The following is a 106,502-nucleotide window of genomic DNA, read 5'->3' on the forward strand; positions in this document are numbered from 1 at the left end:
GATGAAGAATCTCGCATATAAGTAGATTTAATGTTATTTTCCTCCAATATGCTCAGAAATGTTTACATTACTTGTAGGTAGGTACATGTACCTACCTATTGGCGCGAGCGAGAGGCACAGGCGATTGATAACAAAATGACATAATTTTGTCAACGGAATGTAATGAAGATAATTTTGATACCTAGTTTAGGTAGGTAGTTACCTACTTTTATTTGTTTATATTTCTAATAGGTACCTACTTAATATTATGAAAAAAAAAATATTCAGTATGCTCTGCGAAATTTAAAAAAACCGGTCAAGTGCGAACCGGACTCGCGTTCCAAAGGTACATTACTCAATTTTTAACAATGTATTTTTTTATGTGAAACGTGATTTAAATATCTTTAAAAAACCCGAAGGGCTCGGATCAAAAACTAAGTAATTAAGTCCGACTCACGCTTGACTGCAAATATCTTACAGGTTTTCCTGTCATCTATCTAGGTAAAGAACTATATAGTGTATTTTTTCAAAATTTTAGACCCAGTAGTTTCGGAGATAAAGGGGGGGGGGATGGTCGGACAGACAGACAGACACACCTACAGACAGACGCACGAGTGATTCTATAAGGGTTCCATTTTTTCCTTTTCCTCAAAACGGAACCCTAAAAAATAATGTACATATTAGATTCGGATTTTACTTAATACCTACTCGTATTCTAAATAATACTAAAATGAACCTATCATTGTAATGCAAGAGACAAAACCAAAAGAGGAATACATATAGTTAGACCACGATAAGTCTGCACATTGTAATAGAGTCAGACCGTGAAAAGTCTGCAGCGATTTTGATAGCCCACGCAGTGCAAGTGTCATTTTAAACGTCAAACTTCTGTCAAATTATGACGTATAAATAACACTTACACTGCGTGGGCTATCGAATCCGCTGCAGACTTTTCTTGGTGCGACTATAAGTATAAAGATGAACGCAGATGGGCTCGTCTAAAATAACGAGGATTATTCAAATCTTACTCGAAGAAATTAACGTTTGGATTAATTACCCTCTAGGATGAACAGAACAATCAATAATCATAACCCGTTGTGAATTAGGAGGGGCTTAATACGGTATTAGCCTATATATACCCATAGCGACCAAATTATATTTCATTGACAATATTTCCCGACAAAAATTTGCCCGTAGATAAAATGGGTCGGTAACCACAACGACAGATTAGAATTCGTCGACAATATTTCCAGATGCAAAAAAACCTGAATCGCCATAGGTATACGTTCTGAGATGATTTAGTGAACTCGTTCGTTGATATCTTCAGATAAATGGTGGAAGACTGGACAATTTAATTGTCCAACAGAGTGGGGCACAACCTAGGATTTTAAGAAAACTTCCAACAGATTTTTAAATGAAAATGCACCAATTTGCCATATACTTGGTAGTATATAGTCGTATAGTCGTTCGAGAGATATTTGTAAATTTTATTATTCGTAAATTACATATAAATAATTTATCCCCCATTCTCCATCCCCCTCATTTATTAGAGAACCCCATAAATAAACTAATTGTGTATTTTGTAAAAACTTATACTAAGAAATTTACAATTTGCCAAAATTTCACGTTTGATGGGACAATGCGCTCATTTTTGATGAAATGGAAATACATATAAGGCATCTTAACCTAACTTAACCTATTTAACTACTACCCGATATACTCGTATCGTAATGTCATATCTCATATCAAAGTAAGTTTTGAAAAATTCGAATAGGTCTCCTATTTATTTAAAGTACGATCCTATTTTATCACGGAATGTATGTTCTGAAAGTTTGAAACTGTATTGTTGTTGTTAATTGCATTAACTCACACTACACATTGATATAAATTAATATTGTGCCATAAAGAGCACCCATACTAAAGCTAAACTTCAGTTATAAATGAAAGCTATAATTATTACGCGGGGGCCTCTCTTGGGACGCCCTAGTCCTCAGCTTCTGACTCATTAGCGCTGAACACCGTCCAACTCCATAATTCCATTTCCTACCGTCTAGGGGACACAATAATCACAATAACTAATAAATTAATTGAAAACCCACATATTATGATCAAAGAGAAGTTACTGATGATTAAGGAAAGGCGGAAAATGAAGAGAGAGAAACTTATCAACTATTTACGGACTGAATTAAGAAGCTCGACGACTCATGGCTTGCCTTATATTGTAAACACGGAGATACATTGGCTGGAGAGGTAAATATTGACATTTCATCTCCGTCGCGGGAAAATTACGAAAAAGCTGATTTTTTATTGGATATGTTTACCTACATAGAAGTATTGGCGATGATATAACAACTGTGTGGGGGTAGAATTTTGTGTGAGTGTATCACAAGTGGATTATATTGTCTCCAATTTTGATTTGATTTGATTTGAACAAGTGGCTTGTTGTGGTGATACATTTTTCAGTATATACTTAGACATGTTTTGTAAATTAAATACACGGGTATTTTGTTTTCCTGGTATTCGAAATGAAAAGTAGAGCGTCTAACTCGGGTGAAAATCCCATTTCTGACGAGATATTTTAGCGCTCGAACAAACTTTGTTTTTTTGTCTCGCGTTACATTTTAATATTATTATGTTTTAATATTAAGTATTAGGTTTGTAAAATGTGAATAAAATACATTATTTATTTAATTTCGCAGAGCATACTGGTTGATGAATTTTGTAATATGTTTGATAATAGCAATCATGTTGTTGACCACGCAATACGTAAGATTCCTGGTGAGTATTATTTAACAACCTCCATCAATTTTCATTGTGTACCTACCCAATGATATTATATAACCATAGATAAGTTATACTTATACATAAGGAGCACACAAAATACTTGCATATTTATATAATTGTCTACTAATGAGCCCAGTTTTGTTGATTCATTTTCGCATACCATTCGTCTTTATTACTCCCTTTCTCTTGCGATGATAGAGAGATTCGGGAGCTGGTTAGCACGTGTAGGTACATCTCTCACTTGCCTAGGCGAGACTAAAGACCAACTGTACAATTTGTACAATTTAAGCGCATCAATCTTAGAACGCCTAATAGTTCAAAGGACATTTCATTTAGCGTAATAGTAACTGCAAATCTACTTCATCCAGTGAACTTACTTATTTACTTAATTGGTCTGAGTAAGCTCATCAAAGTTACAAACATACATAAAAAATTACAATACCTACTATCGAATTAATTGATAAGTTGACTACAATTAATTATAAGACATGAAACTACTTCCTCGACTTACTATAGAGCGTGCGACTTTATCTCGAGGTCATGTATTCAAGCCCCACGTTGGGCGCCATTTATTGTACTTGAATGAAACTACGAACGCTTTATTCCATTAACGATTCAGGAAGCAGTTCTAGAGGTCAATTCGAACTTACAAATTCGATTTGATTGATTTTGTTATCATTTACCTATATTGGTGCGAGCAATATGCGCTGCGCTCGTGTGCAAGTCAAATTGCGTGGCGTAAGAATTATTTGATTACGGCATCGGGCAAAACAAAAATTTACCGTTTCACGGAATAATATTTCGTCGGGTGACAAGCAAAAGTCACTAAGTACCACCACAAGTTCATAGCCATAGTGAACCATATTAGTAGGTACTAAAATTTTTTTTTAGTAATTTTAGTAATTTATGACTTGCTTGTCACCTGACGATTTATTTCTAGGCATTTTTTTTTATATTCGTTACTTGTGTTGCCAGAATTCGCCAGTTGTGATGAGTGTGGAGATGGATTATTTCAACTGGAACGTCTCTTACCCGGCTATCACACTGTGTCCTACAGGCAAAATTAATCAAGAATTATTCAGTGCGCTTCTTAAGTGAGTATTCAATTAAGCATATTAATTTCACATATGATAGCTAGCACTTAATGCAAAACTTATCTCTTCATTGCACATTATATATAAGAATAATAATAAATTTGATATTGTATTATAATTATAAGGAATCATAGATTCAAATCTCATTGACCCGAAAATTGATAAAAATAAAAAAGACGACGTTATAGTGTGTACTTATTTTTTTTTCCTTATAACTTATAATGTTTATTGTGCCGTGTAGAGGGTTAAATGATAATAAAGATCATGAAACATTGCGTATATTATGTAAAAAATTTTTCGACATTGTCAAAACACTTTCCAATTTAAAAAGGAGCAACACTTTCTTCGCCAATTCCACTTCCTTCGCACGCAGAAGTGACGCGGCCGCTTTACCTAATCTAAATAAACCAACTGTCTTTCCAAGTTCGAAAGGATAATCAAATCAACTCGAGTTAGTTAAACTAATGGAAAGTAGCCGTTAATTCCGTTTGTTCCAGTGAGACCCGGCTGAGGACTGGCAAGACCTTGTACTCGTATTTTTGGTCGGTTGCAACGGCGTCTTTGGACACAATCGACAAGCTTGCTCTACAAAACTCGGAGACTGTAAAGGTAACACTAAAGTTTTTGTGCAAAGTTCTTTTTTGCTTCCAGTGCTAATTTTAAGTCTCAAGCAAGCGAAGTATTACTCTGTTGTAGGATTAGCTTAATCTACATAGGTATTTTAATTTTAATATGATATGATACCACATAATAAGTGCTCTGTTGACTTGTCTGTAAAATTTAATAAAATATAAATAATATGTTTCACCATTTTGTATAACGGTAATTTTTGGAAAACATCTGCAGTGTACATTTTGATATAAGTACGAGTAGACGTACGGCAGACATAATTATTTACTGTAAACGATCTAGTGTAGATAGATAGATACCCTAGTTCCAAAAGTTTTCAATCCATTTTTATCCTGTCAACTGTTGGGGAGGTATATTATCAATCACTGGTACACTAACGTTTATTCCAAAACTCATTTCAGTTAATAAGCCCGAACGAATACGCAGGCCTAGCCGGACTACTGTTCGAGAACTTTGAGAACCGGACGGTGATGACGAAAACCAACTGGCCGGTGACCGTTCACGCGGTGTTAACCGAGATGGGCATGTGTCATGTCATCAACTCGAACGTTGCTGCCTTCCACGACCCCTTGTAAGTAACCCGGAGACACACAGGTGACTGTCTAGAGTAGATAGATAGAATACTCTTTATTGACACACCTCAGTAAAAGATACAGCTTAAAGAAAAACAATCGATTAAAGATAGAGGCAGACACCAGGCGGTTTTATCGCTAAAGAGCGATCTCTTCCAGACAACAATATTAGAGCATACCGAGTTAATTCTTACTCATGTAACCCTTTCCCTGTATCTTTTATTTAAAGTTAAACATACAGCGTTTTCACATTGTTCGATCCGAAATCGCATGTCGTTGTCGAATACGTCCACAAAGAAAAGCGTTTTTTTTTAAATAAAATAAAAGCACTTGATGCCGTAAGGCATAGACTAGGAATCCTCTAGACCGAGTTTAGAGCAATTATTTCATGCAACCGATGATGCCAAAAATGCGGGGGTGCGCGGGACGAGGTGAGCGAAGTCCCGTGGCGTGATTGGTCCGTTCAAACGACGAACGAGTTCACGGACGTCACACAAAGACACTTTCGACTCGAACATGGAGTAAAATTACCGTATGCGTGGCAGAGGGGGTAGCGCGACTATGCTAAGTCTGGAGGATGTTTTGTCTGTGCCGTAAGGTAAGGCATTCTCTAGGTGCTTCTTCTTTATTCAAGGGTCATTCGACATTAGATGTCGGATAGGAAAATGTGAAAAAGCTCTTACTTTAACGTACAATTTTCCTAAAGATAAATTGGCAATTTAACTTAGTTAATCAGATCATATTACCATTAAATTTCATAAAATTAAACTGTAATGAGGACCATCATAGCCCAAGGTATGTTTGCTAGTTAACAACTGAATATAAAATAGGTAATAGGTACCGCCCCGTCAAATTCATCTTATATGATGCAAAGCTATCAAAAACTCGCAAAAAACAACCAGCCAATTTTCTCTCGAAGATTTGTATTAAGATAGAAAATCTCGTCTGCAATCCTCACTCCATTACAAAGTAATGCATATGACAACATAAAGTACATCATCGTGAAGTTTTCTTCTCATACCGAATTTTCCGTTGTATTTCTAGCAAATGGAAAGACGAGACGATAGCGTACGTTAAAAACAACATAGAACTCTCGGCGCATGACATAGATTTCTTTACACAGATAATAAATTATGCTGACGAATACAAGGTTAGTATCTACACAAGTAAGTTCATTTATAATTGAGTACTTAGGTGCGGTTGGAAAATCTGCTAAAGTAATTTGGTTTATTCCACGTTTATTCTATGAAATTATGACGTGTAATTATTGTACCTACTGTCTGGGCTATCAACTTAGCTTAGCGCTGCCAAAGTAGCTTGGTCTACTATAATAATCTCTTACATACTTTACAATTGGTATTAAAAACAATATAGAGCCATCATAAGCCATAAGTCAGCACCTAAATCACAACCAAAACTAGTTTTTGGTTGCCTAATAGCCCATGGAAACTAGTCTCCTACAACTTAACTCAGGACCGTCTTAAACTGTGCTGGGGCCCTTGGGCACATAAGAATTTGAAGCCCTTTTGGAAAGTAAAGAATGCAAATTAAACTAACATTTTTCTACTATGATCTTCTATTTATTATGGGTAATCAAATATACTGTTACTGTCTGTCCTTCGGGGCCCCCCGAGGACGGGGGCCCTGGGCACGGGCCCCATGTGCCCTTATATACTGACTTAACTGTCCAGAATAACTTATGTACCTACCTATTTTTGCATTGCATGTGTATGACTTGAGTATGACCCTCATGTGTCGGTAGGTATACGTGCACAGCCCCGACGAGATCGCTCTCAGCACCACACCGTCATACACGTTCGACACAGAGGGCTACGTGTACTTCGGCTACCGAGTGTGGACCGCCAAGATATCAGACACGCTGCGGCATGTGCCAGTCTCTATACGGAAATGCAGGTACTTACTTAAGGGTTTTTTACAGGAAAGTCCTAACAGCAGTTTTCCGTTCTACGTAATATCAGGACATTCAGGACACCGTTACCAATTTACTTAAAATTCAAAACAAATCTACGATCGTTATTCCATTCCAGTCACCTGGCGTTTATAAAATAGATTGCAGTTGTGGTAGTTCCTATATCGGAGAAAGCGCACCATTGCAGAAAGAGTTAAGGAACATATCGCCGCTGTCAAAAATCGTCAGGTGAACAAGTCTGCCGTGGCTGAGCATTTGCTGGAGTCAGGACCAAACCACTGGATTGAGCTGCATAACCCTAAAATCCTTTCCACGGATCGCCATTTCTACAGTAGAAAAGTGCGGGAAGCCATTGAAATCAAAAAACATTGCAATTTTAATCGGGACGAGGGTTTTAAGATCTCATCCACATGGAATCCAGTCATTAGCAAATGTAAGCGGAAACGAATATCGACAGTCGATAAATCGAATATCGTTAGTGTTGTGTGACGACAGAGTAACATCCCTAGTGCGCAAAACGTTCAAACTGATAAACAAGACCAAGTGCGGGTAGTTCGAAAAACTCGCGCGGCTAGAAGATGTTGATGTCAACTTGAGCCAGTCTTCTCCGAGACCACGGGGACAACGCCGTCCTCGAAACGTCGGACGTAAATCTTAAAACTTAAATACGCGATTAAGTCCCGTTGTGTAGTTTGATAATGTACTATTCTAGTTGAGTTTAAGTATAAAAATATGAAACATTGAATATGTTCCGCAATTCGAGACATTTTTTTTGCATTTCAAATATTTTTAACGATGTTTTGTTAGTAGTAAACAGGCCCAATGTGAAGGCCAGCCACGCTTACCCGTATGCCACACTTAATCTAAGGTGCAGGGGGACAATTTCGACTGCGGGAAATTTTTTAACTATTTAATCGGAATATCTTCAATGTTTTACATTATACTAGAGTGCCATATATGCCCAGATAGCGAAAAATATGTGTTGTGTGACTAATATAATTAATAATGTAAAACATGGAAGATACTTCGATTAGTTGAAATTATCCCGCAGTCGAAATTGGCCCCCTGCACCTTACCCGTATTGAACTTACTTAATTTCCAGATACTTGGACGAGCCCCTGACCAAGAGGTATCCAGTATATTCGTATAATCATTGCTTGGTGGAGTGCCGAATTAGAATGATCCAGACGCTTTGCGGATGTGTCCCACATTTCTATAAACCTTTGGGTCAGCTTTTTACTTCATTATATTAAAGCTTTAGTAAGTTTCTGCAAATAGAGGTGTCAGTTTTTTTTTACGCGGCTCATCTTACAACGTTCAGCGTTTTTCAACATTTAGCTATAGGTTACCTATTCTGTGAGGTGAACCTGTGAGATGTAGGATAAACGAGTTTTTCTTTGGGGCCAACATCGACATCGTAAAAATAATTAGCCATCTTGAACAACATTTCCGAGATCAAAATCGACTCATATTTCGAGGTGGGTCTTATAGGGAATAATAGTTCATTATGACTTTTATGACCAACATAATCACCACGCGGAATATGACTAAGGAATAGTTGATGACACCCTGGTGACTGTATCTTACGTTCTCTTGCTGTCTACTGTAGCTAATAGACATTGTTGCGACGTGATAGTAGAACTCAATTTTCTTCGGCTCGCCTATTTGAAGCTAACTGAGTTGAACATCTGATCCCATCGTATAGCTCTTAGGGAAAATTAGCTCCCATTAGCAGTGGCGCTGCAACTATGAAGCTAGTGTTAAGTTCTTAAAGATACCTTATTGAACCAAACGCGTCATTTTTAACGACGCGTTGCGACGCTGTTGTCTACGAATAAACGTTTTGATTTGATAGTTATGTTAAATTAAAAACAATTGCAGTAGATAGCAGGAATCTTTCAACTCGGCGAAAACATAAAAGACGAAGAACATTCAACTTATAACGCGCAGTGGTAAATTTTTTACAGGTAGGTATCATTGTAATGTCAAACATACTCCAAATTTTGTCTTAAACGTTTCATGATTGGTACCGTTACTAAAGTAGTTTATAACTATAGATAATACCTAACTAGGTACCAATAGCTCACTATTTGCATTATTTTTCAGATCACGAAAAAATCTGCGACTTATATGAACTCCGCTGCGTCTTACAGCACAAAAACGAAATAATACGACTTTCAGTGACCAACGACACTCTCCACAAACACGGCAACGTTTCCTCCTTACCCAGAACCTCGAGGGACTGCGACTGCCCGAGCGACTGCGAGTCGCACGTCTATTTGAAAGACGCAGAAAGTATTCTGTTGCAAATTGACATGAACCGGTTGAGGATCGGCATTTCTAGGTTCCCAAAAGTGAGGGTGACGCGGGAGTTCATTTTCAGCACGCAAGATATGATTTGTGAGTAGTTACTTCTATTTCTTAGGAGACTCTTCGGACCTAGTTTCACAGCCGTGAATTTGAAATTTCTCCAGTTTGCGTTCACCGTTGAGATCAGAGAAGTAGGCCACAAAGGGGTTTTTAAAACTTGACTTTACAAATAATTGCTGAAGTGGGTAAAAATCAGCACAAGAGTCTGGAGCTCTATAAATTGCACACCTCCAACTGATTTAACAAGTTTGATTGCCCGCCATTCTGGTCTCCACCGATTAACATCTGCCAGACGCGTGGATATAATCATAAAGATTGTATGGCAAACTATAGAGTTGTTCTCAAAATTGTGGACCTAATTACGGGGAGAAGAATGTCCCTATAATATTAAATTTATTTTTTTATCAGCAGTGTTAAAAAGAGTAGGTATCTACATCGGCAGTGATATCTAGTATAGAAGAGTCTATTTGTACAAAAATGAGAATTGGAATAAGTGTTTGTAATAATTAATCTTAAAGTTACGAATTGTTACAGTGAAAACGGGAGGCGTTATAAACCTTTGTATTGGAAGTTCGGTAATATCTATACTCGAGCTGATACTAACAGCAATGAGGATCCCCATATCTAACCTGACCGAGTGGGCCTTCGAGAAAATTAATAAGCTCAGAGAAAGGAAGAAGAAATAAAATTACCACATGTTTGTAAATAATTGTATTCAGTCTTTTAATGATCAGAAATAGTAGGTATACTCGTAATAAAAATAAATTGTATGATAAAATAGCTACACTTCTATTAAAAATATCACCACGCTAGTCAGAATGTAATGTAGCATATTACCTGCAAATAAATAAAATGGATTAGGTAAGTAAATTATTCATAGATTAGAAGTTATATAATGTATTGTCTTGTTGTTGATATTAGAAATATAGACCAGAAGTAGTGGACACCGATACTATTTTATTCGCCTGGGTATGCTTTGCTTATTTTATCCCTTATATAGAAGAATGTATGGTAACTAGATTGTCAAACATTAATTAATAACTACCTAGTTTACCACAAAACACATACAGAAACATAAATTAAAATTACCTTTGCTTGCTGCAATGCGACATATTATCTCCTTGGGCATCATATCCTCTGTTAACCATCTACCAAATAAGGCAGGTCCGTCGATTTGACCCTTTGAATGCTACGCCTATCGTGTGCAGCGCGTCATCGTGAATTTGTCGAAATTCACGAAGTTTGATATTGGGATGTAGCCGCGCGCGTCAGTTGAAGTTTTTAGCGGTCAAAGTGAATGATCAGTTCCATTTATTTTAATCCATCTTGTAACCTGAAAACAGCACAAATACTAGACAATAACAAGAATATAAAAAGTATCAAGTCATACTTGTGTTAAAACGTCTATGAAGGTCTTATGAAAGCAAAATGTTGGATGTCAAAATATTCGTCCATACAAACACAATCCATGCCCAACAGAGCACCCACATTGAAAATATTGATATCCACATACACTCAACTCGTATTCGACCCATAGAAGTCGCCAACATTAGGTAATTTCATCGTTCCAATTGGTACTCTGCCTTAGAAAGGCGGGACTTGGTCGAGTTACAGTAGTATCACGAATATAAATTACATCGACGGTATTGGGTAAATATTTTTTGTAAATAAAGTTGTAATTACACTTTTTTAGAATTGAATTTTTTTATGATATTTCTACTCAGAATCACCTAAGTGTACGAAAATGTTCAGTCATTTTTCATTCCTTCCCTCCGTTGCCGTCATACAAAGTCTACGAAAAATAGTAATGGAATGGAAACAAAAATCCTGGCACCCTTTTTCTCCTATTAGGATCGAAAGAGCCGAGTAGGAATAGAAAATTACAGCTTTATATAAATTGGCCCAAATACAAGATTGATTAGATCAAAAAAGTATAAATAGAAGCATCAATGAAATATATATTGGTGATAATACTGTATGGGCACATACCTAATTCTAAATGGAAAACGGAACCTTCATTACACTACCAAGTCATTCAACAGTTAAAACCGTATACAATTTTAGAAACAACAATCCTACGAAGTCTTCTTGTTGTTCAGAATCACAAATGGTATCTTTCGTCGTCCGTCGTGATTTTAGATATAAATCCCAAAGCACTTTGCCAAAACATAATATTTGCAGTGACAGTAAAATTTTATTAGAAGCAACGTAGAAGATAGGCAGATACGAACAACGAACGCAGCGTCAACGGAGTTAACATACCCTGCGCACGGACGTAAGATCAAAAGAATCCCATGCAAACCGTCAAAACTATAAGGGCTCAATGGCAGGCGACTTACCATTTATTATCATTGTCACTTATTCTGAAGCTTGAACGACATCGCTGGAATCGATTCTTCGAGACATCTTCCCTTGGAGAACCAAAATTATCTTTGAAGGAGGCCGGTGGAGTTCAAGCGAGACGTGGCAAGAGTGGAGAGCTTGACAAAACCGCCATGTTGACCAACCTCTCAATTCTTTCTTGTAGATTTGTCCTTTCGGATCACACTTAACGAATAATAACAGTGAACTCAATGTCGAATAACATCGAGAACTTTTTAGAAAGCACTCGATATAATTCATAAGCCATCTTTAATACTGCATCTTTCTAGTTCACTGCAGAACTACTCGGGCTATAACCATGTGACCGACAAAAATAAAAATTCATTGTACACGATACATTAAAATTTATTCAATTATACTTTTGCATGTGAATAGAAGTTATGACTGAACAATATTTATTAGACCTTATCAATCGTGCCGACTGGCTCATTTTAAAGATACAATACACTACGCAAACTAACTTAAATTGTATTAGAAGGGTTTCAAAACACCTTGTCTCCTCCCAGAAGGTATCCTTGAACCTATATTCATCATTCATGCTAAAATCAACAAAATGTTTCAATAGAAACCCAATTGATCAAATTGTGGATAAAACAACACGATTAATGTCCAATTGAGCTCCATAACACCTGTCGGTAGTTTCCTTAGTAAAACCGCAATATACGAGATAAATGAATATTCATTACAGTGTGATATCCCAAATCAGGGGAGTGAAACAAGTGAATCGTGAACCAGCTTAATATTACATCGAACATCAGCATATCACGCAAGTTCAAGACAAAGATCGACCCATTCTTAAGACCAAACCTATTTTTAAACAATTCTAAGTCCTAGATTTGTATTCCAGTAAACACACAAATAAAATATTCCATCTTACAAATTCATTTGAAATTAAAAGTACGCAAATAGCAAACCTGACAGCTTACACTAAACTTAAGATAATAACTAATCGATTGTCAAACACAAAGTGGACTATTTAATGGAGAGTAAAGAACAAAGTTTTCTACGCAGGCAGCCGTTATACAAACCCCACAACTGATCAACTTGAAACACTCCTGAAAACACAAAAAAAAACATACTGTTTAAGCTGAAGGAAGAGTCTCCGGTTAACCAAGATCGTGTGTAAGGATTGGCTGTCAGTGTGGTTATAGGAGATACAAACACAGAATATATTCATCCTGATGTTGCACCAATTATGTACAAAAATAAGTCGTGTTGTATCGAGAGGCGAAGGTTATAGCTGGACCACTGTCGACTACGACCGACGCAACTCTTAAAATTGCAAGCAAACCCTGACAACATTTTATTTGGCCTTCGCCATGTTGCGAAGTTTAAGAGTGGTACTAATTTATTTTACTGGCAAGAAGACTGACGTTGAAAGTCATCGAAAGTCCAGTCCCGATGTACACAAGAAGAAAATATTTCGTAATTATAAACGATTTTACCACAAAAATGCCAAAAAAGATGGTCAAAGATGCAAGAAACATTATTTTGAATATGATAAAACATTTAGGTAGGTAGTAGGTTTTTAAAAATTGACATGAGCGTTAATGACATTTGATTTGACTATATACATGACGCACCTTCGCACATTATTGCCACATTTTGAAGTTGCTTGTAGCAACACTATCTCAGGGCCAAATAGAATCTTGTCAAACTTTACTTACTTTTGCAAACTGTCAAGAGATTTCGAAGAGTCGGATCAAAAGGACCGGAAAAAGACTCATTTACATCAGTTAATTTTTCTCGTTACACGCCTACACGACCGAATGATTCACTTCAACTGAAATCCACCCAGCTATCCAAACGATTTACAGACCATCTTTCATCATGAGTCATTTTCTAGTACCGTCTTAAATGCAAAAGCTACTTTTGTTAAAAAGAATGCAAATTTTGTTTTACGCACGAATACCCTACAAAATTTTGTAAACTTGTTTGTTTTTGAGAGTCCAACAAAAATCGTACGTGCTGCAGATTTTAATTATGAACCAAATGTCTACGTTATTTGAGGAAGCCGTACATTTTCAAAGTATGCTTGGTCAAGTTAAAGAAAATCTACTCGTTTGTGGATCACTGTATTTTGCCGCCCAAAACAGAAACCTTTGACTAGTCAAAATGTCAACATCCCGAAGACAATTGTAATTTTGAAAATTATGACCCAGGAACGAAGTACCTACGAGAGCAGAGTCGAGATCCAGACGAAGAACCGTCGCGTATTTGTTGTAGATGAAACAAACATCGAAAACATTGAAAAAATAAGGAACTCGGTTAGTACTTGATGAAATAACGATACACCTTTTTCAAGCTGCCAAATGGTTTAAGAACTCGCATGCAATATTCGATACATTGCTAATTACAGAGTACAATGAATTCAGTCGATTGACCAAATAAGTACCGCAATGTAAAGAAAATCGCATGCAAGTTCTTGAACCGTCTAAATGGAGTATAAGATTGAAATAGGTAATTAATGACAAACAATTACAATGTGTTCGATCCTTGTATTTGATTATGAAAATTTTCAGAATATGAAAAACGTAAAAAATCGTGATAGTAAAAACATCTGTGACCAAAATAGTGTAACAATAACAATCTTACCTTGTTTCCTCGTCTCAGAAAAATCGGACGTCAATAGTTCTTCCGTCAATGCGGGTCCTGTCAAACATTTCTGAGAATAACGTTAAGAAAATGTATTAGGATAGGAATCATTTATCATTAGCTTACATGTATATCTCGCAGGCAAATGATCACAACAGAGATTTGACCATGATTTGACCAATTTATAAAATGGATTGATGGAATTTTTCTAGGCAAATTATAAAATGGATTCGCCATTTTAACATCGCGACTTGATCATATCCCTAAGTCTTAGAGATTTGGTCAAATCTGTTTTGATCACTTTGCTGCGACAGCTATGCCATATGACAGTTGAGACATTATCATATCACTAAACGTGTCTGGTAAAATGATAAAATAAATTGACTTTTCGGACTCGTTTCGTCAACTCACTGACGTGGTTACACGAAACACTATTTGATATCACCCGTTGACCTTAGTTGAAAGGTGTCCAAACTTTTCAACCAAATGGCCAAACCTCATCAGCCAGCGCGCCGTAGTTTGGAGACCCCCTGATGTAGAAAAGGGGGTGGTATAACCTCTAACTCTAACCGCCCAGAGGCCTACAAAAAGGTCTCCCATACCATTGTATTTTGTATCTTCATAATGACAAATCAAAATTGCATTTGTCTTGGCAAGGTTTAATTTGTGGGGGGCTAGAGGATAAAGGCTCGTGTAGTAAAGGATACTGATGGCCCGCTCGGCGTCCCACTCCTTGTGGAAGCGCACGATGGCGGAGTCGGGGCCGGTCATCTCCGCGAACTTCACGTCGCCGCACTCGCTGAACTTCTCGCGGATCAGCTGCCACGTCACAGTCGGCGGGAGCTGTTCAACAATCCAATGTTTAAGGCTGATTTGGACGGAGCGGCGCGCGAACTCGCATTCGATTTAGTTACATTGCGGACTGTTGGTTTACGTCCAATTCAACCGACCGATCAAAACCCGCAATGTAATGAAATTCTCGCATCGTCTAAATGAGCCCTTAGGGATAGCATGAACCGGGGGCTTACCGCCAACACCGAAGTTCGCAAATATCGGGATTTTTTCTCTGTCTCTAATTACGCCTTAATTGGAGTAAAAGAGAAAGATGGCCACAATTTGCGAACTTCGGTATTCGCGGTAGGCCTTCTGTATAGGGCAGCACAGGAGCCCTTTGTTTATTGTCGAGCAGTTTAAACATTTTCCATTTAATGTATGACCAAATAAAGAATGTAAACAAGATCGTTATATTACTGATAAATTGCAATAGCGAGCAATTACTATCAAATACAAATGTCCATGTGTGTGTATCTCTGTCTTTATCTCTCGTGCACAATAATGTAGTCAGCTGATCGACGAACTGGCTCTGTCAACATTTGTGCCGTCATTTCTTGAACAAGTTCATTATTGGTAAGGGTTGATGTATTCAGCAATAGTAGAAGTGACAAGTGTTTTTCAAATAAAAAGTTTTGTACGTTGGCGCCCTACTTTAGTTCGCCGAATGGCAGATTCTACTGGTTGATTAATTAACGAAAGCTGACACGAATAGAGTGAACTAAACTTTCATTGTATGAGTGACACCTGTATCGGTACACGTACAATCACAGTCACCATTTTATTGGTTGATACACACAGAGATATTTTCATTCATCCATTCGTGCCAACCATCCATCCATCGGTTCCATATACGCAGGGCAATGAAGGAAGCGGGGATATTGTGTAATCTGACCAGCCATTTGCAATGGAAAGTGGTTTGTAACCATAGTAACTTACATTAGTGATAGCAACCATGTCGGACGACTTGTCGCGGGAGCTCTGCTGGACGACGCTGGAGTCCCGGCCGTAGCCTTGTCCTCCGGTCACTCCGACCATTTGGCTTCTTGAAGCTGAAAATTTAAACGTATATTAAAATATGTTCAAAACAGTATCCGTATATCCTCAACAACAACAAAGTATTAAAAAATAATTTGAAATGAAAATTGTCCAGAATTTGATGGTCAATTTTAGGGTTATTGGCAAATTCCATGGTCGGGACATATGGCGGGAAAACATTTACACCGTCATTGGCAGCTTGGGCTACCTGGGCTTGTGCCTGGGCCTTGGAAGGTGATGTTATGTACTAAAGTGTCATTCTATGGAACTTGCTAACTATGTAAACAAACCGCCATATTGAAATTGTCTCTGAATGATGAATTTACTAGTGACTTTTGCATACATAGTTAGCAAGTTCCATAGAATGACACTTTAGACACTCATATTTACCTGAAAGTGGCCCGCTGCTCATAGAAGAGGATCCCATGACATTACTATTCAAAGCGTTATTTCCAAGCCCGCTCAAATCGTTATTCAGGTTCAGGCCAGTGTTCACATTGACCCCGACATTGACAGCCTGGGTACCTGGGCTTGTGCCTGGGCCTTGCAAGGGGATGTTATGTACTAGACACTCATATTTACCTGAAAGCGGCCCCCTGCTCATAGAAGAGGATCCCATCACATTACTACTCAAAGCGTTATTCCCAAGCCCGCTCAAATCATTATTCAGGTTCAGGCCAGTGTTCACATTGACCCCGACATTGGCAGCCTGGGCTACCTGGGCTTGTGCCTGGGCCTTGCAAGGGGATGTTATGTACTAGACACTCATATTTACCTGAAAGCGGCCCGCTGCGCATAGAAGAGGATCCCATGACATTACTATTCAAAGCGTTATTTCCAAGCCTGCTCAAATCATTATTCAGGTTCAGGCCAGTGTTCACATTGACCCCGATATTGGCAGCCTGGGCTACCTGGGCTTGTGCCTGGGCCTTGCAAGGGGATGTTATGTACTAGACACTCATATTTACCTGAAAGCGGCCCGCTGCTCATAGAAGAGGATCCCATCACATTACTACTCAAAGCGTTATCCCCAAGCCCGCTCAAATCATTATTCAGGTTGAGGCCAGTGTTCACATTGACCCCGACATTGGCAGCCTGGGCTACCTGGGCTTGTGCCTGGGCCTTGCAAGGGGATGTTATGTACTAGACACTCATATTTACCTGAAAGCGGCCCGCTGCTCATAGAAGAGGATCCCATGACATTACTATTCAAAGCGTTATTTCCAAGCCCGCTCAAATCATTATTCAGGTTGAGGCCAGTGTTCACATTGACCCCGACATTGGCAGCCTGGGCTACCTGCGCTTGTGCCTGGGCCATGCAAGGGGATGTTATGTACTAGACACTCATATTTACCTGAAAGCGGCCCGCTGCTCATAGAAGAGGATCCCATCACATTACTACTCAAAGCATTATTCCCAAGCCCGCTCAAATCATTATTCAGGTTCAGGCCACTGTTCACATTGACCCCGACATTGGCAGCCTGGGCTACCTGGGCTTGTGCCTGGGCCTGCGCCTGTGCGGTGAGGACGGTGGCGAGGTCGCTGGCGGTCAGGCCTTGCTGGAGGAGTTGGTTTTGGAGGGCTCCTAGCCCTGTTAGACCTAGAGCCTAAAAAGAAAAGGAGTCTTAATATAGAATCCTTGATAGAGATTTCAACGTTTTGTGGACATGTTTTTGTAAATTTACGAAATTTACGTTGTGCATATTTACAAGGGGTCATCCATTAATTACGTCACACGAATTTCTAGGTTTTTTGACCCCTCCCCCCTCCTTGTCACACTTGGTCACATTTGGCAAACCCCTCCCCCCTTAGTGTGACGTCACATTTTTTCAACGCAATCGGCCAATCGAATTAAGTACCTATTATTAATATTATATCAAAATATTTTTGAAAAAAGAAATATCAGTAATTTTATAACCCAAAACTGAGTGGGAAAAAAAAATTAAACGAATAAAAACGATTATCATTACAAAAACTTGCTATTTAACTGTACAGCGATAATTTAAGTAAATTTTCGGTTGCTGATGAAGTTAAAGTGACGTCACAAAGTTTGTGACTCCCCCTCCCCCTTGTCACAACATGTCACATTTTCTTGACCCCCTCCCTCCTAAACGTGTGATGTAATTAATGGATGACCCCCAAGTATGTACTAATCACTTAGTTACAAGTGAATTTCATTTATGTTTTTACTTTCAAACTAAATCTAAGGGCCACTTGCACTCAATTTAATTCAATTAATTTATTATAGAAACATATGTCCATAGTTGTAAGTAACAAAATTTTACTTAGACACTGACACTGGGTTAACGGTTTAACCGGTTAACCCCGGGTAATGGGATGGTGTAAGTGGCGCTAATAGGTAATTATAAAATAAGGTTGTTAATAGGGCTCGCGGTCGTGTCCGGGTTTCGTGTACACGTGTTCGGTACCCGTTTCCGAACTACACGTACACGGTTTTCTGACCCGTTCTACACGTATAGTCGGGCACACGTGTAATTAAGACCCGTGTATCCGGATACCCGTGTACCCGTGTACACGGCGAAACGGATCTTAAATACACGCGGGCCTAACCCGTCCTTGGCGTGTAGCGGAGACTGAAGTAATGTATAAAGTTTTAAATAAAACAAAGATTCAGGTTCAGGAGCTCCGATTATTTAGCAGTTTTATTTTATCGGATGTTCAATGTGGTTGATATGTATTGTACCAATTTAATTGATTTTTCACCTCAGCAGCTCGAACAAAGGTACTTTGCTACTTAAAAACAGTGAGCAAAATGCGATTTTGCTAAAGGAAAATATAACATATTCCGTTCGTGATAGTTTCAGTAAGCATAACTATGTACTTTTGTATTAGATAATCATTTAGGTTTGCTTTAATTATCAAAAAACTACATCAATGAAGAAAATGAAATACCTATCAATGAAGTCAACGGTTACTAAGATATTGTTAATTTTAATCTTATGATTATTGAAACAAACAATTCAAACAAACAAATCAAACAAACAAACAAACCTACCTATTATTGACATTGCCAATCAATCCAGTAAAACTGCAAAGTAGGTAATCGAATCTTCCTAACCTCCCACATATTCAATCGTCTTCATAGCACGAATCTCCGCTACACGAGAGTGAAGAGTCGAACCGGCGGGTAAATAAGATCCGTTATTTCGTGTATCCGTGTATCCGTGTACCCGTGTAAACAGGTACCCGTGTAAACGTTTCCGAATCCGGGCGGGTTCGTGTAGTTCGGGTTCTTAAGCCCGGCGGGCTTAAGAACACGGGTACCCGTGTCAGCGTGTAACACGTGTATCGGGAGCTCTAGTTGTTAAATGTGTTTGTGTGGCGCGACAAATCTACAAATGTAATTGCATTTCCTATGACGACTAGCGAGAAACGAGTAGCGATATACCGTGTTTTTAGGGTTCCGTACCCAAAATAGGGTCCCGTACCCAAAGGGTAAAAGGGGACCCTATTACTAAGACTCCGCTGTCCGTCCGTCCGTCCGTCCGTCCGTCCGTCCGTCCGTCCGACCGTCCGTCCGTCTGTCACCAGGCTGTATCTCACGCACCTTGATAGCTACACAATTGAAATTTTCACAGATGATGTATTTCTGTTGCCGCTATAACAACAAATACTAAAAACAGAATAAAATAAAGATTTAACCCCTGGAGCGCCCCAGAATTACCGTAGTATGGAACTCCTATACTAGTTACCAGCACACGTGTCTGTGTAGGGAGCTCCACGGGTTAAGTGGGGCTCCCATACAACAAACGTGATTTTTGACCGAAGTTAAGCAACGTCGGGCGGGGTCAGTACTTGGATGGGTGACCGTTTTTTTTGCCGTTTTTTGCATTATGGTACGGAACCCTTCGTGCGCGAGTCCGACTCGCACTTGCCCGGTTTTTTTTCTCCATCACCAAAATACTATCTTCATATTGCAAAGGGCATAAGGTCCACTGATCATCAAAATATCCATACCCTTTTGCACCTTATTCCGTTGCAATAAGATGCAAAAGTGTACACATATGTTTGACGTGGACTGTACTACAATACCGGAAATCCCAATCCCCCTCCTAGTGTGTTGGCCGCGAGCGGGTTGGCGGCCAGGCCGGCGCCCAGCCCGTTGAGCGCGCCGGCCGGCACGGCGCCCAGCACGCCCGCGCCCGCGCCCGCGCCGAGCGAAGAGTTTGTATTGTTCAGGTTCAAGTTTGGCCCGTTGGAGTTCTGAGGCAGATTCCTCGCTACGTCTCTCAGTGGTTCCCCGTTGGGTCCTAGGCCTAAGCCGATGCCTTTCAGACCTTCCGGCAGCCTAAATTCTGACTTTTCCGAGTTGCCTCGGTCCATTCGGACTGTCATACGACGTTCGTATAACATTTGCTTGTCGAACATGGATATTGCCTGTAAATAAATTAAAATAATTATAGATCAGCTTTCGTAATCACAAAAACTAATAAAACTCCATAAAACGCTTATGGTTACGCACAAGCGATTTTAATACAAAATGTATGAAAAGATTAAACTTTTGACTTTAGAGGTGTTTGTGTGATGTATGCTTGGGATTCGAGGGGTTAATAGTTAGCCATATATTATAAGTTATTTACCTGCACGGCTTCAACAGGATGGTCGTACTCGATAACGGCGAATCCCCTGCTGTTGCCATCCTTGTCTACCGCCAAGTCTATGTTGCGGACTTTGCCCGCCATTTTGAAGATTTCCTTTATTTTGGCACGATCCGCCTTATAGTCAAGCTGTAAAGGAGAGTAGATTGGTAATGGGAAGGTTATCAGACTTCTACAGATGTAGTGCATAATTCTTTTCAATTTTCTCGGAATCGTTCGTATTCGTCATGCTAGTTCAGTCAACCACAGTAGGTAATTTTTGTACCGAGACTGACTGAAGTAGCAAGACACGTTCGTACGTTTCCGTGAAAATACGATGGAAAACAATTATGCACTACATCTTTATTGACCATTTATTGTCGATAAAGAGATTAACTAGAACATTATTTTTTTGGTGACCTTATTTATAAGAGCGTAAAGTAACTTTTTATAATAGAGGTGGACAAACGATTATTTCCATTGTTGGAAGGTTGGAAAATTCAGCAATATTTAATATTTACAATGGATCACGCGCGTAAATTTTAGATCGAAAATTGCTCGACAGGATGCGACACTTGACTGTTATTGAAAGGGGCAAAACCGGTGGCAAAACCTACAGCCACCATCCGATCATGACGTGAGTGACCTTCTTAAAATATTTTAATGCTTTAGTAGTTGTAAGAGTCATCAATAAACTTGATATCACTGAACGCATCAATCAATATCCACATCGCCAATTCAAAATGGATTTGAAGGCATGAAATCTGGACAAGGCGTTGCATCAATTTAGCACTGCATAGTATCAAACTTAACTACAGATGTGCATAATTATTTTCAATCGTATTTTCACGGAGACGTACGAACGTGTCTTGGTATTTTAGTCAGTCTCGGTACAAAAAGTACTGAGGTTGACTGAAGTAGCATGACAAATACGAACGTTACCGAGAAAATACGATGGAAAATAATTATGCACTACAGCTGTAGTAGGAACTTACATTGGCAACGAAAACTTTCTTTACTAGCGGCGGCTGAACATTAATAGAGTCGAGGAACTCGAGACTGAGACCGTATGTGTTGTAGTTTTCTGGCTCGCGAGGTTTCATCATTCCCCATCTGAAAATCAATAGATTACAAACTTTTATTGGATATTTTCCTTAATTTTGCCTGTACACTGGTAGATATAACATCAAAAATATCTTAACACTGCCATATCCACCACTTGCCCGCGCACTACAATATATTAATGCGCTCCTCGCATCAGCACCGGAATGTGATGTATTTGCAAGTTGGATGGATCTGTGTAAAGAATGTATGAAGTTCTGTGAGGCGTTGGATAAGCGTGAATCATCTGTTTTGTATTAGTTTTTCTTTTTGATATTTTTGTTCTGTTTGTCCTTTCTAGACTGTATCATGTACCTTGTTTGTATAAATACTGTCTATTATAAATATCACAGTGTACGTAGGGCAAACTGAAAGTGTTTAGAATAGAAAAAGCTGAAGTAATTAGGACGTTACTCTTTATTTTAATGCGTGCTTTATCTCTTTCTGACCACGCGTACAAATTTTCATTAGGATAGGATTACCCTGAAGCGCACACAGCTCATTCTTCCAATGCCTTTTTTGTATGGCGATTTTAGGTCCTCGGAGGTTTTGTATGAAATTCATGAGGTACCTATCGGGATTCAAGCTTTTTTGACACAAAATAATTTAAGCAAGATTTTTTTAACAGTGTCATATGAATACTGAGGGATATCAAAAACTACTGATATACAATTTTTTGCCAGTATTTTTTATTAACCGCACAACTGTGCGATGTAAACTTTTGACGTCACTCTTGAATGACATGCTTCTCTATGATCATCCGTTGAATAACTACAAAAGCGATTAAATGTGTAATTTAAAAAATAAACAGACGTACAAGAACTAGGCTTCATTATGAAACTATAACTGAAGCCTACTGTAACTCTGTTGTTGGCTGAGCCCACAATGAAAATCGTTATAAATAGTAATACGAAAAAATTCTTAGGTCGAAATTGGAATAGCGCTCGACGTACAGTTTCCAAATTGCCATCAATCCTGAAACACAGATAACGACCAAATTGCATATACCTCAAAAAAAGTATAAAGAGTTATATTTTCATTAATAATATGCCTCTTTTTGTTATATGATCTCTAAGTAGCCTTTTCTAAGAACTTTCAGAGTTGCCCTCGTATTAGTCCGCTGTCATGCTGTGTAAACTTTATGAATCAATAAAATAAAAAAATAAAATAAAATAATATCTATAGATTTAAACCTTACCCATCTTTATCGTCCCTGTTGTTCCTGTTGCCGCCGCCACCGCCTCCACCACCTTGTCTGGCAGACCCAGTCCTGTTACGTTCATTACCTAAAACATAAAAATATCCTTAATTTGTTGTTGTTTATAAAAAAGGTTAATATATCTTGAGGCTCTGGAGCCTCTGGGACAGGGACATGTGGAGGAAATGGGAGAGGCCTATGCCCAAGGGCAACCAGATGCAAAGTCTGTGGAGAAAGGCTAGCAGTGAGCACTAAGTATATGTTAGTGTCCGACCGAAGGTTCGGTTTCGGTTTCGGCCAGTTTCGGCCAAAAAATCATGTTTCGGCTGTAGTTTCGGTTTCGGCCAAAAAACGGCCGAACCTTTCGGCCAGGCCGAAACTTACGAAATGGTAGTTCGTACTATGAAACTAAACTATGTGACAAAGACCAAAAGTTGGGGAATAAGTAGGACAACAATATTAATATGTACCTATATATACTGATTCATGTATAGGTACATACATTAATTGGTTTATTATAAAACACAATTCCACTAATGAGGGCGCCACTATATAGACGGTCGATGCAGTCTTAAGAGGCTGTTAATACCTATAATGCGCACACTGTCTAATTGTATCGGAGTAAATGAGATAGCACTGTCGTATGTTACTGGGCCTGGGCAAAGGAATAATAAGAAAACTCATCATCTTCCTCGCGTAATCCCGGAATTTTTGCCACGGCTCATGGGAGCCTGGGGTCCAATTGACAACTAATCCCAAGAATTGGCGTAGGCACTAGTTTTTACGAAAGCGACTGCCATCAGACTGACCTTCGAACCCAGAGAGTAAACTAGGCCTTATCGGGACTAGTCCGGCTTCCTCACGATGTTTTTCCTTCACCGAAAAGCAAATAGTAAATATCAAATGATATTTCGTATATAAGTTCCGAAAAACTCATTGGTACGAGCCGGGGTTTGTACCTGCGACCTTCGGATTGAAAGTCGCACGGTCTTACCGCTAGGCCACCAGCGCTCAAGGAAATATCTCGCTTATTAATACAATGGACATTGGTTGGAGTCTGTGCTCAACTACTTATCCTGCAGCCTGAAGCACGGCTTTGACTTCGCATGAAAGTTCGCTTCACTGGGGCACTTTGGACGTTTAGGCCCAGGTGAAGATCGGTACCCGGCCTTGCGATATTGTCAACAAAAAATTCGCGCTCGCTGCGCTCGCGTTTTTGGTTGACCCTGTATCTACATGTTGGCTTGACTGGTGAATGAATAGTTAGACCAAGAGAGTTCTACAATTATTTTGATAGCATACGCATTGCAACTAGTGCAAATGTTATTTATACGTCATAATTCCACAGAAGTTTTGACGTTTAAAATAACACTTGCACTGCGTGTGTTAAATCGTTGCAGAATTATCTTGGTCCAACTCTAGTAATTTTCTTAAAAAACTGATTAAGTAACATCAATTTCAAGGACATTGGGTGTTGACAGCCCCATAATATGTGTGTAAAAGCGGTTTTATGACATTTTTTCAACGATTTTAACAAGTCTACAAAAGGTTCGGTTTCGGTTTCGGCCGAAACTAGAGCCAATGCCGAACATTCGGTTTCGGTTTCGGTTTCGGCAAAAAAACATGTTTCGGTCGGACACTAGACTATATGTACAGTAACGACCAAAAGTATTTTGACAATGATAATAACTTTGGTATTTTATGAAACATATTAGTTTTTTCAAATGAATTTTTGATAATTTAATCAATGGCTTAAAAGCTTGAAACACGTAAAAAGCTTAGTTTCATTGAATGAAAATATAAGCTTGGCAACAAAAAATGACAATTTACGGGTTCAAAAGTATTATGACACTGTTCTTTTTTACAATTTTTTTGAGAACAGAGCCGCAGAATTTTAATATTTTGGAAGTAATTACATCTGAATACTTTTCTTAATATGCCAAACATAAAGCATATTCGAACGATTTCAAGCAAGCTGGTGCGGCTGCACTTTAGAAAGATAAGTAGCAAGCTGAGGTTTTGCGGACTTTTGGTATATCACTGCATCTGATTTCTGTCTGGAATAAGCAGTTCAAGGCTCGAAACTGCATCACAAATAAGCATAGAAGCGGTTGTCCTCGAGAAACGACTTCTACAACTGATCGTGTAATAAATAAGATTTCAGCAGAACACCCATGGAAGCGTACAGTAACAATTAAAAATTAACTAAAAAAAACTATAACGTAAAGGTTGTTGTTTTTACTATTAAACTACTCTTTATAGAGCATGGATTACATGGTCGACGCCCATTAAAAAAAATATACATATTTCAGCAAAGAATAAGGTATCCCAATTAGCATTCGCGAAACGTGACAAGTTGTGGACAAGTTCCGATTGCTCAAAAACTTTGTGGAGTGACGAAAGCAAGTTTAATTTAATGTCGTCGGATGGTATTAAGTATGTGCGTCGTCCAAATAACAAAAGACACGTTGTGCGATACCAGGTACCCACCCAGTCTAGCCTGGTGGCATTGGTGGCCCTAACGTAATGGCTGGCGATATTTTTCTCGCCATGAGTCGAGCTTCTCGTACGAATTGATGGGATAATGGATCGATATGTATATGAAAATTTACTCTACACACAAATGATACCATATACAAAAGAAAATATGCCACTTCGCTGGGTTTTTCAGCATGATAATGACCTCAAACACAAATCCGGTCATGTAAAGGCTTCTTTAATGCAAAAAAATCTAGGTTTTTGAGTGGCCTAGTCAAGGTACTGATCTTAATGCTATAGAGCTTTTATAGAAAGCGTTGGATCGTCCAGTGTGAGGTGCAGAAATAATTCAAACAATGGGGTTTTTTCCAAGGTCTTCAGTCAGAATGGGCGAACATACTATATGATCATATACAGAAGTTAGGGGACTCTATGCCGTCTCGATTTACTGCTGTGAGGAAAGCCAGAGGATATGCCATTAAATATTAATGAAATGTTTTTTTTAACCGTCTTGCCAGTTCAGCAAAAGCATTTCATTGAAGTGTCAAAATACTTTTGATCTACCTGTAGCGCAAATTATCAGTTTTAATTCTAAGTCTGTTGTTTAGTTTTAGCAAAAAGAATAGATAGTATAGAGGGGTCCTGTCATTGTAAATTTTGTAGTCACTGTAAATTTACTGCCATCTATCGACACACGACTAAAACTCAAAATGAAAACGCATAAAGTTATCAAATAATGTATATATATGGATAAATGATTTTATTATTTTTATATCATTTTGATCCATGTTCATTCACTGATATCTATGTGTTAAAATTGTTGAATATGAAACGGTGTCGTCACGCCATCTAGCTGAGGATAGGCTAAAGGTGTGTGCGACATCTATTCGAGAATGACTTTTACTTGAATTCCGAGGCACGATTTTTCCTTAGACTTTATACGTCTTATACGAAGTTATATATGTCTTTGGTTTTAGTAATCTAAGTGGAAACGTAACAAATGAAGGGTGAATAAAATATAATCGTAATGTAATGATTCAATATATACCCTATTCATAAACATATTGAAAGAAGTTCGTTTGTCAAAATACTTTTGATTGCTACTGTATGTAATTGGAATTGCGGACACATTTGAGATTATGCCAATTGCCACATAATGTTGTTGCTCTTGTAAATTCTGCTGTGATCTGTCAAATTTTCAGGAAAGAACCTTATGTCATGTTTTCAGTGCTTCATTTTGGTTTTAAAAAATCGAGCACTTGTCAGGATTTACAAGCGCTGCGACGATAAGCTGTGTGAGGTTTTTTATAAAGACTTTTACATTGCAATGCACATGTACATGTTTGTATAAGGCGTGACACAGCCTTTATGTTGAAATCTGTCCTGTCATTTGAACAGCAGTAACATTAAGTGTGTCTAATAGTATGTCACTGGACATACTATCAATTTGTATAAGTTTGTTCATGAAATAAATTCTTATGATGATGATGACACTCATGCACCAGAGCTAATTCTCATTAGTGTGATAATGATAACCGTGTTCAAGACTTAATGGAATAAATATGAACTTATAAACAATATGAATGACCGAAAAAAATGGATGAATCTGGAAGAGGCCTATACCTCTACGACACAGATAAATTAAGTGAAAACCCAAGATTAACTTTTGTTATCCAGAAATATTAAAAGGCTTTTACAATTACAAAAGAATATGAATTTCTTCTTCATTATAAAATTGGGATGTTATCTAGTTTAATAATACTTAATTAATGAAAAATTTGGTACCTGTCTCTTCTTTTAAGACTAACTTCCTTCCATTGAGTTCATGTCTGTGCATCACAAAGAGTGCTTTCTTCATGGCCTCTGTGTTAGTGAACTCGACAACACCACACCCTCGTGGTTTCCCATTGTCATCATTATACAATTCTACATATGCCACATCACCAACCTAGAATATGATAAAAAAAGTTTTATGATGAGAATTTAAAAGAGCTTCCAAACATAGGATTTTTTTTTAACCATCTACCCACAGATGGCGTAATCCCCTGTGTTGTATGTGTCATGCTCATAACATTTCCACCACTACAACATATACAATAAATAAATGAAATTAACATCTGTAGACCCATAAAAGTAAAATTTAATTATGCATACCTTTTCCTTGAATAAATCTTTTAGCTCAGTCCAGCGGAACTCGTATGGAATGTTGGACACGAACAACCGTTTTCCATCTGATCGCGCTTCGCGGTCATTAGAGCGGTCTCTTTGAGCGTCGGAAAACCTGGAAGGCCTGTCTCCACGCTTGGAACGGTCGCGTTCTTTCTCTCTTTGGTTATCCATTTCTTTATCAAAGCCTAAATATAATAAAAATGCATGTTTAAGAAAAATTACGCGCAGTTTTTTTTCTGCAATAACATCCAAGTGGTACAAAAAGCATCAAATCTGGGTTAATGACGTTATGGAAACTTTCATCGATTAGCCTGTATGTACTTGCACTGACAGACTTTGAACTTATTTACTAAAATTATTAGTAAACTAACGTGGTAACTGAAACGATAGCGTGTTCACTCGGCGGTTAACATGCAATTACGCCGGCCGAATGTGATGTTCCCTTTGCCGGCCAAAGTTACTTTGGTATTCATGTTATAATAATTAAAAAAATACTTACTGTTGGTTGCTATAGACTATAATAATATTATAAGTAGCGTAAAATTATAGAATACTGAATCAATTAGTAGAATTAACAGTGGTTATCAGTAAACAAATCACTTTCGCGAAACTGTACAAAATGGCGGTTCAATATTTTTTTTATTAGTTTGGCAGCCCCGTCGCCATATCTAATCCAAGCCGTTTAAGATATTCATAATGACGCAGAACTTAGCATTTTATGTCCAGGTTAAAGCGTGGTTATTGATTTTATGCGTAGAATGGAACGTTATTTCGGTCAAAAGAAGCGATGGCGCACTCTGACGGTACTTTTTGACATGTTCAGGTTTTGTGACATATGCACGCACACATTCATGGCTGTGATTGTATTGCTTGTACTTCATAAATATTTTTCGCCTACGACAGCCATGCAGGAGACATCCTGTGCTAGATTTTTAACTAAATAAGTAGTTATAAAAAAATACAAATTATGGAGCAGGCTAAATCTAGTTCACCTAAACTTTTTATGTGCACCGCTATAGAAAACAAGGATGAAATTGAAGAGGTACTGTCTAGGATTTTGCAGTTTTCCAACAAAGAATCATTTAGTCGGCCATGTACAGCAGTAATTTCCCTTATCGACGATAGTGGCGCTAGTGGTTTTCGAGGCGCGAAAACTTAATTTGGTTGCGTGAGTTAATGTTTTCCTTATATTCTTAGTTATTCATCACGAAATGCGTATGTTTTCAGAGATACGAGAGAGCCTACAACTTCTTCCAATCCCTCGTAGCGGACTGCAGTGAAAAGGAAACACATGATGCACTGAACAATGCGGTTTGCAAAAATCATGAAGAAGTGTCCCTTGGGATGCTGATGTCCATATTGACGGAGCCCCACAACGCTACGAAGTGCTATCGAGATCTAACGCTAGTGACCCGCGACGGACTCACGTGTGTGCTCAACAATCTGTCTAATTTGATTCTGGAAAGGTATTTAAAGTTTCAAGATACTACTCGAAATCAATTACTATGGTTGGTGAAAGAAATGATACGGAATTCCGTTACTGGAATAGATAGCGTTTGCTGGAACATAATGCGATATGCATCAGGGGGTGATATTACCCCAAAGAACATATTCTTAGTAGAATCTATATTGGATATTTACATTGAGAATAGAGCGTGGCTAGACAAATTTCCTGTACTTATTTGTATGGTGGTGTACACATATTTACGATTAATAGAAGACCACAATATTCCACAACTCATGGTCTTGAGGCAGAAAGAAGTGAACTTTGTAATTTCTCTAATAAGAGAAAGATTTGCTGATGTTTTGACGTTGGGACGAGATATGATCCGATTGCTGCAGAATGTGGCTCGCATTCCAGAATTTAATCAACTATGGCAGGACATACTAACAAATCCAAAATCTCTGTGTCCCACTTTTACTCATGTCTTACAAATTCTACAAACAAGGACCTCCAGAAGGTATCTACAGTCCAGGTTAACACCGGACATGGAAAGGAAATTAGTATTTCTTACATCTCAAGTAAGATTTGGTCATCATAAGAGGTATCAGGAGTGGTTTCAAAGACAGTACCTGGCTACGCCAGAATCACAATCATTACGGAGTGACATGATACGATTCATTGTTGGTGTGATACATCCTACAAATGAACTTCTTTGCTCAGACATCATTCCGAGATGGGCTGTAATTGGATGGCTACTAACAACCTGCACGTCTAATGTTGCTGCTTCCAATGCCAAATTAGCTCTATTCTATGATTGGTTATTTTATGATCCAGAAAAGGACAATATCATGAACATAGAACCTGCAATATTAGTAATGCACCACTCTATGAGATCACACCCAGCCGTCACTGCCACTTTATTAGACTTTTTATGTCGAATAATCCCTAACTTCTATCCGCCTTTTGCTGACAAAGTTAAGCAAGGAATATATAGTTCCCTTCAGCAGATCATAGAAAAGAGAGTGCTGCCTAATCTTCAACCATTGTTTGATTCTCCTAAATTAGATAGAGAATTGCGAACAACAGTGAGAGAGACTTTTAAAGAGTTCTGCAGCAATGGTAACGGGGAAGGTGCCTCCGGGGTCCTGGCGGAGAGTAACGAGGAGATGCCTAGAGGTCCGGATGAGCCTGCATTCTCAGATGACGAAGAAGACCCATTGCCAATTATAGCTGAGGACACAGATGACGACGACTTACCTTTGTCTGAAGTACGTGCGCGCGAAAGACCTGAATTAGCTGCTGCTTTGCCTTTGACGCTGCGGCCTTTAGCGGAGACTCTTCTAGACGACCGCTCCGCCGCCGCCGCGACCGCTCTGCTCAACGCTTGCAGCACATCAATGCCAACAGCTACAGCTCTAGCTGATCTATTCACAGCTGCAAGCCAGGAGGCGCCACCGATAAAAATCAGCGCAGACCCTACTCCAGCCGAACTAGAAGTACAAGTTACCACGCCTATTTTCGCCATGTTCAACTTCCTTTCCAAAGGCAGCGAGGGAGGCGAGACTAAACGCAAACTAATACTTGAGACATTCAAAGAGATTCGGGCTCAGAACGCATTTCACGGAGTTGGATACAGTCTTTTGTTTTACTTAAAGGTATGCTTCGAGCGCGACCGGCGCGCCGAACAGGACCTCGGGAAAAGGAGAAACGTGAAGTTCAAGTCAGAAATTTACCGAGATTATTGTAGTTATTTGGAGCTTAAGATTGGCGATAGTTTGGCTGATGATTTTGAGAAATGTCAAGAATGCGACGCTAACGCTCTTGTGTGGTTGATACCAGACGTGTACAGAGAATTTAAAGATCAGGCTCAAAACCACATTAAGTTATTGCATGTGATAGTTTCCACTTTAGACGCTGGGCAATTACAGCGCCTTGTATGTTTAACGTTGCAGAACAATTTGATGATGTTTAAGTCAGATGACATCACGATGATGCTATCGACAAGTTTGGGGTGGGAGACATTTGAACAGTATTGTCTATGGCAACTTTTGACTGCTCACGACATCTCCCTTGAAGATGTTTTGCCAATAATTCCGGAGTTGTCTTACAAGGATCATGCGGAAGCATTGACATCCGTTTTACTAATGTTAAAGCAAGGAAAGCCGAGCGCAGATGTGCTGAGACAGCTATTCTGTAGGGAGGTGCAACAGGAAGACACGTTTGTTGTGTCAACACTGTTGTATTGGTGTCAAGATTACGAAGACAAGGTTGGGGATTTGGTAGCGGTGTTGTTGAGTACGCGATATCCAGGAACAAGCCCCAACAAGAGAAAACGGCCCGGGAAACACAGCATTCCGCCGAATGCCCCTCCTTCTGCTGAACTGGTTAGTATTTTTTTTTTATCGTATTATCATAAACATCATAATAATTACATCCGTAACTCCATAACATCGTGATTCATTAACTGCCAAAGATTTATTGATTGCAGAACAATGGTAGTATAGCCTCCTAAGGCCCAGCCAGACAAATGAAAAATCAAAAATTTGCCACTGAAATTTGAACCTATTGCTAGAAAATTTAACGATACAAAAGAATTACAACTCTGTTCCAATTGAATATGGTTTAAATTTCTTCGACCTGAAGAAGTACTATAGGTAGGACCTTGGGCCTTAGGAGGATAGGGCTTGTGCACAAATCACGCGAGGTTCGATAGGGGGTGGGGGGTCACGAAACAATCACGATAGATCACGTTGGGGGAGGGGGGCATAAGGAAACCTCACGTGTATTTTTCTACAGTGAACGAAACTATGAAAAAAACACCTACCACATGAGTAGATACTTTTTCTCGGTTTCGTTAAACATAAATCTTCACTCTGCACTTCAAAATAGCGAGTCTATTTAACGAAAATAGAAAAATAAACAAGATTTTTTATATACAATACAATTTTTCTTAAAATTAGGTCGAATGAAAAAAAATCAAAAAAATACACGTGAGGTTGTGTGGTGGGAGGGGGGGTTAGCGAAAAACCTCACCAAATATCACCAGGGGGGAGGAGGGGGTCAAAAAGTAGCCGAAAACACCTCGCGTGATTTGTGCACAACCCCATAAAAAAAAATCGCGCCCCAGAGTTTGACACCTGAAGTGGATAGCGCTGTACGACGCCATGTTTAATTGGTCACTGGGTTGTCAATATTCAATTTTTGACAACCAGGGTTACGTGTACGCGAAACTGCGTAGGGGGCGCCACTACCACAATCCATCACAATCGAAGGGTCTACACAAGAAAATTAAAAATTTCGTTATCAAACCTCTCTATCACTCTTGCATATTCGAGCGATAAAGAGGCACATTGTAACTAAATTTCGATTTTCGCGTTTCCAGGTAGGCCCTTTGTAAACAAACCGCCTTGACGCATCAATGTCAAAAAACAGTTTAAGGCGCAGTATGTATAAGTTACTAACTCTATGGTTTACGATAGGCGCTAGTGCTGCACTCTGGCGGCAGAACATTGCAGTAATACCTCCTATTTACATTGTAATATTTTCTGATTCCAGGTGCTTGGACATCTAGAGCAGATGAGAGTGAACTGCGTTGAACAAGATGATATGTCAATTTTTAATATGGAATGTATGCAGAAATCACTGCAGTTAGCTCAGTCGAATAGTAGTGATAGTTTAAGGGTAAGTTTATATCTAAGATTATTATTGTATAAGAAGTACCTCTAGCCGCCCAGACATCAAAACCTGCCAAGACAAATGCCATTTTGATTTGTCAAAATAAAGATTCTAATTAGAATGAAACGGGATAACTTTTTATAGGCCTCTGGGCCACTAGAGTAGCCATACTCGACCTTTTTTTTATTAGGGCCACAAAGACGATTTTGCCTTGTAGCCCCAGGCCGTAAGATGAATTTTCTTAAAGGTGACGTTCGGATGGCAAGGCTATATATACTACAATCGCCCGCGAGCCGCAGTTTGAGTTGGTTGACTATGATGGCTGGGCTACCCCTCTTTGTGTAGGGGATAAGCAAATCGTGGGCCTGAGTTTAACAACCGAAATAGATGGCGCTGTACAACGCCATATGTGTAAATTGTCAAAATGCTAATGTACTTATTTTTTTTTATTCCAGAGACAGTACAGTGATTTATTTCTACTGGCATGGGAAGACGAGTTGCCAATCTCCAGACGCGCTAGGAAGCTAGTCTCCAATTCACTGCCACTAGCACTAAGCACTAGCTTGCATTCTTCCAATGATGATAGTGAGGTAATAACAATTTTTTTTTTAAGAATAACCACCCAGACACCCACCAAGTTATTCCCACTAGTTACCACCAAGCAGTGTTGGGCGCAGTTAACTACTATTTGTAATCTAACTACTTATTACGACTAAAAGTAGTTAACTACAAGTAGTCATAACTACATGTAGTCATAACTACATGTAACCTAACTACAATAATCAGGTTACATAAAGTAGGCGTTAATCTGATTACTGTAACCGAGTAGTTATAACTACTGACTACTTTAATACATCCATGTAAAAATCATTTTGATCTTTCTTGTCCTTGACATAAAGACACTTTCTGTGTGAAACTGTATTATGACTGTAAAATAATTAAACTGTAAAATAAGGACTATTTTTGATTTTGCACCATGTCATAAAAGTCATCATGGATGTGGTTTTATAGGTTAAAGAGTGCCGGTTTTGACTGTTTTGGAATCCAAGATGTCTGCCGTGCACTTTGACATAAAAGTCATCATGGGTGTCGTTTTATAGGTTTTATCTTTTATAATACCACTGGGAAAAATAATTCCCAGTAGTTACCACTAACTCGGTTTGGTCGTAACTACTGGGAATTTTTATTCCCATTAGTTACCACTGGTAACAACTTTGTGGTAGATATTGATACTCACATGTTTTTAGCCGGCAATAGAACTCTAAAAGTTGAGGGGATAGCAAGGATTTAGGTTAATTCCGTACACTGCGGGAAGAAGATAACTGGCGGGAAAAAAATTAAGAAATTAGAACCATATGTAGTTTTATTTTAAGTTCAAATTTCTTGAATAGAATATCTTGAATTATCAACTTCTTCCCGCCGTGTACGGAATTAGGTTTTGGACTTTTCAAGGGGGCACTAGGGGTAAAACTACTTGTTTTCCGTTTCCTTTCCTTCTGCGGTACTTAGGGGAATTTGAGGAAAACGCCATAACTTTAAATATATATTATAGGTTTCATATTTATCTAGTTTCCTCATAGGACATATTAATGTGTTTGGTACAGTCCCCTGCGATAATATATGTTACACAACGAAGGCCGTCTGACAAGATCTTATTCGTAGAGCCATAAGAGCGTGTCACATTTTTGCGACCTTGGAAGAGTAACATATTGCATTGCAGGTGACTGATGTACATTAATGTTCCCAGTGGTATCAACCATAGAGTAATTTACAGGGTTGGGCAGATTAAGCGTCCTAGTTTAAAATAGCCATAAAATTAAAACAAAGCTTCAAATCTGAATATTAAACTTGTTTTTATTTTAAGCATTCTGTATATTTACAAAATTAATTCATTAGCTCAAATCGCTCTCCTTTAACCTGTATAACTTTACGCATTCTACCATAGAATGAGTTGCACGCGGCACGCACTACCTCATCTGTTATATCGTCCCATATGTTGATCAACCGATAATTGAATGAATTTAAATTAATTCCCTGTGTTCTGCCAATCCTGCTGAGCATGTATCCCCATATAGAAAAATCCAACGGATTCAAGTCTAGTGAAGATGCAGGCCATTCTTGCCACGGTATAAATGGTTAATTATTACTCCCCGATCAATGAACAGCAGTGGTAGTTTGCCCCTAGGTGGTATGTCACCCCATACCATGACAGCCGACGCACTTTGAAACCGCTGTACGGCTAATTTGTCTACTGGAATATCCCTCAATGAAGTACCGTAAACGCGATCATTTTGTTGATTGTGGCTATCTTGCAATTGAAACATCTTTTCGTCGGAAAAAATAATTTCATCGCCCTCATGCCAAGCTAGCAAGTCCCTGCATATTTTCACTCTAGCTTTTTACTGGGATTCTGTTAATCCACGTTTTTTTTTATTTTTTGAAGGCCTTCAATCCAAGATCATGACGTAATATACGTCTCATTGATCGTCGGGATATTTTCATATATTTAACGAGTTTACTAGCCCTTTGGGATGGATTTCGCCGAATACGCTAACGAATACTTTTAATTATATTTTTGACACAAACAGATGGTCTTCGGCGACCAGGTTTGGGCCTGATTCTTGAAGATCCTGATTTTTTAAATCGCTTAATGGTCCGAGATATGAAGCTTACATTAATATTCTAAATGTTTTAGCTTCTTAAATATCTCGCACGGTCGGAATTTTTGCTTGCATAAATTTATAACGAGCTGGCGTTTCGCGTCCATGTTGATAACAATATAAAAACAATAGATATCAAGCTGACATCTAGAAATCATAAAGACGCATAAATTCTCGATTAATAAAAAATAATATAGTTAAAAAAAGTTGCGCTATATTTAAGTAAAATGGCAGTACAAAACTAGGACACTTAATATGCCCAACCCTGTATATACTTAAGTAAAAAAAGAATGGTAACTCCATACATCAGTTTTCTTACCAAAACGCGAGTTATTTCCTAGTCGACATCTAGCGTATCTATGGTATCAACTTATTGGTAGTAACAATTGGGCATAACCCTGAAACGCGAATTTGCTAAAATTTGTAAAAACTCACTTGCCATTTCGAGGTTGGTCTAATTTTAAAGATTCCTAGACCTAAATATTAACTGTCAGTTTTGTATGTTACAGGAAGAAGAGATAGTGAAACCCAAACAGGCAAAACGACGGAAGAAGGCTATCTCCGACAGCGATTGACATATCTGGCGTAAAATGGTAACTTAAAACACCAAAGTGCAACTCAACAATACAATAAATATTATGTGTAATAAATATACAGGATTACGTTCGTTACCTTATGTTATCATCCGGGTACAGTTCTAAGAATTGTTACCTTTAGTTTTTTATTAGTTTTGCCTTAAGTAATTGTACATTAAATCCACACTTAATATACTCATGGTTGTTGGAGTTCTTAATGCTGTTGTTAGGCCGGTTTTCGTTTTCAAACATTTGCCAAAAGCGTATTTCTCCTCCTTTAAAATGCAGGTTCCTCCGCCATCTTAACTAGCATTATGATAAATCTGTTTCTATATCCGAGATACTAAAATGATAATGAAGACTAGACTATAGTAGTCTGACAGAGTTCAAATAAGACCACACGTGTATTGTGCAGTTGGGGTATATTTATGGAGACGGAGCCCCATTTGGCGACGCCCATGCCGTTTAGTAGTCCCCTGCACCAATTGAATCTCATTGAAAAAGCCGTGAAAGTACAAATTTTCAAAAACATTTAACACTAATTATCCAAGTTTTCTGATACCTGTTTAGGGTTCCGTACTTCAAAAGGAAAAAACAGAACAAAGTGACAACCAAAACTCATTAATTACTACCTACCACAACTACCACAAGTTCAGAGCCATCGTGAACATTAGGTACTATTACGCATCACTATGCCGACCTACTCGCAACACCGTATTTTCCAGCCGCAACCGCATATATGTGACGTTCCACGGCAAAAGGTACCTTATGGTGGCTGGCGCTTTCGTCGCATAGCGTCGCAATAACATTGGAGCGGTGTTAATAATAGCATAAGCGCCAACCGCCATAAGGTACCTTTACCCGTCGGACGTCACATATGAACGTACCTAAAGACAAAATTCCGAAGCATGTTTGAGAAATAAGTAGTTAAAACGTGAGTCAAGGCAACGCATTTTGAGTACCTGAGCCATGAGTTGAAGAGGCAATATGAAGTAAAGTGGAGCACGCTTTTGAGAAGACTAATCACTGAGGGCCTACCGCGAACACCGAAGTTCGCAATCTTTCTCTGTCACTCTAATTACGCCTTAATTGGAGTAAAAGAGAGAAATATACCCTAACTTCGGTGTTCGCGATAGGCATCCTGCTTTTGACGTGAACAACTTCGTTCCACAATTGTGCCGTCTAGCATATATACGTGCATTCGAAAACCATTCAATTGTAGACCTTGCGTTCATGCAGCAAGGTTCACTTTCCGTTTTCGGTTGCACGTACAGGTTAATGCTTAGTGGCACTATTTCGCTGCTTTTGTGTTCACAGTTCGCCAAAAGTTCAATATTGATATTTTTAAATTATTCCCGATGAATTAAAAAAACATGAAGTTATAGGTATAAGTAATAAATTTATAACGATGCCTGAACTTTGCCCCGTCTTTTACTTAATTTGACTTTAGGAAATCTTATTGCGTGTATCATATCGCTATACCTTTGTAATATCTAACTTACTTATAGGGAGCGTGCATGAACTAGGGGGTAAATGTGCAGTAAACTGTAAACTGCACATTTACGCATAAATGCTTCCGATGTAACCCACAAGATGGCAGAACCTACTATGCACAAGAAAACGTATGAGAACGGTAGATGGTAGCACTTGCTTTGGCAATGTACTTGTTTCTGTTTCCGATTCAGGCCACAAGATGGCAGACCCTTTGCTTTGTGGTCAAAAGTTTAATAACCTCAATAAGTGCTGATTAATGTGGGTACAGGCGCCCAACCAGAATATAGTTTAACAAAGCAAGGTACTTCAAATTTAAAAGACGCTTGGAAGCAGGTTTCTTAATGCAAAAGGTTACGAATATACTCAACGTTTATTAGGCCGACTGTACCTATTAAATATTGAACTAAAGGCCAGAACACACCGGGTGCGGATCTATATATATTGTAGTATACAGATACGTATAAGAGACGGCACACCGCTTGCGTGACTTGTGCGTGCATAATTTTTGCGCACGCGCACGTTCTACGCACACAGCCGCAGCCGGTGTGAACACTGAACAGGCATTTAGGCTGAATGTAAACACAAAAGCATAAAAACATTTGTATTGTAAATTCTAGCACATCCGAGTAGTCATTATGTGTAAAGTTAAATATTGTTGTACAGATTTTCTATTCCCGTATTAGTGTTGGAGTTATTTTAAGTGTAAGGGTATGAGACCAAGAATTTTATTCAAAGGATATATTGTATTATCGCAATTTTCGAATTACATTTTACACTAGGATCAATAAAGTATTTCCCCTCAATTTGTTAATTTTATTTTCTTTCGTACATAAAATGTTCATATTCCAAATAGATACATATTATTTATATTTATTGGAAACATTTTTTTAATAATCGTAGCAAATTCTACAATATAAAACAAAATAGTCGAACTAAGTCCCAGTTGCACCCAGAGCCCGTAAAGTATTTTTTCTGAGGTGTAATTTTTTTACCTCTTCAGTTATTTTAGGAATATTATAAAAGAATGCTAAGACACATATAAAGTAGTGCAAAATATTGTGGCCACAAAATTGTATGGCTTAGATTATTAGAACACGATAGGGTTGTCACAGACTTGTACGCAACTGCCCAATAATTACAAACATTTCAAATAAGACACGCTAGCCCTGTAAGTAGTACCGTACTAACAATATATGCAGCTCGGGTGCGCGCGAAGGATTATTCACTAGGTACATCTGTAACTAATATAAGGGACCGTACACCAATACTTCTGCTTCTGACATACGGCTACAATATTTTGCACTTCTACTTTACTAATTTAACCCTTCTCCAGGCATAGTACGATTTATCGACCACATACGCGCCAATAGAATTTCAACCTTAGCCATCCGAATTAAGGTTCAAATTAGATTTGACTTTCAGGAAATACGACTTGTCTTCAAATGAATCATCAAAGCTTGATTCATTGGAATATATTTGGGGGTTTTCGGAAATCCTTATAGATTGGTGCGGCCTTGAAAAGGGTTACGTAATCATTTGCGTATGGTCCTAGTTTTAGGTGCCGTAAAACCATCCAACTATATCCAGAAATTCCCAACTATGGTCCAAAAATGGACTCTAACATCTCGTTCAGGTGTGACTATTATTTGAATTATGTAGTTCTAAGGCAAATTATTTCTATAAATGGAAGAAAAAACTGAAATAAACCAAAAAGAACATCAATGGTATGGATACATAATTGGAACATAGTTGGGTGTTTTTGAAGTACTTATACTAAAATGGGTCAAAAAATAGTTCAGTTGGGAGTAACTAACTTGTGAAATTAATCAAATTTAGTGTCTGATATGAATATTCCTTGACATGAATTGTAAGATGAATAATTTTCGAAATATTGTAACTCTCATAAGTTTGGAAGCATTCACTTTATGTATCACCCATCAACAGAAAATGTGATCTGAAATTCCAGATGAAACTTGGATAAAATAAAGTAAATCTAAAACGAATTTACAAAGTTTTTACTTGTATTGTTACCCCAAACCATTAAAAAAAAATTATGTGTATAAAAATCGATGAAAAATTGGTATTGGGCGATTGCCTCTGCCCTCAAAAGGAAAGCCGTTTCGAGGAAATATACTTACCTACGCAGTGAAGCCAAATAAGTGTGTAAGAATCACTCATGCAGACAGAGTTATACGCTTATAAGGCACGGGTAAATAAACAGCCTCAAAATTTTGCTTCATATGCAACTCTAGTTTTATATATTACATAAGTCTTGTTTGAGTGTAAGGCGCATCCTACATGGGCCGAAATTAAGCATCGGAATCTCACAGAATAAATTCAGATATTGTCTATGACACCTGTATTTGATCTTTCTATGCAAAAAGGCAGGTGCTAGACAATATTCGAGTTAATTAAGTGATCATAATAGATTCCGGTGCTTAATTTCAGCTTGTGTGCTTAGAGTTGGGAATGGTACGCAGAGAAGTTACAAATATGGTCAAATTGGGTCTATTAACAGCCTATCTATAGGGACAATCCAAAATTATTGAAACAAAACTTAACCCTGGACTAGAGCTTGCCCTGCTTGTATCTGTGTCTTGCCTGAGCCTTGCTGTATTTCTTCTTTTCCGTTGGAGTCTCTTTCTCTTTCGAATCGTCATTAACACCTGAAAACAAAAACAAAATTAACCCAACGGACGCGTTCGGTTGCAGTGTGATATCAACCTTAGTGCATTTCTATAAGGTTTACAATGGCGCGTTGTATATAGATTTTTTGTCAGCAAATGTTTAAATATTTTCAAAATGGCAGAGCCATGAGACTTGCGAGGTCAGTAGCTCACAGAAACCCTAGTCTGTTTTTAACTACGAAATACTGTCCATAGAATGAAATGCACATTTTTTTTTCTTTATACTTCATAGTTTAAAAAAAAAGGAGATTTTTTTTATAAAAGCTCATTTACCTAAGTCCTCTGGCGGTTGAAGTGATTTACCAGGACTGCTGCCCATCATGGTCGCAGCTTTGCCCGCCATCCACCCAATCCCAGACAGGGCCATTGAAAACGCTACCATGCTAAATGGATTCTGTGGAAATAATAATATTGTACTTTACAGTAGGTGATGGTCGCTTTAAAAAAAAATAGTTTATTGTGGATGTCTACGTCACGTAATTATTGTTCCAATAATAAGGGCGTCCGCTAGCTGGCGTGGGTGAGCGGGTTTACGAAAAATAGTATGAGCAACGCTAACTGGTGCGGACTCGTGAGATGGATTTTACCTACTATGGCACCTGCGTGCGTGCGCCCGCTCCGTGCAACCGCGCCAGCTAGCCGACGCCCTTAAGAAGCAGGCTGCAGTCCGTGAAATAATTGTGCATAAATATGATCTAAACATCATTTGTTTTTTAGGTGGTCCAAGGTGATCCAACTAATAAATATAATGATGGTATAAAATCTTATGAGTTTACTATTATGATACAGAGAATTAGGAGCTCAACTATAATGACAGGATGATAATGATGGACATTGGAACCCCAAGGTTATAATTTTCATTTTATGCCTCTATAAATTAAACATTATCCTATCCATAGTTGAATCTCATAAATACCAATGAAATGGCTAATACTTACCGATAAAGTCGGGGTCTTGGTTAAACTATAGTCAAGTATAACAATAACAATACCAAATATAAGGCCAACACATGAGCAAATCCACATGATATTTTGACTATCTGTAAAAGAATAAAAAAGTAAATAAAAATATTATGAGTATGGCATTCAAAGAACCAGATTCTAAATTCATAATTGACTATATACTTCTGCTGCTTATTGTACTAGTATTGTATTAAAGAACATAGGCCATTGCCAAAGCAGTGATATATATCTACCACATGTCCCAAAATTCAACGATAAGCTGGCACCAGAAGATGGACCTGCTCATGACTACTCGAGGAAAAAAAGAAAAAAAATCTCATTTTATTATGGAATTACAAAAAAAAATTAAAGACGACACCCCTTGTGGTATTTTCAACGACCATGTCTACAATTTTTCAATTATTATTTTTTTTATTTTTATTTTTTATTTTTCCTGGAGTAGTCATGTCATGAGCATGTCCATCTTCTGGTGCCAGCTTATCGTTGAATTTTGGGACACATATAAGCTCAATGTGGGTAAGACCTGAATATAACATTTTTAGTTGGGAAGATCGTCATAAAGCAAAACAATTTTCACTACCAACCTCTATATTTCTTTTTCTGTGTTTCACTTATGTTCTTAATGGATTCCATCAACTTGGTGTTGTGTGGGTCCATCTGGAGAGCCCTGGTGTATGATATGAGGGCCTCATCGTACAACTCACTGGCCGCTTCCACTTCAGCTCGACGGAAATATCCCTATATTGTAGAGAAAACAATTAAATATAAAATATTCACATGAGAATTCATTTTTATAGGATAATTTCCTTTAAACTAGCTGCAATGGACTATTTTCTGGTCCTATATAAATATTAAAAGAGTTTATTTTGGATAAATGAAGTGTGTTGCTTTTATAAGCATACTTGAAAGTTCATAGCTTGCATATTAAATTTATAGGAATTTATTCATTCATTACTTATTTAACACCACCATAACTATTAGTCTTTTTTAATATTCTTTTAATCATCTTTAGAATAATATAGCTTATATCCTTCATTATACTTCAAGATAATAAATAATAGAAATCAACAAAAATCCCCTACTTACTTCTTCCTTTAGTATTTTAATTCATGTAACATAATATGATATTGTTATATAATGTTGTTAAATTACAGGACGGCATTAATTTGCATAGATTTAGGTAATCTGAGCCGTTATCTAATGAGCCTCTTAATTGTTATAGTCATGGCGCCCGTTGCCATTTTTAATTGCTTATTTAATTGCACTGTACTTGAGACTTCAGGGGTGAAATTATGCGAGATTGTTTTGCTTCTGTTGGGGGAATATAATTAGTTTTATACGGCCTTGCGAAATTTAACTGCTATGACTGACATATGATTGTCAAGCATGAAAATATATTTTTACACACTATTAATAACAGTATCTACTAGATGGTGGTGATTTCGTGAAGTTATAGTTCTAGTGCGTTGTGTAAATCTAAACTATACCTGCCGTCTCACAAAACAACTAAGAGTACATCTGTACACGAGGCCGGGCAGGCCCTGCCTCAAAGAATCCCGCAGCAAGCAAACAAACGATAAGTACCACACCGCGAAAGCCTTCCGGTGGCCAGGAGCAGAGCGTCGTATTAATTTACTTATTACTAGATTTTTTATATCTCTTATATTATTGTAAGTTTTACATTAAGTTTACTTAAAATCCTGTATATGTAAAATTCTACATTTGTTGTTATATATGCCTACTTTAAGTCAACCGGCCGTTTCGACAAATTTCCAGTGCCATTTATGTCTCAAATCATTTCAAAGTTCCCGCGGTCTCAATATCCATTTTTCCAAAACGCACAGAAACTGTTTATCACAAAATGCTGCTACAGCTTCGAATTTTTCGACCCCGCCGCTCTCTAATGACGCCCCGTCCCCGTCTCGTCCGAATCTGCATCTCTACCTTAGTTACCTCAAAAATAGCTTTCCAGTTGCAAAAAGAATTCCTCGCGGTGCTAGGATATGCGTTGCCACACGCCTGTCCTATTTAATTGACCAATGCGTGACGGTTAACGACATGGATACATGGAGCAATCTCCTTACCTTTGTGTACAACACTCTGCATGTCACCTCTGAGGACAAACAGCTATCCCTAACTCAAAAAATCAAAAATAACTGTGTTAAGCCTTTAGAATTGCCATTCGACAAAACAGCACGAGTAGGTTACAAGCTTTCTGCCTTCAACCTAGCAAAAACAGTAGAAAATAAGATTACGGACGGAGACTTGAAAGGCGCCGCTCGTATTTTGTTTTCTAGTGACGTTTTATCACCAGATTCTACCGAAACCCTGTCAGCCTTGCGGTCAAAGCATCCCTCAGCCTCTACTGCTCCGTTTTTCTTGGATCCACCAACTGCGATCGAAGAATGCCTCCAAATCGAAGATTAGGATATAGTCGACGCAATTTTCAATTTCAAAACCGGCTCAGCGGGAGGTCTCGACGGAATCTCACCACAACACCTTAAAGATCTTATAGCGCACTGTGTTGGCGATGCCGGCAGAAAACTCATTACATCTTTAACCAACATGATAAATCTTATGTTGAGTGGCCGTGTACATGCAGATATTGTCCCCATTCTCTACGGAGCCAATTTAATTGCTCTAACGAAAAAGGACGGTGGCGTGAGACCAATCGCAGTTGGATCGACGTTTAGACGTTTGGCATCTAAAATCTCTGTTCGACACATTATTTCAAAATTACAGCATAGGTTTGAACCAGTCCAACTTGGTTGTGGTACAAAAGGTGGTTGCGAGGCGGCTGTTCACGCGCTTCGCACATACCTCAGCAACGACCAATGCCAAGTTGTATTAAAGATTGACATAAAAAACGCATTTAACTCTGTGAATAGAGACACCCTGCTGTCGGAAATCAGGAATAACACCCCAGAGCTTTATAATTACCTTCTTCATTGCTACGCTGATCCTTCCAAATTAATGTACCGCAGTCATGAAATTTCTTCAGAGGTTGGATGCCAGCAGGGGGATCCCTTGGGGCCAGCTATTTTTTGTTTAGCAATCAACCCCATCATTCAAAATTTATCTTCTGATTTTAATGTCTGGTACTTGGACGATGGAACCTTAGGAGGCAAGTTGGAAACAGTCCTTTCGGATCTCTCCGTCCTCAAGTCCAAGTTCGAGTCCATAGGTCTAGATCTGAACTGTAATAAATGTGAACTTTACATTCACGATGCGTTTCTAAACCATTCGGACGTAACAGAGAAATTCAATGCTTTAACACCTAATGTTACCACTGTCACGAGAGATTCCCTTAGCCTACTGGGGACTCCAATTTTTGACAATTATTTTTCAACTTTTATCAGTAACTCCGTTTCTAAATTTCAAAATTACGCCGACCGTCTTCTAGAAATAAGCCCCCATTCAGCCCTCACCATTCTTAAATTTTGCCTTTTTGTTCCAAAGTTAATGTATGTGCTTCGCTGCAGTCCTTTCTGGAAACATCAAAATTTGCTCCTACCTATAGACATCATGGTCCAGACTACCTTAGAGCGTATTCTCAATTTAAAGCTATCCGATCAATCGTGGTCGCAAGCATCGCTACCTGTTCGATATGGCGGGCTGGGGTTGCGCAGAATTTCTAGCGTATCACTGCCGGCATTTCTATCGTCTGTCCACAGCTCTGCTGATCTTGTAGGAAAAATCCTAAGGGTTTTACCCACAAACTATGAGGTCACAGGCTTGGACGATGCTAGAAATGCCTGGCTGTCTGCCTGCCCGGGACAAGACCCTCCATATAATCTAAAATCACAGAGGAGCTGGGATGACGCCTTATCGAAATTAACTTATACCACATGTTTAGATAACAGCGAAGGAGCTGAACGCGCCCGTTTGATCGCAGTTGGGTGTAGGGAGGCTGGCCACTGGCTCAACGCATATCCCTCGCCCAATACTGGCACTCATTTAGATGGAAACACCCTCCGTGTGGCAGTTGGGCTGCGCCTGGGGGTTCCAATCTGTGCACCGCATAAATGCCACTGTGGGAGTGATGTGGACCAGCTGGGGCGTCATGGTCTGTCTTGCCAGCGAAGCGCGGGGCGATTGTCACGTCACGCCGCGCTCAATGACATTATCCGTCGGTCTCTTGTCACCGTCAACGTGCCAGCGATACTCGAGCCGACCGGTATGGCCCGGGACGATGGCAAGAGACCGGATGGTATGTCGCTGATTCCGTGGAGGATGGGACGAGTGTTAGTGTGGGACGCGACCTGTGTGGACACACTGGCACCGTCTCACCTTCACGGTACCACAAAGAAAGCGGGTGCCGCTGCCGACGCTGCCGAGTTCCTCAAAAGGCGTAAATACGGGGGTCTCGACGATAATTACAAATTTATCCCTTTCGGTGTCGAGACCCTCGGTCCGTGGGGATCGGGAGCTCAGAGTCTTTTTACAGATTTGTCGAAACGGCTTGTTGAGGTCTCTGGGGACAAAAGAGCTGGCAGCTTCCTCGCTCAACGCATAAGCGTTGCGATCCAGCGAGGAAATGCTGCCAGCATTCTTGGCACTATGCCCCAGGGGCCCTCTCTAGATATAGATTTTTAGGTTTTTTTTTTTTTTTAGGTTTAGTTTTAGTTTTGTAGGTAGTTCTATATTTTTTTAGGTATTAGTTTTAGTTTTGTAGGTAGTTTTAATTTTAGGTTACTTTTTATTCTAAGTTTGTTATTAATATTGTAAACAGATTTAAAATTAGATTAATTTAATATGTTGTTATTATAAATTATTATACAGTAATAGTCTAATTAGTCTTACCTTGGCCCACTGAGGCTGTAACCTAACCGTCTCATTTGCATCTTGCAACGATAAGTAATGCTGGTCTAGTTTCAAGAACGCGAATGACCGGTTACTGTACAAGACATAATTGTTCGGATCCATCTTAATAGCCTGCGTGTAATGCAGTACCGCTTCAATAAATTTTCCATCTTTAACACATTCATTTCCCTTGTTTTTTAGGTCCTCTACACTGGGGCTCTGCGCACCTTTCTTTGATTCTTCCATCACTTGCAAATTAGCCGAAATTCAGACTCTTGGCATACTCTTAAATACACGAATTGTGGACTGTAATGTTAAGAAAATGAAACGTAATCCTATAATTCAAAATTCAATAAAAATTAAGGAAAAACGTAACTATCATCTAATTAAATATTGTAATAAATACAATGATAACCGTGATAAGACCTTTTCATTTTTACCTATATTGGGGTACGTTCCAAAACGAGAATGATGTAGTTTGACATTTACTTTATTTCCTACACGAATTTAGTTTGTTATTGACAGCGTTTTACACAAAAATAAAACGCTAATTAAATAACTTACCATATTCGAAACCTAAGAATAATATTGAGAATGGCAACATTGTGTTGTCGGTCGTATTGTCCTTTTCTAGCATATACGTCCCTCTCTCTCTCACACATTCCCACCACAGAGCAGTTGGTTTTGACAGGTGTTTGACAGTTACCGCCAAAACAAATTTCCAAGTCATTGTCTCAAAATTATACATATTTACACCAGGCAGGATTAAAACTTTAGGTTTCGAATATGGTAAGTTATTTAATTAGCGTTTTATTTTTGTGTAAAACGCTGTCATTAAACAACTGTACCGATATTCGAAACCTAAGAATAATATTGAGACGTGTTTGTTATCGCCTGGTGGTGGGAAGACGCCAAGCCAGTGTGATTATACATGTACTTATTATGTATATGTAATATTATTATATTACGAGTGTTTAATTAATTATGTAGTACACCCTTTATTTTAACACCTGTGAGGAGAGAGGTATTATGTAAAGCATACAATTTGACATACCATTATATTATGTTACTAACTTTACATTTCATATACGTACTTAATGTACTTATAAATGTTCAAAGAGAAAAAATGAGTCACCACAATGGTGCTATACTTAATTATATGTATGTGAAAACTAGGTAAAAGAAGATGAGATAAGTCAGTCTACTCTTCAAGGAGCATACAACATCTGTGATAAGGAGTGATGTAATTCAAGTATGAAAAGAATAAAATCATAAAGTACTCGAGTAGTTTTTATTTATAACTCCCAATTATTAACAAATTTGATAATAATTATCTAGTAAAGTAAGCAGTTGCAGGAATATAACAAGGACAAGACCTTTCTTATTTCCAGAATCCCTCGGGCTTAAGTAGACGAATATTTTAAATATTCGTTATAATTCACTATCACTACCCACAAAGTTAATATTGGGTACCTACTTACTAAAATGTCATAGGGAATTACTGAATTCCTTTAATGACTGTGAGTCAGTGTGAGCTATATACTTGGTTATAGCTATAAAATGCATTTAATCCTTTGTACGCTTTACTAACGCGAACGCGAGCTAATGTACCTAAACAAACCTTACTTAAAATTGTGAAGGTTACTTTGAGAGCTTAAGCCATAACATAACACTCATGTGGGCACGCCTAGTTATGACGCTTTTTGGTGCTCTTGGCGTTCAAATGGTTAATATAGAAATGCCACAGAATCTTATCAATTATATTTGTAAAGGTGCAGGCTCATTCTGCTTATTTTCATGTTTAGCTATCATCAAGTGACCTTAATTGTACTCATTAATTTCTATATATGCAGTAAGAGTAGTTTACCTTATCTGGTGCCTACTAGTAGGCATAAGCTTGATTGGTTCTGAACGCTAAAGTGGTTTAATTTATGTAAACCATTCATAGCATTGCTTAATTCTGAATATTCAGTTTCCTCTTTCCAGTGTGTAAATTATTAAGAATAAGGTACTTAATTCGAAACCTTAGCTCATCGCATATGTGTTTTTAACCAAAATGCAAATTTGTGTGTTTATTTAGTGATCATACATTATTTGCAATAACTGTGCGGACCATGGGGTCCCCGACCTTTTGCCGGGCACCCGTGGGCCCAAAGCCAACAGCGCAGAGGCTCTTTAAGAGGGACCTATTTCATCCAATGCTAGAGTCAACACTTTGTCGAATCTATTTGATATTTATGTATACTTATCCTCCTTATGAACTAAGGATAATTGTAACTTTTTGATATCAAATATACGCCGAATTGTCAATTATTTTATATTTGGAAATACATATAATATTACTGGATTTGGACCAGTGTGCTTTTGAATACTATATCTCTGGCCTACTATATAGGCTAGTCTATTAGCATCCCGCCTCCTGGAAGGCAGTTTACAGACTTTTTAGATATATATTCACAGTAGCGCTAAGTGTGTGGACCTAGTTTTCCGACACTTGACTGCATGAGATTATAGTGAACATTTTTTCAGGTCTCGGGCAAGAAGGGTACCTAGATAGGTTGAGGTCCTTAACTTGTGGATTTGGTAAGAGCAAGACACAGGCGGGGTGTAAATTAATTAATCCACCATGTTTCAAGAGATTCATGTGCATTGATGCCTTCAGGTTACGCTGTACAGACAGACTAACACTTTGGCAGAGTTTTGCCAACATATAATAAATGACTGCATTTGTTTGGGTGTACATGTTCCACACCAAAGACATATTTATATCCATTTTTGAAAGTTTAGCGTTTCAAAATAGCTTCGCCTTTTCGCAAGGCGTGCTCCTGTTTCTCTATTTTATTGTGCAAGCGAACAGTATCACAATGCTATAATTTTGTATAAATTGAGAACTAGAGGGTCATGCCCTAGGCGTGACCGCCCAGAAGTTGTGCTAGAACCTTTCGTGCAAACCATTCAGTCACTGTTTTTAAAAACCTTTTGTAGTGGGTACATTCCACGTTCTTAAATTTGTTAAACGTGTAGTATCAAACTATGACAAGTCATGATAAGTGAATTAAGTGGTAACAGTATCTGGTCCGTGCATAGAAGCACTTGCCCTTGAGGTTGGGGCATGGGTAGTTTATAATAAACTTAATCCGTGCATGGGAGCACTTACGATACAGGTGGTTTAAAACTTCCAGGGTCACAATACAGACATAAGGGTGTAAAATACATAATTCATAAACGCCCGTTAGGCCAGTTTTGTATATTTTATTTCAAACATGCTTGTGCAGTACCGCCAGCACATAATAATTTCCCATACCATGGCAGTCAGGGATATAATAATTAAATAGGTAGGTAACCTTGGTCATATCGTGTACATAGGTAGGTACTCGTAAACATGTTAACTGAAAGACTAGTGCTCTCGAGGCAAACATAATTTATGCAACTGTGAGCTGCTCTTACGTTGGGATCATATGTATTTATTTCTAGTCTGCCTTAGCAGGCCTAGACTTCAAAGGTTTTTAGATATTCATAGGGCCGTTAAACGGACCTTTTGTACACCTTGAGCAGGCTGTTTGTTTCACACTATGAGTAATATATATTGTAAACATAGCTTATTTCAGAATGGAATCGTAAGCTCTGTCGTGTCGTGAGCTTACCGAGCCTGATTTAATTATAGTCCACAGATTATCTGGACCTTATCAATATTCTGCCTGGGCTTATAGTCGAAATTCAGCGACTACATTTTTTTGTATTATCTATGCCGCCCAAGTTATGAGGCTTAGCGTCTCCAGACCACAATTTTATTTATATATTAGGTTGCAAAGATTTTATCATCTTTAAAATAAAAATGAGTCGAGATAGGCCTGGAATCTTAGGTTATTTTTTTACCTTTTATGATTTTAGAAATGTTATTGTAAATAGTAAGTAGTTTTCACTTTTACCACAGTTAATTAGCCCAATTTTGGGTTTAGCCAACAGGGTGTTCGGGACCCTTAGAATAGATTGGTAAACAGAAATGAAAACTCTAATAACGAAGCCTTGCCTATTTCGACAGATTTTTACCCAAAACATTATTTTAAACCCTTTTTACTTTCTCTAAGAGGAGATATTTACAAATTCATCTTTGTAATATTTTTCTGATTGTGGCCTACTCGCTCGCTTGTGTTATAACCATATCATTTATATTTCTGTGAATATGTCTGACATGCCTTGCGCAGGCTTACATAGGTTATAATATCATCATCAATAACTTGACGTCAGTTTGTGAACGAATCAAAGATTCTTTGGCACACCTTACGCAGGTGGAAACATGGCAGCCTTGCGCAGGCTTAGATGGGTACATAATATATTGGTTTTATCACAAATAACATGACGTTAGTTTGTGAACGAATAAAATATTCTCTTAGGCACACCTCACGCAGGTGGAACCATAACAGACGTAGGTTTAAGAATATCATTCAAATCAAATACCCTGTGGGTAATATTCCCTTAGTTGCGGGTTCCTTGCTCGACAAGGTGAAAGGCTTTAAGCAGGCTTTAACAGGCACTTTTAGAGAGTGTCATTCACGGTGACGCGCAGATTTGCCAAAACTAAACTTTTAGCTCTACAGTTAACTAATATAATTTGACAATATGAACCAAACCATGCGTCTTCGTCAATGAATCAATCTAAAGATTCCCGTATCGTTAATGCCCTTCCAAATCACAGGCTTCCGATTTTATTTGAAACGTTTACAAGTGTACTATTTATGTAGGTAGGTAGGTAGGCTTAAGAATTGACCCTCTTGTATGTAGTTACGTATAGAATTAATAATCAAATTATTCAAATCTAAAATAACACAAGCACATATAGCAACTACATGCAAGAGTTCTTTCCTTAACCTTTTTAGGCTGTAAGTACCTGCTTTTTTTTTTTTTTTTAATCAAAGATCTAGTTGGAGATATATAAGTTGGTAGATAAAGAGTGAAATACTTCACGATTACGCATGTCATTCTTGCGCAGAGCCATGCTAATCTCTCTCTGTCTAGTCAGATTTAAGTTTATGTACTGCCGAAGTACTCACTTTCCACAAAAATAAATGCAATGTTTGCGATGTAGGTTTGTTCGTTACCTTGTGTCCGTCAGAGCGGAAATAGAAGCCCCGCGAAGCGGGGCTTCGTCGACTCCTTATTACACATTATTTATCAGCAAATTTAATACCAAAAATTAAATTTGGAATAAATATTATATTAACCCGGAACGGGATAAAAAGACAAATTGCTGATAGATACTTGGACAGATAAAACCTACACGTCTATAAGCTTCTACCTTCATACGTAGGTTCTACGTAACACGTATTAACTATCCGATCCTTTCGTATTCGAAAACACAAATCACTTATTGAAAACTGAAGGGTATGCCTCCACAGATCACCATTTAAGTATTATAATTTCAACCGTTATTATACACACACACAAAGATTTAAACTAACAAGACTCTGAAGAGACTTAATGTAGGTATAAAATTAAATTATAATGGTGACACGTGCACGCATTACCAGCTCGATGTGTTTTCTAACATGTGTTTTAGTATTTTCATTGGCATAGCCACGGTGCGCGCAGGCAGCCTTTGAAAACACTTGCACATCACTATTCCGGATCGTTTTTATTTGCTAGATAGTTTAACGGACAACTAAATTTAAATATTTATTTCGAACGGCAAAAGCCGTTAGAAACTGTTTTTCAATATAGTCAGCTAAACTGGGGTACAAATTCAAAAACTCACCAGCAGTTTAGCTTCACGACCTTCCAGATGGAAAAACAGCAAGCCAATGACTTGGAAATTTGTTTTGGCGGTAACTGTCAAACACCTGTCAAAACCAACTGCTCTGTGGTGGGAATGTGTGAGAGAGAGAGGGACGTATATGCTAGAAAAGGACAATACGACCGACAACACAATGTTGCCATTCTCAATATTATTCTTAGGTTTCGAATATCGGTACAGTTGTTTAATAGTAATATTAGTTATTTATGTTTAATTACATGACTATAATTAGTAATTATTTTTTATATTGTTTACAAAGAAGGATACTACAATTTTCTATTCCAGCGGATTTACCGGGAAATTATTTCTCTCTATCACTCTTTTATAGTGGTGGTTGCCAACCAAATTGCATGAGACCCTGCCAAGGTCAGTGTGACCTTCAACCGCCAGAAGCTTGGTTCACTTGGTTGTCAGACGCATAGTAGGAGCTCAAGCGGCCTTAACTTATTAACTCATCTCTTGCCTACAAAAGTTGTAATACTTGGAGTGCATTATCAATTGGTATCTTCTTACTTACTATTTTTTTGTATGTCTTATACCTTTAAACGAGCAATTCTTGTATATTTATTTATTTATTAATAAGTATATATATTTCGGGGATCTCGGAAACGGCTCTAACGATTTCGATGATATTTGCTATATGGGGTTTTTGGGGGGCGAAAAATCAATGTAGTATTATCTCTGGGAAAACGCGCATTTTTGAGTTTTTATGTTTTCCGAGCTTATAACTACCTATGTGAAACACATAGAATAAAAGATATGTTAATTTTTATTTATTTATGTAGTACTTGGGTAATATCCTTAATTCTCAACTATCTAGTACAAAAAAAACTCATAATGTAGTAAACCTTAGTTACATTTTTATGGCACCATGGTAGATAATATTATTATCATCATAATACATATATTCATAGATCAGTGTAAAAATAGTAATTTTTAGTTAAATAGGATATAGTCTAATCCTTCATTGAGATTCATTGATTTGAGATTCTGTTCAAAAATGCCATTAGTCATATCTAGCTTCACACAAATGAGTAAAGGTGGTTTTGCAGCAGAAAAATGAATAACTGGTAGACTAATGAGGACTGTTTTCTTCACCGGGCAGTATAACTCGACTGTAGTCCCAATTTTCTTCTTATCAACATCACAAAAAGCTACTACTTTTCTCAAATGCTCCTGATTCAATGCTCGAACCAATCTTCTGCCTGCTTTACCGGCATTCCAAATAGTGAATCTCTCCCAATTTGGTAAAACAAGCTTTTGCAATCGATCTAACTGGATTTGCCAAATCATTTCTCTTTTAACAGAAAATGTAGCCGCACCTTCATGGTAAGTGTAAATAAGTAATTGCTTGTTGACTTTAATCAAGTCTCCACCCAGATCCAGGTGTGAATAAAAGAATATTAAGTCTTCTGGAGTGCCTTTGCCACTTTCATCAAAACTACCCACTCTTTCAAATACTGATCTGTGACAAAACCAAGTAGGCATTAATAAGGTGGGCCCGTTGGAAGTGTAGATTTGTAATTTTAGTTGTTCATCACTGAGACTATTGGCCCAGCGAACCAGACGTGGAGTAGACTCTTGTGGTATTCGAGAAATATTACTGCCAACAATTGCATTATGATTACTTTCTGCAGCAAGTAGCTGGAGATGAATCCTGTCAGGGTGCATTACGTCATCAATATCTTGAAAACACAGAAATTCTCCTGTGCTCATAGACACTGCCTCATTTTTAGCGGCACCGACGCCTCTCGAAGTTGCAGATCCCATTAAAATTAACTTGATTCCATGTTTTATAAAGTAGCTCTGCCATTCCTTCAGCAAATTCTCTGTTTCATCATTGCTTCCGTCATTATATACAACAATTTCGATGTCGATTCCTGAATTAAGTATAGATTGGTCTGTTATTGATTTGAAACAGTTATTTATCCAGTGTTCGCCGTTACGCACTGGAATTATTATGGATACTTTAGTCATGCTTAAACTTGTAATTGGGCCCTACGTTTTTATGTCAAAAAAACCAATTTTTGGATGTGAAATGAATGAGGGCGCTTGAAATATGTTCATTGTTTTTACACCTCAGTAAGTACATTATAAGTTTATAAATAACATCCAACACTCCTCACGCCATCGCCACGAAATCCACGCATGTTGTGCTGTGCAAATGCTGTGCTGTGTGCTGTTTTGGTACAAAGAGCATCGTGCAGCAATCCCTACGTGTTTTGGTGTTGACCATGTGTTGCAAAGAGTATTAAATCACTACGTTATGTGTTGACCAAAGAGCATATATAATCACTACGTTCTATGTGTTGAGTGTTGACATGACTCTTTTGACAGCTCAGGTTGCCAAACAAAATAAGGTTAGGTGTCGTCGTAGGGTACGTTCCAAAATATTAACAATGTATAACAAGTTGCTGTTAAAAAAAATTGTGACAATTTTATTGCCGACTGTACTTCTTCTCTTTTGCATAGACCTTGAGACCTTTCTAATGAGCCTAAATTCGATGGGTTTTTTCATTGAGAAGTCTTTGGTTAGGTATTGTGACTTTTTTTTTGGTATTTTTGTACCTTACTAGTTTTCGTGGATTATCAGATCAAATAAAATGACCCAAACAAAATGTAATTGACACATAATTGACATTGTACTTTTTTTACATCCGGTCGTAATTTTATTTCAGTGCTCTGGTATCACTGGTGCCCGGCGACTCTTTAGATTTATACTCTGGCAAGCCAGCTTTTGGCCAGCTTTATCAGTAGAAAGAGGCGGCAAATTCAGAAAATGTAGGGGCGAAGGAACGATCTTCCATACAAGTTCTGACTTTTCTACTGACAAAGTTCGTTTGTCGGAACGAAAGATGAGTTTCGTCAGGATATAATTTCAATCATTCTGTAAGAAGTTACCATACTGATAATTTTGATTGCAGTAATATACCATCCTTAAAATTAGAAAAATACAAAAAATAAGAAGTGAAAACATTAGAAAGAAAACCAAGCTAACAGATGCCCTCCATCAATGTCTGTGCCTCAAATGGAAATGGGCAGGACACATAGCCAGATACAGAGACAGAAGGTGGACACTTGAATCGACAAAATGGAAGGGACCAGCAGGGAAGAGACGCCAAGGAAAACCAAAAAAGAAATGGATAGAAGATATTATCTCAGTAGCGCAGGGGCGTATTTACCCTAGGGCCATCCGGGCCATGGCCCGGGGCGCCAATCCGCCAGGGGCGGCAGGGGCGGTGTCGCCGCCCCTGGCCGATTGCATTTTGTTTTGGTTTTGGCGCCATTGCGTTATTGCAAATGCCGCTTATGGCCGCTTATAGGGACCCCATATAGACCCCATAGTGTAAAGGGCACCGCAGGCGCCCTGTATTGAAAGAACGCGATTCACGCGACCTTACAGTGTGGAGTGCGCCCTGTAAATCAGAGCGTGCAAAGCTTACAGTGTAAAGGCCCTGCCTCAGGCGCCCTGAATGTAAGAAGCCCCACAGACGCCCTGTAGGTATGTCAGAGCTTTGCCTGACATTACAGTGTAAAGGGTGCCGCATGCGCTCTATACATATGCAAGAGCGTTTTAATGTTACAGTCTCAGGCGCTCTGTACCCGCTATAGCGCTGCGCGGCCATAAATTCTAATGCATTATTTGAGGAGATGCACATGTTCTACGAGGGTTAAAAAGGACCGTAAAGAACTGTTTTTGCTTCATCCTTCTATCCGAGGTTTTTTGCGTCAGTTTTGTGCATTAATTTTCACACACCTTGGCCTCAAGCAAGAGCAGTCGTAAAATTTTTGTAAAAAATGCCACATTTTTAGTTATTTACAGTTTATTATAATCCCTCGTATTTTATTTTTATAAATTTAATTAACATTGAATAAGATCTATCGAATGACACCAATTTCGCCAGAATCGGTTAATGGACTGATGAGTAATTACTAAATAAACACTAGGGGTCGTAGGTTCATTACATCTGGTTTTTTTTTTACTGGATCTAAAATTTTGAAAAAAATACCTACACAAAATAGTTTTTTTACCTATAGATATGACAGGAAAACCTATTAGAAATGTGCAGTCAAGCGTGCGTCAGACTTAATTACTTCGTTTTTGATCTGACCCCTACGGGTTTTTTAAAGACATTTCATTTACGTTCCACATAAAAAAATACATTGTTAAAAATTGGGTAATGTACGGAACCCTTGGAACAAGAGTCCAACTCGCACTTGACCGGTTATTTTTTTATTTAAATTGTTTTTTAGGGTTCCGTACCCAAAGGGTAAAAACGGGACCCTATTGACAGCTAGGCAGTTGAAATTTTCACAGATGATGTATTTCTATTTCCGCTATAACAACAAATACTAAAAACATAATAAAATCAATATTTAAGTGGGGCTCCCATACAAACGTGATTTTTTTGCCGTTTTTTGCGTAACCCTTCGTGCGCGAGTCCGACTCGCACTTGGCCTGTTTTTTGCCTTGACTTCTGGGGCGGCGAAACTTATTGGCCCGGGGCGCCAAATTTCTAAATACGCCCCTGCAGTAGCGGGTCCAGAATGGATTAATACAGCTCAAGACAGAGATAAATGGAAGAAGTGTGAGGAGGCTTTCACCCATAAGGGATCCACATAATAAAACGAAAAACTAAATGTATAACTTACATCTATTTAAAATATTGTAACTTTTAAAAAATGTGGAAATAAAAAGCTATTTTATTATTATTATTCTCTTTATTCAATTAGGGTCTTAGGTTAGGGTTTTACAATGTGAGTATAAAAGTAAAATATAAAAACACTTACAAAACATAACAAAAATATATAAACACATTATAAAAAACCTAACCTAGGGTGCCGCCGGCAGAGGGGCAGGGTCCAAGCTGCCGGTGGTCAGGTAATATATAGGTAGGTATTTAAAACTTTATTGCATTCCATTAAACCATGATTTTGATTACATTAGAACTACAACAGAGCTGCAATAGTTATTTAAGCTCTAGAATTAGGTCTTCATACTCCTGCTGTATCTCTTCATCAGAGTAACTCAGATCAGTGTTGCTGATGATAAGGTGCAGGCGGTGCCCTAAGCGAAGGTTGTGCCGAGCAGCTGCTGCGCATGCAGGCAGGGCTGATGTTAGTTCCTGAGCCCCACTCACGGACAGCCATGTAAGCTTGGGACAATCAGTTATGCAGGTTATCACATCATCATCACATAAAGAGGCAAAGTCATGTAGCCCGAGTCCGGTAAGCCGTAGACCCGAATTTCGGCAGATAGCCTTTATGGCCTGCGAGCTGAGAGCATCGCAATTAGAAAACTCTAGGTTTCTTAGCTCTTTGCAGCACTGTGTTATGGCTTCAACTACATTATCGGTAACTTTCATGCCTGTACTTAGATACTTCAAGTGACTGAGTCGACATAGAGGCACAAAATGTAATAAACTAGGCTGATCTGTTCTTGCATAGCTGTATGTACATTCTATAGCTTGACTCATTTCTAACCATTCTAATTTAGCCATCTTATCCATGACAAACTGAATTTCAGTCCAAATTTCATTAGGAACATCATTCAGTATAAGCTTAGTCAGTTCATTAAGTTGGCTCATAGCTAAAATAATGTACTGAGACTTTAGGCTATAGCATATGTCAAATACAAGGGATTTTAAGTTTGATACTTTTACAATATTCAAACATTTACCGGTGATATCATAACAGCTATTGAATTCCAATTCTTCGAAAACTCTGTCACCTATGAAGTAACTGATACAGTCATCTGAGGCGAAACTTCTACAGAAACAAATTTTTTTGAGGCATTCTAAATCTTCTTTAAGGGTTATTTCCTCTCTGGACTCAGGTAGGTCATACATGTGGAGCAACGTTAGAGCTTCCAAGTTAGGGCAGTTTGCTCTAATTATTTTCAAACTCTCCAGGTCTTTGCAATAAGTAGCCACTACTGAAGCGCCTAGTTTGTTAGTCCACTTTACGAATGACTGATAGTACTGATTAGGAAGACTATGTTGTGATAACCTCAAACTAGATATATTAGAACGGGACTTAGTATTCTTATTCTTCTCGTCATATTCTTCTTCTAAAGAAGTGATACGAAAACGGACGCCTTGCAAATAGATCAGCACAGCGCGTTGCCATCGTCGGCTCGCTCGCTCAGTTCGTATTATATCCAAGACGGGCACATAGCTTAGCACGACGCCCCAGCAGTCCTCATTTAAATAATCTAGCATTGAATCGTTGTTATTAACTTCGGCTTCAAGCATACTCGAAATGTTTACATGTGATTAAAAGCAAAAACTAGTTTGTTTATTGGAGAAGTGGCAGCCTCATGGGCCTTTGCCAAAATACAGTAATAGATCACAAGTAAAATATTTCATAATACAAAGTATTATTGCATGATGTACGGTGATAGGCCTTCACGATGCACTGGAGGATAGCTGGAGCAGCAGTACAAAGCGTAATGGCGGCCGAGACCACGAACCGCCGAATGATGTCCAAGAATTGGTTGCTTATTCGTATTTCCAGAAGAATTCTTCATTAACTGCACCCGTCACACTTGCTATTCACTGCATAATATGCTATCTAAATTATACATTAAACAGCAAAATGCAAAAAATAAAAAAAAATGTCTGGAGCACGATCCGCCATGTTCCAAGCAGTGTTGCCAGGGCTCTGGAGTCATAAGTTACGTTTCGTTTCCCTAAAAGTCACGTTTTTGCTGCTCAAGTCACATTTTTATATTATTGTATTGTATGGGTAGGTAAATCGATTTTGTTAGAAGAAATTCAGAAAATAATATATTTCACAAAAAATCTACTAACCTTATATGATTTTTCCTCAAAAGGAAAAAAACGAAACCCTTATAGGATCACTCGTGCGTCTGTCTGTCTGTCTGTCCGTCTGTCACAGCCTATTTTCACGGAAACTACTGGACCAATTAAGTTGAAATTTGGTACACATATGTAAATTAGTGACCCAAAGACGGACATGTAAGTCATGGCCATCCAAGTACTGACCCCGCCCGACATAGCTTAACTTCGGTCAAAAATCACGTTTGTTTTATGGGAGCCCCACTTAAATCTTTATTTTATTCTGTTTTAGTATTTGTTGTTATAGCGGCAACAGAAATACATCATCTGTGAAAATTTCAACTGTCTAGCTATCACGGTTCGTGAGATACAGCCCGGTGAAAGACAGACGGACGGACGGACGGACAGCGGAGTCTTAGTAATAGGGTCCCGTTTTACCCGTTTGGGTACGGAACCCTAAAAAACCGGCCAAGTGCGAGTCGGACTCGCAAACGAAGGGTTCCGTACCATCATCATATATATAAAATTGAAAAACCAGAACGGGATAAAAAACGAGGGAAGAAGCGAGATGGCGCCTTACAAATTTCTAAAAAAGTTTTTGACACGTTTCTCGAATACGACGCACGTATGATAAGAAAAAACTGTTCAAATCAATTATCTAAATATGGGAATAGAACTAGAACGTAAAAACTATCGCTTTCGACGCGTATTTAATTTACAAAAAGGAAAAGAAATTTTCATAACAATCTTTATTGTATGAACATCGGCTATTTCTCGGCAACTCTCAGTTCGTTTCGTTTCGGGGTAAAGTAATCTAAATTATGTTTGTCATGTTGGTATACAGTTATTCCTACGTGTTTTTATACGAAGTAATATAAAAAGTGATGTCAACCTCAACCTTAGTGTACGCCCATAAGAGTGACTTATGCCAAATATGACATCAATCAAATTAATATTATCATATTATTAATAATTTGTATTTTGTTGTTTTAAATTTATTTTGAGTTATATTATTCGGAGTCAATTTGAATTCACAGTCAATCAAGTCAAAAAGAAATTCGACTTCGGCAAACATTGCCATTCGTCCGGGGAACGGGCTGCCGAGATAGGCCAGAAATACAAAGTGGATACGTTAATATGAAGTCCATCAGTTCAAGGGATGACTTTAGAGATAGGTATACTTAATCAATTTGGAAACTGTTTTCTCGCGTAATACGATGCGACTCGACCAGGTAAGATTTTTCTTCTTGCTGAAAGTCACCATCAGATATATCGGATTGGATGAGGTGTTCACAAATATCTGAAGTCTGAACAATGTAAATTATAATGTAACTTTAAAGTGCATGTTCAGATATTTTTGAGCGACCTTGGTGGCTACGATATATATCTAATGGCAACTATACATTCATGAAGCCAATGTACAGTCAGTATGAAATAGATCAGGCTAAAGTAGCCAAATATATCGTAATATAACTTTGTTGCTATAGAAATAAGGATGTGTTCCGATATATTTGGGTATTGGAGAGACCAAAGCGGCTTAGCTTCAGTGGCTCGGACACAGAGATAATGGGAGAGGATCTTGCCGTGAAGAGAGCGTACTTGGGACAACGAAATGGGAGACACCCGATTGGACGTCCTAGGTACCGCAGAAACGACGTCGTTGCTCAAGACCTGCTCAACCTCGGCCATAGCGACTGGCGAGAGCTATCGCAAGACCGAGAAACATGGCGTGATCTGGTATCGGAGCCCAGGACTCTTTTTGGATCGTTGCGTCACCGTAGTAAGTATTGTTATGTCCAGAAAGGAAAATGGGGGCTACCTACGTTTGTATGAAAAGGCGATATATGGGCGGTGGTCGTCCGAATTCGTCTTAAGGCGGAAATTAATCTAATGAACATTTTTGCTGACTGGACTGGGCTTATAAAAATAAATAATAATTTAAAAAAATACAATCTTGCCATCATTTTATCTTATCAAATGACATATTATCATTTATTGAGAAATTTGCGAATTAATTTATCCAAATAACGGTTACAAATAAGAAGTCCCTATCACAGAGTTATGAACACTGGCAGGGTTAAATAGGTACATAATAATGTCGGTAATTAAAGAAACATAAGACAAACTCTTTATTTCATTTACGCGAGCGGAGCCGCGGGCCCGCCTAGTTATCTATAAAAACGGTCACCCATCCAAGTACTGACCCCGCCCGACGTTGCTTAACTTCGGTCAAAAATCACGTTTGTTGTATGGAAGCCCCACTTAAATCTTTATTTTATTCTGTTTTTAGTATTTGTTGTTATAGCGGCAACAGCATCATCTGTAAAATTTTCAACTGTCTAGCTATCACGGTTCGTGAGATACAGCCTGGTGACAGACAGACGGACGGACGGACGGACGGATGGACAGCGGAGTCTTAGTAATAGAGTCCCGTTTTACCCTTTGGGTACGGAACCCTAAAAATTAAGATTTTCAATAACCCAAGCAAATTAGAAAAATCTGCGGAAATAATTCGTGTAGTTTTGAAAATTGGTACAGGTATACCTTGTGGTGTCCAGATAAACATACTAAAAGTCCTCGAGGGTAGGGGGTGTGCTGAGGGTGCAGGGAGGGTTAAAGGTACCTTTTTTATATTTTTGCTCATATCTCGAATAAATGTACAAATAGCATTATAATTACTTCGGACAAAAGTTTTATCATACAATTTCCTACAAATTTGGCTATGTTTATTTTTACTCTAAGTCTACGATCAATACTAGGAGCTTCAGGCTGTTAAAGTTAAATTAGAGATAAAAAATAGACGAATTAAGAAAACGTCGTTTTTTTCGTAATTGTTCATCATAAATAAAATTTTTAGCAAGCTAAGTGACCTGCTGATAAAATATAAAAAAAAAACCGGCCAAGAGCATGTCGGGCCATGCTCAGTGTAGGGTTCCGTAGTTACCCGTCTGTCAAAATAGACTATTCGCAAAAACTCAAAAACAGCTATACCGATTAGGTTCGCTATATTTTTCCTTGAAAGTCTTTACTAAGTTTGTTTTTATGATTTTTTTCATATTTTTTGGACCCATGGTTCAAAAGTTAGGGGAACTAAAGGGGAAAACACAACTTTTTTTCTTTCAGATCGATTATTTCCGAAAATATTAAGTTGAACAAAAAAATGGTTCTTGAAGACCCGTATTCGTTTTAAAAGACCTATCTAACGACATCCCACACTATAGGGTGGAAACGAAAAAGAATTCATCCCCACTTTAATGTTGGGGGAGCCAGCATAAAAAAATATGTTTTTCTAGTTTCTAATTTGGCATGAATATATAAATTTGTTACACTGACAAAGTCGTAAAATATAAACTAGAAAAAATATTTTTTTAGGGTGACATTAAGTGGGGATGAATTTTTTTTCGCTTTAACCCTATAGTGTGGGGTGTCTTGGATAGGTCTTTTAAAATGAATAAGGGTCTTTAAGGACCATTTTTGATCAACTTAATATTTTCGGAAATAATCGATCTGAAAGAAAAAAAGTTGTGTTTTCCACTTTAGTGCCCCTAGCATTTTAACCATGGGTCCAAAAAGTATTTAATAAATCGTGAAAGTAAAACTTAGTAAAGACTTTCAAGGAAAAATATTAGTGTAGTAAATAAAGGTAGTGGACCCCGCAGTAATTCCTCAGCCAGAAAAAACTTTACAGTATGATAAAGTATCAATAAATAAAAAGTATTGTATAAATTTCCAAAGAATAATAATAATAGAATTAAAGTAAATACCTAAAGTCTTAAATCGTTAATATCTTTTTACGGAAAAATGCTCCGTTCAAACTTTCTTCACCAGACATATAACGTAACGTATTGCAACAATATATGAAATATCAAAAAAATATCCCAGCAGAAATAACAGTATTAATAAAATAAATTTTTTTGGCGTGTCTTGGACCGGAAAATTGCTCAGTCTAATTTTTTCACTGGAATGCCATTTTATTGCCGTTTTATACCTACAAAATGAAAATCTAAAAATTTTCCACTCTCAGTTTTTAATAGTTCTATAATACATACATTTCGATACGCATTTTTTTTGGATTTTTTTACCCACTGCACCAAATTATGTTCTAAGATCATATAAGAAGAAAAAAATGACAGAGCAATTTTCCGATGAAAATGAGCGTCAAAAAAAGGAAGTATCATAAAAATATATTCTCATGTTTGACAAAACTTTTAGATTTTTTTCTAGTATCACATACTGATACAAATAACTTATTTTGTAAAATAATTTTGGACTGAGGAATTACTCGGTTCAATATATAATCAGATTTGTGTTTTTACCTAACTTAGGAGTATTTTTTTTTGGATATTTATAATGTTAGTCTCGGCTCATACTATACAATAACCAAGCTAAATTTCATCGACTGAGAAATTAATGCATGGGTCTCCATACAACAACTTGCTTCATTTACTACACTATATAGCGAACCTAATCGGTTTAGCAGTTTTTGAGTTTTTGCAAATAGTCTATTTTGACGGACGGGTAACTACGGAACCCTACACTGAGCATTGCCCGACATGCTCTTGGCCGGTTTTTTTTATGTTATATCAGCAGGTCGCTTAGCTTGCTTATCCTATAAGGTGTATTCGGGTATTACCGAATGTCGGATAATTCCGAAATTCAGATGAAAATCACCCTTAATTCCATCATAATAAAAGTCTCTTTCGGAATTATCCGACAGTTTTCGACATTCGGAATTACCCGAGTAAACCTTACTATTTTTTATTTATTTATGATGAACAATTACGAAAGAACGACGTTTTCTTAAACCGTCTATTTTTTATCTCTTATTTAACTTTAACAGCCTGTATCTTCCAAAATATTGATCGCAGAGTAAAAATGAACATAACCAAATTTGTAGAAAATTTTGTGATAAAACTTTTATCCGAAGTAATTATAATGCTATTCGTATACAGATATTCGAGATATGAGGCTGAAAGAAATGAATCATACACTAAAAAAAATAACTACTACTACCGTAAAACGGGGTGAAAAGGCACGATTTTCAACTTCAAGGACGATTTTGGCCAATAATCCAAATGATAAAAGTAATAATTTTGATATCATTTTTTGAGTCTTGGTTAGTTCTTCAATTTTGCATTTGTGAAATAAATTTTTACCAACCCAATTCAGAGAAAATCAAAGAAAACTACCTGTTTTCTCCATATCCTTAAAACGGGGTCGATAGACACAAGAAAGGGGTGAATAGAAATATTAAGTTTTAGTTGTCATAGGCATCGAATTTGGTCATTATTATGTGGATACTCTTTTGGCAAATGGTATATATATCTGTTAGACAGCTATTTGACACAAAATTATTTTTTCGTGTCTTTTAACCCCCTAGGTGTGTCTTTACACCCCTTTGTTGTATCTAATCACCCCCTATGGCGTAACTGTTCACCCCATATGCGTGTCCACTGACCCGTTTATCACGTAAATTTGCTTGTTATTGATTTTTTTTGCAAAAAAATGCTTTATTATAGAGAAAATTAGTGATATTATTTATTATTTAGGTACTACAGTAACTATATTACCAGGTTAGCTAACTTTTACTTAGTTAATGTCAAAACATTTACCGCTAGAACAAAGTTCAGACAGGCTTCATTTCTTACCTCGGCGAGACCTTACTCAAAAAAATCTAACTTTTAGGCAGTTTGATTAAGTTCTTTTGGTATCAATGTAGAGAATAAAGAGTCTACTATATACGCATTCCAAAAAATCGAATTTTAGAGATGTACGTTTTTAAATATAACAACTTGAAAGAAAAAGTTCAAAATTTCTCTATTCACCCCGCGATTTCTGTTCACCCCGTTTTACGGTATCAAACTAAGTGACACCGTCATGTCAAGGTAACAAGTCTCATCTTGCCACTACTATTATAATAAACCTGATGGTGGACGTAACGTCAAGGTGTCAGTGCAAGCGTCAACTTGGGTGCGTTCACCGCGTTCCTAAATAATACAAATTGCAGAACTAAACTTGTCCAAAATTCGACTTGTCCAAAAGTCACAAAAATTGCCTCAAGATCGTAAGTCACGCACATGTCACACGAGAAGGCGAAAAGTCACGAAAAATGTGACTTTTGTGACCATCTGGCAACACTGGTTCCAAGGATCATTCGAAAGTTCCAAGCAAAAACTAAAAAGTTTTAGCAAAACTTTACAATCAAACTGTCACTGTCAACTTGACACAACAGTGACATTTTTAACAATTATGGCCTGGATGCGAGTTTTTTAAGCGAAACGCTTAAGGCTGCTTCCGACGGTCCAATGTCTCGCTGACCCTGGTCGGGGAGCAATACAATTTCCAGCGATTGAAACCATAGCTCAAACAACATTTTTGAAGTATACATTCACGGCCTGATAGGCTGTCAAATTATTGTAACCTTTTCCGGTTATTTTATTATTCGTATTCGTAATCTTTAGCCAGTGTATTTGACTAAGCTTAGATTATTCATTCGTAATTCGGTGTTGGTGTTTAAAGAATGGGCCTTAAAGAAGCAATTATTTATCTAGACAATCAATTAAACACATATTATGCCGGCCAAACAATAAATGGAAGGATAGAATATGTTTTCGATAGTCCCAAAAAAGTTCGTGGTAAGTGGTAGACTTGCGATGATAAATGAATTGATGATTCATTGTCTAATTATAATTCATATGTAATCAACGCGGTTATTGATTGTTTAATGCAAGTGCACCTTGTTCGCATTCTAATTTTCGATTGCCGCAAATGATTACTTGTAATTGCCGACTAATTGGTTTGCAAACTGTCGAACGTTCATTTGAGTCTGTGTCATAAAAAATGTGGGCGTATGTTTGTTTTGAACAGAACTTTACAGTTATTTCAGTCTATCAAATGGCTGTGAGTAAGAAATCAAAATCAGTATCTAATTATTGTATCTTTGCATTCCAAAGTAGTAACACTTGTGAGCTGATAGATTCGGCCAGTCCCCATAACCCTTTATAAGGCAACGGTCTCAAAAAAGACCACCATTATAATATAACATCATTTTTTTGTGTTTTTTTCTTGTTCAGAATTTTTGGGACAGAATTGAGAATGTTTTTAAGTCTTGTCCGTTAAAGGGTTAAACTACGTACATATTCATCTGATCTATCTATCTATCTATTAAGCCCTTTTATTCTGTTAGACTATGTCTGAAGACTATAGAGTATATGTAAGCTCAGTGTGCTGCTTGGCAAAGGCCTCCTCTAGCTCTTTCCATTGAGGTCTGTCGTGGGCCACTCTCTGATCTATAAAGACAAATATATTAACATCAATAAATTGCTCTGATAATTAGCTTAAGATAATATATATGTATATGTAATACATGCAATTCATAAGTGCTTGTTGCTAGGCCTACCTGAATAAAGTATATTTGAACTGAACTGAACTCAATTTGAACAATGTGATTGCAATATTTTAGGTATCCATGTCAAGTTCAAAGGCGAGGCCCACACAGAGTGGCGTGAAAGTAAAGAACAGCAAACATCTGACGGGAAAACTGAGAACACTGATGAAGTACACACAGGGAATGAGGAGTACTTCCAAATATCTTACTATTTACTTGGAAGCAATACTGGTATGTTTCCGAAAAATCATACCGCTTTTATTGTTTACAATATTGTGAAATATAATATTTCTATTTTTTTTTCTTTTTCTATTTTTCAATTAGCAATCTTGAGGATTTTCTCTAGTGACTTTATTAATTCTAATCCTGATTTTTTGATTTACTTGATAGAAAAAAAATCATAAAAGCACTTTAAAAATTTTGTAACAATGTATGCACAAAAGCTAAAAGTATGAAAATTGCTTCTAAAAATGCACAATTTTTTTTCATCTCATCAATTACTTTTGCTTTTGATAATACTTACAACAAACAAAAATTAAAAATAAACATGATATCCGCGGTCCCAAGCACGCAGATCCATCTCGCTCATGCTTACTCAATGAGAGTGAGAGAAGAATACGAACCTATGGGGCCTTAAAACGAGAGTGTAACGTCTATTTACTGAATAGAAATAGAATACATTTAGTAAGTATTTGTATTTTTTTGATCCTACCAGGTAACGAGATAGAAGTGCCAGCAGGCAAGCAGGTCTACAGCTTCACTTGCGCCCTGCCGCCCGTGCTACCATCCTCTTTCGAGGGCGAATTCGGATATGTCCGATACACTGTCAAGGTGACCCTTGACCGTCCGTGGAAGTTTGACCAGGAGACGAAAATGGCTTTCACTGTTATCAACGCTTTGGATCTTAATCTCAATCCATCTTACCGGGTAAGAAGCCTGTTTTAAATTTTAATCTTGGGCACTGATGGTGGGTGAGTGAGACAGCGCTGTGCGCATATATAGGGATGTCTTGCTCTCGCACCGGAGCAGCGTGAAGAACCGCATCCAATGTCAAGACTTCCTTAGATTGTAGGCCACGCAATACATTACTGCACTGACCAAGTAAGTAAACCATCCTTCATCCATAAATGTATTTACAGTACATATGGTCCTATTTTCCCGCACTATATAGTGCGTAAAATAGCACATATGTCAAATGTTTAAAGGGCCATATGTACTGTAAAACGTTGTACGATACACGTGCGAATAGGTAATTCGCAACTCGTGTCGATTTAAAACACTCCCTTCAGCCGTGTTTTAATTTATCGCCACTTGTTTCGAATTACCTCTTTTCCGCACTTGTATCACTTGTATCGTAAATAACTATTATGTAGTTACACTACTACTTTAGTTACTAATTTAGGACTTTATTGTAAAGGAGTCAATGTTCAATTTTACAATTTGTGGGCCGAATTTGTAGTAGCGGTCCAATTAAATGTCGAGTTCCGGCTATAATGATAGCAATGTATAATTAAGTACTTTATCTTCAAGTAAATAAGACTAATTTGGGTACTTAATGAACAATCTGTTATTTAAATGTTGTTGAAAGTTACACTTAAAGTAATGAGAGTAGTTTTACTTTACTCAAAATATGTAATTACGTCACATTCATTAGATCAGGCAGCAATTACTTATTTATACAAGCATAAGTAAACTTTATTATGCAATTGCAAATTAACAAATAAGCCCAATTTTTCCGTCTAAAAAAGGCGCAAAAAATGTCTAACACGGTTTTTATTGTCTTTGAACACGATATTCCACTTATCCAATTTCTTGGCCCAATGTGTATTTGCGTCTCACATTTTGCCTAATGAGGTGGCATACCAACCTAAGAAAGATCATCAATTTTTATATTTTTCACTATTGGTCAATATTTACGAAGATTTTTCAAAGGACAAGGAACTTTTTGCCTCAAACATCTATAGTTAAAAATAAATTATGGCCGCTTTATTTTTTGTGTCATATATACTTACTAGTTTTCTCACTACCTTACTTTTTCAGGATTTTGATTAATATTGATATTATAATCACTTAAGGCCTGCGCAAACCGGCGGAGCGCAGCGCAGATCACTTAAAAATTATCAATGTATAATCTTCCCTATTTCAATTACATTTAGGTATAAATTTAAATGCTTTGAGACCGACCTCGGAGCATCACGGAGGATTGTTACTCCGCGGCATCGAGGAGCACGTTAGAGGATACCGCGGCGGTAGGCGCCGGCATGCCGCGGGATCCCGCGGTATGCGCCGAGGCCTCCCGAGTGCGCAGGAGTAGCACCGGGACGACGGAGGAGAACTCGTGCACACTAGTCACTAATCCCTTTTGATAGAGTACACACGGCGGCATCCCCCGGCTTACGCTGAAGTGCTCCCTGGTGCGCCGGCCGCCAGCGCCAGGCTGTGCGGGTGCTCGCGGTATGTCGGGGATTTTACCTCGTCGGTGTGCGCTGAGCGGCGTAAATGCTCCTCGGTAATCTGCGCTGCGCTCCGCCGGTTTGCGCAGGCCTTTATACCAGCGGTCGGCAATCAGCAGCCCGCGAACCTCTCACTTGCGGCCCGCGATATTTTGTATGTAATATTGACAAATGACAATGTCTGATAAAATCATAAATATTAACAAAGTGCGGCCCGCGTCCACTTCGTTAACTGCTATGTGGCCCTTGGCTGCTAAAAGGTTGCCGACCGCTAACTTATACCATCGCCCACACTGTTAACTGATAGTTCGTAACCCTTATTACAAAAGGCCTAAGGTCCACCTATGGACAGTTAAAAGAGTGTTGCTGTTTGTACAGGAGCCAATCCGCATGCAGCTGGAGAAGACATTCTGCTGCTTCTGCTGCGCGTCCCCACCGCTGTCCGTGGACATCCAAGCCCCGGTGTCCGGCTACTGTCCGGGACAAGTGATCCCATTGTCCGTGGACATTGAGAATAAGAGCAATGTGCAGTTGCATTTGGTTAAACTGTTTTTAAGAAAGGTAAGTGTTATTTATTTCATGCTAATCCTCCATCTGTCAGTGGACATCCAAGCCCCGGTGTCCGGCTACTGTCCGGGACAAGTGATCCCATTGTCCGTGGACATTGAGAATAAGAGCAATGTGCAGTTGCATTTGGTTAAACTGTTTTTAAGAAAGGTAAGTGTTATTTATTTCATGCTAATCCTCCATCTGTCAGTGGACATCCAAGCCCCGGTGTCCGGCTACTGTCCAGGACAAGTGATCCTATTGTCCATGGACATTGAGAATAAGGGCAATGTGCAGTTGCATTTGGTTAAACTGTTTTTAAGAAAGGTAAGTGTTATTTATTTCATGCTAATCCTCCATCTGTCAGTGGACATCCAAGCCCCGGTGTCCGGCTACTGTCCAGGACAAGTGATCCTATTGTCCATGGACATTGAGAATAAGGGCAATGTGCAGTTGCATTTGGTTAAACTGTTTTTAAGAAAGGTAAGTGTGATTTTTTTTATTCTAGGACCTTTACAGAATCATGTTTATACTTTAATCACGGATTTCCTTGATGATCATATCATAGACAATTCATCTCAGTATGGAACTCCATTCTATTCATCTACTTTTTATACAAATTTTACTCTTCTTCCATACTCTATCGCTTGCCAAGTCGGTGCAGAGTTATCTTGGACACTAATAACATCTTATTGACCACAAAAAAACTTAAAACATACCCTAAACGTTGTGTAGGTATCTTTATGAAAGGTGAGGATTTCTTAAAAACAATTATATGTGACGTTCCACGGGAAAAGGTACCTTATGAGGGTTTCTAGTTTCGGATATATGAAATGTTTTGTAAAGAGGTGAAAAAATGCTCAATTTTTTTTTATTGTGTGATCTGAAACCTTAATGCGTAACGTTTATTTACCTGTTTTTATTTTTGTTATAAGTTAGTTATAAGCCTAGTAATGTCGTCTCAGAGTTTAGTAGAAAAGGTACCTTATGGAAAAAAGATTGAAAATTCCCAAAAAAACTAGTCAATACGGGAAAAGAAGTTTGGTAGAGAACTGTATTAGCATTCTGCAAAACTAATTTGATAATTTCAGTTCTGGTTGGGGCGCCTCGCAAATATTATAACCGTACATAGACCGACATCACAAATCCAAGTAGCCTGCTATTATACCAAAGTTACTCTCGTCAAGTCTTTCTTAACTAGAATAATCTTCATTTGGTTTGGTCGCATGCAGTAAATCAGCCATTGGTTTGCTGAAAAATGCCAATACCCGACGCATTACCTTATGGAATATCTGAGGTCATTGAACCTCAATGCCGCTTATCTTCAATAGCAACCGAAATATATTATTGATAAGAAATAGACGATTTATACCATCTTAACCCCAAAATATTATTAGTTTATCCTAACTGTTCCATCATCATCATGCCTCATCATGTAACTTAATCACAAGGTACCTTTTCATTACATACAAATTATTGGTCTTTTTTAAGATTATTATGACGAAGAACTAATTAGATTTGGGGCAGTTTAATGTAAATTAATATTTTCTATTTATTAAAGGTAAACTGTAATATGATTGATATTTTGTAGTGATGTATTATTAGATTTATTTCCATAAGGTACCTTTTCGTAAATGTATGGAGCAAATACTGTTATTGTTATGTAAGTTTAAAGTGGCATAAGGGGTTAAATATAGTATTTAGTTGGGGTTTTAGGATTTATTTCATTTGAATGACAGAATTTCTTTCATATGTGCTCAGAAAAATTGATTGTGTGTCACATTAAAAGTAAAAATATTCAATTTTGTGATTTTATATGAAAAAGTCAGAAAATACATTTTCACCTCTAAATCGGTATTGTTTTTTGCTTAAACTGTCTGTCAGTGTCGTTTTATAATAGATAGAATTTAAATCTTGAGAGCTCATTGCAATCAATCGTGAAAATCAAATAAAACTTTATTTTCAAGAGATTGGCTAGTATACACATAAATCAGTCGATATCAAAAGTTTCTATTTGCATTACAGAACAAGTCGCAATATTTTTTTAATCTCACATATATAAGGTATTATTATTTGTAGTCAACTATGTAACTTACTTCAGGAACATAGTTTTTTAGGCGGCTAAACTTAAAACTTCTCTATCGTAAAGTTGCTAATTTCACAACATTATTTTCAAAAAATCATATCTCTGTAACTACGCAACCTAGAAGGTTGATCTTTTGTGTTATCGATAGCTTATTTATTGTAGATTACTGGGGTATGCATAACTCCATACCCGCCATAAGGTACCTTTGACCGTGGGACGTCACATATTATATTATTATATTGAATGGTATAATTTAGAAAAGTTGGTTAAGTACTTGGGAAGGCGATGAACTAAAACTGCATTTTCTAGATAAGCTATTATCTTGAATTCCTTACGTCTGTAATATTATTACAAAAACAACCTTACTTCATCTATCATTATGTCCATATTTGAAAACGATAACGAAGTGAAAATCCTTTCTTCTATGTTTGTATTGACAAGCACCTTTGTGTTTACCCTACTGCGGCGAAGCAAAGAGATTTTATGTGCTTTACTTATCGGACATACAAGACTTATACAGGTATGTTATGTCCGATTGTCATCGACAAATTTTCTTACAGTTCTCATGTAGACACTTTAAAGCTATACCGTTATTTGCTGAATGATATTATCGTCAGATTAATGAGGTGAGACCGCAAATGAAATGGGAACTACCGCAAAGTAAAATGTGTTGATTCCCCTTTTTAACATTAACAATACACCATCTTCACTAATACAACCTGTAATGATATCTAACTGACCGAACTGAGCTGGCGGCTACCTCGCACAACGTATTAGCATTGTGATATATAGCGAGGAAATGCCACCAGCATCCTTGGTTCAATGCCGCAAGGGCGTATTTTAGATTTAAGCTAGTTATTAATTTCGTTTAGTAGTACCACTGTATATATCTTGTACAGTCAGCAGCAGAAGTTGCTAAGCGGGCCATGTGTTCAAAATTATCTTGACGCGACTTTATTATTAGGAGAATAAGAGTGTGTCAAGGTAATTTTGAACACTTCGCCCGCTTAGCATCTAAATAAATGATTTCTCCACTGACCATTTAGGAACCTTTTTACAACGCGATAAGGACAAAATCTTAACTTTGCATAGCATTTACATCCTTGAGGCTTGCAAATACGTCAGACTGAATCTAAGCTCATACATGACCACCGCGCAGCGTCTCGGCTGCGACGCGCGCCGCCGCCCGCACCTGCTGCTCGTGCCGCGCGCCCGCCTAGCCAAAACTCGCAAGTCGCTCGCTGTGTTTGGCGTTAAAATCTATAATGCTCTTCCAGCAGATATTAAAAATTCACCAAACGATGCAATCTTTCTTAAAAAATTAAAAGAATATCTTCTAGGCATGGCCTTTTATAGCATTGATGATTTTTTCGAATCATAGAATATCATCACTAATCCAAAAAATATAGGTAAAATTTGTCAGTAAATAAGAATAAAAAACTACACTCATCCTTTTCTTTTGGGTGCTAGTACTAGTGTAAGACAAAGATAATATGATTATCTCTGACAATGTTTGAAATGAGACAATTAAATGCAAAAATTAATGTAAATATATAATATTCAGATAATATTAATATCAATATGTAATAATAATTAATCAGCAAATACCTGAAATGTAAAATAACAGTTGGATATTGTACATATATTTATTGACTTGTAAAATGATTGCCTTTTACCAATAAAACATCTGAATCTGAATCTGAATAAGGCTCAAAATGAATACTTCCTTAGTGCTAGCTGCTTGTCATTCAATTGTATACCTTGTACTTGTACGATATGTTCTACAATTGAAAGAGATTTCAAAATGAGTTACTTTATGCTTAGCGTGCCGAATAGATGCGTTGTAAAACATTTTCACACAGTTACCTCAGTATTATGTAACGGCTTCATAAAAAACTTAACCAAAACATACGAAGCAAGTCTGTTATTACGTCATCATGAATACATTGTGCTAATAACGCCAGTTGAGTCATAGGCTCAGCCAAATGAATGTGGTAAACGGCGGCTACATAGAAATAAAAATGTTTAACATTAGTAACAGTTTGAGGAATTTGTACCCAAAATGGCTAAAAGTTAACCAACCCTTAGTTTTCAAAACAAACTGAGTCATTTTTGTTCGGTATATGACATCTATTACTGTTTATTTGATTTGATTATCCATACTAATATTAAATTTGGTCTTGTAAGCATGCCCGTCTTTCTTGGAGTATGATTTAGATCAGCGGTCGGCAACCTTTTAGCAGCCAAGGGCCACATAGCAGTTAACGAAGTGGACGCGGGCCGCACTTTGTTAATATTTATGACTTTAAGCTTAGAATAAATTTGAAAAGTGGAAAAATTACTGTCTTGGGTGAGACTTGAACTCACGACCCCTGGATCGATACTCCAGTGCTCTGCCATCGCATCGTGCAGTGCAGTGCATAGCATCGTTCGCAGACGTTTCTGCTTGTTAAAAATTAAAATTTATGACTTTATCAGACATTTGTCAATATTATATACAAAATAGCCAGGGAGGCTCGCGGGCCGCTGGTTGCCGACCGCTGATTTAGATAATCACACAGCCCTTTTATTCGGCAACTATAAAACGTATAAATTGTATAACAGTTGTAATGCCGCTATTTAGTAGGTATACTTAGTTTAAAAAAAAAGCGCTGGTGGCCTAGCGGTAAGAGCGTGCGACTTGCAATCTGGAGGTCGTGGGTTCAAACCCCGGCTCGTACCAATGAGTTTTTCGGAACTTATCTATGTACAAAATGTCATTTGATATTTACCAGTCGCTTTTCGGTGAAGGAAAGCATCGTGAGGAAACCGGACTAATCCCAATAAGGCCTAGTTTACCCTCTGGGTTGGAAGGTCAGATGGCAGCCGTTTTCGTAAAAACTAGTACCTATGCCAATTCTTGGGTTTAGTTGTCAAGCGGACTCCAGGCTCCCATTAGCTGTGGCAAAAATGCCGGTACAACGCGAGGAAGAAGAAGACTTAGTTAAAATCTTACAAATAGGTAAATATTTAGAGGGTTAAATTATTCCGTGTAGTAGGGTCAGGTGGGCTAAAATATAAGACACGGGTAAAAATAACAATAAACACTCAAAAACTTATTCTATTTCATTCCTATCCCAATTAAAAAGAAGTCTACACACAATGCTTCTTTTTAAATGGAATAGGAAAGAAATATAATAAGTTTTGAGTGTACAAACTTAAGTCTTATTTTACCGGTGTCTTATATTTATGCCACCAGACCCTATTATCCGCAATGCACTGATGGCCCTTGTAGAATGTTGCACTTTCTTATTCGATAGGTTTTAAGATGTCTCTGCAAAAAAGCCTTGTGCAGGATGCCTTTAAAGTCTTGATTCCCAAATTTCCCAATCATTTAAAGAATATATTTTTTCAGGTTGTGACATACCGGGCCACTTCGCCAAGCACAGCCACAAAGAAATGCAAAGAAGTGGTACTAACGGTCCAAGAGGGCCCCGCGCCGGCCGGCTCGACCAAACACTGGGATATGCGGCTCGAGATACCCCCGATACCGCCCTCTAACCTGGTTAATTGTAGCATTATCGACTTGGATTACGATCTGAAGGTAAGGTTATTCTACTTTGCTTGTAACAATGATTTTCTGTTTGTGTATTATACCTTCTAGGTCTTGAACTAACGATTACTAAGTCGCCATTATACGCCGTGTACACTTTGCCGCTAAGCGTAGAATGTTGTTGCAAATCGTGCCATGGCATGATTGACAGCAACGAGTGTTTACACTTTGCTTAAGCTCATACTCCTTGAAAACTGACGATGATTGTCGATGCCGACTAGAAGCATTCATCTAGATGTGACACTGAGATTTATTAAAACCATGTATGGTGGGATTGTTCCTCACTTAAAATGTTGTGTTAGCGTGATTTATGCATACCTACTATAGGATCTTTCTAGGATAACATTCTATACCCATTGAAATGTTGTAAACGTCAGCAGTATTACTGCAATGTTCTGTCGCCAGAGTGCAGCACTAAGCTAGCTAGTAAACCATAGAGTAACTTACACACACTGTTAATGTAGTAAATAAAGGTAGTGGACCCCGCAGTAATTCCTCAGCCAGAAAAAACTTTACAGTATGATAAAGTATCAATAAATAATAAGTATTGTATAAATATCCAAAGAATAATAATAATAGAAATTTACAACTCTCTGAGACACAAGAAATTTACAACTCTCTGAGACAATGTCTTTCAGATCTATCTCTGAATCAGAAACCTATAAATACCTTGGTATGTCACAGTCGTTGGGTATTGAGGACGAGGGTATTAGACGGTCGGTGAAGGAGCGCTTTTTCAGTCGGCTCACAAAAGTCCTTAACAGTCTTTTGTCAGGAGGCAACAAAGTGCGCGCCTTCAACGCCTGGGTAATGCCCCTACTCACATACTCCTTTGGCATACTAAGGTGGACTCAGACCGAGCTGGACGCCCTGGATCGGAGGGTCCGATCACTGCTCACCACACATCGCATGCTACACCCTCGCTCGTCAGTTATGAGATTGTACATCCCACGGAAGTGTGGAGGCCGAGGCTTCCTAAATGCCAAGGATCTCCACAACCGCGAGGTGTACAATCTCAGGAATTATTTCCTTAACAACGAGTGTGGGATGCATCGTGATGTGGTGGCAGTAGACAGGAACCTAACGCCGCTCTCCTTGGCAAACGAGAACTGGCGCAAACCTGTGGTACTAAGTACTGCGGATCGCAAGGCGGCATGGGAGAGTAAGGTGCTACACGGGCGGTTCTACAAGGCCCTCACGGGACCCGACGTGGACCTGGCTCGCGTCGGTGAACTGGTTACGATTCGGGGACCTCTTCGGAGAAACCGAGGGTTTTGCCTGTGCAATTGCGGACGAAGTGATGATGACGAACAACTATCGGAAATATATCCTGAAGGACGGTACGGTCGACATTTGTCGGGCATGCCGCCGTCCCGGAGAGTCACTCAGGCATATCATTTCTGGTTGTTCTCATCTTGCTAACGGCGAGTACTTGCACAGACATAATCTCGTAGCCAGGATTATTCACCAGCAACTTGCTCTTCTATACGGCCTTGTGGACCGCGAAGTACCGTACTACAAGTACTTACCTGCGCCTGTTCTCGAGAATGGTCGTGCCACGCTCTATTGGGATCGATCTATCATCACTGACAGAACTATTGTAGCCAATAAGCCTGACATCGTGATAATAGATCGATCGCAACGTCGGGCCGTGCTCGTTGACATCACCATCCCCCATGATGAGAATCTCGTGAAAGCCGAGAAGGACAAGTCCAGTAAGTACCTAGACTTGGCTCACGAGATAACCGCCATGTGGGATGTTGATTCGACGATCATTGTCCCGATAGTCGTTTCAGTGAACGGTCTAATAGCGAAGAGTCTCGACCAACATCTTGAGAGACTCTCGCTAGGTGGTTGGATCAAGGGTCAGATGCAGAAGGCGGTGATCTTGGACACGGCGCGGATAGTCCGCCGGTTCCTCTCTCTGCGGCCCTGACCACCGGTAGCTTGGGCCCTGCCCCGCTGCTGGCGGCACCCTAGGTTAGGTTTTTTATAATGTGTTTATATTAATATTTATTGTTTTGTAAGTGTTTTTATATTTTACTTTTATATTCATATTATAAATAACCTAACTTAAGATGAGAAATGAATAAAGAGAATTTTAATAGAATTAAAGTAAATACGTAAAGTCTCAAATCGTTAATATCTTTTTACAGAAAAATGCTCCGTTCAAACTGTCTTCACCGGACATATTCATGTAACGTATTGCAACAATATATGAAATATCCAAAAAAATATCCCAGCAGAAATACCAATATTAATAAAATATAATTTTTTGGTGTTTCTTGGACCGGAAAATTGCTCAGTCTAATTTTTTCACTGGAATGCCAGCTTATTGCCTTTTTATACCTACAAAATGAAAATCCAAAAAAATTACCATGTAACTATACTATTTTCAGAAATTGCCTTTTTACTCGCTGTGGAAAATTTCTCTATCCATTTTATTTATTGAATTAAGTTCACAGTTTTCTTTCCATTCATCTATAAAAACATCCAAAAAAATAACGAGCGCATTAAAAACGAAACATAACGGGAACAGTGTGTAGGGAGCGGAGTACAAGCGGGGTGCGTGAGCGGTACCGGCCGCCGCCCGCGCGCGCGCCGCGCCTATCCCTATACTACCCGGCGGTGGCGGCTTGCTGCTTTTCTATACTAAAAAACGTAATTCAAGACCAAAAAAACTTACTACAATGTTGCCACTGCTGCAATAATTTTTTTGTAAAATATACTTGGTCAAGCAAATCTTGTCAGTAGAAAAAGGCGGCAAATTTAAAAAATGTAGCGAAGGATTATCGTCCCATAGTGATGATATTTCTTTTGGATATTGTGGATTTAAGTGTATACGTGACTACTCAGTATATATTTAAAAAGAAATCAGGCTGAGAAATTTTCCACTCTCAGTTTTTAATAGTTCTAAAATACATAAATTTGGGTATGCATTTTTTTTGGATTTTCTTACCCTCTACGCTAAATTATATTCTAAGATCATATAAGAAGAAAAAATTGACAGAGCAATTTTCCGATGAAAATGAGCACCAAAAAAAGGAATTATCATAAAAAAATATTCTCATGTTTGACAAAAGTTTTTGATTTTTTTCTAGTATCACATGCTGATACAAATAACTTATTTGGTAAAATAATTTTGGACGGAGGAATTACTCGGTTCAATATATAAACAGATTTGTATTTTTACGTATAAAAACCTATTTTAGGAGTGTTTTTTTTTTTGGATATTTCATATGTTAGTTTCGGCTCATACTATACAATAACCAAGCAAAATTTCATCGACTGAGGAATTAATGCATGGGTCTCCATACAACATCTTGCTTCGTTTACTCCACTATGTGCCTTAAACTGTTGATTGATTGATTGACATTGATGCATCAAGGCGGTTTGTTAATAAGGGCCTACCGGGAAACGCGAAATTTAGTTATCTGCCTCTTTATCGCTCGAATATGCAAGACTGATAAAGAGTTTTAAACTCTCGCGTTTTGTACACATATTTAATTACACAAAACCGACCGGACGGAATCTTACCGGAATCAACCGAGAGGATGGGTACAAATTATCGTCTACTTGGGGACCAGTGATTCAAATGTTGAAACCAGCGGATATATCTTCGGACCAGTGTACGGATACTGTGAGTGTTGCGTGTCGTGCCGTGGACAATAAACATTAAACTTTAACGGGTAGCTGCAATTTCTTTGTCTACCCCGAACATTTTATAAACTAATTTTGGGTAGTTTAGTGGTGTTTTATTAATATCTCTGTTGACATTTGTTGGGACCATGGTCTTCCATTCCCAGAGTGACACGGGCCTACGTCACAATAACATTGCCACTTTATTTCAACATAACATGTTACATGGGTACATTATACCTATGGTTAATAAGTTAAAATATTTCTTTATTTTATTTTTTATTTTATTTTATTTATTTGGAGAACCAACAGCTATGACAATACCATAGAAATTATAGTGGATACAGAAAGCCAATTATAGGAACTCACAGGTAGTAACACAATACTAAACTAACAGGTACTACTTATACTAAGGTTACGCACTATCGCAAGCACATATGTGAACAAAGCCAACACAAATTATATCTAGTAAAGATCAATTGAAAGTAACAAAGATACTAATTAGTAAGTAACAAAATAATATAATTTTATAATTTTCATTTATATGTATTTTAGCTTAAATTTTACAATAACACGTCATTTTTAATTACTCGTTAGCAATATCTTCCGATTCACGAAAGAAATTTCAGACTTTCGGGTAATTCTGTTTATACTACTGGCAACACAGGATAGCGCTGTGCACATTTGACAATTCGGATCTAGATAACTTTATGCCCTGACCGTCATCCTTGTCGAACGCGTGTTAATTGTTATTTCCTTCTCGCTCAGTGTCAGCAGTCGCAATGTTTTCCAAACTTTTCACGCCGTAAGCTTGGTAATTAATGTGTAACTGTGAATTAGTTTTTCAAACGTTTGTCTTGTATAGATAAATAAAGTTTAATTTAATACATTAGATTTGTTTTATTTTACTATGTTTCTACATGAATAACTTAAAATTAATGCCGTTAAAATAATTTTCACCGTTGGTTAAAATTCTCCCACATTTCAAAGTTTGAGAACCTGTAAACAGCATGATGACGTAGGCGCGTGTCAGTTAGGTCATACGCGAATCTCGGAATGGAGTACCAGGCGGAGTATATTATTATACCATGGTTGGGACGTCAGTCTTTCCGTGACCACAGCTGGTGCAACTCAGCTGAAACGTCGGAATTAAAGGTAAAAACAATGAAATTATATCGCGGTAGACCCGTTTGTGTAATTAAATAAGTGATAGAGAGGTTAGATAACGAAATTTCGATTTTCTTGTTTAGCGGTAGACCCCCAGATTGTGATAGATAGTGGTATTGGCGCCCCCTGCGCAGAGTTTTGCGTAATATTCCCTATTGGACTTGTATCGTTTTTCCTCTGGTCCTCAATTATTAACATGATATTTCTGCAGGTGGAGTGCGTGGTATCGGGCCTGCACACGAACCTGAAGGACCGCAAGTACGTGACCATCGGCACCGTGCCGCTCATGGGCGGCCCGCCGCCCTCCGCGCCGCCCGCGCCGGTCCCCTCGTCGCCCAGCCAGCCCGCCGTGCTGCCGCTCGGCCCGGGGGAGATAGCGCAGCCTAATGTAAGATACCTACCCATTTCGTTATCTCTTGCATAGCTCACTTGGGCAGACTGAGATGCGCTCTGTAACCATACCGATTGGTAAACATAAAAAAAAAACAACGGGTTGCACTCCGGGAGTGCCGGCAGAAGTGAAAACTCAATGACATTGTAACAGTTTTTCGATCAGGTCACGTGTCCGTCTTACGTCTTACGCTCTCGCGGGTTTAACATTTTTTCCTCATCACAAAAAGTGCACAGCGCCGCTAAAGAAGTTTTCACTTCAAAAATATACTATATAAACTCCAAGAAACACATCGATCCGAGTCGGGATTCGGCAAACACAACTTGTCAGTCAGTAACTATACTCATCTTTTATTTGGGTGCTGGTACTAGCGTAATACAAAGACAGTATGATTCTCTCTGTCTATGTTTGAAATGAGACAATCTTGGGCCAATACCCACTTCATTATCTTTTGCCATGGCTCACTTTGGTAGCCTGGGGTTCGCAGTCTAATCCCGAGAATTGACATAGTTTTTACGAAAGTGACTGCTATCTGACCTTCCAACGCAGAATGGAAACTATTGAGACCAGGCCGGTTTCCTCACGATGCGGCAAAAAAAAAATCGAGTTTCATTCTATGGAACTTGCTAACTATGTAAACAAACAGCCATATTGAAATTGTCAAAGAATGATGAATTTACTAGTGACTTTCGTTTACATAGTTAGCAAGTTCCATAGAATGACACTTTATCTATATAAATTCCAAGAAACTCATCGATCCGAGCTAGGATTCTAACGCGCGACCCGCGACTTGAAAGGCGCAAGCATTATCGTCTCGGTTGTCAAAATATTTATTATTTATTCGCAGGGCCCGCCGGGAGGAGACGCGACCGGCGGCTGGGTGATGCCGGGCTCCGGACCCGCGGCACCTCATCAGTCGCTCTACCCTACTCTTTGTAAGTACATACTGTTGATTCAGTGAATACTTTTGGAAATAATGTAGATCGAAGAGAAGTCATAAACTATAATTTTCAAAATAATCCTCTAAAGATCGGTTTTCCTAGGATAGTGGTGCCGTCATATAGCGGCCGTCTCTATACTAAATAATACGGTTAAATATGGATGTCGTAGTATTTGTATGGAGACGGCCGCTATCCTAGGAAACCAGAGCATAAGAAGATTCTGAAACACAGGAAATCCTAGTTCAGGCATTTGTCACTTTTCTCTAATAACAATTCTTACCTCCTTATTCATAAAACTTTACAGGCCTGATACAGTTAAATTATGTTTTATCCCTTTCTTACAAATACATAAGTACAAATAACAGATAAAGACAAACGATTCATAGCTTCTGTATCTTTAGGTATTTAAATAAAAGTAAACAAAATCTACCCTCAAATGGCTCCTTAAGCCAGTCAAATAATGTAGGTTAAAGTCAGGTTGTTCAGTTACAGATCCAGGCGGCTTTGTATTTAGTCGGTTAACCAATGAATGTTATAACTACCCGAAAATGTACAAATTATTTGTTTACTTTTATTTAAATACCTAAAGATACAGAGTATAATTCAGGCCAGTAACGCGTTTATGAATACGCCATAAGTCTTTAAGAACAACCACTGTACAATCTTTTATCAATAAATTATTTGTATTTGTAATAAATGTCCGATATAAACTTTGTCCACAGCCAAGCCAGTATACAAGGAGTCCACATACACAGCGCGTACTATCCAAGACCGCGGCGACAACAACCACACTCGGATCGCGGGTCCGGCCAACTTTGCCCCCTTCTACCCGACCTACGCGGCCGTGCTGCCTCCCCCACTACCTCAGTAGTTTTGTAGGAAAGCTTTCTGATAATAATTTTCCGATTTATAGGGGAAGTTTCCGTTCGCTTTACCCAGGATAAAAGACCGACAAAATCGGGAATCCGGGCCCAAAAATTGCGGAACGCGTCCACAAAGCTAGTCATAAAGAATTGTTAGACAGGATTCACATGATCTAGGTCAGCCATTCTCAAAGTGTGCTCCGCGGACCCCCAGGGCTTCGCAAAGCCTCTATTGGGGCTCCGCGAGGATACTGGTAATAGTAAGAAAAAAACCAGCTCTTCTATAGGTATATCTGGTCCACAGTGACGAACGAAATTTATAATTTGGGGCTCCGTCAAATATTTCGCTTTCCAAAAGGGTGCCATCACCAACAAAAGTTTGAGAACCGCTGATCTAGGTATTCTAGGTACTTACTTAAAAGGGAGGATGATGGATGCTATTGCAAAATAAATCGGAAAATTTTTGTTAGAATCTATTCGGAAATATTACTGGATCACATTTTTCTAATTATAATATTTACTCGTATTTACAGAAAGCTTTTCGATATATTTACAAACTTAGCGTAACGTAATATTTAAGCGAATGCTATCGTGGTTTACTAACAAATATTTTGCAAATATTGTGGCGCTAAAATGTTACTAGAGAATCTCTTGCTATATTCGGCTGTTGAACAAAAAATACTGCTATCGTTTTATAGAATCTCGGTGCAGCTGAAGTAACAAAATATTGCCATTTCTAAGTGCTTTTTGGCATATATTTAGGCACTTTACCTTATTGACAACTGATGCTTCCGTCCTTACGCACACAATTAAACGCGTTTATTATAAATTAAATTAACCTTTACTATTATTTTGGATTTGTATTTTCTAATATAATATGGACATTATCCTTGTTTTCTAATATTATTTCAAAAGACAAATATACAGTGTTTAATAATTCTTTGGCGTTTCATTTACTTAATGGCGTGCTCTCTTTGCCCTCGACGTCAAGAAGTCCAGTGGGCCAGACGGTATTCCTGCTGTTGTATTAAAAACGTGCGCTCCAGAGTTAGCTCCGGTTCTGACGCGACTATTCTCGCTCTCATACCGCTCAGGGAAATTCCCGTGTTCCTGGAGGATTGCCTGGGTTCACCCTATACCCAAAAAAGGATGACCGTACCGACCCTTCCAACTACCGGCCTATTGCGATCACCTCCCTGCTCTCTAAGGTGATGGAGCGTGTGGTAAACAACCAGCTCCTTAAGTACCTCGAAGACCACCAGCTAATTAGCGACCGGCGATACGGGTTTCGCCGTGGTCGAGGCGCTGGAGACCTTGTTTACCTCACTCACCGATGGGCCACCGCCATAGAGAGTAAGGGAGAGGCACTGGCTGTTAGCCTGGATATCGCAAAGGCCTTCGATAGGGTTTGGCATAAGGCACTTCTCTCAAAACTTCCCTCATACGGGCTTCCTAAGGGGTTGTGCACATGGGTTTCCAGTAGGGTGATTCACTTTTGTATGGAGAAAAAAAAGTTGTAATATTTTTCCTGACTTTGCTCACCAATGGAGTCTCCCCACACTAAAAACTATCTATTTCAATTTTCAAAAGAATCGAATAAAGTTTAGAGGTTGCACAAGTTGAAAAGGTAGAGTAAGAACCCCATACATTTCGTGAAAATGAACTATGTTCTAAAATGACAAAATATAATGAACTGATACTAAAATCGAATGAGAAAACAGAAAACAGGTGGAAAAATTGAAAAATATTAATTAGAACATTTATCGAGTAACCAAAATCCAAGTTTACTACTAATTTTAAAATTTATTTATATGTAGAAGGTTCAGTATCACACTACTCTCCGCTTTGATGGTATCCGCCTTCGAGCAACACGGAAGGGAGGCGGCATTCGCACTATTTCCCCTCTGCCGAGGCATGGTATAATAATATACTCCGCCTGGTACTCCATTCCCGTCTTTTCTAGGTCACCTAACTGACACGGGCCTACGTCATCATGCGACAGCGCTATATGATAATATGCGATAGCGCTATATATAGCGGCCATGTTGTTGTGACGTAGGCCCGTGTCACTCTGGGAATGGAAGACCATGTTTTATTAGACTATGTGCCGAGGTACAAGATTAGCGCGTCAATCTAATCTAGCGCGGGCAGGGGTGCGAAACTCCTGACTTCGGTCAAACTCGGCTCCGCTCGGCTCAGCATTGCTCCGAGCAATTATTAGGGTTGGCACCACTTGACTTCCTTTTGCGTGCACGACCACAGATAAGATAATCTCTTGATTTTTGACAACCCTAAATAGCCGAAAGGGATAGTGCCATATATTAGAAAGGAACAGCATGATTCGACCCTGAACCGCTGTCAAACTTCGTTTTTGTAGGAAGTTTCCTTTCTGTACGGTAGTACTATTAATTATTCTGTGGCGCGGGTAATAAAACTAGTTGCACCTGGATTTTTCACTAGACCGAGTCCAGACGCGCGCGTGAACACTGCTGCACAAAAATGCCTGTTTGCTCGGTTTTTTGTTATAAAGAGAGGTCGGGGACATCAAATTTACAAAAAGATAGTGTTACATTTCACATGTAATATTTTTTTTTCATATCATACGTTTAATTACATTCAAACACAATTATTATATTTTAGTCTCATGTAATTGTTGGATTTATCGATTTTGCTCGCTCAGTACAAATTGCGGATCGGTCGAGCGACAAATCCGACTTCTCATCTCTCAGAATACAATAACATACTTCAACGAAAATGTGTTAGTGTGCGTGTTGTGACACTTGTCACTCGTCCGTACACAAAAAGAGATCGAGGTTTGCAAGATTTGTCTTTGACGTGTGTCATTTTCTATGTATTTGTGTCGTCGTTACAGATTGGATTTTGTATGTAAGTGTGTGAGAAGTGCGACTGTGTGCACCTTTCCCCCCGCGAAAAATGGCAGAATGATTTGTACGGTGAGATATCGCTTGGGCCCCTCCCTTCCGATGTGTCGGAAGCCGGTGTTGCTCGAAGGTATCCGCTTAACCATTTTCTACCCTCCGATGTAGAGTCGTTGGTTATTTGAAAAATCTTTGTTGATGTTGTGCAACCTCTAAATGATGACCGATTTTAATTTTTTTTAACGTATAATATTTTTTTATCAGTTAGAGAACAAGAATTCGGGCAAAGTCAGATGAAAATCGAAAGTCCGGAAAAATGAAACACCCTAGTTTCCAGCTTCCTGTGTGGGCGTAGCATTTCAGTCGTCACTGACGGAATATGCTCGGACTATAAGCCCATAAACGCTGGCGTACCCCAAGGATCTGTACTATCGCCTACCCTGTTCCTTCTGCATATCAATGATATATTATGTTATTGACTAACAATATTCATTGCTATTGGGACCCGGGTATGTCCTTAAACTACGTCCAAGACCACCGGTGGACGGGCAGCAGCGTCCCTCAAATTCGGTGTACTCTACTGCGATCGCCAACCCGCCTGCCAAGCGTGGCGATTATCGGCATACACCCTCCAAAGGGGGAGGCCTATGTTCAGCAGTGGACGTCTTGTGGCTGACATGATGATGATGATGATGATTCATTGCTATGCAAATGACAACACTGGCGATAGCTGTTATACAGGTCGTGTAAACGCCCCCCCTGAGCAGGTGTCGGAGTGTAGGATGCGACTTGTGTCTGAGATCGAGACGTCCCTTGAACAGGTCTCCGAGTGGGGTAGACGTAACCTCGTTCAGTTCAACCCTAGTAACTCCAGTAACACAAGTCTGTGCGTTTTCCGCTAAAAAAAACCACATTTGTCACGGCGCCAAAGTTTCATGGCATTCCCCTTATTATCTGATCTGTGGTCGTGCACGCAAAGGGACGTCAAGTTGTGCCAACCCTAATAATTGCCGGAGTGCCGGAGCAATGCTGAGCCGAACGGAGCCGAGTTTGCCCGAAGCGAGGAGTTTCGCACCCCTGGTGTAACGAAGAAGAAGAGAGTGTGGGTGTATGTTGGGTTTGAAAATATAAAACAACATCCATGACATAGGTAAATCTTTATTGATTTTCCTTCACAAATGATAACAAGTGGCAGTTTTCTCGGTTACATAACATAATTTGAAACGCGCAACGCAACATTGCAGTTCTTACACCAACCAACAATTTAGAAATACTTTCATATTTTATACAAAAATATTTTTAATGTAAATCAGATTTCTTAGTACTTATCTCCTTCGCTTTTAACTTCTACGGCAAATGATTTTGGTGGCAGCTAGGTCTGAATTAGTGTGACTTTGTGTTCTCTGTTTAACTTGAGAAGGAAAAACAATGAAGTATTCTACACTTATTTTGTCAGACTGACTTTAGAACTCGGACTGTAGACTACATACTGTGGTCGTTAATGTTGCAGACGATATTGATAACAGAGACGTCGCTTATCGGTTAAAATTTCAAATATAAAATGAGTCGCTCTATCGGAAATACAGAAGAACTAGGGTCGTCCCCGACCGAAAGCTAAATGATGTCTCCTATAAGAACAACGATTCGATTAGAATACAAAAAAAACGTAACTAGAATTTAGTTATTTAACAGCTGATAAAGTTTTGAAATTTGCTCAGTTTTAGTCGCAGTTTAGAACGCTTTCGAACATTCGAAGGGCGGTCGTCCCCGTCAGTCGTGTGGTCGCCTCGGAGGCCGGCGCCGGCCTCGTCGGCCTCGCCGCTCCCGGGGCTCTCGGCCTCCCCGCGGCCCCCTCGGCGTGTCGCGTCGGCATCATCCGCGTGCGGCGCGCGCCGCTCAGTACTGTCGCCGGAACCCGCCCTGGTACGTGGAGTCTTGCGAGAGCAGCCCGTCCGGTTGCGACGGGCAGTCCGGCGCGGCAGACTCCTGGCTGAAATCTGGCTGCGAGGCGCCCTGCGACAGCGACAGAGGCGGCTGCTGGGATAGGGGCTCTTGGGATAGACGCGGAGGCCGACGGCGAGCGGCGAGGCCGCGGGCCATAGGCGGGAACGGGCGTTGCGGGCCTCGCATGGGGAAGGCCGCCGGCGGAACTGGCGCGTGCAACAAGGCGGCGCGCTCCGGGCCGACATAAGCCAGCGGGTCTCGCAGCGGCCTCGCGCGGTCGTATATGGAGCCCGGCACCATGGCCTCGCGCGCGTCGAACATGGACGTCGACATGAAGTGCGAGCCGGGGTTCTGCGCGTTCACCAGCTTCTTCGGTTTCGCGAACTGAATCGCCGACTCCTTTAGATTGGACAGCGGACCTTCGGTCAGCACGCGGCGCTCCTTGTAAAACGCGAGAAGATGATTCCAGAGCGGCTGCTTGCTCAGAACCTTAGGGTTGCCGACGACGATTAGTCCGTACTTCGCGCGGGTCAAAGCCACATTGAGACGCCTCGGATCGCTAAGGAAACCAATTCCTTGATGTTCATTGGAGCGTACGCACGACATAATGATGATATCCTTCTCCCTTCCTTGGAAAGCATCGACGCTGGCAACCTCGATCTCCTGATACAATTTAGAGTGCAAGCTCCCCTGATACTGCATATGCTGGACTAAATACGACCTCTGTCCTTCATAGGGGGTTATGATACCGATCTGCTCAGGTCGCACGCCGGCTTTTAAAAAGCGAGTGGTCAGCTTTTCAACATTAGCGGCCTCGGTACGATTAAGATACGAAGTTCCAGAGCCAGCGATCTCTTCCTGTCCCTGGGTGACGTAGAAGAACATAGGACGATCAGGTCTCGGCCAGGGGAAGTCTATCTTATGCAGTCTACGCTCCTCAGCGCTGACTCCATTCTGAAGGGATCCCTCGTAGAAAAAGTCAGATGGGAAGCGAGATAGTTCGGGATGCATACGATACTGGACTTCTAGACGGAAGGGTCGGATGCCGAGTACCACAAGACGTTCGAACAGGCTCTGACTCAGGCCTGCTTTAGCGGCCTTCTTGCACATGACGACGGGTCCGAGCTGGCAGTGGTCGCCGACGAGGATGAGCTGCCGGGCCCCGAGGACCACGGGCACCATGCACTCGGGCTCGGTGGACTGCATGCCCTCGTCGATCAGGATGGACTGGAAGCGCATGCGCGCGACTCGGGGGTCACCTGTTGTAGAACGTTTTATATAAATTAATATGAACATCATTTTATGATAAGAATTTTAGATCAACGTAAACAATTTTTGTCAGCAATACATTAATTTTGGGCTAGAATTTTTGATCTCTGAATAATGTAAACAAAGCAGGTCTAGTGTTTTTGCGGTATAGAAGGCACGTAGGAAATGCATTTATTAGGCGGGTCCACTCAGAACGAATCACATCGCGATGAAATTGCCACGCGCTCTGCGTAGAAGTGTTTCAACTGAGACAGACGCTCGAGTCGTCGGCCGCCGACAGCTCGCCCGCCTCCTCCTTCAGCCGCGTCAGCCTGTGGGTCTCCCGCTAGCTACAGCAGTAACAGTACGGACCTGCGCCGACGCAGGTGGTGCACACGACGTCGGCGGCGTCGAGCAGGCGGCGCTCGGCGGCGCGGCGCAGCGCGCGGTAGCGGCGCTCGTCGGCCGCCGACAGCTCGCCCGCCTCCTCCTTCAGCCGCGTCAGCCTGTGGGTCTCCCGCTAGCTACAGCAGTAACAGTACGGACCTGCGCCGACGCAGGTGGTGCACACGACGTCGGCGGCGTCGAGCAGGGGGCGCTCGGCGGCGCGGCGCAGCGCGCGGTAGCGGCGCTCGTCGGCCGCCGACAGCTCGCCCGCCTCCTCCTTCAGCCGCGTCAGCCTGTGGGTCTCCCGCTAGCTACAGCAGTAACAGTACGGACCTGCGCCGACGCAGGTGGTGCACACGACGTCGGCGGCGTCGAGCAGGCGGCGCTCGGCGGCGCGGCGCAGCGCGCGGTAGCGGCGCTCGTCGGCCGCCGACAGCTCGCCCGCCTCCTCCTTCAGCCGCGTCAGCCTGTGGGTCTCCCGCTAGCTACAGCAGTAACAGTACGGACCTGCGCCGACGCAGGTGGTGCACACGACGTCGGCGGCGTCGAGCAGGCGGCGCTCGGCGGCGCGGCGCAGCGCGCGGTAGCGGCGCTCGTCGGCCGCCGACAGCTCGCCCGCCTCCTCCTTCAGCCGCGTCAGCCTGTGGGTCTCCCGCTAGCTACAGCAGTAACAGTACGGACCTGCGCCGACGCAGGTGGTGCACACGACGTCGGCGGCGTCGAGCAGGCGGCGCTCGGCGGCGCGGCGCAGCGCGCGGTAGCGGCGCTCGTCGGCCGCCGACAGCTCGCCCGCCTCCTCCTTCAGCCGCGTCAGCCTGTGGGTCTCCCGCTAGCTACAGCAGTAACAGTACGGACCTGCGCCGACGCAGGTGGTGCACACGACGTCGGCGGCGTCGAGCAGGCGGCGCTCGGCGGCGCGGCGCAGCGCGCGGTAGCGGCGCTCGTCGGCCGCCGACAGCTCGCCCGCCTCCTCCTTCAGCCGCGTCAGCCTGTGGGTCTCCCGCTAGCTACAGCAGTAACAGTACGGACCTGCGCCGACGCAGGTGGTGCACACGACGTCGGCGGCGTCGAGCAGGCGGCGCTCGGCGGCGCGGCGCAGCGCGCGGTAGCGGCGCTCGTCGGCCGCCGACAGCTCGCCCGCCTCCTCCTTCAGCCGCGTCAGCCTGTGGGTCTCCCGCTAGCTACAGCAGTAACAGTACGGACCTGCGCCGACGCAGGTGGTGCACACGACGTCGGCGGCGTCGAGCAGGGGGCGCTCGGCGGCGCGGCGCAGCGCGCGGTAGCGGCGCTCGTCGGCCGCCGACAGCTCGCCCGCCTCCTCCTTCAGCCGCGTCAGCCTGTGGGTCTCCCGCTAGCTACAGCAGTAACAGTACGGACCTGCGCCGACGCAGGTGGTGCACACGACGTCGGCGGCGTCGAGCAGGCGGCGCTCGGCGGCGCGGCGCAGCGCGCGGTAGCGGCGCTCGTCGGCCGCCGACAGCTCGCCCGCCTCCTCCTTCAGCCGCGTCAGCCTGAGGGTCTCCCGCTAGCTCCAGCAGTAACAGTACGGACCTGCGCCGACGCAGGTGGTGCACACGACGTCGGCGGCGTCGAGCAGGCGGCGCTCGGCGGCGCGGCGCAGCGCGCGGTAGCGGCGCTCGTCGGCCGCCGACAGCTCGCCCGCCTCCTCCTTCAGCCGCGTCAGCTTGTGGGTCTCCCGCTAGCTACAGCAGTAACAGTACGGACCTGCGCCGACGCAGGTGGTGCACACGACGTCGGCGGCGTCGAGCAGGCGGCGCTCGGCGGCGCGGCGCAGCGCGCGGTAGCGGCGCTCGTCGGCCGCCGACAGCTCGCCCGCCTCCTCCTTCAGCCGCGTCAGCTTGCGCAGTTCGCTGTCTGCCGATCCCAGTGCGCGCGCCTGTTCAATATTTCAATCAATTTACTATTGAAAATAAAACAAATTGAGAAAGGTATGTTGAGATGGTTTGGACACGTGGAAAGAATGAGTGATTGATAAGCCCCGTCTCGACATCGCGCGGCAAGCTATCGAACACTAGCTCGCGCGGCCGCCGCAGCCAACTCGATCATTGGCGCGCGAGCCCCGCGCCGTAAGTGACTACGTACGTAAGCTGTCAACGACTCTTGACTCATAGCGACCGCAGCGGCGCCGAAAGCGTCAATAATGTGCGTATGATCACGCGCGGTCGCATTGTAAATCGAAATTGCGGTTCGACATAGTTCAACTATAATATATGTTTCTCGATTTGGCCCACAGCCACACGACCCTGAGTCTAATGCAGTGTCTTTTTCGTAAGCTAGTCTACGGAAGTGATAAAATCGCTTGTGTGCATTAATCTAGTATAACTGGATCAGGCATAAGTGGTGGGGGAAATGAAAGTCTTATGTATCTTTCAGTAGGAGTAGCAGCGAAAGCGCTATTATTGTTTGTTCTTGTCACAGTCTCACATTTTGTTTATTCCCCACCGTAAATGTAGTATAGATTATAGTGGGCAACAAATGAATTCGACCAATCAGTGTTGCATTGCGTATGTTTTGTCCCTCACGGACGGTCGGACGCACGCGTAAAGATCTATAGGATCCCACCATCTATGATTGTGTGATAGACACAATTAGGAAGCAGTGTCAGAGAAGACAGAAGAAATAAAAAAAGAAACTAACCTGCTCATGCAATGCCAGGAAAGACACAGAAGACTCCATAGCCTCCCTCGACTTGGCACACAACCGAACGACCTTCAGCCCAGTGCGATGTATCTTCTCAGTCAGCTGGTCCACTGCCGTATTTGACGGTGCGCACACAAGGACGGGTCCGCCGCTCTGGCGCACGAGCTGGTAGACGATGGTGGCCGACGTGACCGTCTTGCCGGTGCCGGGCGGACCTTGGATCAGAGATAGCGGGCGTTGGAGCGCGTGCTTTACTGCGTACACCTGTGGAAGAGTACATTGATTGGTGTTTTTTAATGAGTGAATCGCGCCGGCTTCGAAGCGGCAGTTTATTTCTCGACTGGACAGAAACGGCTTTGGAGAGAGTAGCATGGCGGTCTTTGATGTCGGAGGCCAAGATCCACTTCGGGTCGTTGCGCCATAGCAGTAAGTAAGTTTATTTCTCGACATGGTTTAAAACATTAAAGTACAAGGCTTTGTGCAAAATATATACTGTTTGATCGTAAATCTTAGATAAACTTTAACAGTGTTTGTTATTTAACGAGGACTAAAATTTTATTGTAGCATGGGGGACATCAATAAAGTTTTATACAGGCTTTTAATGGTTCGACAAGCATGTGACACCTCTGTCAGTACCGACCTGCGAGCGATTGAGGTCGGGCAAGTTGGGCGCGCTGAAGTGCTTGGGCAGGTGCACGCGGAACAGCACCTCGTCGACCTCGTGTCCCAGCAGGCGCCGGTAGATGTAGCCAGATACAGACGACTCGTCCACGGCGAACTTGCGGAGCGCCAGTTGCATCCTGGAAAATACATTTAAGTTAAATTTTGCCAACGTATTTGGTCGGTTACTGTAGGGCTACCGCCAATACCGAAAATCGTCAATTGCGGGCATTTTTCTCTGTCACTCTAATTACGCCTTCATTGGAGTAAAAGAGTAAGATCCCCGCAATTTGCGAATTTCGGTTTTCGCGGTAGCCCCTCAGTTCTTTAACAAACGGAGCGGAAGCTCACGTTGACGAGGTTTCACGATACAATTCCACAAACCACTTTACAAAACGAGAGACGCTTAGTGAAAATATCTGTTGCTATCGCGGTCTATCGTTTTGTTGGTCTCTTAAGGGGCCCACTGATTAACAGTCCGCCGGACGGTATCGGCCTGTCAGTTGTTGGGAACTGTCAAAATTTTGTACTAACTGACAGGCCGATACCGTCCGGCCGACTGTTAATCAGTGGGCCCCTTTATACGGCGGAAACCGCTCGCCCGAAACAGGTTCATTGTCTTAAGGGTGGTATTTTATCTGTCCAATATTTGATCAAATGTGCATTGCGTCTTACTCTCTCATTAAGCAAAATGTGAGAAGCAAATACAAATTTGATCAAATATTGGACAGGTAGAATACTACCCTTATACATTTTGATCGAATCGCTCGGAACAGGGCGGCACGAGCGGCGGGTCCAGGTCCAAGCGACTCGAAATAGCGTCGAGTCCGCGGCCTTTTGTAGTTTCCAAAACATGACTTAGAACCGGAACGCCTCAACGAGAACTCGGTTGCTGAAAGCTCGGTGTCGGCACAGAATAAATAATAGTACTAGGTACAGAAGGTTCACTCTCTAACAAAACGCGTCTATTGCGACAGATATGACCGCAAGGTGGCGCATGGCGCACGCGCGAGCCGGCTTCCGTTCCGTAGCGGTGAGCGGCAACTACTACTGCTAGACACCAAAATTTATGTGGGCCGCATGTACTTGTAGCGACGCGACGAAATCGCGGAGTGAGCCACGCCTGGCGTCGGGTCGGTGAGTACTCGGCCCGTTGTTGACATGAGTCACACACCTGTCGAACGCCTTAGCGCTGTCTTAGCGCAACTTGGTAAGAGTGCTTACTGGGAATTGCGGCCTAAATAAGCACATGCACACTATGGGGAAACGTGACATAGGGCGGTGCAGACTCTGTATGGAGGCAGAGGAGACGCCCTTGCACATCTTCACAGAGTGCCTTTGCCTAATGCGTACTCGTGACTTAATCCCGGGCGGACACATATTGCGCCCGGAGGAGTTAGTCTCTCGAGATCAAAAAGATCCTGCAGCTGTTCGAAGTTGCAGGTTTGGATCGAGAGTTGTAGTAGGTGGCGATCACAATAGATCAGGGATGGTCGCAGTGACGACCGGTCTGGTCTAGTGGATAGTAGACATGTGCGCCGATGGCAAAATCATCGGCGGCGGCGTCCGATGATTTTTTGACCGGCGGCGGCGGCGTGATCGGCGTGAAATCGGCGTGGCATAATTTTTGATACTACATGAGAACGTGGCTGTAGAAACTCTATATTAAAGCCTTCTGAGTATTTACTAGGCTATCCAAAACATATTACGTGTGTTTTCTGAATTATTGCCGAAAATTATATACCATCATGTCACTTGGCAACCATTTCTTACCAACCTAACGGTTACCAACGGTATGTTTAAATATTAACATAAAAAAGACACTTTAAAACGCTACATTTTCTTCTTCTTCCTCGGTCCCTCATTGCTGAGGATCGCGACCATGTATGCTACGTCTCCACATTGTGCGATCATAGGCCTTATGGGTCACGCACTGCATGTTGCCGCCAACCACCCTCTTCACAACATCAGACCATCTCGTGGGTGCTTTTCCTCGCGCTCGCTTGCCCTCTATTTGGCCCAAGATAATCTGCCTTTCTAGGCCGTGCTTTTTAGACCGCATGATATGACCAAAGAAGCTGAGTGCGCGTTCTTGACATTTTGTAGAGAGCCGTGTGGTGATCTTCAGCTCCTCTAGGATAGACTTATTGGTTCTCATAGCCGTCCAGGGTATGCGTAGGAGCCTTCGCCAACACCACATCTCAAAAGCGTCGATTTTTGCCCTGTCGCGACTTTTCAAGCTCCATGTCTCGGCACCGTAAACGAAGATCGAGAATACCAGAGACCGGGTCAAGCGCACCTTGGTTGAACGACGAATACTTCTGTTCCTCCATAACTTGTCAAGGTTCGCCATTGCACTTTTTGCCATGCCAGATCTACGGCGTATTTCGCCAGTGCAGCCACCGTCACAGGTTATCAGCGACCCGAGATACACAAACTCACTCACTTTTTCATATTTACTGAGTGCATCGGTGATGGGAAGTAGATTGGCTCGGTCTACCACCATTACTTTCGTTTTGGAATGGTTAATCTTAAGACCAAGCCTAGTACTCTCAACCTCAATTTTCTTCAGAAGAGTTGCCATCTCCTCTTCGCTCGATACCACTATCGTCGTATCGTCTGCATATCTCAGATTGCTGACCCTGTGTCCACCCACTACGATACCGCCTTTCCAGCCGTCCAATGACTTCCTCATAATATGTTCGCCGTACAAATTAAAAAGTTTCGGCGACAGAATGCAGCCTTGACGAACGCCTCGTTCTGTATGGAAATTATTTGACTTTTCACTTTCCAGTTTCACGAAGCTCGAACCATCGAGGTACAAATTCTGCACCAAAAAAGTAAGGTGTTCAGGCACGCCCATCTCGATCATCACATCTAACATCGTACTCCACTGGACGCAGTCAAACGCCTTAGCGTAATCAATGAAGCACAATACCAGTGGCTTGTTAAACTCACAACATTTCTCAATGAGAAGTCGGACGTTCAGGATTTGCTCACGGGTTCCCTTACCAGCCACAAAACCGGATTGTTCGCTCGCTGTCTGGTAATCAACGAAGGAAGAAAGCCTAGCGTTTATAATGCGAAGGAGTATCTTGCTTGCATGCGGCATGAGAGACAAAGTTCGATAATTTTCGCATTTCCTTGTAGAGCCCTTCTTATGCAGAGGTACAACAGCGGACTGTGTCCAGTCATCTGGCCACTGGCCAGTCCTCCAAATCTTATTGCATATTTGATGGATGACCTTCGTTCCCTCGTAGCCCAGGTGCTGTAACATTGCTGCTGATACGCCTTCAGGGCCCACAGACTTATGCTTCAATCTGTTGATGGCATCTTGCACTTCAGAGAGCTACATTTTAGACAGTATAATAACTTTAATACAAATAAAACACAAAAAGATTTCTTTATCAGTTAAGTCGTAAGTTTAAATAAATCTATATTGACTTCTCCCAGGAGCTGTCGTCTCACCTATGATTTGTTACGAAATAATGATGAATTACTTTAAATTTGTCTGAACTGAAGTTCATTAGAAATGTATGTATGTATAAAGATGTCGTCGTTTTGATTCACTTCGTCAGGTTGATTCGCTCAACTCAACAAAATGTCTTAGAAGTGTCTCGTGTCGCATGGCACTTGCAGGGGAAAATCCGCGTGTCTTCTGACCTACATACTGTGAGCGAGTACCCAAAGATTTGATAAACGAGCCCTCTGACGGAAAATTTAAAGAGTCGCGTGAGATAATATATTGTAGGTATTTCATTAAAGAGTTTCATGGAATATTAAGGTTTACTTTCGTTTTCTTTGTTGCTAGCTTAATGATGACCCTTGGTGAGATGCTTACTACAGTAAAACAAAATACGCTCTATAAAAAAGCTGTGTGATAAGTTGATAACATATTAAATAATAACCTGTGATCCAGAACCGAGGCCTTGTTTAATTTAACGCTAAATCGTTATCACTGCTAACACCGCATCGACAAAAGTGATGTTAATTTACTTCACTGGCAAATAATAAGCGAAAAACAGTAGGATCTTTAAATTATATATCGGACTAGACGGGCCCGCAGCTCCGCTCGCGTAAATGAAATAAAGAGTTTGTCTTATGTTTAGTTAAATACCGACATTATTATGTATCCCTGCCAGGGTTTATAACTGTGATAAGGATTTCTTATTTGTCAAGTAGGTAGTCGTTATTTGGATAAAATAATTCGAAAATTTCTTACGACGTACGTAGGTATTTATTTAAAACTTGTTTTAACATAAAATTATTACTTATTGTTGTAAGCCTAGTTGCAAAAACGTTCATTAGATTACTTATTTTCCGCTTTAAGCCACGAATATGGACGACCACCACCCATAAATCGCCTTTTCATACAAACGTAGGTAGTCCCCATTTCCCTTTCTGGATCTTAACATTACTACGGCTAAAGTGACGCAACGATCCAAAGGACTCACCTGGCCTCCGATACCAGATCACGTCATGTCTCTTGCGATCTTGCGATAGCTCTCGCCATCGGGCGTCTCCCATTTTGTTGTCCCAAGTACGCTCGCCTCCCATTCTATAACTTTGTATTTTTGGCTCATCTCGGCAGCCCTTTCCCTGGACGAATGACAATGTTTGCCGAGCCATGAAAATCAATCTGAATAATAATAACTCATAAAGAAATTTAAAACAATAAAATACAAATTATTAACACGATAACCATACGATAATATTAATTTGATTGATATGTCATAAATGGCATAATTCACTCGTATGGACTAAGGTTGAGGTTGGCAGCACTTTTTATTTTACTTCGTGTAAAAAAACTCAGAAATACCTGTATACCAACATGACAAACATAATTTAGTTTACTTTAACTTACGGATTATTTGGTCTAATCTGTAGCACCGCCAAACGAAAGCAACCGAGAGTTCCCGAGAAATGGTCGAAGTCGTAAAATGAAGATTGTTATGAAAATTTCTTTTCCTTATTGTAAATTAAATACGCATCGAAAGCGATAGTTTTTATGTTCTAGTTTTATTCTCATATGTAGATAATAGATTTAAACAGTTTTTTCTTAGCATACGTGCGTTGTATTCGAGATACGTGTCAAAAACTTTTTTAGAAATTTGTAAGGCGCCATCTCTCTTCTTCGCTCGTTTTTTATCCCGTTCTGGTTTTTCAATTTTTTATATATGATACTATCTACTCACTATGCAACACGCAATAAGACACGATAGGTATCAAAATTTTCCACGCCGATTATACGCCGGTCAAATTTATCGGCGGCGGCGGCGTGGAAAAATCGTCGGCGGCGGCGGCGCGGCGGCGCGGCGCACATGTCTAGTGGATAGTGACCCTGTCTGCTAAGCCGATGGTCCTGGGTTCGAATCCCAGTAAGGGCATTTATTTGTGTGATGAACACTAATATTTGTTCCTGAGTCATGGTTGTTTTCTATGTATATAAGTATGTATTTATCTATACAAGTATGTATATCGTCGCCTAGTACCCATAGTACAAGCTTTGCTTAGTTTGGGGCTAGGTTTGATCTGTGTAAGATGTCCCCTAATATTTATTTATTTATTATTTATTTATACATAGGCTCTGGAGCCTTATACAGTGTGGAAAGATATGTCGGGCCCTGGAGGGAAACTACCTTAAATCCTTAAGTTGGCTCATTTTACTTAAAGGAGACATTCCTTTATTTTTAAAAAGAAACAAAACTGCATTCAAATTTTTTTTAAATTCGCTTGTCTCTACCGGGAATCGAACCGAGTAAAACTTCCAAAAAATAAACACCCGCTATTTTTTTCTACTAGTCGATACAGTTAATGTTAATGATAACATTTCTCCAATAAACATTAGGTATTACACTCGTCTGTCGTACAAAATATCCATAAAAACGAATATTTAGTACTCAAGAATATTTTTAGACAAGAAAATTAAATAAAAAAAATAGGAAAAATGTTTGAATGCAGTTTTATTTCTTTTTAAAAATAAAGGAATGTCCCCTTTAAGTAAAATGAGCCAACTTAAGGATTTAAGGTAGTTTCCCTCCAGGGCCCGACTAATTTTTCCACCCCGTATAGCCCCTAACACGAAGAAGAAGAATACCTGTCGAAGCTGGTGCTCTTCCATATGAAGTCGACGACGAAGCTGGCGGTGCAGTCGGCGGGCGCGCCGGCGCCGGCCTTGAGCTCCAGCCCCACGTCGTCGCCGTAGTTGTCCGGCACCTTGATCACGTGGCCCACCCCCGCCCACGGCTTGTGCAGCTCGCCCACGTATCTGATGCCAAAATATAACGTTCCGACTTCATTTTACTACATTAAACGCCTAGTATTTAACATTTAAATGGTCATTTTCGGTCGATTTTCCACTCAAAATCGTAAGAGAAACACAACGACCGTACCACTGTCGCACCATTTAAATTGATTACTGACATGAAAACTGAAAAATTATAAGTATTTACCAATTCATAAACTTACATGGCGGCCCTACCAACATTATTTTCTTGAAAACTTCCATACCTCCGCCTAAGTTCATCTCCATGCGTCAGCTTCATATCTTTGTCAGTCTTGGCCAGAGTGAAGTAGGTTATAATCTTCTTGTTAAGCCCCACGTCCCAGCGAACCTCAATGCCCTCTTGCGTCTGAGACTTTCAATCTCTTACCTAAGAATATCTAAACTATAAAAAAAAACTTCCATACCTTAGTCTAAGTTCATCTCCATGCATCAGCTTCATATCACTGTCGGTCTTGGCCAGCGTGAAGTAAGCTATGGTCTTCTTGTTAAGCCCCACGTCCCAGCGAACCTCAATGCCCTCTTGAGTTTGAGACTCTTTCAGTCTCTTGTCGTAATCCGCTTCCAGCTTGACCAGTGGACCGAAGATGTTCTGGTATTGATAGCCGTCTTCATATCTGTAATAAGTTATTCGTCATTCGAAATTCAAGGCATGATTTCTCGATTTAAGACCAAATCTCAAGATCTGACCTCTGATTACAAAATCTATAGCAACATTGAAAATTTTATAAAATGTAAAATACTCAGTTGGAAATAATTGACTGAGCAAGCGCGAAGCGCGACCTCGAGCAAACATGCTACGTCCGAATGTTTTCCCCTACAGATCGTATTTCTCAACCGGTTCTCGTGAAATTTGAGCAGTTTCGATATTCTTTTTATCCATTCAGTAAGTATTTGGATGTTTTTGAAAATGGCGAATGGGATTTCATGAGGTCCAAGCTCACAGACACATGCTGACAAGTGACAAAGAGCCATAAGTCGCTGTATGTCACTTGGGCGCAGTTCCATAAACCCCCACGATTCTATTTGGTTGAGCATGGAATGTTTTCCCCAGCCGTCACTACTTACCAGCCATAACAAGTAGTATCAGTACGCACCTGAGCAGCACCTGGTGGGGCTCCTCGTCCACGCCGGGCTTCTCCAGGTCCTGGAAGGTGGCGTCCACGTTGTCGCGCCACAGCTCCTCCAGCCGCCCGATCTGCTGCGGGGTCACCTGACAAAAAACGACAGCGTTATGTTTGTCTTTATCTCGAGATGTTTTTGAGGTCATGGGATAATTTCTAAACTCAAATCTCTGAATTTAATGGCTGAATATCTCTACATCTTATAAAACAAAGCCTCCCGCCGCGTCTTTTGTGTTTGTGTTTGTATGTTCGCGATAAACTCAAAAAGTACTGAACGGATTTTCATGCGGTTTTCACCTATCAATAGAGTGATTGGTGACGAAAGTCTAGGTGTATAATTTGTTAACGTTTATCCGCGCGAAGCCTGGGCGGGTCGCTAGTCAAAGACAGGAGCGTGAAAGCGACTAGTGCACCGCTAACGTGTTATTTACGAATGCGCAGTTAGCCATCATTTGTGTGGTTAAAGAATTTGGAACATATTTGCCAGATCTCTTTACCTTTACGCCTGACTCAGTTATATAGAGATAAAATAGTGAAATAGTAGATTGCAAATAAATAATATAAATATATATAATCGAACTTGGCCGGATATTACAAATTAAGTCGTATTATCTAGGACCCGTCCCGGCTTCGCACGGGTAAACCTTAACAAATTATGTACTTAAACCTTGCTAAAGAATCACTCTATTGATAGGTGAAAACCGTATGAAAATCTGTTCAGTAGTTTTTGAATTTATCGTGAACATACAAACACACAAACAGATAGACGCGGCGGGGGACTTTGTTTTATAAGATGTAGTGATATAATTGCTTTATAATTATCTTACTTGACGAGCCCTCATCTGCTCAGCTTCAGATGGTACTTTAACCAGCCAGGACAGGAAAGCGCGGTCCGCTGAAAGTGAAGAATAAAGTTACAATTTATTTTAAACTAAGTTTATGATTAAATCAAGCGTTTCATGCTAAACATTTGGTGCATCACTGAGTTTTGCTTTGTCAGGAGAAAACTTTTCAAAACACAGATATGAAAAGAAATGTATGTCTGCAACAAATGTATGTCACTACCCTGTGAATTCCTATAATTGGCTTCCTGTATCTACTATAAATTCTATGTTAATGTCATAGCTGTTGGATCTACAGATGAATAATAAATTAAATAAAAACATGAGTTGAGTTTAACAAATTTAACTATCAGCATGGCCATTCAGTCCAGCCGAATAGGTTGTGGAAAAAAGAAATACATACACTTTATAAAATAAGTTGCGATCAACAAATTTTTACTATGAACCTTCGGAGTCTAGATATTATGGCTGTGTGAACAAACTACCCTCCTTTATCAGTACGCCTAGCACATGATTGGCTCGTCAGTATCTCGCGGCGAGATAGTCTACCCGTCTTTATTTAACTATGTTAATTCAAGAGGGACGCGTAGTCTATCTCGCCGTGAGATACTGTCGCGCCAAACATGTGCTAGCCCGGCAGGCGGTAGACAAATAATTAATTCGCGAGCATAATGAGAATAGGTATTTCATGAAGTAAGGGAATATTCATAAGATTAAGTTGACCTTTGTAGCTTACACATTACTTTGCATTTCGAGTAGTTTAGTGGGTGTATTTAACCTCAACTGATTAATTATTTATGTATTATGAATAAATAACAAAAACATTAAAAATGCTATAAAAATGTACGCACAAATCAATGGCTTCCACTGCTCCTGGTCCCAGTTCATGTCCTTGAGGGAGCTCTGCGCCGCACAAGGTTGACTGAAACAAACAAGAATTGTTTTTTTAACGAGTCTTTAAGGTGTCCCACTGCTGGGCAAAGGCCTAGACTTCCAATTGTTTTATCTAAGATATTCGCTTTGCAGCTGGACACCCTGTACTAATCGTTTGCGCACTTTGATGTGTACCCCCGTCTGATTTTCTAGGTATGGACGAATGCTATGTTATAAATATATCCTATTTATCAGATATTTTAGGTCCTTAATATTTTAGGTCGCGGACTGGCGACAAAATGTGGTGAACCAGGGACCAGTGCCTTGTTTATCAAAAGCTTGTAACTTGTAATACAAGTGGAACCCTTTCTAACAAAAGCCGTCAAAAAAGGACTTCCACTTGTATTACAAGTTACAAGCTTATGATAAACAGGGCACAGGACCCACGCGCCCGGTGGCGCAGCAGCAGGGCGGGGATATCTTATAACATTAGGCTTGAGTCGGTCCTGAACTAAGAACTATTAAGAATGAAATCCCATCAAGGACCGAAAGGAACTAAATCTTTTTGCACGCTCTTAATCGGTCTTTAGGTCCTTTAGTTCAGTGGGATTCGAGAGCGCTTGACTGAGTGAAACGTAAAATGGACGGAACGAAACGGTTGTCAATGTCGCTGGCACGAGTGTGAACGAGATGAAAGAACGACGTGACACTCCAAAGCCCGAAAATATGAAGGAAAAACAAATATATTTCGACATATTTGATATTTTTTAATTATGTTAAGGTGTTTTAATTTTTAATATCGACACATCGTATCGTACAAGTTGAATTGTATTCAGTTACCAAAGATTGGAAAGAAACCAATGAAAAATCGACTCCTATTCATTCCCGGCTCTCAACGACCGAACTGAACTAAAGGAACTAAAAGACCGAACTAGTTCGTTTGACCGATTGACCGAGAGCGGAGCGCTCTCTGAAGTGACCGAGCAGGCACAAGCCTATATAACATACATTTATTATGTACCTAAGAATTTCATAATCTTAAAACTAAACACTATTCAGGCAACAGAACGGCGTGACTCCGATGAATCATGTGCTCTGGACTCTGGAGTTATGTGTAAAGCCTAAAGGTAGAGCACAAACATATATTTGTGTGAACCAGGTGATGAAAGAGATGGTAGTCAATAGATAACTTACCGACACAGCAATACCACAACAGAGTCAGCCTTAGCAGGGATAAAGCCAAGAACAAAGACATTTCTTGCGCCACACGAGTAGCACTCAAGCAGGGTCTCGCCCAGGGGCCCGTCGCGGTGCAGAGCAGCCTCTTTATGCTTGGCTCGGACCAGGTGGTTGATGATATGCGAGCCGGAGGTGTTGCCGCGGCCATTGCAGAACCTAGAACGATGGATAGGATTAGCATGAGTTGTTGTACTGGTTTAGACTAGAAAGCAAAAAAACAAATCACTTTTTATAGAAAAATCCAAACAGTGTCTCATTTTCATTACTCTTAACCAGGGACAGGAACCGGTTACCTTAACCGGGGTTTTTCATAGGGGTATTTTAGAGGTGTTTATAAAAACCCCTACCATAACGGTAACCGCTTAATAAGGTAACACTTTGATTCGGTAACCGTATCAGATCGAGTTAACCTCTGTTACCGGTAACCGAAATAAAAACCCAGTCTATTCAGTTACCTCATTATTATTGAATTCACTTAAATTCAACTTATTATTGAATAACCGAGGTTGGCATGGGCGGTCTATGAAGCCTCCAGCACAAACAAGTTTTTTTGCCTTTCCTTTGTTTATATTTATACCTACTTGTGTGGTGTGTTCTTATTATAAATATTATTATATTATAACTAAAATAATTAAAATAAATGAATTAAATAAGTTTAATAAATTAAATAAATTAAATAAATTAAATAAATTAAATAAATTAAATAAATTAAATAAATTAAATAAATTAAATAAATTAAATAAATTAAACAAAATAATTAAATTAAACAAATTAAATAAATTAAATAAATTAAATTAATTAAACAAATATAACAAATTAAACTAATTAAATAAATGAAATAAATTAAATAAATTAAATAAATTAATTAAATTAAATAAATTCAAAAAAATAAATAAATTCAACTAATTCAATAAATTAAATCAATTAAATAAATTAATTAAATTAAATAAATTTAATAAGTAAAATCAATAAAATCCACAAAATATAAATAAAGTAAATAAAATAAACAAATTTTTTAGTATTTTTTTTAGTTCTGACGGCACATCACTAAAACTACTTTAATGTAGCAAACCAGTAAGCAACCGATAATAAAGGTTACCATAACTGAATGAAAACCTGTTAAAAACCCTTAACAAAAACCCTATCGCGATGGGGTTTTGAGATTAACTCGGTTAAAGGTTAGGGTTACCGTTTCAATAAGGTTACCATTACAATCAGGTAACAGTATGATAGGGTTACCGAATGATACGGTAACCGAATCGATTGGGTTACCGAATTGATAGGATTAAGCGTAAAGAGGGGTTTTCCGGTCCTTGCTCTTAACGGTCAGTGTTAGGCCGCGGACTGGAGTCACGCGACCAGCGGCGCAGCAAACAAGGTGGCGGGCGGCGACCGCCGCAGCCGCCACTGTGGTCCAAAACGGATTCATTGAAGTGATTTTGACCGCAAACCATAGCCCGCGCCGTCCCCCAACCAAGTGAATCTTGCCGCGCCGCTGGTCACGTGAATCCATTCCGCGGACTTAAGCTATTTAATAATTGTATTAGAGAAAAATATTATGATGGCCTGGGTCGTGATTTATAAAAGAACTGTAATCCATATGTTAGCATATCTTTCCAACAAATATGGTTCATAGAAAAAGAGGCAAACCAAGACATTCCTTTATAATATGTGACCTTGCAATTGATTACTATCAGTACTATCAGTACACAAAACATAAATTTACTGTTATCAATGTATGTCTTATAATCAAAGTATGTTAGTATTATAATAACATTAATAACATATATTATGCAAATATGCAGATAGAGTATCTTCAGTTCCTAAAGAAAAATACTATTACACAACTTTCAAAATAACACCAGAGACTATACAATAGAAAACACAACCTCCATACAACATCACATTCCCACATAATATATGTGTTTCATCAATGTAAATTCGCCATTACTTCCAATTCTAGAAAAATACATTGTGCTTTGGGTTATCAGTTATCACTAATTGATGACTACACATTTATTGGATACATTGTGTCGCCATACATGCACATATCATGGGATAGATTGCTGAGTTTCTAAAATTTATAAAATTACTAAATTTATCTGTTGAAAATTTTCGAATATTTTCATTTTTGTATGGGAATCATCTAGAATGAAAGTTTCCTTCATTTTTCTAAAACCCAGGATCTTTTCAAACTTTTAAGATATTTTCTACAACTGCACATTTGTAGGATAGATTGTGGTAAATGTTTCCATGGACTAAGCAGTTTTGACAAACACCAATACAATTTAATCACAAGCATAATAAGTGTAAGCTAATTGTAACCTAATTTTACTTTTCAATTAAATTATAATTTATTTTGACCATCTGGGATCATACAAACACACTTTGTACAACTCATGTTCATTCACCTACAACATATATTATTAGAATAGAATAGAATAGAATAGATTTATTCGTAAGCACAAACAATCGGAACAGTACATAGTATAAAAGAAAACACAATTTTAGTGAATATTTTTGCAGTAGCTGTTATCTTGTTGTTAGTTTTCTTCTAAAAGAATTTTAACTGGAAGTACCTTTTTACTGATAAGAGTTTTCTGTAACCAGTATGCAATTACAGTTTACGATAACAGTTTGTTGCACAAAAATAGTCAATTTAAGTTATAGTATCCTCATTACAAGAAATTTGCAACAGTTGTGTCAATAATGCTGGTTAGCAGTTATTTCAAAGTTAAACTGTTTACCATTATAATATACTATTAAGCCTTGTTATATTATTATATTATTTAGCCTTGTTTAATATCCCTGATATGAACATTACATCCAGATTGCCCTGATTTGTCCGAGTGATCTGTCATTTTAGTACAAAACTGCTATGAAAGCAGGATGATTAGGAAGTGAATTGGTCAATTTGTCATTCTAAGTCATCAGAAAATAAATAAATTGGTTACACACTAATTCTGGCGTCAGTTCAGTCATAAGTCTTATTCGAGTTCTGATTGATGCCAGAATGATGAAAAATGGACATGGTTACACAATCAGTCCAGACTGACAACAGACTGATAAAACTACGACACAGTCACCGTTTGGACGTAGAATGCAACACATTCATTTAGTCTTGTAGTCTAATATGGTGACTGACGCGAGAATGACATAAACAGGTTACATGATCAGTCTCCTATTAGTTTCCTGATGTTCAAAATGGACTGACGAATATTATCTAAAATATTTAATTTTCATCAGTCCAGCACATCAGTCCGAGTGTTACACGATAATTCACACGTCATTCTGACCCGAATGATGAACTGAACTGACGCCAGAATTAGCGTGTAACCGATGTCTATTAGTTGAGAGATAAAATGTTATTGTTAATATTTATCTTACCACTTATTGCAAATGTTGCACATCACTACGGTGGCGGGGTCGTGGATACCGCAGTACTTGCAAGCATGGTCAGGCAGTTCCTTGCTGCTATACAGCGCTTCATCTTCTTCCTCAAATTGCAACTCTGCTATCGCATTAGTAACAGAAGAGACTTTGGAACTCAGATCCAAACGACCTAGGCCGTTAACCTACAAGAACACAGAAATCATATGGTGTAATCAAAACGAGTAAATATAACGAGGTTAGGTGCACTAGTTTACAGCTACTGACCTGGTTGGAAGTGGTTAGACCATGGTCATGCTGCGAAGCCTGGGTTTGGCTCTGAGAAGGGAGGGTGAAATCAGTGAACTCGAACTCCGATCCCTGAGTATCAGCTCCTATAAGATCCGCTTCTTCAGTATCCAGAAATGTGAGCGTTTGGGAGCTCGGTCCATACGCGTCGACGCTCATGGTTGTGTATAGTAATTTAAGTTAAAATTTGGAAAACGTGTCAAAAAGATTAATAACAGAACGAAAAAACAATTCTCCCATAACAGCCACGCAATAATTATCAAACGGCTAGGAAAGAATGACGAATAGGAAAATACGCCATGTTAGATTTTGGTATGTTGGTGGCACTGATAGTTTGTTTTCGATTACGAAATTAATCACCTTCAATTATTTTGTAATTTTGTAATATTTTCTAAACATCTGAAAAGGCAATAAAGTAAAATTTTACTACACAAAAATGTTTAGAACGTAATCAATTTAATTTTCTATTATAATACATCCAGCTTTTATTTAATTATTCACCTTGGCAGCACTGAGTTCAAGTTCAAAAGTTCCCCTCGATAACCACTAGATGACACTCAAAGGCTCATCAACATCACAGAATAAATAATAGTACTTCAACATCAACTCTGCTAATAACTGTCAAGAGTGTCAACTTGTCAAGGCGCGAAATATAATACATAATTATTCAATTTCATTCTAAAATTACATTTTAATAAATTTTACTACTCGACCGCAACTGCAGCTTCCTTCTGCAGTTAGCTGCAGGTCATTCTCTTGGAAGAAGGTAACGTTGTTTCCTCGAAAGCAATAGTTTAGGATGGTATTCCATCTGTCCATTTTGTTTGTCAAATGTGTATTTTGTCTCACATTTTGCTTAATGAGAGAGTGAGACGCAATGACATTGGACCAAGATATTGGGCAGATAGAATACCATCCTTAGCTCCTTTTAAAAGAATCATCCCGCAGTGGTTTTCGATCAAGAAAAATGACGTTATTC

General features: G+C 39.6%; 7 protein-coding genes and 1 non-coding gene across 10 annotated transcripts; 3 read left to right on the forward strand and 5 right to left on the reverse strand.

Moving 5' to 3' along the window:
* Positions 1-1,806: 1,806 nt before the first annotated feature.
* On the forward strand, positions 1,807-10,069 carry LOC134798958 (uncharacterized). The gene is made up of 10 exons (XM_063771385.1): positions 1,807-2,229; positions 2,679-2,757; positions 3,739-3,860; positions 4,355-4,466; positions 4,868-5,058; positions 6,104-6,209; positions 6,822-6,973; positions 8,092-8,216; positions 9,096-9,389; positions 9,894-10,069. Exons 1-10 carry the CDS (start codon positions 2,084-2,086, stop codon positions 10,043-10,045), a joined length of 1,479 nt encoding a protein of 492 aa, XP_063627455.1. The 5' UTR covers positions 1,807-2,083; the 3' UTR covers positions 10,046-10,069.
* On the reverse strand, positions 10,058-28,395 carry LOC134798699 (heterogeneous nuclear ribonucleoprotein M). Of its 2 annotated transcripts, XR_010145254.1 has the most exons (13): positions 28,249-28,395; positions 27,735-27,934; positions 27,366-27,528; positions 23,103-23,190; positions 21,799-21,916; positions 20,807-20,953; positions 20,259-20,603; positions 17,560-17,812; positions 16,107-16,219; positions 15,044-15,179; positions 14,337-14,406; positions 10,449-10,692; positions 10,058-10,196 (listed from the first exon to the last, which is right to left on the reverse strand). XR_010145254.1 is itself a non-coding variant. In XM_063771085.1 (12 exons), the coding sequence occupies exons 2-11, from the start codon at positions 27,918-27,920 to the stop codon at positions 14,351-14,353; spliced, it is 1,605 nt and encodes a 534-aa protein (XP_063627155.1). In that variant the 5' UTR covers positions 27,921-27,934; positions 28,249-28,395; the 3' UTR covers positions 12,066-12,796; positions 14,337-14,350. The 2 variants fall into 2 exon arrangements, 1 of the variants encoding a protein (XP_063627155.1); XM_063771085.1 differs by lacking the exons at positions 10,058-10,196; positions 10,449-10,692 and adding an exon at positions 12,066-12,796.
* Positions 28,396-28,430: 35 nt separating this feature from the next.
* On the forward strand, positions 28,431-38,400 carry LOC134798688 (integrator complex subunit 3 homolog). The gene is made up of 5 exons (XM_063771060.1): positions 28,431-28,791; positions 28,977-31,577; positions 32,749-32,874; positions 33,324-33,458; positions 36,038-38,400. The coding sequence occupies exons 1-5, from the start codon at positions 28,717-28,719 to the stop codon at positions 36,101-36,103; spliced, it is 3,003 nt and encodes a 1,000-aa protein (XP_063627130.1). The 5' UTR covers positions 28,431-28,716; the 3' UTR covers positions 36,104-38,400.
* Positions 38,401-40,091: 1,691 nt separating this feature from the next.
* On the reverse strand, positions 40,092-46,560 carry LOC134798721 (stress-induced-phosphoprotein 1-like). Of its 2 annotated transcripts, XM_063771106.1 has the most exons (6): positions 46,490-46,560; positions 46,050-46,355; positions 41,831-41,984; positions 41,223-41,323; positions 40,558-40,678; positions 40,092-40,263 (listed from the first exon to the last, which is right to left on the reverse strand). In XM_063771106.1, exons 2-6 carry the CDS (start codon positions 46,293-46,295, stop codon positions 40,166-40,168), a joined length of 720 nt encoding a protein of 239 aa, XP_063627176.1. In that variant the 5' UTR covers positions 46,296-46,355; positions 46,490-46,560; the 3' UTR covers positions 40,092-40,165. The 2 variants fall into 2 exon arrangements, with proteins under 2 accessions (XP_063627176.1, XP_063627175.1); XM_063771105.1 differs by lacking the exon at positions 46,490-46,560 and having other exon boundaries at positions 46,050-46,469.
* A 4,434-nt stretch (positions 46,561-50,994) lies between these two features.
* On the reverse strand, positions 50,995-51,096 carry LOC134799057 (U6 spliceosomal RNA). The gene has a single exon (XR_010145327.1). It is a non-coding gene; the product is annotated as a U6 spliceosomal RNA (small nuclear RNA).
* A 1,613-nt stretch (positions 51,097-52,709) lies between these two features.
* On the reverse strand, positions 52,710-54,026 carry LOC134798632 (UDP-GlcNAc:betaGal beta-1,3-N-acetylglucosaminyltransferase-like protein 1). Its single transcript, XM_063770995.1, has one exon. The coding sequence runs from the start codon at positions 53,815-53,817 to the stop codon at positions 52,777-52,779; it is 1,041 nt and encodes a 346-aa protein (XP_063627065.1). The 5' UTR covers positions 53,818-54,026; the 3' UTR covers positions 52,710-52,776.
* An 11,018-nt stretch (positions 54,027-65,044) lies between these two features.
* On the forward strand, positions 65,045-82,642 carry LOC134798732 (arrestin domain-containing protein 17). Its single transcript, XM_063771119.1, has 8 exons — positions 65,045-65,275; positions 66,103-66,258; positions 66,743-66,954; positions 68,859-69,041; positions 74,507-74,695; positions 79,722-79,898; positions 80,749-80,836; positions 81,565-82,642. The coding sequence occupies exons 1-8, from the start codon at positions 65,161-65,163 to the stop codon at positions 81,711-81,713; spliced, it is 1,269 nt and encodes a 422-aa protein (XP_063627189.1). The 5' UTR covers positions 65,045-65,160; the 3' UTR covers positions 81,714-82,642.
* Positions 82,643-85,726: 3,084 nt separating this feature from the next.
* Positions 85,727-105,860, reverse strand: LOC134798728 (regulator of nonsense transcripts 1-like). The gene is made up of 12 exons (XM_063771115.1): positions 105,503-105,860; positions 105,233-105,420; positions 101,801-102,001; positions 100,585-100,655; positions 99,719-99,786; positions 98,865-98,980; positions 98,175-98,384; positions 97,582-97,752; positions 91,465-91,624; positions 90,822-91,088; positions 89,889-90,060; positions 85,727-87,787 (listed from the first exon to the last, which is right to left on the reverse strand). Exons 1-12 carry the CDS (start codon positions 105,680-105,682, stop codon positions 86,481-86,483), a joined length of 3,111 nt encoding a protein of 1,036 aa, XP_063627185.1. The 5' UTR covers positions 105,683-105,860; the 3' UTR covers positions 85,727-86,480.
* Positions 105,861-106,502: the final 642 nt, after the last annotated feature.

This window comes from Cydia splendana, chromosome 17 (assembly GCF_910591565.1).
Source record: "Cydia splendana chromosome 17, ilCydSple1.2, whole genome shotgun sequence".
In the NCBI taxonomy this organism is placed as follows: Eukaryota; Metazoa; Arthropoda; class Insecta; order Lepidoptera; family Tortricidae; genus Cydia; species Cydia splendana.

Coding starts and splice junctions, on each gene's coding strand:
- LOC134798958 (XM_063771385.1), top strand. CDS start 2,084: ATGATCAAAGAGAAGTTACTGATGATTAAGGAAAGGCGGAAAATGAAG. Junction 6,974..8,091: donor GTCTCTATACGGAAATGCAG/GTACTTACTTAA, acceptor CTTAATTTCCAG/ATACTTGGACGAGCCCCTGA. Junction 8,217..9,095: donor ACATTTCTATAAACCTTTGG/GTCAGCTTTTTA, acceptor ATTATTTTTCAG/ATCACGAAAAAATCTGCGAC.
- LOC134798699 (XM_063771085.1), bottom strand. CDS start 27,920: ATGGATAACCAAAGAGAGAAAGAACGCGACCGTTCCAAGCGTGGAGAC. Junction 16,220..17,559: donor GAGCAGCGGGCCGCTTTCAG/GTAAATATGAGT, acceptor TTAAATTTTCAG/CTTCAAGAAGCCAAATGGTC. Junction 15,180..16,106: donor ACATGGTTGCTATCACTAAT/GTAAGTTACTAT, acceptor ATTGTTGAACAG/CTCCCGCCGACTGTGACGTG.
- LOC134798688 (XM_063771060.1), top strand. CDS start 28,717: ATGGAGCAGGCTAAATCTAGTTCACCTAAACTTTTTATGTGCACCGCT. Junction 28,792..28,976: donor ACAAGGATGAAATTGAAGAG/GTACTGTCTAGG, acceptor GTATGTTTTCAG/AGATACGAGAGAGCCTACAA. Junction 32,875..33,323: donor ATAGTAGTGATAGTTTAAGG/GTAAGTTTATAT, acceptor TTTTTATTCCAG/AGACAGTACAGTGATTTATT.
- LOC134798721 (XM_063771106.1), bottom strand. CDS start 46,295: ATGGAAGAATCAAAGAAAGGTGCGCAGAGCCCCAGTGTAGAGGACCTA. Junction 41,985..46,049: donor TACAGCCTCAGTGGGCCAAG/GTAAGACTAATT, acceptor TCTACAATATAG/GGATATTTCCGTCGAGCTGA. Junction 41,324..41,830: donor ACAGAAAAAGAAATATAGAG/GTTGGTAGTGAA, acceptor ATTCTTTTACAG/ATAGTCAAAATATCATGTGG.
- LOC134798632 (XM_063770995.1), bottom strand. CDS start 53,817: ATGACTAAAGTATCCATAATAATTCCAGTGCGTAACGGCGAACACTGG.
- LOC134798732 (XM_063771119.1), top strand. CDS start 65,161: ATGGGCCTTAAAGAAGCAATTATTTATCTAGACAATCAATTAAACACA. Junction 66,955..68,858: donor ATCTCAATCCATCTTACCGG/GTAAGAAGCCTG, acceptor CTGTTTGTACAG/GAGCCAATCCGCATGCAGCT. Junction 74,696..79,721: donor ACTTGGATTACGATCTGAAG/GTAAGGTTATTC, acceptor ATATTTCTGCAG/GTGGAGTGCGTGGTATCGGG.
- LOC134798728 (XM_063771115.1), bottom strand. CDS start 105,682: ATGAGCGTCGACGCGTATGGACCGAGCTCCCAAACGCTCACATTTCTG. Junction 98,385..98,864: donor CCCCACCAGGTGCTGCTCAG/GTGCGTACTGAT, acceptor AACTTATTACAG/ATATGAAGACGGCTATCAAT. Junction 97,753..98,174: donor GGAGATGAACTTAGACTAAG/GTATGGAAGTTT, acceptor TTTTGGCATCAG/ATACGTGGGCGAGCTGCACA.